General features: G+C 35.7%; 6 protein-coding genes and 1 pseudogene across 8 annotated transcripts; 5 read left to right on the top strand and 2 right to left on the bottom strand.

Moving 5' to 3' along the window:
• Nucleotides 1-4,012: 4,012 nt before the first annotated feature.
• On the top strand, nucleotides 4,013-4,887 carry LOC147909712 (uncharacterized; annotated as a pseudogene). Its single transcript, XR_015545199.1, has 3 exons — nucleotides 4,013-4,039; nucleotides 4,096-4,154; nucleotides 4,235-4,887. The product of XR_015545199.1 is annotated as an uncharacterized LOC147909712 (transcript).
• A 37,864-nt stretch (nucleotides 4,888-42,751) lies between these two features.
• Nucleotides 42,752-43,225, top strand: LOC147909711 (uncharacterized). The gene has a single exon (XM_087406156.1). It carries the CDS (start codon nucleotides 42,752-42,754, stop codon nucleotides 43,223-43,225), a length of 474 nt encoding a protein of 157 aa, XP_087262282.1.
• A 3,659-nt stretch (nucleotides 43,226-46,884) lies between these two features.
• Alas (5-aminolevulinate synthase) lies at nucleotides 46,885-56,240 on the top strand. The gene is made up of 6 exons (XM_087406293.1): nucleotides 46,885-47,225; nucleotides 49,211-50,505; nucleotides 50,594-53,863; nucleotides 54,056-54,199; nucleotides 54,339-54,451; nucleotides 54,817-56,240. Exons 2-3 carry the CDS (start codon nucleotides 49,225-49,227, stop codon nucleotides 50,843-50,845), a joined length of 1,533 nt encoding a protein of 510 aa, XP_087262419.1. The 5' UTR covers nucleotides 46,885-47,225; nucleotides 49,211-49,224; the 3' UTR covers nucleotides 50,846-53,863; nucleotides 54,056-54,199; nucleotides 54,339-54,451; nucleotides 54,817-56,240.
• A 153-nt stretch (nucleotides 56,241-56,393) lies between these two features.
• LOC105147678 (beta1,4-N-acetylgalactosaminyltransferase B) lies at nucleotides 56,394-62,938 on the top strand. Its single transcript, XM_011058852.2, has 2 exons — nucleotides 56,394-57,585; nucleotides 57,662-62,938. Exons 1-2 carry the CDS (start codon nucleotides 56,797-56,799, stop codon nucleotides 57,854-57,856), a joined length of 984 nt encoding a protein of 327 aa, XP_011057154.1. The 5' UTR covers nucleotides 56,394-56,796; the 3' UTR covers nucleotides 57,857-62,938.
• A 1,207-nt stretch (nucleotides 62,939-64,145) lies between these two features.
• LOC105147677 (RNA-binding protein 5) lies at nucleotides 64,146-73,613 on the bottom strand. The gene is made up of 8 exons (XM_011058851.2): nucleotides 73,326-73,613; nucleotides 70,534-71,127; nucleotides 70,366-70,435; nucleotides 68,432-68,505; nucleotides 67,499-67,612; nucleotides 66,668-67,418; nucleotides 66,413-66,576; nucleotides 64,146-66,319 (listed from the first exon to the last, which is right to left on the bottom strand). The coding sequence occupies exons 2-8, from the start codon at nucleotides 71,101-71,103 to the stop codon at nucleotides 65,327-65,329; spliced, it is 2,736 nt and encodes a 911-aa protein (XP_011057153.2). The 5' UTR covers nucleotides 71,104-71,127; nucleotides 73,326-73,613; the 3' UTR covers nucleotides 64,146-65,326.
• A 3,266-nt stretch (nucleotides 73,614-76,879) lies between these two features.
• Nucleotides 76,880-98,473, top strand: LOC105147675 (KICSTOR complex protein SZT2). Of its 2 annotated transcripts, none has more exons than XM_011058849.2 (25): nucleotides 76,880-77,155; nucleotides 79,624-79,941; nucleotides 80,030-80,107; nucleotides 80,192-80,585; nucleotides 80,709-80,926; nucleotides 81,014-81,398; nucleotides 81,488-81,737; nucleotides 81,860-82,603; nucleotides 82,689-82,888; nucleotides 82,981-83,144; nucleotides 87,984-88,293; nucleotides 88,366-88,554; nucleotides 88,808-89,392; nucleotides 89,561-89,937; nucleotides 90,032-90,128; nucleotides 91,498-92,334; nucleotides 92,542-92,815; nucleotides 92,920-94,895; nucleotides 94,966-95,060; nucleotides 95,138-95,576; nucleotides 95,648-96,020; nucleotides 96,098-96,260; nucleotides 96,343-96,559; nucleotides 96,646-97,862; nucleotides 97,947-98,473. In XM_011058849.2, exons 1-25 carry the CDS (start codon nucleotides 77,135-77,137, stop codon nucleotides 98,076-98,078), a joined length of 10,053 nt encoding a protein of 3,350 aa, XP_011057151.2. In that variant the 5' UTR covers nucleotides 76,880-77,134; the 3' UTR covers nucleotides 98,079-98,473. The 2 variants fall into 2 exon arrangements, with proteins under 2 accessions (XP_011057151.2, XP_087262861.1); XM_087406735.1 differs by having other exon boundaries at nucleotides 82,689-82,900.
• An 845-nt stretch (nucleotides 98,474-99,318) lies between these two features.
• Nucleotides 99,319-124,754, bottom strand: HUWE1 (HECT, UBA and WWE domain containing E3 ubiquitin protein ligase 1). The gene is made up of 44 exons (XM_087406734.1): nucleotides 123,323-124,754; nucleotides 119,795-119,874; nucleotides 119,267-119,485; nucleotides 118,897-119,136; nucleotides 118,766-118,828; nucleotides 118,434-118,658; nucleotides 117,677-117,948; nucleotides 117,318-117,594; nucleotides 116,523-117,167; nucleotides 116,148-116,417; nucleotides 115,534-116,043; nucleotides 112,797-115,444; nucleotides 111,491-111,731; nucleotides 111,264-111,417; nucleotides 109,665-110,898; nucleotides 108,956-109,097; nucleotides 108,765-108,870; nucleotides 108,398-108,685; nucleotides 107,786-107,930; nucleotides 107,414-107,555; nucleotides 107,209-107,335; nucleotides 106,986-107,135; nucleotides 106,330-106,473; nucleotides 106,049-106,240; nucleotides 105,581-105,836; nucleotides 105,304-105,519; nucleotides 104,999-105,227; nucleotides 104,733-104,913; nucleotides 104,163-104,535; nucleotides 103,917-104,093; nucleotides 103,162-103,783; nucleotides 102,858-103,030; nucleotides 102,571-102,752; nucleotides 102,224-102,283; nucleotides 102,043-102,135; nucleotides 101,708-101,835; nucleotides 101,349-101,592; nucleotides 100,995-101,270; nucleotides 100,719-100,907; nucleotides 100,444-100,631; nucleotides 100,239-100,372; nucleotides 99,987-100,152; nucleotides 99,709-99,899; nucleotides 99,319-99,600 (listed from the first exon to the last, which is right to left on the bottom strand). The coding sequence occupies exons 2-44, from the start codon at nucleotides 119,837-119,839 to the stop codon at nucleotides 99,498-99,500; spliced, it is 12,660 nt and encodes a 4,219-aa protein (XP_087262860.1). The 5' UTR covers nucleotides 119,840-119,874; nucleotides 123,323-124,754; the 3' UTR covers nucleotides 99,319-99,497.
• Between the last annotated feature and the right edge of the window lie 19,425 nt (nucleotides 124,755-144,179).

Below are 144,179 nucleotides of genomic sequence, written 5' to 3'. Positions count from 1 at the left end.
CGCGCTATAGTTTCTCTGAGCGAAGATAAATTTTTTAGAGAAGAAGGTTAGGGGCTTCCAGATCCCTTGAAGCCCCTATTGAAAAATCTGAAGCGTCTGAGACTAAATGAGTTTCTGCGAAAGCGGATGGATGAATGAATAACGCTGCGTTAGCTAGATTTGACTTAGCTGCTATAAACGCGATTTCCGCTTCTGGAGACCATTTGATCTTACGATTACCGTTCTTACGTGAGTCCTTAAGATATTCATGGAGAGGGGCTAACGTTCGAGCCGCGTGAGGCAGGCTGCGTCTGTAAAAATTTAAAGCTCCTAGAAACCTTCGGAGTTCGATGATTGTGCGGGGTTTAGGGAAGTTTTGAATCGCTGTGACTTTTTTAGACGTGGGTTTGATGCCTTCGTTGTTTACTCTATGCCCCAGGAAAATTATTTTCTTGACTCTAAGAACGCATTTGGAAGCGTTCAGAAACAGTTTGAATTCTTTAAGTCTCTGGAAGATTATATCGGAGGTGCTTCTTAAGCTTCTCGATAAATGAAGAGGCTATCAGGATATCGTCTATATAAATGAAGCCGAAGTCAAGATCTCTGAGAGCTCGATGAATGTACCGCTAAAAAGTTTGAGCGGCGTTGCGAAGGCCGAAAGTTATTGAAAGGAACCTGAACAATCCGAAAGGAGTAATAACTGCCGTTTTGGAAATGTCCAATTCGGCTATCGAAATTTGATCTAAATTTGAATAAGCTTTGCGAAGATCGAGGGAAGAGAAAATATTTTTGCCGAGGAGGTTAGCTGAAAAATCGTGCAAATGAGGCATCGGATCTTTGTCGGGAGTAGTGACCACGTTCAAACGGCGATAATCGGCGATACTCTCCATTCGTTTCCTTTTTTGTAGACAAGATGTATTGGGCTAGCCCAAAGGCTATTGGATGATCTATAGATACCTCTGCGAGAATAATCTAAATTCGGCTTTGGCTGCCTCTAGTTTATCCGGTGGTAAACGGTGGGCGCTCTGTGATAGAAGGACCGGAAATTATTATATAATGCTCGATCTCTTGAATCCTGAAAGAAATTTGTTGACTCACGCTTGTTGATTCTGGAAATTCAGCGAGAATGTCCGAAAATTTGCAGTCACGTTTCACTGTTGAGATTTTATTTTCTGGAACGGCACGAACTTTTCCCGAAACATGAAGATTAGTTATACCATCCACAAGTCGACAGTTATGTAAGTCTACTATCAATTTATAGGATTTCAAGAGGTCCACCCATTATTGCCATTGGAATGGCGGCTATCCGGAAGTTCTAAGAAATGAGTCAACGAAATCTTAAATTTAAAGTAATATGACTTTTATCAAACGTGTCGATAGTGGTATTATTCGCCGCGAATAATTTAAACGCGATCAGGCACATTTCGCTTGTCGTAAAAAGAGCTGGGAGAAAAGAAATCTCCGCGCCAGTATCGACAAGAAAACGTTGACCGGAAGTCCGGTCAAACACGTGGAGACGGCTATGTAGTGGCCTTTTTGTTTCGTCTCTGCCGTCTCTGTGCGGCCGTCTCTGTGCGGGAAGAGGGAATTAGTTTTCCGAATCACTGTCGAACTTCCGAACACGATTTGCGACAGAAATTAGCTTATGCCCCATACTTACGGTGAATGAAACAGAGTCCGGATTGTTTTTCGTGGTTTTTCACGCTAGGAGATGAATTGCGGGATCGACCGCGTGACGAGAAATGACGATGACGGATCTAGCTACCTCACTACTCAAAGATGCTAATTGATCGGTTAATTTAGATAGTTTCTCATCAATGCTCAGCGAACCCACAGCGACTTGGTGTTTACTTTTATCTAGCGGATGTTTACTTTTATCTATGACGGAACTTAAAGTGGTGCCATGACTATTAATGTCTCAGTTTATTTCTATTATTTCGGCTAATTTAGACAAATCTGACTCGTTTGACGCGACCAGGATAACTTTATGTGCATCTGAAAGGTGCTCTAAGAAAAATGATTTTAGCACCGAGTCGCTGCGTTGTCCGTTGCTTAAGTTTTTCAAGTGATTTAACAAATGTGATAGTTTTTGATCACCTAGCTTGACCTTTTAACAATTGACGCAAACAGACTTCAGGTGAGATCACATACACGAGACAGAATACATTCCTTAATTCGTCGGTACAGGTCGTCGTGAGAAGAATCCATAATAACTAAATCCGTTATGTGTGTAATTACTTCATGATCAACGCCAAAAAGTAATCGACTTTAGTGCGTTCTACGCTAATGTTCGCGACGCGGAACAAAGCTTCGATTTGAATAAACAAAGCCTCTGGGGCATTACACCAGAAGGGTGGAATTTTAAACACCCGGTAAGATTCTACGCGTAGACTGTCTTCGGTCATGATTACAGTTGACGCGAGACAGGTGCTTGAGGCGGTAATTATTTCACGGATGCGTCAGGAGTGGCTAAAAACGGACGGTGAGGAAATGCAACGATAGCCACACGATGAATAAAAGCTTACTTACGCGGCTGAGATGTAAATTTTGATCAAGACATTGCTCTTTTCTCGGAATGGTATCATGTTCCAACGAACATTTTTACTATAAAATCTCGCACAGCCCCCACGCTGTCAGTCAGATAGCTATCAGTGAATCTTACAATAATGGAATGTGTTAGTGATTTGTTAGATGTGTGTGCAAGATACAAATACATTTTTCGCTATTGCCTGATAGATCTGACAAAATAACAGATAATGTAAACATACATAAAATAATATTGTAACAAACGTTGTTTATCATATGCCAAAATCTTTTTCCATCCTTTTTAACATTGTAGACGAGCATCAACTGATGGGAAAATTGTAAGTATATTTATATATGAGTAAGTTGATATATATTAATGTGGAGCATTATGTGATAGCGTAAACTGCGATTCGGCAGAAGAAGTATAGCTATCATCTAATACGAAGTCTCGATGTAGGATAGAGCGGGGCTAATGTTGTGATACTTTTTCATTAAATTAATATAAATCTTCACAATTATGGATGAACTAATGGTAAATGCTTTAAATTGTTGCATGTTCATTTGGCTTAATAATTGAGTACTTATAAATCCTTGATATATCTCGTAAACAAGAAAAAGATTATATTAACTATACGGATGCAAGTAGACATGTGCATTTTCGAAGGATAAGTTGAATCATGCAGATAATTGTTTAATGAGATTACATATTATTAAAAACATGAAAGATCATGTGTATAATCAAATTTTTATTACTTTCATCTTAAATACAATATAATTTATAATATTCTTTTTAAATGCTTTAATTAACAAAATCTAAAAAACTAAAATTTTAGCTTTTTATATAATTAAACGTAAAATATGTATAATCGTTATACATAAGACACACAGAATAAAAACATTGATAAAACAGATTTCATTTAAGCAGTTGAGTTTATACGGTTACTTATGAGATGCTGGCCCAACAAGTCCCACATCGGTGTTGGCTGAAATATAAAATCTTGAATTACATTAATAATCATTCTTGAAAAAAATCTTAAATTACGCTAACAAGCAGCTGTATATTAACAGATATTGTACTATCTGGCAACATTGTATCTCAATTATATCACATTATATGTATTATTATTATTTGACAATGTCGCATTTGTATCATATTACATTAATCATTGTCATTGCGAAACATGTTAAATGTCCTTGAAATAAATTTTTAATTTTACGCTAACAAAAAGTCGCATTGGAACTTGCAGATTTGCTGACACTGCAGTGTTAGATTACATTAATGTCACCACTGGATGTATCTAAAAATCTTTTGTTATAAAATCTAATGTTTGCATTTTTGATGTCATTAATCGGAAATGGTCATATAAATATCCGCGAGGATTTTTGCGAAAAGTCAGTCTGTGTAAAATGGCTGACCGTAATCGCTCCCGCATTTAATTAGCAATCGGGAACTCGGTTCCCGCAATTGCTACTTGACACTAATACTTCTTGGCCGATGCTGTGTGTGATGGCCATAAAGGTTATATTGAGAAAGGTACTCGTAGCGATTGTATCAGAGATTTTTACGAGTCAATATTGTCAGTCGTTCAGATTCGTTTTACAGTGATCTCCAGCGCTGTGGATTCATACGTTCAACATGAGTCAAGCAAGTAAGTATTTTAATTATATTTGTTTGTGAAGATTTTTTTTCTCTATATATTGCTTATTCTTTTGTTCTTCTCCATTACAGCGTATCTTCTCATACCATTTTGACAAGACTAGCGGTGACACCGACGGTTTACAAATTTTTGAAGATTGGGATCGTCATGGGGCCCTCATATAAAAATTGCGATTGGTGATACCCGATGCAATCGCATCATCCATGTTATGTGGACGTTATTTATCGAAAAATGGGTAGATATCCAGCGATTGGTGCAGTCATCTACGCCATCGAAAGTAATGATATTGGACCTTGTCATTGAACTTGTTAGAATATGTGATATTGACAATGTGAAATTATCTTTAAGTGAAAAGTGTTTGTATATAAAACCGTCGACTATACTTTTTATGCTCGAACAATGTGTAGAACACATATATTGTGAACTATGCCAATACGTGAACGGTGTGAATGAAAAATTTAAATGTTTTGTAACTCATTTACGTCAAAACTGTATAAATAACAATAGCGATGCTATAAATATTTTACGTAGGATTTACGATAAAAATTCATATATTGAATGTGAATTGATAGTATATGCTGTGAATAATATTATATATAATGCATTACATGAAAAATAAATGTCTAAAAAAAATATCTTTGTGTTAGCAATTAATCGTTCCTTCTTCATCATCACGTGATCATCACGCGCGATACCATCGCGTGTGATTGTATCATCGCGCTCTCTAAAATACAATAATAATATAATTCGAATAAAAAATTTCTGCATGAATAATCGCAATAATAAACGCAGTAATAAACGCTGAAGGAAAGATTATGTAATTTCCCGCTACGTAATTTCCGGCTACTGTAATTTTCCACCCGGGATCCTTCGTCCCCCCGCACCGCCATTCCCGCGATGTCATCTACTGTAACATCATTTTCCTTCTCCTTCTCTCCAGTGACGTCACCCCCCTCGCCTAGTGACATCACTTCCTTCGATGTCATCCTCTTCCCTTTATGATATCATTCCCCTCGCCTAGTGACATCACCCCCTCTCCTCTCCTTCCGTGCCGCAGATATTTCCCTACTCCACATCCACCTCCGGAGCTCCTGAATTAGAACCGGCCTTGTTTACCTACTTTTATATATAATTATAAGGGAATGGAAAATAACTCATTACTTATAATGAAGTTACAGTTAAGCCGGTTCTACATTAGTTACAAGCCGATCGCATGTTTGTTGCGACAGCTAATATAAAACTTGCATTTTGAAATGAACGCTTCATATTGGCTGTCGCAACAAATTTGCGATCAGCTTGCAACTAATGTAGAATCGGCTTTACAAGTTATTTTTTTGATAATTTTACTGGTAACTGTATTACTTTTCTTCTTTGGTAACTGTTACGGTAACGAAATTACATTTTTTGATAATGGTAACAAATTTTACAGTTATTTTTATTGTTACTTTGAGTAGGTATACTAGGCGGATTCTAACTCAGGTCCTCTGAGTTAGAAGAGAGCGCGGGACGCGGGGGATACTTGACTAGACGCGGGGAAGGAGGAAAGGCGCGGGAAAGGTCCCGGCACTATCAATGTTTACGTAAATATAGGACCCCGATCAAGTGATTACGTAAACATGACATTCCGCTATGCGTTCCTTATTTTTTTCGTCACCCGCCGCCGCGGACCGCCACCGTCAACCATCGCTACCGTCGCCGTCGTCGTCCTATCATCCTCCTCAAAAATATGTAGATAACAGGAGCTCACATACACTTATCATCTCTGTATACTTACCATCTCTCTTCTCCTTATGTGTTGACATCTTTCCCGCCGCGTTATCACTCTTGTTGTATCTTCTTGCACGCAAAAATATTTTATCATACGTTTTTATTTAATGATTTAAAAAGAGAACGCTTAATACGGTCGTGACAGTACCGTCGAGTGCGAAAATGCTGTCGATGCGCGTAATTTAGTAGAATGGAAATAAAAAGGAAAGAAGGAAACGAATAGATGCGAAATCCAAGTAATATAATTACATATTTTTTTTCACACCACATAAGAAATTTTATTATAATAAAAAATTTTAAAAAATTTTATGAAAAAGAAATAAAAGAATGAAAATAAAAAATAAAAAAAATTTTAATTAAAAAAATAAAAATAAAGATTAAAAATTTTAAAAATATATGATTGAGACGCCATCATTTCTAAAAATTTGTAAAACAAAAAACATTACATTAGCATGCAACATATATAAGAAGAGAAATTTACATATAAATTTATGATACTTACAATTCCAATCTTCCGGTTCGGGCTCGTACGGTCGGAGGCCAAATAGATCTGTTAGGAAGAAGTCATCATCCTTCCATATGTCCACTCGTTCCTTCCGGTCCCGCTCTCAGCTCGTACCATCTGCCAATTGATGATATTTATAAACCATCTCATTTTGATATAATAACGAGGTACACCCTGAAAAATACATTACAAAATGAATTTAAAAGAAGTATTATAAAAAGTGAATTAGAAAATAAATTTATTTATTATAATATATCTTGAAAACTAACGTGGTTCTAATATTAAAACATATAAAAAATAAGAGCATAAAAAACCACAGCACAAGTTTATAGTTTGTGATATTTAATTATTATTACATTAATTAAAACATTAAACGTTTCGGCCACAATCTGGCCATCTTCAATAATATTCTTAAAACGCAGAGTTACATCTAGTTGACATTAAATTCAACAATCGAGAGTTATAATTAAATAAAACATGTTCTTTTATATGTGAAGATGCTTCATACAGTAATGTTACAACGCCAGTTGTCATATCAAGAAAAGTGTAGAACAAGAATTTCCAGATACTAATTTAAATAAAATTGTATATATTATAATAAAATCTTCTAGTCGGAATATAAAGAAATAGAATCATTACCTGTTTTACAACAAAAAAACCAAACGATGAATCTCAAATATTTCTTTTACACAATTAGAATTTTGTCGTGACATTATTGTCGTGTTGTTATTTGTCCTATCATGTATTTTACCACTATTTATATATCTGAGTCAACAATTTAGAAACTTCTAGAATTATTTATTAAAGGAAAGAGATCCTTCTTTAGAAGAGAAAAATAAACCTCAAGCAAACCTTCCGTGTCACTTTGCTTATTGATACCACTTGTTTGTCTTTTTATATGTATCATTTCCGAAATTCTTCTTTTCACTAAAGATTGTTCTATATCTAAAATTCTTATATTATCCCAATCTAATTCATGCATCTCATTCATACGGTGACGTGAAACAACAGAAATTTCGGAAGAAGGTTTTTTTATGTCGGCCTTATGTTCTTTAATCCGAGTTTTTAATTTCCTCTTAGTTTGGCCAACATAAGACGCGATTATTATTGGGCAATTTGCTAGAATTCTATTCTTATCCCATCCTAAATTTCATGAAAAAAACATCTCTGAATTAATTCATACGTTTCTAAGTAATGGTTATTCTTTAAAGTTTATTTTTCAACAATAAATAATAGAATTAAAACTATGGAAAACAGAACTAATTTAGATCAAAATCTTAAAGAAATTAATAATGAATGTGACTCTAATGTTACTTCAAAAAAATTTTTCACGATACCATATTTGGGCAAAGTTTCTGAAAAATTTAAAAAACTTTCACATGTGTACGGTTTTAATATAGCTTATAAATCTATGAATAAATTGAATACATTTATTAAGACCGGAAAGGATTCTTTGCCTAAGGATGACCATTGCGGAGTAGTTTATAAAATTAATTGCTTAAACTGTGAATCGTCTTATGTTGGCTAAACTAAGAGGAAATTAAAAACTCGGATTAAAGAACATAAGGCCGACATAAAAAAACCTTCTTCCGAAATTTCTGTTGTTTCACGTCACCGTATGAATGAGATGCATGAATTAGATTGGGATAATATAAGAATTTTAGATATAGAACAATCTTTAGTGAAAAGAAGAATTTCGGAAATGATACATATAAAAAGACAAACAAGTGGTATCAATAAGCAAAGTGACATGGAAGGTTTGCCTGAGGTTTATTTTCCTCTTCTAAAGAAGGATGTCTCTTTCCTTTAATAAATAATTCTAGAAGTTTCTAAATTGTTGACTCAGTTATATAAATAATGGTAAAATACATGATAGGACAAATAACAACACGACAATAATGTCACGACAAAATTCTAATTGTGTAAAAGAAATACTTGAGATTCATCGTTTGGTTTTTTTGCTGTAAAACAGGTAATGATTCTATTTCTTTATATTCCGACTAGAAGATTTTATTATAATATATACAATTTTATTTAAATTAGAATCTGGAAATTCTTATTCTACACTTTTCTTGATATGACAACTGGCGTTGTAACATTACTGTATGAAGCATCTTCACATATAAAAGAACATGTTTTATTTAATTACAACTCTCGACTGTTGAATTTAATGTCAACTAGATGTAACTCTGCGTTTTAAGAATATTATTGAAGATGGCCAGATTGTGATCGAAACGTTTAATGTTTTAATTAATGTAATAATAATTAAATATCACAAACTATAACTTGTGCTGTGGTTTTTTATGCTCTTATTTTTTATATGCTTTAATATTAGAACCACGTTAGTTTTCAAGATATATTTTAATTACAGGAGCATTAACATGTGTAAATTAACGCAATTTTTTGACTTCATCAAATTTAATTTTGGATTACATTCATGTTTGCTTCTGAAGAAATGTGTAAGAACTTATAGAACGAATATTTATACAAGAACACAAATACAATTCTTAAAAATATGTATAAAGGAACGTCTAATTCCTATTCATATGTATAGATTCACATGAAAGGATAGTAATAAGCTGTTCCATTCTTCGAAAGAAAGAATTGACAAACTCAAATATAATTTTATTTTTAAATACTTACGTGTAGAATTACAAGACGCCTATAAACATCTTGGGCAAACAAAATCTGAATTATTTAGCATTTGTAGAAAAATTGAAAAAAATTCTACCTAATAATATAGCGTATTCTTTCTTTTGAAGACAGGAATTTAACTTTGACATTATGTGGCAAAAGAAACAAGATAGAATCGGCAAAAAAAATCTCTAATCTGCGGGCCAAACATATTCACCAAGAAATTTTGAATATAAATTGTATTAACTATAATATTACGAAATTTGTGAACTCTGAGATGAATTGTGATACTTCCTGTGCACCTTTAAAATTGAATACAGTTTCAAGTAAAATCACGAATCCTAACACAATTCATTCATCATACAATATCAATATTACTCCTGAAAGATTTAATGGCAATTTTGATATACGTAACATAATGAACAATGGCTGATAAATCTGAGCAATGCTAAAGTTTCAGATAAAGTCTTAGTCTTATTACAATTAGGTCAACAATTTAATTTACCTAACAACGTGGTTAGTAAGGACGGTATTACACGTAAGTTCATCAAACACATGGAATATAATCTTTTTAGGGCGGATAATGAAATACTTAAAAACGTTAGGAATGAAACTGTCCAAATTCTTAAAGTGATTAAGAATTGTAATAGTAAATCTTCTGAAAATACAATTTTATATGAAGGTGTAAAAGAGGTTAAGCGATTCATCTCAGAGAATCCGGATATTTTAATTACTAGAGCGGATAAAGGCAATACCACCGTAATTATGAGTCGAGATAGCTAAAGAAAAAATGTATGAGATTCTTAATGATCATACTACATACGATTCAATCAAAAAAGATCCTACTAAGAAAATAACTGTTGAAATTGGTAATTTATTAAAAAATTGGAAAAATAAGGGGTACATTGATTCAAATTTATATAAAAAATTGTACGTTTCGGATGGCGAACTTCCGAGATTCTTACGGATTGCCAAAAATTCACAAAGAAGGTCACTCTCTAAGATTAATTGTCAGTTGTATTAATAGTGCTTTTTATCCACTGACGATTAAAAGAAATCTTAAAAGAAATCATTGACAATAATAATATAAAAAATTTCAGTTTTGTTAAAAACAGCTTTGATTTAGTAAATAAACTCAATGGTAAAGCAATTGATAAAAATTTTAGTATTATATCATTTGACGTGGCCTCCATGTACACGAATATTCCGACCGAATTAGTATCAAAAAGCATTGAACGTAGGTGGAATTTTATGGAGAATAAGACTTCGATTCCTTTACATGAGTTTATCAAAGCAATTATGATTATAATTAATTCTACATTTTTTTAGTTTTGATAATAAAATATTTAAACAGATTTTTGGCATGCCAATGGGTTCTCCTTTGTCCCCCATACTGGCGAACATTGTTTTACAAGATTTTGAACAAGAAATTATTACCAAGAATAATATTAATTCATCTTTTTATTTTCGTTATGTGGACGATATTGTATTAGCTATACATAAAGAAAAGATTGAAGGAGTTCTAGAATTGTTTAACTCATATCATGAAAGGCTTAAATTTACTGTGGACTTTGGCGATGATAACGGCATACATTTCCTAGATGTTAAATTAATGAGACAGGAAGGAAATATCATCTTCGATATTTATAAAAAACCTACCAATTCTGGGAGATATCTAAATTATTTTTCGAATTATCCGTTAGAACACAAAAGGGGAGTTATTATTGGGCAATTTGATAGAATTCTATTCTTATCCCATCCTAAATTTCATGAAAAAAACATCTCTGAATTAATTCACACGTTTCTAAGTAATGGTTATCCTTTAAAGTTTATATTTTCAACAATAAATAATAGAATTAAATTAAAAGTAATATAAAAGGCTCTGTAGTAATAAGCAAAAGGTAGTATAAAAGAAGGGCAAAGAGCCAATGACGTATATAAAAAATTATAATTCAGATAAAAAACTTAATATAAAAACAATTAAAATACAATAAAATAAAACAAACGTTTCAACTCCAATTGAGTCATTTTCAATGCCATCATACGATAAAATAAATGTCGTTCTAAATTAAAAATTAATACATAATCTTACAATATTCTTAAAATTAACAAAAAATTCTTTCCTCTTTCTGTGAGACATTTTTATCAAGAATTAACAAAGACATAAGAAAGTTCTGGAAAAGTAACCATAAACAAAAAGAATTAATATTAATCATATAAAAATTAAAAATATGATGATATACCTTAGTGAATCTGTTAAAAGTCCCATAATACACAATGAGAAAAAAATGTAAAATATGGTCCATTTTGTGGTACAGTAAAAAAGTCTTTTTAATTTAATAGGTTATTAAAGCAAATTCGCAAAAGTAACGAACATCTGACTTAAACGATGTCACACAACGAAATGTCAAACAGAAAAACATTATCGATAAACGGAAAAAGGAAAAATAGGAGGAAAAGGACAGAAGATGTTAGAAAGGAGAAAGAGAATGTATAATGTCAGAATACAAATCCGGCAAAGACTCCGTGTCATTTTGTCTATTAATCCCATGCTTCTGTTTTTTAATATGAACCATTTCTGATATCAACCTTTTGTTGTATGAAGGCTCTATATTTCTACTTTATCCCATTTAAAGTTATGATTCTCCACCATACGATGGTTGGAAATCACTGATGGAGATTTTGAACTTATATTGATATCAGAAACATGTTCATGCAATCTGGTCTTTAATTGTCTTTTAGTTTGGCCAACATAACTGGCATCACAATCCTCACAGAATATTCTATAAACCACATTTTGAATCTGAACGTGTTCCAAATCATCCTTTCCTCTCCTTATAAAACTTCTCAATGTGTTAGGAATAGTAAAAGCCAATTTAGAATTAAGCATATTAACAATAGGTACAAATCTTTCGGATATCGTATTAACATATGAAATCGTAAAGAACCTTCTCCCAGTGTCATCCTTATTCTTATTTAAATTATTAAACTTATTAATGTGATATTTTATTCTATTATGAATGGTCGAAAAAATAAAACTTAACGGATATCTATTTTGTAAAAAAATCTTAATAGCGTCAATCAAATTATTTTGTTGGAATTTCGGATGACACAAACAAAATATCTTATCCACGACTCCATAAATCACACCTCTTTTATGACAGAGTGGGTGGTGTGAATGGAAATTAAGAAATCTGCCAGAAAAGGCTGCTTTGCGGTAAACATCAAAAATGAGATTCCGTTCATCGATAATTACCATCGTATCTAAATAACTTATTCTTCCATCACCTATCTCCATGGTGAACTGTAATCTAGTATGTAATGAATTGAAAACATCCAAAATATCATAAATACTTTCAGAAGGAGCGGCTAAGATAATATCATCGACGTATCGATAGTAAAACAACAGACGAAAAGGCAGCATTCCAATAGCCATCTTCTCGAAATCCTGCATAACAATACTTGCAACAACCGGTGACAAAGGTGAACCCATGGGGGTCCCAAAAATCTGTTTATATATTTTTTTATTAAAAATGAAAAATGTCGAATTCAGAACCATACGAAAGGCTATCAGAAAATCGTCCAAAGGAATCTTAGTTTTCTTAGATATAGCATCCCACCTCACAACCACACTATCAGATGCCAAATCTATAGGTATGTTAGTGAAAAGGGATACTACATCCAAGGAAACCAAAACGGAATCTGATTCCAGTTTTACATTTTTAAGTTTCTTGATCAAATCATAGCTGTTTTTTATGTAACTGGGCGTCTCCGGTATAGAATCTGCAATAATGCCATGCAAAAATAATGCCAAATTATATAACGGGCTGTTTACCGATGAGACAATAATTCTCAATGGATAGTTTTTTTTGTATATCTTAGTCACACCATAAGCCCTAGGAATGATCCTATCAGTCGTCCGCAACCTCCGATACGTCATCTATTACTCCCTTTCCTTTCCACCTACCAAGCAAGTTACGTAACTCACCCGTAAGTTTTTTAGTAGGATCTTTCGTTATTAATTTATAAGTATTCTTATCCGAAAGCATCAATTCCATCTTGGATATGTACTCTAATTTATTCTGAGCAACGGTGACATTCCCCTTATCAGCTTTGGAAATTAAAATTTCAGGATGATCCTTTACAAATAGTTTAGTTGTCCTTATCCAATCGCACAACAACTTGTCATTCGAGTCGTTCTTAGGAAAATCATTCCGAAATTTATCAATAATTAAAACACTATTATTTCGAACAAAGTTAATTAAATTCTTCCGACGGCCAATAATATTATTCTCGATATTTTTAATAAATTCTATCAATGTTCTATCTAAATTGTGTTTGTTAATAGGAAGACCAAAGCCTTCCCCCAACTGAAGTAAACATTGGACCTCTAAAGGAATGTCAACATTGCTCAAATTCAGAAACCATTTATCATTTAAAACATCAAGAGGAGCCGCATCTCCGAACAATTCTGCCGAAATGTGAATCTTTTCTACATTTTGTACATCAGTGCAATTATTAATCTTGTTAGGTGTAATTTTATTAAGCAATTCATTATTCGAAGTACAACAGTAAGATATCGGCTTAATATTTGCTTTTCTATCTTTTAAATCTTTTCCTTTCAACCATAAAATCTTCTTGTCAATTTTTCTTGTATGTTGTAATAGAATTAAAACTTTGGAAAACAGAACTAATTTAGATCAAAATCGTAAAGAAATTAATAATGAATGTGACTCTAATGTTACTTCAAAAAAATTTTTCACGATACCATATTTGGGCAAAGTTTCTGAAAAATTTAAAAAACTTTCACATGTGTACGGTTTTAATATAGCTTATAAACCTATGAATAAATTGAATACATTTATTAAGACAGGAAAGGATTCTTTGCCTAAGGATGACCATTGCGGAGTAATTTATAAAATTAATTGCTTAAACTGTGAATCGTCTTATGTTGGCCAAACTAAGAGGAAATTAAAAACTCGGATTAAAGAACATAAGGCCGACATAAAAAAACCTTCTTCCGAAATTTCTGTTGTTTCACGTCACCGTATGAATGAGATGCATGAATTAGATTGGGATAATATAAGAATTTTAGATATAGAACAATCTTTAGTGAAAAGAAGAATTTCGGAAATGACATATAAAAAGACAAACAAGTGATATCAATAAGCAAAGTGACATGGAAAGTTTGCCTGAGGTTTATTTTCCTCTTCTAAAGAAGGATGTCTCTTTCTTTTAATAAATAATTCTAGATTTTCTAAATTGTTGACTCAGATATATAAATAGTGGTAAAATACGTGATAGGACAAATAACAACACATAATGTCATGATAAAATTCTAATTGTGTAAAAGAAATATTTGAGATTCATCGTTTGGTTTTTTGCTGTAAAACAGGTAATGATTCTATTTCTTTATATTCCGACTAGAAGATTTTAATATATACAATTTTATTTAAATTAGAATCTGGAAATTCTTGTTCTACACTTTTCTTGATATGACAACTGGTGTTGTAACATTACTGTATGAAGCATCTTCACATATAAAAGAACATGTTTTATTTAATTACAACTCTCGACTGTTGAATTTAATGTCAACTAGATGTAACTCTGCGTTTTAAGAATATTATTGAATTACTGAAGATGGCCAGATTGTGGCCGAAACGTTTAATGTTTTAATTAATGTAATAATAATTAAATATCACAAACTATAACTTGTGCTGTGGTTTTTTATGCTCTTATTTTTTATATGTTTTTATTTATTATATGTACTTACCGAAGGGATGATTTGTACGCCCACTTCATTCTGCAACTGAAACCTGATCTACGGTCAGGTTATCAACCATAATGATACTGAAAAAAAGAAAGATAAGAAGACGTTAGAAGCACAAATTCACTAAAATATTTGATACAAATAAAAAGAAAAAACTACTTATTACCTCAACGGGATACTCAACGAATCTCAATTAAATCCCGTAAGTTACTTGCCGTCGTTGTTGTTGTTATAAAAAATTCCTGGAGAAAAGTCAACGAAATTTTTTCTAAAAAATCAATATTATCACTTTCACGATCACCCAATTACTTAATAAATGTGCGAAAGTATTCTACCATTTAGCGTTAATGGTAAAATATTTTTGCACATTAGGGAAAAAATCACTCACGTTCCAATATATTAAGCTCTTCATACAGCTCTTCGTGTTATGCTCGCGCGCGGACAAGATTCAGCAAAGATTGGCGCTGAGGAGCATCCTTTGCCATAGCGAGGCTATCTAGGATACATTTGCGCTGCATATGAAACACTTAAGATCATAAATGTTTGCAGACTGTAGAACTATAGAACTCTAGATGTCACAAAAAAAATGTGTAGGTAACAAAAACTCGCATGTTAGAGAAAGATAGAGCGTGTGACGATGTCGGAGCGCGTAACGTGCTATGAGTAAAAAAATAATTGAAGAAATGAATCAATAGAATACAAGTCTCCTTTTTTTTATGACACAGTTTTTTTCAATGCAGTTGTACTAGCGCATCGAGACAAAGAATGGGGAGTAAATGAAAATGCATATGTAATAATGTGAACGAAATTTTTTTTTTATTCACATTTTATTACACTGGTTCTCGTACGTATTAAAAACTAAAGCTAATAGTTCGCAATCGACGAGCTGATGTCCATTGAAGATGTTACTATCACGTATAGCGTTCTCAGACGGGATGTTGGAGAATCGCGTATATTTGACATCAACCGTATCGACGAGTCGAGCTAATCATTCAAACGTTACATCGATACACCCGTCAAAGTCAAACATATGATGTAGCGTTGTTTTAGTCATCGTAATGCGTACGGATGAAGAATCGAGAGCGTACGAGCGTAGCATCGTTCAGCATGCAAACGCTGACGGTCCAACGCTTATAAAATTATCCTTGTATTCGTTTCGAAGCATCTTATAAATATTCCATGGCTGTTCATAGAGACTCTTCCACGTTTCGAGAGACAGCGACAGTTCGTATCCGCGATCTCCACGTAACTCGGTGGATTAACGTTGATTCCAATTTCCAAAAATTTGTAGCCCGTATTCATCAGATCGTAACGTCTACTCAGTGCACGATGCTCCGTACTGTGAACATACACAATGTTAAAAAAACATTTCTTTTGTGTATAGAATATTGAAACTTATATGTTATAATCCTTCTTCACATCGTACGATGCACTGCTCTTTTTAGTGAAGTACATTTTTTCAACCGTTCATACAAGCGGGTATCGCAAGACAGATTGTATCCGCGTAAATTGTGACGTATATGGTAATACTTCTGGAATCGAAGAGGGGAGGAAGGTCCTTTCCATCTTTCCAAGAATTTCGAATGTGTCACGACACGTTTTCTACGTATTTTCTTTGTCTCGAGTTTATATGTACATACGCTTATACGTACTTTCAAACATATGTTTATACGTACGTTTGTATGTATTAGGTGTACAACTTTGCTTCCGCCGTTTTCCTATAGATGGCTTTAGCGGTAAGTGATGGTCAAAATAAATAAATCATAGACGTCATACAATAAACTTGGGTATCTGTCAACATAACTCCATAGAAACATTAGTCGATTTGAAACATTAGTCTGCATCATAAAGTTATTCTCGATTGAAAATGTCAGTTTACGAGCCAAATTTACTCGTCATTTGCGAGAGGTTTTAATTTTCTGCTTCAATATGAAGAAATCTGCGACTGAGGCTCATCGAATGCTCTCAAATACTTATGGTGAGGTCGCTATTAGTGAAAGAACATATCGTGAGTGGTTTCAACGCTTCAAAAACGGTGATTTTGACGTCGAAGACCAGCATAGCAGTGGAAGAGAAGGTTTTCGAAGATGCAGAATTGAAGGCATTACTTGATCAAGACTCGTGTCAAAATCAAGAAGAATTGGCACGATCATTGGGAGTGACTCAACAAGCCATGTCAAAACGCCTCAAAGTCATGGGAATAATTCAGAAGCAAGGAAATTGGGTGCCGTATGAGTTGAAGCCGAGAGATGTTGAACAGCGTTTGTTTGCTTGTGAACAGCTGCTTGAAAGGCAAAGACGGAAGGGATTTCTGCATCGCATTGTGACTGGGGACGAAAAATGGGTTCATTTACGATAACCCCAAGCGCAGAAAATCATGGGGAGTTCCCGGCCATGCTTCCACGTCGACGGCCAAACCGAATATTCACGGCTCTAAGGTCATGCTCTGTATTTGGTGGGACCAGCTCGGCGTAGTGATTGAGCTGTTAAAACCGACTGAAACAATCACAGGCGATCAGTATCGAATTGATGCGTTTGAGCCGAACATTGAAAGACAAACAGCCGCAATACAACGAGAAACACGATAAAGTGATTTTGCAGCATGACAATGCTCGACCCCATGTTGCGAAAGTGGTCAAGACATACTTGGAAACATTGAAATGGGAAGTCCTATTCGCCGTTGCTCTCTCTGATTATCACTTGTTTCGATCAATGGCACACGGTCTGGCTGACTAGCACTTCCGGTCTTATGAAGAAGTAAAAAATTGGATCGATTCGTGAGTCACCTCAAAAGATGACCAGTTTTTTTGACGCGGGATTCGTACGCTGCCCGAAAGATGGGAGAAAGTAGTGGCCAGCGATGGACAATACTTTGAATTATAAATGTATAACCAGTTTTTTAGAATAAAGCCTCGAATTTCGGAAAAAAAATGGCGGAAGCAAAGTTATACACCTAATATAACTGATGCGATTGTGATGCCTGGGTGATTTCAATATCAACATACTTGGTCAAATTGACTATAACGCCAAACTGTTACTCGATATCGCGTCGCTGTTCTCTCTTAGGCAATTAATTGATGCTCCAACTCGCTTAATATGTAACTTGGCAACCACCTTGGATCTTATTTTCGTCTCGTCGAGCATTAATATGGTTGAGTGCGGAGTCAGCGATGCGATCAGTGTGAGTGATCATCTTATCATCCATGCGAAGCTGGCTATTCCGCGACCACATCGCCCTGGTCGTGTATCTGTCTGACATAACATTCATGCAATCAGGCCTGAGGACATCGAGTATGAGCTGGGGCTAGACTCCCCTTTATATGCGGCGTCGCATGGATCTGTTGATGAGATGGTCTCTTACTTTATGGCCTCTCTTACTGCAATTTTTGATTGACTCGCCTCGATTACTTGTAGGCGTGTTTCTCATCCCCCTGTGCCGTGGCTGAATGGTGCAATCCGACGACTCATTCAGCTGAAGAGACGTGCCCTTTTTAGATTCAAGCGATCTCAATCTCCTGCGAATTGGCGATGCTAAGGATTTGCGGAACGACGTGAATATTGCTGTTCGTCGTGAGAAAAAGTCTTTCCTCTCTACCTCCCTTACAATTCCTCGCTCCAATTCTGGAAAAATCTTCGTGTCCTTGGTGATGCACAATCCTCTTCTGCTTCTATATCTCTGCACTTCAGAAACCCTTCCCTTCTGAATAATCATTTACTCTACTTTCTTTGTCTTAGTCCTCTAACTCTTTTACTGATCTTCTTTTTTCTTCTCCTCATGTTTCTTTGACCTTCAATTTTGTTCTAATCACTCCCAATGATTTCTATAGTATTTTTAAGCGCATTCGCCTAACTTCCGCTGGACCTCTTGATCTCTCCGGTCGTATGCTCCTACTGTGCCTTCCTCAATGTCTTAATCCCCTTCTCTATATGTTAAATTTCTCCCTCTCTCACAGTACTTTTCCCTCCTCCTGGAAACACTCAATTGTTCTTCCTATTCTTAAAACTAATAACCCTTCTTCTCCTTCTTCTTTTCGCCCTATCTCGCTCCTTCCTTTTCTCTCGAAGCTGCTTGAGCTATATCTGCTTCTCACAGCTTAATGTCTTTATCTCCAATTTTAATATCCTTCCCTTCTGTCAGTCTAGTTTTCATCGATCTCACAGCACGACGACGGAATTACTTCACATCTCTGATGTCGTGCTTCGTAATTTCGACAATTGTCGCCTTACTTCCATCGTTGCGCTTGACTTCATAAAGGCTTTACCGTCAATCATGATCTATTTTTTGGCTAAATTGAAGTTATGCGGTCTTTCCCACCCTGCTCTCTCGCTAATCTGCTCGTTCCTTACAAACCGCACGCAACAAGTCCTCCTATATAATCCTTTTTCTCTTTTTACTACTCGTGCCGTTCTCTCTATTTTTGTATTTCCCACGGTTCCATTCTCGGACTTCTATTCTTCAATATCTTTGTCTTTGATTTGTCTAATGTTTTCTCTGTCCTCCGAGCTCTACATGTATGCAGATAACATAATTCTTCTTAAATCCTTTCACCCATTTGATGTTTTAGCAATCTGTTCTGCTTTGAATACAGACTTAAAATCTGTCGCCGAATGGTCCACTAATAATGTCCAGCATCTAAATCCTTTTAAATCATCCTTGCTAATTGTCGGTTCCTCATTATTGTTATCCCGTATTCAATCCTTCGACATTTCTCTATTCCAATTCCTCGCTTCTCCTGTATTAAGATTCTTGTCCATGTTGATTCTTCATGATCGAGTCACACGTGGTCTTCAAGTGTCGGGTTGCTTATGCTCGTTTACGTCTTCTTTATCCCCTTTGCCACATCCTTTCCTGCTCTCAAAAACTCTTCACTTCTCAATTACTTGTTATTTCTCTATTTGATTACGCTGATGTCATCTACATTCCTGCTCTTAATCAACATCTGCTAATCTGCTAATCGTGTACAGCCAAAATTCTTCTCCTATTGTGTTCATAAATACGACTACAATCTCCGTATTATCAGAGATCTGACTGGCTTAAAATTTGGCAACGTTTTATTCTCCACCTGTGCTGTTTTATATTTTCCCTTCTTCGCTTTAATTCTCCTCTATATCTACGACGTCTCCTTCAGTTGAACTCTGAGCATCATTCCTCTTTTAACTCTCTTGTCCAGATACCAAGATTATTTATCTTTTCCCATTCGGTCCACTAAGTTCTGCTTTCTCCTATACCTCTGTCAAACGTTTTAATTCCTTTCCTGATTCAATAAAAACCTCTCTCTCTCTCTCTCTCTCTCTTTCTCTCTCTCTCCCCCCCCCCCTTTCATTCCGCTGTCTCGCATTTCATTGCGTCATTCACAATACTCAAACGAGACTGATGTAAGTAGTGTGTTTGCGTGTGTATGTGAGTGAGTGTATATGTGTGTGTATGATGTATATATTTTCAGCTATTAGTTTATCTCTTATTGTTGTCTTATTCTGGTTTTCTCTGATAGGCTTTGTAACAGTAATTTTGCTGATGCCTAACTATTTGCAAGCTACTATTGTCTATTGTATTTATGTTTATGTTAACTATAGTCTGATACTCTGTATCATACTTTATGTCTATTACTCTGTTAACATATAGTTTTTTTTATATAGCTTTGCAATAAATAAATTAAATTAAATTAAATTAAGTCATTATCCATATTTATATCTATAATATATATCCATATCTATAATATATCTAAACCTTTCTGCTTTAATTTTGCTTATCCTTGACGCAGTGTTAAGCCAGGATTCCGCGAAAACAGATTCACTATTTTTTTATCATCTTTTTTGCACTTTCGAGCCACGTTCCAATAAATCATCGACATTTTTTGCCACATTATATAGCTGCACCCACTTCTGTACGAATGATTTCGACTTTTTCATATATTTAGCAGCCGCTAATTGTGACATTTTTGGGTGAGTGCAGAGGAACATAGCTTCATAGCGTGATGCGTATTTGGTACTCATGGCGCTTAATGTGATTCTCTTAAGAAAATTCAATGACAACTGAATCTTTCTTGATAGTGCATCAAGGACAAAGTTGCCTTCTATAGATTCATGATAGATTTAGGGCGATATCTTTTATTAGCTTTGAGTAAGGCCGACCACGATTTTATTTGACTTACTATAAATTACCAATAAATATATTAAACATATACAGAATAAAATAGACATGTTAGTTAGAATATGTCAGGCACATAACTCACGAGCATTTAAAAATCTGAATAAACTGAGTAGATCATCAAAGTACAAAAAGATATTCTTCCAAGATATGTAAAGAAAAATGCAGTTTACAAGATTAAGTACAATGATTATGATGCGACATATGTGGGTCAAATTGGAAGGAAATTGAAGATAAATAAAGAAAATAAATGTACACAGGAGTTATATTAGATGGAACACTAGTAATCAGTCGATTGCAGAATACAGAATTAATTTTGATCACAATTTTGATTGGAAGGATACCGAAATTCTGGATATAGAACATTTAAACAAAAGGTTAATCTCGGAATTCCTTCATATTCATATGCAAAAGACTAATTTAAATCTGCGATCCGACACAAACGGCTTTATATATATTACATTTATTTACCGATATTAAACGATGTATAATAAACTTCGAGTTCTGTATGTAATGTTATCATTGGTTGTTGACGATTATCTTTCCGGTACGTGTATAATGACCGACAAGATACATTTAAAAACAAAGTTCGTCAGTTATGTGTCTGACATATTCTAACTAACATGTCTATTTTATTCTGTATGTTTAATATATTTTGTATAATATATTTTGTTTAATATATTTTATTCTGTATGTTTAATTTATTTGCAAAATTGTATATAATTAACGTATTTACGATGTGATTTAATTGACTATGTAATTGATCTAAAGTTTCAAGACGAATGCTTTGTGCGTTGAGGTGAGTCGTAAGAATTTTTCTTAGCATTTTACATTGATTATTCATTTAGTAGTTTTTTTAACAGATTTTGCCATCAAATCTGTCAATTTGCTGTCGATTCATCTCTTACACATAAAGGAGAGACGTACAATTACTGAAGAGGACTCCGAAGTGAGTCGAAACATACAATTTGATGAAATAAAAGATTTAAAATAAAAAAATGTTTGTTTTACCGGTATCCATGCTATTGCTCTCATTTGTCCGGCTTACTCGTCATTATTTTAATTTGGAGTCCGTACTTTTGTACTTTTTATGGTTTGATCAGAATAAAATTTTACTTCTGATATGTGATGATGTAACCCTATGGAATTGAGGTGATAGATGAGATGACGTAACCCTATGGAACTATTATCGTTAACTATAACGATAATGAAGTTACATTTTTTTGGTAACGGTAATAAATTTTACAGTTACTTTTATCGTTACTTTGCACAAGATTGGACACGGTATAATTGAACACAAGCCACTCATATCGCTTGAGACTAAAAACTCCCTCTGCTGTGATTGGTCATCGATCTTAAAAAAGTAACGAAAAATTATTCTCTCAAGCACAGGTCATTTGTCCATAAATTCTTATGACCCAACTACAAATTATCACGCATGTTGCACTTTGTCGTGACAGTTCGAAGCTTGACTGACACAGAGCTTCGCGACACCACGGACAGAAACCGCGAGTTTAAAGCCATAATTCAAATTATATAGCATTAACATAATATCAATGAAACAATTGTTATATAATATGCAACGAATGTCATTATATTGCTATTCGTTTATGTTTGAGATGCATCCCAAAAACAGTTTTCGCAGATTCGGTGTACGTGCGTTATGTGGGTTGAAAATTTCTAGAACAATTTCAAACGTTTCTAGAAGTTTCTAAAAAACAAACTTGACATTCACCTCTAGTTGATAAAGTCAAAAAATATAATCAAAGCCGCATGTCGTACGTACACAAAAAACCAACTGCTAAAACGGCAATCAAATCATTCGATCATAGCGCACGCGCGCTCGCGTAACATACTGACATCCCAATCAGAATTCCTAATTTGGCGGGCGCGCATGGCAATAGCATACCGCTTGGCCTCGCAATCGAGAATTGCCAATCGCTGCCCGAATCATGGAGTCATCTCAACTTTTATAATTTTTCGAGAATCTCATAGGCGATTGAAAAAAGAAGCCTATTTACAAAATAGATAAAAGGCCGAATCGAGCAGTGATCCTTCTTTTCTTCGCTTATTCGGTTAAAGTTAACGCTTCGCAATACAGTGCAATCGCCCGTTGAGACGCTCCGCCGCAAGAAAACTATCGCGTTCGATTTGTGATCGATTACTAAGATTCGAATCGAACTTTAACTCAAAACGCCTCAAAACCTCTCGCTCAAATTCTTTCTCTATTTATTCTCGCTCTCGCTTTGTCTCGCTTTCGAACATTATTGGTCCTTCGAGCCGGATTCACCTTCGCCGATTATTGCTCGTTCGGGAATACCATTGCATTCAGTGCGCATAATACCTAAAAGAACAAAGAGAGAACACAAGTAAGTAGATCATGAGTGAGGAAATAAATACCTTACTGACCGCTTAGAGTGACATCCACAGTCACATGGCCAGAGCAGTGGCAAATTTAAAGAAGATGAGTATGGCCAACATCACTCTCCACGCCGTCGAAATCCGCTTAGCGCTAGCTTCTCAATCAACTGTGGACGAAGTTCGAAAGACAGCATGAGCTTATTCGAGCACATTATAAGGGAGTATTCGATGAAAGTGAGTACAGTACATCTCAATTCGCCGATTCCACTGAAATTACTTACAGCAGCGTAGCCTGTTGAACAATTACTTGACAAAGCTCAATGTTGAGAAATCAAATACAGCTACTCCGAATGAATCGGGAAACGATTTTTCCATCAAATCAGCGCTGCCGCGTGAAAATCCGATCATTTTCGGGCGCGTTTGAGGATTGGCTATCGATTCGAGACATATTCTTGTCCATCATCGGTAATAATCCGTCTATCTCAAACGTAGAGAAGTTCCATCACTTAAAGCATTGCCTAGAAGAGTCCGCTGAAACATTGATACGTCCATTAGCTGTAACCGGAGATAATTATTCTCGAGCATGGGCGCTATTGTGCAAGCATTACGAGAACAAAAAATAGTTGTCGCGCTCCAATTTTTACACGTTTACCGCAGTGCAGAAGAAAGGCGATACCGCTGAGGAACTTAGCCGCATTTACAATGCTGCGATCAGTGCCGTGAACGGTCAAGAAAATATAGGAAGATCAATTAATTCGCATGGCTTCGACTTCTTCAATCACTTCATCATCGAGCTCTTCGACCCGAAGAGTCGTCTCGAGTGGGAATCTCACACGAGCGATTCCACGGACTTGCCAGATCATGATGCCTTAATGAACTTTATTACCAAGCGAATTCTGACTCTCAAGGCAGCAAAACCAAAGGCCACCAAGGTCTTTGGAGATCCACCGCAAATCGCGAAATCACACGCTAAACGTGCAGCCGACGCTCCCGGCTGTGTTCTGTGCAAGGGTAAGCATAATGTAATGATGTGCGAACAATTCAAGGCGAAATCCGCATTCGAACGAAAGTCCGTCGCGGAAACATACCGGTTGTGTTATAACTGTCTCGGTTCACATTCAATCGCGAAATACTAGTCAACGAAGACGTGCTTTACATAGGACGAGACATCATACGCTCTTTCACAAAGCGTACGTCACTGCGAAGCCCGCCGACGTAAGCGCGTTGACCGCTATACGCCAAGATGACTAATACAAGGCCATTCTACTCGCTACCGCGAGAATTACTGTCGCTGATTATCACGGGGATCCCGGTTAAAATTTTAATCGATCGGAAGTATCCTTGATCTCCGAAGCGCTAGTCCAGCGCTTACGCCTGCCGCGATCCCACGCGGCAATCTCAATTTTCGGAATCGGCGATCACCCTCGGGTTCCTATCGCGGGAAAGTGTCTCTCAGTCTCACCTCCAGGATCAATGGAGGTTGAGTTACCGCTGTCACTTTCATCCTGCCACGTCTTTCGCTGTATCAAGGCGCAGCTACGACATGCAAAACTACATAGCCTCACATTGATGTGGCTGATCCGCAATTCTCGGCCGCCGATCCCATCGAGCTGTTACTCGGCGCAGAAAAAATGTGTTCTATCATATTATAAGAGGGCCTTCGAAAGGGCGATCCGCATACTCCTATCGCTCAGTGCACTCTGCTCGGATGGATTCTCTCGGTGATTCTCTCGGAAGGCTGCGGCAAGAATCTCTCAGTGATTTCACACCGCTCCTTCCAGTGCACCGCCGACTACGCTCGTGCAACGTTTTTGGGAGCAAGAAAAGGAACCTTCAACCTTAGTGTCCATCACGCCAGAAGAACAATGCGAGGAAATCTTTGCTCGAATTCACAGCTACAGGAAGATACGTCGTGCGACTGCCATTTGCCGCATCGCCAAAAGCACTCGGTGACACCCGCCAATCAGCCGAGCAACTGCTCATGAAGCGACAGTGCGAACGTGACGTCTGTACCTTTCTAAAAGAATATGAAGAATTGGATCACATGGAATTAGTTCCAAGGTCAGCGGAGTTACAAGCAAGATGCTACCTACCTTACCCACGGAGTGCTCCAAAAATCGAGTGTGTCGACCAAACTCAGGGTCGACCAAACTCAGGTTCAACGGATCTCAGAGTACAAAGTCCGGTAAGTCATTAAAGCTATTAGTCGGTGCTAACTTGTTGCCATTGCTTGCTGATGTGTTGACCCGATGGCGGTGGCACCGATACGCGATCATGACGGACATTAAAAAAATGTATCGTCAAATTCTTGTGGCGGCTGAGGATAGAGATTATCAACACATTCTCTGGCGTTACTCAGTCAGCGATTCGGTTCGCGAGTATTGGTTAAATACAATGACATACGATCTGTCGTGCGCGCCATTTCTCGCCATCCGCACACTTCGTCAACTCACCGACGACGAAAACGCAAGATTTCCGCGAGGTTCCGCCGTACTGAGACACGACTGCTACGTCGACTACGACATCGTGATTAGAGCATACACTAAAGACGAGGCAATCGCGATACAATCCGAGCTCTGTCAACTGTGCATGGCGGGCGGGTTCCCGCTGAAAAAATAGGCCAGCAATCATTTTGAAATTCTCTTCGGTATTCCTGCGGATCAGTGTCTCGCGGACTGGCGATCATGGAAATACGAAAGTCACGCAACGCTGGGCTTGCAGTGGCACCCGGTCAACAACACCTTCACATTTTCAATTCGAAGCCACACCATTGAAAAATTCACCAAGAAGAAGATTCTCTTGAAAAGCGCGTTTATTTGATCCGCTCGAATGACACCGGTAGTGATCCGTGCAAAAATCCTGCTTCAGTCAGCGTGGTTGCAAAAGCTGGACTGGGACACCTTGCTCCCTCAAGCAGACGCCTGCCATTGGAATCTTCCTAGAAGAATTCCCAAAGCTTGAACAGCTTCGAATCAACCGCTAGTTAAACACGGGTGTCGAGGGTAGAGTAAAGCTGCACAGATTTGCCGACGCATCCGAACGAGGATACGTAGCTGTAGTGTATCTTCGTGTCAGCGCTAACAGTATCAACGTTCTCTTGCTAGCGGTAAAGAGCAAGATAAGCGATAAAGATCGCTTCGATCAAGCCAGTGTCCTTGCCGCGATTGGAACTGCGCCGCCGCCTTGCTAACAAAATTAGTCACACACACACGCACTGTTCTAAGCCTATCCACAGCTCCAGTCACTCTCTGGTCCGACTCCAAGGTAACTCTATACTGAATTCAGGGTCACGCCTCATGATGGAAGATTTATGTGGCCAATCGCGTGTCCATGAAGTGCTTCCAGAAGGACAATGGCGTCATGTTCCCGGAAAGGACAACGCCGACTGTACCTCTTGGGGAATAACACCAGGCGAGCTTATTGATCATCCACTCTGATGATCAGGCCCCTCTTGGCTGCTCAAGGACAACTCCACTTGGCCTAGCGCACAATTTGAAGCTCCACTGGAGAAATTGCTCGAGCAACGTGTCCACTCTCGCACTGTCACGTCAAAGGTTGTCATGGAACCAGAACTCCTCCTTCGATTCTCCTCACTTCACCGGCTCCTGAGGGTCACAACGTGATGGTTGGCTGCGCTCAAGAGAGATGCCAACGATGGAAGGAAGTCCGGAGTCGACATTGACACCCGACGCCGCACTTGGACGATGGATCTGAGCAGTCCAGGCACTGCACTATGTACGAGCCACAAAAGATCAGCGCCTGATGCAACTCGCAGCCAGTTACGGGCCTTAAATCCATTCCTCGACGAACACAGAGTGCTGAGAGTCGAAAGTCGTCTGAAGCAGTTCTCTCTCCGGAGCGACATCCAATGATCATTCCGCCGCACTCACACCTCACACGCCTCTTAATATCGTCATGTCAACGCTGAACACTCCATTGAGTTGACTTTGGGCCTGTTGCGACTACGATATTGGATTCCTTGAGGGCGAATTATGACAAAATACTTGCATCGGTGCACTTGTACCAAATAAAGAGGAGTCACGCCACAGCTGCCAATGGATAACTTTTCTCAAGGACGCGTAACTCCTGCACGAGCATTCCTCAGAACCGGCATCGACTATGCCAGGCCGATATTCATTCGGACAAATCGAGGACGTGGGCACTGGTCTCACAAGGCCTTCATCACAATTTTTGTGTGTCTCTGCTCTAAAGTGACGCATCTTGAGGTCGTTTCTGATTACACGACGGACGCATTCCTGGTCGCACTTCGTCGGTTCACATCACGGAGAGGCCTATACTCGGATATCTACTCCGACTGTGGCACGAACTTCATTGGCGCCGACTGACAGATACGAGAGTTTCTTCATGCATCTTCCATCAACGGCAGTCGCATCGCGCATGCTGCTGTCACAGAAGGAATCCGATGGCACTTCAATCCATCTTCCGCACGCTCACCTTCGAGGAGATGAGCACTGTTTTAGCTCAGGTAAAGACCTGTCTAAATTCTCGGCCTTTGCTGGCGTTATCTGACAATCCCGCCGACCTCTCCGTGCTCACTCCAGTATCATGTGCTCACATCTGCTTATCGGAGCCTCGTTGCTAGCTATTCCAGAATCGTCGCTCACAGAGAAGGCAACGAGCTCTCTCTCTCTCTCGTTGGCAGCATCTTCAAAAAAATAGTAACAGTAACTTGTTACTTTTTCTACTCGGTAACGAATAACTGTAACTTGTTACGAATAACTGTACTTTCAAAAACTTTCCATTCTCTGAATAAATGTTATTCAAGACATGATCCTGAACAATATTCGAAAGATTCTAATCGATTGGACACGTTGAGTAATGCTAATGCCAGCGGTACTATAATTTCCAAGTATCATAATTTGAAAAGTACTTAATAAAAAATAATTTTATTATAATGTTTTGGAGAACTCTCAATACCTATTAGTGATTCATCTATTAGTGCATTCTAGGAAAAAAATGGGATGTTCTATTTAAAAAATCTATGTGACCTTGATCTGACCTTGGCAAGGCCATCCAAGATCAATAAACAGATTTATTTAAACCTTACAATTTTTGTTTGAAACATTTTTCTCAAGAATATTAAGTTTTCGAAATATTAAGGGATTTCTACACTTTTGACAGACTCTATATGCGCATACATACATATATAATTATTAATATATATATTACATGTACAACTTTGCTTCCGCCGATTTTTTTTCCGAAAGTCGAGGTTTTATTGTAAAAAACTGGTTATACATTTATGATTCAAAGTATTGTCCATCGCTGGTCATTACTTTCTCCCATTTTTCGGGCAGCGTACGAATCCCGCGTCGAAAAAACTGGTCATCTTTTGAGGCGATCCACAAATCGATGCAATTTTTTACTTCTTCATAAGACCGGAAGTGCTGGTCAGCCAGGCCGTGTGCCATTGATCGAAACAAGTGACAGTCAGAGGGAGCAACGTCTGGAGAATACGGCGGATGAGGTAGGACTTCTCGTTTCCAAGTATGTCTTGATCACTTTCGCAACATGGGATCGAGCATTGTCATGCTGCAAAATCACTTTATCATGTCTCTCGTTGTATTGCGGCCGTTTATCTTTCAATACTCGGCTCAAATGTATCAATTGCATTCGATACTGATTGTTTTAACAGCTCATAATACGCCGAGCTGGTCCTACCAAATACAGAGCATGACCTTGGAGCCGTGAATATTCGGTTTGACCGTCGACGTGGAAGCACAGCCAGGAACTCCCCATGATTTTCTGCGCTTGGAGTTATCGTAATGAACTCATTTTTCGTCCCTAGTCACAATGCGAGCAGAAATCCCTTCCGTCTTTGCCTTTCAAGCAGCTGTTCACAAGCAAACAAACGCCGTTCAACATCTCTCGGCTTCAACTTGTACGGCACCCAATTTTCTTGCTTCTGAATCATTCCCATGACTTTGAGGCGGTTTGAAATGGCTTGTTGAGTCACTCCCAATGATCGTGCCAATTCTTCTTGATTTTGACACGAGTCTTGATCAAGTAATGCCTCCAATTCTGCATCTTCGAAAACCTTCTCTCTTCTACCGCTACGCCGGTCTTCGATGTCAAAATCACCGTTCTTGAAACGTTGAAATCACTCACGATACGTTCTTTCATTAATAGCGGCCTCTCCATAAGTATTTGAGAGAATTCGATGAGCCTCAACCGCAGATGTCTTCATATTGAAGCAGAAAATTAAAACCTCCCGCAAATGACGAGAATTTGACTCGTAAACTGACATTTTCATTTGAGAATAACTTTATGATACACAAATCGACTAATGTTTCTATGGGGTTATGTTGACAGATGCCCAAGTTTATTGTATGACATCTATGATCTATTTATTTCGACTACTACTTACCGCTAGAGCCATCTATAGAAAAATGGCGGAAGCAAAGTTGTACACCTAATATATATATATATATATATATAATTTTTCATCCGTCAATGTAATATTAATAATCTTTTTCTTCTTCTTATCAACAACAATCACGATAATGGGCAGATTACATTTCTAATTCCGAAATATATTTATTAATTCCCTAGATTTCCATCCTAATTTTCGCCACCTCGGTATATGCCGGAAAAGTTCACGTGAATAATTCCACATTTTCACAGTTTGGAGCGTTACTTGGAGGCTTATTACGGTTCTTTAGACAAAGTGAAAATTACAAAAATAAACAAACTCACTAAGCGTTAATCAATAAAGTTATAAATATTTTAGTAAATTCCGTCCCTTTCGTAATTTTCATTTCATTTCAAGAATCGATAATAAGGCCAATGATCCCGCGGAATCATATAGCTGGTCACAGAAAGGTTGCAACACTTTTTCTTCGATGTATTTCGGAATGCAACTTGCTTTCCGAGTGATTGGTTCTTACTTATGGATCTATAAATAAGAACCAATCGCTCGGTGAGCAAGCTGCATTCCGAAACCCATCGAAAAAAAGTGTTGCAACCTTTCTGTGACCGCGGGGCTTATTACGCGGTTCTTCAAATGAGATGAAAATTACGAAAGTGAATCGAATTTACTAGAATATTTATAACTTCATTAGTTCACACCTAGTGAGGTTTGCTCATTTTTGTAATTTTCACTTCGTCTAAAGAACTGTAATAAGCCCTCGGTTGTACATGATCATAGAATTCACGTGAAACTTTTCACATTTTCAGACTAATAATGCCAATTATGATTATTAAACAGGCCTTTTCTGGTAAAAAACGATTCCGTCCAAAGTATACGATTTATAAATGTATCATTAGCTTCTACTTCATGTAAAAGCTATTGGCAGAATTGTACGCGCATCGCATAATCTTCGGATAATAACTTTTGTACTTTAATAAAATAATAAGGACAATTTTCTCTGTTTGCAATATTTTATGCATTGTGGTTTTAGACAAGCCCAATTGACAGCCTGCATTTCATGTGCCGATATTTGAATTTTATACCACTTGTAAGATACGCTGTTCATTACGCATATATTTCTAAAGTCTAGGTCTACCTGCATCAATACGAGAAGCAAGTATGATGTTACCAGTTACACGGGAGAACCAAAGTAATATTTTCGAATACAGCCTTAATATAACATTTAATATAATAAAAATCTTTGTATGCTTCATATGAGATCTTAATTGGCATGCAGTACGTATCAAAGTAACTATGACATTCTTTACTTATAATCTTTTAATTTTGACACCTTTGCTGTACTCCAAACCTTTGTTGTACTTTGATGGGCATCCTTAGGATATTTCTTGAACTGTGTTGTGTGATGGAAGAATTTGAATATGGTAGAATATCTTAAGATATTAATAGGATATCTTATGTTATCATACGATGTTTTATTTTGAACGATACGATATGTTCTTCGGTTATCCCAGACATCCATGGGATTGTTTTGTTTCAATATAGGACAATTTAGAATATCCTCACAGAATAAAGTGTGTTGTGTAGAAACAATGTAAGAAATGGATAATGTCACACCGCTGATGCGCCACTGCACCACTTGTGCTACTCGGCACTACTCTTAGGCCCGTATTTATAGTCGTTTCTCAAATCTCATCTCAAGAGCATATCAGACGAGATACTCAGAATGGAATCTTATATCTTGAAACACGAACGATTCAATAGTCATGTCTTGATTAGAAATTAATTGAAACTGTATTCATTTGAGACGCGGAATGATTACTCATGTGAAACTTGTCTTGAGATACAAGATATCGATTAAAGCTATATTTTTTACTTATTTGAAAGTAAATCCAAATCAAGTTACTGACACGTCAATATTGGCACATGTACATAATATAAAAATGGAACAAGCTAATATATTTATACAAAGAAAGAAGAATTTCATTTCATTTGAAAGGAAGTTTTTATTGGAATGCATATTAGAGCATAAAAATGTAATAGAAAATAAAAAAACAAACGGTACATCTGTTAAAAACAAACAAGAATCGTGGAAGAAAATCGCGATTTCTTTTAATGCTAGCTTATTAATGAAAAATTATATTAGTAAAAATTTACGTTAAAATTATTTATGTATTTATAGCTTATTATTTGGTTATTATTATTCATTATATAATTGTATATTATTATTTGTATATATATTTTTATATAAATAATTAATTTTCTATACACGTAGACCACAGATAAACAGCTGCAACATTTATAAACAAATTTAAAGCAGCGACAAAGAAGCGAATTAGTAAAAGAACATCAACATAGCAACGGATGGAGAAGAAGCAATAGCAGATGTTCAAATAGATCCTTTAATTGAAAATATAAACCCTCATCTCATATATGAAATTCCATCTGTAAATGATTCCGATGATACTGATAAACGTAAGAATATGTGTACAGAAAATTAATTAATTAATAGTATAAATATATAATTACATAATAAATAAATAAATAAATAATAAACGTTTATTTATATAAATAAATAAACGAATAAATGAATAAATAAATAAATAATATAAATAAATAAATAATATTTAACTAATACTTAATAACATTTACTATTTAATAATATATAATTATAATATTTAACTATTATTCTAATTATTATTAAATAAATAATTTTTAACTATTACATTTTAATTATTGAAAATTTTCTATTGTTATATTACAGCTAACGCTATGATATTGGAAATAAAAGATGTAGATTCAGAAGAAATTCAAGAAGTACATGTGAGAAGAAATATACGAGGAAGAAACATGATTACAAATACGGGCCTTAAACTCGTTGCCATCTCGATACTCCTTAACAACAGCTGTTTATAAAAGACAAACGCGCTGTTGACTTTTGTTCCGATCATAGAAATGATAAGATTATTATATTACTTTATCCATATTCTTTATTGAATTAAACCAGATTTATCCAAAAACCTTTGTTCATTTAATTATAAATAATTAGGAGAAAGCTAATTGTTGTCCTCCAAAAGAAGTCCTTCTGAAAACGCTCGCAAATCAAAGGATTTTTCAGTATATTTCGAATAAATAGTTATTTATAATAACAATGATACTTAATTTTTTAAGCACATAGATATCTATTCTTTTATTTTATGTGAACATTAACTACTTATCTGAGATATATATTGTTTATTATGATGATGCAAATTGATTTCAGTCCGAAGAACTGCAACCATATAAGTAACATTTACTGAAACAAAACACTGAAAAATTAAATTATTTTTTTACGTATAATAATTATTTATTCACTATATGTATACATATAATTCTAAATAATTACCATATTTTAATTTATTTATTACTTTTATTTAATTATATTTTAATACAATACTATACATATTTTACATTTATTGTACATTTTGATATATGGTTATGCGATATTTATTATTTATAATTATTTATATACACACGCGCGCATGTGTCAAAAAGACGGTTACAAATTAATGGACTTACTACTTGAACAGTGTTACTAACCCACTGAAATTATAATTATGTCATTTAGGTACCAACATTCTTCCCTCTTTTTTTCGGGAAATTGTCGTTTAATCCATGCACAGCCGGACATTCACGGGGATGCTCGTGCTCAATTTCAGCATTTTGCCGATGCCTAATTTAAAGAATAATAAAATATTAATAAAATCTTATTTTTAAAAAAGAAAGCACATATATAAGTAGGATAGCTATAGGGATTCTAACTATGTGTTAGTGCGTATACGTATACGATGCGTGCGTGCGTGCGTGCGTGCGTGCGTGCGTGCGTGCGTGCGTGCGTGCGTGCGTGCGTGCGTGCGTGCGTGCGTGCGTGCGTGCGTGCGTGCGTGCGTGCGTGCGTGCGTGCGTGCGTGCGTGCGTGCGTGCGTGCGTGCGTGCGTGCGTGCGTGCGTGCGTGCGTGCGTGCGTGCGTGCGTGCGTGCGTGCGTGCGTGCGTGCGTGCGTGCGAGGGAGTCAGGGAGGGGGAAATGTATCACAGATGCTAGGTCTGAGAGAGGGGGAAAGCGCGTCAATGAAGTCAGTGAAACTTCTTTTATCTAAAGGATTAGCGCTTACAACAGCAATAAAGTCTGTTTGTTCCCGTTATCTTTTTCAAAAAAATGAGTTTTTCAGACAGTGTATCCAATCTAGAATTTTATTTATTCTTTACAAACATGCGGGCTAGTATTTTTTTGTTTAATGTAACAGCCACCATATCTAAGTGAAACAATGCAATAACACATATACTAAGAATGCACTCTGACCATATCGAACCTTTCTTCTTTTAAGGGATCGGCGCTAATAACAATAATGTATGTTTGTCCCTATGTTTCTTTTTTAAATGTTTTGGCTTATGGTTGTAAAGACAACCACGATAAAATCACCCTTCAAAAACATGTTAGAACTTGCAGCGTACCAAATAAGGCAAACTCCCATATTATATAAGACGAAAAGGATACATTGACTCAATAGTCGAGTTTAAAGTTTCTTTGGGAGTACTGTAGAGTTCTTAATTTCAGTTTCGTTCGTCAATGATGTTGAATTCAAATTAAAAGATTTGAAAGTCTCAACAACATCTCCATCAATGTTTACATCATCGAGAAGCAAAAAGAAATTCTTCCATTACATTTACACCGACCGAAAGAGGCACAAACATGTCAATCTCTTGTACGTGCTGGATCCATGCAATGATAATACAGGGCATTTTGCATGGATCAAAGCTTTATCTCGCCTTATGAGGTCGGAAATTACAGCAAAAAATAGAATATATTTCTGTGATAGATTCATATACATTTAAAAAAGAAAAAAATTATAAATATTTTCAGCAACATTATTTTTCGCAATAAGTTTATTACAGTTTTTTTAAGATTAATTTGGGAAATTTGGGGGGATTATTAATATTTCAAATTGATTGCGTTGAAAGTCTGACAACCATATCGGCATGCAATAATCATTTCTGAAATTAATTCATTGATATGAATATATATAATAGTTCAACATCTTAACATTCAGACCGTAGTAGCGCTTCCTATTTAAAGTAATATATTAAAGTATATTACTTTAAATAAAGTATTGTTAAGTAAACTTTCCAATCTTATTGATTATTTTTTAAATAATAATAAAAATTTGTGTTATTTTCCAGATGCCTGCATATTTTCATACAAGCACGAAATTGGAGATCTATGCAATACACTGTGAAAATTTAACAACTGCGCGATCCGGCTGCCCAATGAGAACAAGTGGTTGAGCTTCACTACAGGAAGGAACGCGTCCCATTCATAGTCTACGCCGATCTAGAATGCGCCCTAGAGAAGATGAAGATGGATATGAAAATATCCAGCTATATGTATCAGCAATATCGGATATTTAGCTTAGCATACTATGTCCATTGCTCATATGACAACTTGTTATATATGTATCGGTTGCGTCGCATGGTTCGCCGAGGAACTTAAAAATTTAGCGCATAGTGTAGAGTCTATACTTTCAGCCAATGTACTTATGCCAGATTTTATGCGAGATGATTGACAAAAATTTAGCACCATGCACTGCCATGTGTGCGAAAAACCGTTCGCGCCGGATGACACGCGGATACGCGATCATTGCCACTTGACCGGGCAATACAGAAGTCTCGCGCATTTAAATTGTAACTTGAATTACAAAAATTCATATTGCATTAGTTTTTCATTATTTATTGGGATACGATGCACATTTTATTATTAAGGATATAGCTACTGCGTACAAAACTACTTCCCATAACTAAAGAAAAATACATTTCATTTACAAAATATGTCGATAGCACTAAAAGTGACCAAAAAAAAATTTGTGTAAAAATACGTTTTTTATAGATTCATTAAAATTTCTCAGTACCAGTTTAGAAAAATTAATGTCGTATCTCGATAAAGATAAATTGAAAATTACACGGTCAGAATTTTTTAATCTCAGCGCGGAAGATTTCGATCTTCTCACACATAAAGGTATATTTCCGTACAAGTATGCAGACTGCATCGAAAAATTGAAGGAAACCATCACGTGAATTATTGTATAACTCGCTGATAAGTGATACCATATCCAAGAGCGATTACGCGCATGCCGTGAATGTATGGCAGCGGTTTTCCATCCAAACACTCAGTGAATACAGTGATCTATATTTAAAAACAGATGTATTGTTGTTGGCCGATATATTGAGAATTTTCGGGATAGTTGCATCACCAGTTATGGACTCGATCCCGCGTATTATTGTACACTACCGGGTTTTACGTGGGATGCGATGTCGAAACATACGCGTTAATTTCGAACTTCTTACCGACGTTAATATGATTCTATTCATCGAACGTGATATACATGGCGGTCTGAATCAATGTTCAAACAGGTCGTGCAGATCAACAACAAGTACATGCAGTCATACGATTCATCGAAACCGTCAACGTACTTGATGTACTTTGACGTTAACAACCTGTACGGTTGGGCAATGTGTCAACTATTGCTATACGCTGATTTTTGCTGAATCGACGTAGACATTTTGACATTACGACCATCGCAATAGATTCACCGACGGTTACGTTCTTGAGATGGACTTGGTGTATCCGCAACAAACATCTCCATGTGATGCACACTCCGATCTACCATTTTGTCCAACGCGCGAGAAACTACTCGGCAAGCGAGAGGAGAAGCTTCTCACGATATTGTATGATAAAAAACGTTACGTCATACATTATCGCAATCTGCAGCAATCGTCAAACTCGTCACGGTTTCCGCATTAAATTACCCATTGTACTGCAATTCGCGCAATCTCTATGGCTTCGCAAGTACATTCAACTTAATACAAATTTTAGAACTTTAGCAAAGAATGAGTTCGAGAAAAACTTATTCAAATTAATGAACAACGCGGTTTTCGGCAAGATTGGAGAATGTGCGTAACCATGTTAATGTGCGACTCATAACGCGTTGGGATGGGAGATACGATGTAGAGGCAATGATCGCGAAACCAAACTTTCACAGTAGAAGCATTTTTTCCGAGAACCTGATCGCAATAGAAATGCGGAAACTCGAGGTGAAGTTCGACAAACCGATATATACGTGAATATGTGCATCTTCGATATATCTAAAACATGTTTGTATGAATTTCACCATGAGTACATATTACCGCTCTTTCATAAAAATTGTAAAGTTATGTACACTAACACGGATACTCTAATTTATCACATCAGGTGCGACAATGTCTACGCTGTTATGAAGCACGATATCAATCGATTCGACACTAGCGATTACGCAGTCGACAATACGTATGAGATTTCACTCGTAAAGAAAAAAGTTCCCGGTTTAATGAAAGATAAAAACAACGGAACGATCATGACTGAATTCGTCGGGCTTAGAAAATGTACGTCTTGCATCGATGGCAAAAAACGATACTAAGAAACCAAAGAGCGTCAAGAGCAATGTTGAAGTGAGATCCATAACGTTCAATGATTATATGCGGTATTTGAATGACGCAATTGAAATGACGCGCAGGCAGTCGTGCAAGATCGAAATTGCACGAAGTATACACCATATCCGAAACGAAAATCACTGTGAGTCCATACGACGATAAGCGGTACATTGTTCCTGATTCTACCAACACGCTGCCATGGGGACATTATAAAAAATTCATTTCTTTTTTTCGTATTTATATATTTTTTTTATTAATAAAAAATGTATATGATATATAATATATTATTATATATATTATGTATAGTACGTACATGGTATGTACATATGTATGTATTGTGACGTGACGTTTTCCGTCCGTCACAAGGGCCGCATGGCTTGACCGAACAGTGCAGTATAGCGTTCTGGGTCCTCTCACATTTTGGGGGCGGACGCACCTGCGTTTTTCCCGCGACGTCGTTTGCGTACCTTACGCATTCCGCGCTGTCATTTCGTTTTCCCGTTTCGGTGTATTCCCGTACCGAAGGTTACAAAGGCCGGCGACTCCCGCGACCTTGGCAGAGTGACGCCACCTCACCGGAGAGAAGAGGAGGAAGAACGACCAGGATTGGGAGTCGGGAGACGACCGCTGATGACAGACCTGCCGGGGGCGCACGACACCTGACCCCGGGTCGCACGCAGGTGATATCCTTTCTGCATTGTTACGCCCTTTTGATTATCGCAAAGCATTTTTTTTATCGCACCCTTTTCCAGGCGCAAAGCGGACTGAGAGTCGGTACGGCATGACGGGGAAGGCCACTCTACGCCCCAAGGACGGCGAGAGCCCCGGCGCCTCGAGACCACGAGGCGGCCTGAAAAAGACTCCCGCGATCTCTCGAATTTCGCGCGCCAGAACATGCGACGGGCATAACGCGATTTCCGGGATTAGCAGAGCCGCGGGACTGCGCGCCAATCAGACGCGATAAGGCCCCTCACGGGGATAACGAGCCCTACATGCGCCCGAGAGGATTAGCGCCCGGCACTTGAGCTGTGGCCCGCTTGGAGAAAGCACGCGAGAGAATACGGGACGACAGCGGATTAAGAGCCTTCCAAGGTCAATTAGGACGAGCACCTGCGAGGGAGTCACGGTAAGACAAGCGTCACCCCTGTAAAGTCGCCGGTTTCCGCGTCCGGGAGGCGTAACTTATCGGATTTCCATCGGGCGTGTAATAGTGAGTGCACATGGCATTACCGTGCACCAAGTTTCGCGGGATTCGAGTATGCGTGTCGCCTCCCGGAACGGCCCTTGTCGTCGGGATAATAACTCTAAGGCGTCCGCCAAGGCCACAGCCTCGTCATTCGTTATCGGTTTCTTTTTATCGCGGATCATATGTTTCGTCGAAGTTCCGTGCCATAGTATTGTCGCGTATCGTATCATCTCGAGCGTCTGTAACATAAGATTTGCATTTATTCGGTCCTCTGTGTCATAGCCAGTAAAGTCAATTTATAATAATAATTGATAAGAGTGTGTATTCTGTCGTACCGAGACTGTGTAGTGTTGAGTTTGCACGCATTCGAGCCTTCTCTGCATCTCAGCTGAGCGGCGCGAGGTTCCACGAGCGCGCACGAAGTCACGCCGTGTCCACGCTACAAGCTGCCGAATTCCTTAGCATTTGCGAGGAAGTATGGTTCGTATAATTCGCGAGAGTATTCCCGTGTGGCGTGAGCTCGTGTCGCGAGAATTTCACGAAGTTGATACGCCTAGCGTAAAACCGCGGGGACTATGTAAATCAGTTATTGCGCTCAAGTAGAGTTTATCGTCTCGATTGTATCGCCAAATGTGAATGAGAGTCGAAGACTCATTTAATATATTTGTTACTTTTGTTATTGTTAATTCATGTGTACTTTATTCTCGCCCCTATTCGCTCCTCCAAACGATCTGCTATCCTCGACCGCGAACCGCCCCCTCTGCCATTTCCGAGGCTAAGCTACCGGTTGAGAGCCCGTCAACATTCGCAGCTCATTAAAGATGGCATAAAGAAAATCGCGTAATTTCTAGAAAGAGTGGCACGCTCGCTCGTGCCTGGCGCCCAATTATTGTTTTGTGCTTATGTGCCGCCCTTGAGAGCGGTTGCGGGAAGACGTATTTCGGTCACGTTTCGTTTAACGCCATCCGTCATCCAATCGCCTACGAACCTTAGCTATGAATGTGCGACGAAGTTGCGCCACGCTCGTGAGTGCGGTTGCAGTATGTATGTACATATATGTACGTATATATATATGTATATACGTGTGTACATATGCATCTATAATACGTATAATGTGTATAACATGTGTATAACATAATGCGTTTATGTTTACATAGGGAAAAAATAATTATACAATTTGTAATAAATTTTATAATACACTATCTTTGTGTATCCAAAAGTTGTGCGAATTATCAAATCCGAGCCATTTCACGTAAACCTTGTCTCCTTTTTTACATCTTTTCAATTAGATATATGTCAGGATTAACGACGCGATGAAACTCGTACTCATAGAATCCTCCAGTGACCGATTTTCCACGATAATCTTCCAGTAGATACGTCATAGGATTAGTTTTCTGTACTTTGACGTACTTTTTTGATTCTAAACATCAATTCAATTTACTGCATAAATTATTTCCACAAATCGTTTCAACGATTGAACCGTTCAACGATGCCTTCATTATGGAATATATTGAATAATGATTTATGTTGTGTTTTTTTCAGGAGTTTTTGCATGTTTGCGTTGTAAAATTCTTTTCTCATATCGATTTGCAAATTTTTCGGACATCTCCATCGTCTCGAATTATCTTTGCGATCGCTATAGTTATCTCATTTCCACTCTTGGTTTTCAGCGGTACAGCCCATGCGTGCTTACTCAACACATCAATAACAGTGAGAATGTAGTGATAATCTTTGTTGAATCGTGTGTAAGGGCATATCTCGATTACATCAACCTGTCACAGGTCATCGTGTCCATAAACTATGACACGTCTGCGTGGAAAATTTTTTCTCGCCGGAGCGTGCAGTTCTTCCACCAGTCGCCACTTTTCGAGGCTTTTCTTCTCAGACTCGTTATGTTATGAGTATTACTGTATAATGCATAAAATATCACAAAGTTCTTACGAAAACGTTGTTCATTGGCATTTCGATGTCAACTAAAATAACTGTGTATCTCGTTTCAATTTATAATAAAGCCAGCTTTACGAAGCTCCTCAATAATAGACAATATTTCATTATCATGGGCGTTGTGACCTGCCTGACGCGAGGCCTCAAGCAATCGGAAACGATCCATTAGCTCGTTAGGATCGTCCCAATGAACATAATCGATTTTATTGTTATTTAAAGTCATGGTACGTGGTCCATGTGGTACGTTACTCCTTTTCCGACTCTGTTACCTGACTTGTTGTTTAGATTCCTGGCGCGTGGCATGCCCGTTCCAATTTGTGTTTTACCTAACACCAAGCGTACTATTATATTCTTATATTTGTATCCTTTGCTGCCCACTATTGGATTATCCGCTTTATGACTATCCGCCTGTGAATATTGGTTGTATATTTTTTGTTAGTTTATCATCTTTTGTGTAAATAGTATCATTGGCAATTCTTTTGAAAATTAATTCGTACAAACGATATGTACCTTTGTACTTTACTCCATCTACGATCACAAAGTCATTCGTGTCTACATCGAAATATTTGTCGCCGAGCATCGTGTAATTCTTGCTGAGGTATACGCCATAAACGTGATCGATTTCCTTTTTTCTGTCACCATTGAGAAGCATTTACGTATTTTTGTACAAATGTCTCCAATTGATTATGCAACTCTTCATGAACTTGTCGCGTTTGCAAAGATTGTTAAACTAACGTTTCAAACGATTCATTGGGTGTTTCATAAACGTCTTCGACTGAAGGAATGTGCGAACGTTCGTACAAGAATTCGCGTGGTTAGGCGACGCATAATTGGAATTCAACGTAACAATTCTTTTGTACGTTGCTTTTTAGATGACGGTGTTAATTGAAACCATGAATTATCCATCCAGAAGTCACTTCACCATCATTACAATCTTCATCATGAACAACTTCATTATCTTCAGATTTTCCTTTCTTAATATTTTTATCCTTTACAACATTGACTTCTTTCTTAATTGATTAGGATTCATCATTAGCGGTGTTTTTGACAATCTATTTTAAAGGTTCGACGATAAGCTTAAAGTGTTTCTCCAATGCTATATCTTCATCTATTTTGCCGATTTTTAAAGCACGATACTTTTTACGAATCAAGCCACTCGTTTTCGCAATTTGGGTACTCATTAGGTAGCGTACGCGAAGTGGGAAGATCGTGCTGTTTACTTTGATAGTTTCTATCAATCTTTGTAAGTAAACACCGAAGGAATTGGCGCGATATTTGGTCGTAACGCAAATCAAGTATAATCGCACGCCTTATCAACGTTATGATCAAAGTATGGACAACTGTATCTACAGTTTTTATAAACGGTTGACGATCAATTTAAGAATTGACATTGCACTCTTTCAACTTATTATTCATTCAAACATGTCACTGACATTTACGCTCACCGGTAAAAGTAGCGTCCTCGCGGCCTGCTATTTTCTGGCCGTAGATTTGAGCGATGGCGATTACGAGTTCGGTCTGACGAACTTTGAAATCTATCATGCGATATCTAATGTAAATTCATTGAATAATAAATTTTACTTTCATGAAAATGACAAAGAAATTATCATTCCTGAAGGATCGTACGAAATACGTGACATAAACAGGTATCTAAGATGTGCAATTCTACAATTTTATCCTCATGAGAGAGAAAACGCTTCACAAAGAGGATGAACAGTATTGACTATTCCTGCCAATAACAATACAATGAAGAGATCAAATGCTTATCGAATAAATTTCCAAACCTTAATATTGGATTGCTGTTGAGATTTTCATCGAATCATGTGTTGGAACCATGACAGTGATACGAATCAGAAGTATCGATAAATATCATCAATGTAAAAATCATTCGCATTGAATGCAACGTGACTATAGGCGCATACAGCAACGATAAGTCCGTACACACGATGAATTTTCATCGAACGTATCACCAGGATATAAGATATCGAAAAACTCAACGCAGATCATTTACCTTCCGATCATCGTACGAAGCATTACGGATCTGACGATTCGCATTGTGGACGATTGCTTGATTTTCGCGAAGAAGAAATCACGTTTAATTGTATGTACGGAGGCGACAGCAATAAAGAGATACGACAACGTGAGATGCTTGATCTGAACGAGCAGGCGAAACAGACAGGGGACATAATTTTTGCCACTAGGTAGCGATCAAAAATATTCGAGCGTTCAGTAGAAAGAAACTCATTGCGTCGAACGTTAAATTTTTACAATCATTGGGTTTTGTTGTACGAAATATTTGAGATGGCTGATATCTTGAATATTGGAGGCGAACAATCTTTGACGATCATATCGTCAAGTTCGAGTTTCACACGTACGTCGACACGATGTTTGGATATAGCGACGAGATAAGGATATCCATACAACAGCAGGATTTATATACATTACTGTATGAAAGCATTCTCTACGTCGAAGGTAGATTGACTTCAAAAGAAAAAAATGTACAAAAGCAATCAAATCTTGGATATAATTGTGTGGCGTTCATGTTCGATGAAATTCGATATGAATTCAACGGTGTGGAGATTAATCGCAGCAGAAACGTTGCAATAACTAGTCTTATGAAGGGTTATGCAACATTTTTTAATAAAATCGCATATAGTTTACATAATGCTGGATTTATCGACTTTAGTGATACCGCGAAAAGCCTAATGACAGACTTTAATTTTTGTGTACCACTCATATTGTTGGGCTTTAGCGAAGATTACAAACGTATGGTAATTAACGCTCACGAATTAATTTTGATACGAGCGCGCAACGGTAACAATTACATAGTGAGATCCAGTGACACAGCCGACTCTTGAATTATTCAAAATACAGTGACGAATGCCTCACGTTGCGTTGAACGAAGTTAATAAATTATCCATGCTGCGCGCTTTAAAAAGCAGACGATATCTGAGTATGAGTTTCCGTTCGTGGCGTTTGTATAAGTACCCCCTATTGCTGAACACAACGCAAGCATTCCTAGGCCATCAAGACTGCGACTCAGCTGGAAAAACCACAGTACATTATCTTTGGTCTACAGATTGATAAAAAAAATATCATGACAGCACGTAAAACTTACTTTGACACCTGTAAATTAATCAATGTGAAACTTTATCTAAACTCTGAATTTTATCCGTACGATGATCTGAATCTAGACTTTGAGAAATGCAGAGCCGCTATTTTATATGATATATACGTTTCCGTACGTCAATCCGTTCTTACTATCAAATCCCTCGTGAAGAAATGAACTGTCATTTCAATTAAATTCCTCATTGAGAGATTTTACTCTAATCATTGACTGCTCGCGACAAAACGAGTCCGTCAAGAGTGGCACCGTGGATGTACGATTAGAATTTGAATTCAAAGAGAATGTACCCGCGAATATAACCGCCTATTGCCTTATCATACACGACCGCATGATCGAATATAGCCCAATGTCAAATGTAGTACGCAAGATTACGTAAATTATCATCACCAAAAAATACCTTCCCCCTCTTTTTAATATATGAGATAAAATCCAAGTTCCTTTATGATCAAGCACAGTTTCAAAAAATCGTTCATCATAATATACCAACGTTTGTGGATCTGCAAGGATTTATCGTTAGAAAGAAATTGTCGTGAAGGAAATGGCGGTATTGAGAAACGGAGCTATTCTCTCTCATTATATTTTTACATGTCTCATGCCATGGAACTTATTGACAAAGTCAGAAAAGTATTGCGCTTCCTGACTGAGTGCTTATCACTATGGATTGCAATGGGAAGACAGGATGATCCCGTACAGCATGATGAAACGCCTGATTACAATGGCTGTAATTGGTGTGGAAGAGAAAAACGACAAGGCTCTTGTATACTTAAAGAATGTAAAAAACGCGAGTGGCTGGCTGGTATACTTGATAGCGACCATTCAATAATTGAGATTCTGGATGCTGATTACAAGGATATAGATTCTTTACATAATCTAGATGTTACTAATACTATATGATGTGAAAAATATGTTAAGAATGCGCGTTACAGAATGTATTTAAAATATATAACTGGTGGTTGCAAAACCAGAAGAAAATATATCAAGTTTTAAAAATAAAGAATGAGATTTTTTTAAATACATTTTAATTTCTTTTCCCTATCCCTATAATTAAGAATCTATCAATAACGATAGTTGTTAGTATGTATATATAATAGTTTAATAAGTGTTCGATAGTTACTCAATAATATAGTTTTAATAATGATTCGATAATTAGGAACGCTTGGCCATTTGTATTACTAAACATATTATCAGTTGCTAAATTAAAATTATTGCTGAGTTATATTATTTAAAAAATCGTAAAAAATAAATATCTATTTAGTAAAATTGTGTGTGAAAGAAGAAAAAAAAAGAGAGCGCGACGGGAGGAAGAGAGAGCGCAAATAATAAGTATAAGACTGCAACGGGTGAAAGAGAGAAAACTGCATCTTATAATAGATAGGAGAGAGAGAACAATAGGTTAAAGAGAAAACGCAACTGGTAAGAGAGAGAAGGATCGAAATCACCTTCCCCCTCTAACACGGACCTTCGGTGATGTACTTTCCCTTCTCTCAAATCCAGCGTCTGTGAAGCATTTCCCCCTCCCTGACACACATACATATACATCGTATATGCACTAACACATAGTGAGTTAGAATCCCTAAAGTTATCCTACTTATATAAATTTCACATATTTTGATGAAATATTTTTTAATGACTTTGAAAATTATATGTGTTTGTAAGATTTATCCAATTTTGGTTTTGATTTCGGTTTCGAAACCAAAATTGAATAAAAACCGATCGAATATTCGTTTCGACCGAAGGTAAAAAACTGGTTTCAGTCTCTCTAGTCGAACTCTACCGAACACACCACGTTAAATGAGGAGGTTCCTACATAACGCATAACACGTAATGCATAAAAAATATACCAATCAATTAATCCTATGCTTTTTCCTTTCCATAAAATAAAAAATTCTAAATTCTGAAATATATAATGAACTTCCTAAAATTAAATAAGCTATTACTTAAGTTTTAAGTATTAAGTTATAAGAAATTAACCAATCACAGTCTAATGTAAGAAGAATAATCGATTATGATTGGTCAATTAATTCTTATAGCTTAAGACTTAAAGCTTAGGTAATGCTTTATTGTAGAAAGCCCGTTAAAGTTAGACAGTTTGTACAAAATTATATTTATATATATATATATATATATATATATATATATATATATATAATTACATAATAGATTGTATCTATTTATATATATATTTTTATATAATTTTATATAATTTTAAAGTTAATGTATATAAATTATGTATAAAAAACCCCTTTTTAACGGGGTTAATTCCTATAAGCGCGAAATATTTCTAGAATGTTATAAGGATATTATTAAAAAATTAAAATAAGTTATTATAATATTTTGAGAATATCATATAATAATTTTTAATATTACAAGAACATTCTATAAAGATTATATGTCTACTTACACAATATCCTTGATATTGTATCCTTAATAACCCTGACCTATTATTAAAATATTGGGTCATCTAAAAAGTATCCGCGGTTTTTTGTCACTAGATGTGTGTTGATGGTCATATATCTACTGACAAAGTACCGCGGATACTTTTTAGATGACCCAATATTTATAAATATTAATTATTTTTAATTATAGTGCAATTTGAATTCACAATCCAGGAACGAAAGTTCTTATCAATTTATACTGCATCTTGTGCTAAAAAAAAAATATTTCCACGTGATTTTAAGTATATATCTTGTGCTACAACTGTGCATCAAAATCATTTTCAGTCTTTAAACTTATACTTATTCTGAATAGATGTAGCAGTTTTACAAATTAAAGTAAATCTTTATTATAATACTTTTTAATGTTGAAACAAGTATTACAGTAATATTAAATAATGTTACTTTTAATAATAATAATAATAATAATATAACATTATCAGGAGTGAACATATAACCATTCATTAATATTTAGAAGGATATTATTCAATATTATATAATTTTAATAAAATATTCTTGAAATGTCACATTTAATATTCTAAGAATATGCTTAAAATTAATATTACTTAATATTAAATAATATTATGCGTCTATAGGGATAATACGATATCATCTGCACCAAGAAAAATTCCAAGAATATCAAATTTTCGCATTTTATATAAAGAAATTAGTCATTACGATTTAATTATTTACGCCTAGTATCGCAACACGATTCGCACCGGTTATTTATTACCTAGTTCCGAACGTAAGAATATGAACAGCGAATACGTCGTGTAATCGTAACAGGCTCAAGTGACACGTATCTAGCTTTTGCATTTCACAATTTTTTCGAATTAATTTTGCTCATTGTGAAACAAGACACGTCTCAGATGAATCGGCTGTTTCTCTCGAATCGATGTTTTCACAAATGCTAGTATAGTATTGTATACGGGCACGACCATGACGAGATCTCGTCGTCGATGATATGGGCCGCATGCGCCGAACGTGCGTCAGTAGTATAAGTGGGCACTTGAGTGACTTGAGGCGACTTGACCACTTGGGCAGTGAGTTCGCTGTGGCAGTGAGTTGTTGCGAGCTAGTGTGGTAGCAGCTGATCGGTGAAGGATTGAATTTTTCTGCGTTCTCACATAATCTAAATTTTTCTCATTTCGGGTCTCCCTGTATCTCCCTACATAAGATTTTCCTAATTCGCAGCAAGACGACTTTCGGTCTCAACTTGTGTTTTCCGCTTTCAGCTGATTTAACAATACGCCTGACGTAGTAGTACCAACACTTGTCGTATCATTAACGCCGAAAAAGGTAACGTATTCTTCACCTGCAAACACGGACAAATGCTGCGTCACCCTGTCACTTTCTCCTTTTCCTTCGGTCCATACATTCTTACATATGGCCATCGATGATTATAATTCAGTTTTTTTCCATTCTATTTTTTTGCAAGCTTCGGTTTGAAGTCTAGGATGACAGGTTATTATCTAACATTAACGTCCCCTTCTCTTTGCTCGTTTTCTTGCACGCGAATTATGCAATTCCCAGAGATTGAACAGAGATTGAACATTTGTAATTAGTGGATTGAGATAATCTTCAGATTGTACACCGTCATGCTACCGTCGGATTTTTTTTTTATTATTATTTATATTCGGTATCACCTGTAGATTTATTTAGTTTGCGTTTGTACATACATATACGCTTCAATCTCTTTCTTTTATAAATTAATGTTGAAGTATTTGCATAACGTTACATATTTGTTGATTTTCATTTAACTTAATATATTATATATGTACAGGATGATTGAGAGAAGTATAGATTTTATTCTCAATATTTACATAATTATTTTATAAGAAATTTTAAAATTTTGCTGCTACTAGTAAACGCTAATTAATAGTAACGTAGCATCAATGCTATGATTTTATACTCAACTATGTAACTGTTATGTATAACACTTGTGTACAACAATTTGTTATATTACATTGATATTATTGAGTGTGAAATTACAATATTGATGTTATGCGTTTACTGTTAATTGATTTTTACTAGAAAATAACGTTTGAGAAATGAAAATAAAATAGAAGAACATGTAAATTCATCATTTATTTACAATTCAATATTATAATAAATACATGCTTAATGTATTCCTTAAATTTAAGCATACTGCATGCATCAAGGGTAAATCGAATGATGAATCAAAATATACAGGTTGTTTCACAACTATCGCATTTCCTCTTAAGGACATATTCTACTTGAGATAATTTTGAGACGAAAATCCTAATACAAAAATATCGAGACCATAATAGTTTTTTAATTACAAACTGTCTTTAACCAATTATAATTTAAAAACTATTGTAGCCTCGACATTTTTATATTAGGATTTCCGTGTCAAAATTATCTCGTTCTTAAGAGGAAATTAGTAACGGTAGTTGTGAGGCACCCTATATGTATGGTGGTACACAATATTGTATGAATTTTATTTTAGGGATGCACTGGGTATCGAAATATTCAGTATTTAGTATTATCCGGTTGGATAGCTGGATATCATTTTTGTTTTTTAGTACCGATAATATTTTATATTAAAAGTTTGCGTCATTTGACGTTATTAATGTAAAATTTTATTCTTTTCAACTGAACTTCTTGCACAGTTCATCTTTCCTTTTTTTCTTTTCACGTTGGAAAGGTAAAGAAAATTATTATCGCTATTTTTCCCTTGCTTTCCTTTTCTTTTTGGAAGCCTTGTTCTAGATAACCGATAAGATATCCCATATCCGATATATCCGGTAATTTTACGATCCAGTGCATTCCTATTTTATTTGCTGCATCAGTATAAATTCTTTTATATTATTTTTTGTTTTAATGCTTGTCAAATATGTGATTTTATGAGTGCTTTCCAGCAAAAGACACAGATGACACAGTTAGTGAATCATTAAATCTGTGTTATTTGTCAATGTTAGATGGTACACAAACAAATTTAAGCAGTAGCCAATCCAACATGTTGATTTTCTTACTGTTTACATCTTATTGCCTTAAGTTTTTTGTGTGTCATGACCTTTAAATAAAGACGAAATGATCATTGTGTTATCCGTTATATTATGTTTCTTGATTGAAAGCATGTATATTTGATAGCAGCAAAATTTTGTTAATTCTGTAATTACTGCGAATAGAACAGGACTTGCGTTCTTCATATAGCATTCTTTATTCAAGATGATCTTTTAAATATGTCAAAATTTATTACTTGTCATCTTTCGAATTAATTATTACTTTCGAATTAATTATGCAAATCAATATACTTTTAGAGCTTCTGACAATAATGCCGTGTCCATTTTTGACCCGTTTGTCTGCAAACTACATCCGCAATTATGGATCATCGCTGATAATGAATTACCGGCAACATTGCCCAGTAATGTCAAGATTGTTCGATACAATGGCAAAATCGGAGGAATCTCAGCCGATTCCCGAGTCTATACAAAATCAATGTCCCTTTTTATCCAGAGAACGGGACGCTATTAAGAAAGCCAGTTTAGCAATGGAGGAAGATGTTATCAATCTAGGTAGCAAAAAGACAACGGAGCAAAAAGAGGAGGCGCAGTTCCCTTATGAGGAATTTTTCCATGAGCAACTTATGCGAAAGAAGAAGGATCATTCGTATCGAGTATTCAAGAAAGTCAATCGTCTGGCTGAAAACTTTCCAGTGGCTATGGAATACTCGTGGGGCGAGAAACCCATAACGGTATGGTGCTCCAACGATTACCTAGGAATGTCGCGTCATCCCGCAGTGATAAGCGCAGTTCGTGAAGCGTTGAACAAGTTCGGTGCTGGTGCCGGAGGCACGAGAAATATCTCGGGCAACTCCATGGGTCATGAACTGTTGGAGAAACGACTGGCGCTGCTGCATCAGAAGGATGCCGGTTTGCTTTTCACTTCCTGCTTCGTTGCCAACGACTCTACCTTATTCACGTTAGCGAGAATTCTACCAGATTGTCATGTTTTCTCCGATGCCGGGAATCATGCCTCTATGATACAGGGCATAAGAAACAGCGGCGTGCCGAAGCATATATTCCGGCACAATGACGTGCAACATCTGGAGGAGCTTTTATCTAAGGTGGACAAAAGCGTGCCAAAGATTGTAGCATTTGAGACGGTACATTCCATGACCGGCGATATCTGTCCGTTAGAAGAGTTATGCGACGTCGCACATAAATATGGCGCGATAACATTCATTGACGAAGTCCACGCAGTCGGCTTATATGGTTTCTCTGGTGCTGGCATTGGCGAGAGGGATTGGGTACTTCACAAAATGGACATTATATCCGGTACCTTAGGAAAGGCTTTTGGCAATGTGGGTGGCTATATTGTTGGTTCCGCGAAGCTGATAGATATGATAAGAAGTTATGCAGCGGGCTTTATTTTTACTACTTCGCTACCGCCTACTGTCCTATACGGAGCTTTGACATCCGTCGAGATTTTGGCATCGGATGAGGGCAGATCATTGAGGACGAATCATCAGAAAAATGTCGCCTACATGAAGTCTATCCTTACTGCCGCCGGTCTTCCGTTAGAAACGTCGCCTTCTCATATTATTCCGATAAAAGTAAGCTGCGACTATAATAAATAGTTTAATTAATTGATCTTCATAATTAAACAATAATTATTGCTATAAAAATGATATTCTTTTTTAGATAGGAGATCCATTGGTGTGTAGTCAAATAGCAGACTATTTATTAAGAGATAAAGGACATTATGTGCAAGCTATAAATTATCCTACAGTTCCAAAGGGCGAAGAGAAATTGAGATTAGCTCCAACACCAAAACATACTCAAGCCATGATGGATAAATTCATGCGAGACACATTAGATGTTTTTCATCAGCTGAATATATTCAAGATAGTTACCAAATCGAACGATGCACCGTGTGCTATTTTGGTTCATTGACGAATGTATATAATATATGATTATCGTACACATAATCGTACAAACAAAATCTGTCTATTATAGATATCCTATATACGTCCTATTTAATAGTGATGGGCGTTATTTCGTTATCTGTTATTGAGTAATTCAACTGTTATTGAGAAATAACTTTAATAACCGTTATCAAATTTAAAAAATAACATTATCGGACTTAAATAATTATTTTCAAATTTTAAATTTTATGATTAAATGAAAGGTAAATAGTAATGTTTAAGATCTTACTGTTTAGCTTTTTTGTCAGTGGAAGCGCTGTCGGCGCTGTTGCTGTATTAGGACAATATTACATGCATTCGTTTTTGTCGTACGACAATTTTTCCTATTGCTATAGGACAAAGAGGTTCAAGATCCTCTCTGTTTTGCAGCCAATTAACACACTTGAAAAATTTGTCATATGACAAAACGGATGCATGTAATATTGACCTTATTCAATTAAGGACAATTATCAATTTTTTTGTATAAAATTTAACATTTATACAATATTTATTTGTTTGCACAAATTAATATATATTTTAAATAATGAAATATTTCAAAATAGATTTCTTAAAAAATGACTTAAATAATAAGAAATAATCCACAAAATGTGACTATTTACTAGGATGTAGGATATTATAAAAAATAACCGTTTAGCCCATCCCTACTATTTAAGGATATATATATAGATATTCTACATAAATATTTCTACATAAATATTTATTTATCTATCCTGTTTATTCATTGTGTTCTAATGACATTTAGAATTATCAATATATAAATCTTGCTATATTATCAACGTTAATAATTAACAGAGGTTTAAATAAAATGTTGACTAATGAATTTTGTTTATCTTTACATCTTATTAATTTTTTTTTAACTATATGTATATTTACCTTATAAAAATGTTTCATGTACGAATATAAATAAATACGTATAAACATACATAACGTGTATAAATATTTATAAATATGTATAATTATATATGAAATATGTCCATACATTCTTTTTTTGTAAAATAACTGTTTAATATAATAAAAATAATAGCAGTATTGAAAAAATATCAAAAATAATTAAAAGGATAATTTTTGCATTGTTTCTTATAGAAAAAATCAAGTTTAGAGAAATGTAAAAAGAATTATATATAATTGTATATACTTTTATATATAATTATATATGAGCAATTCTCTCTCTCTTTTACATTTCTCTAAACTTGACTTTTTCTAAAACAAAATATGCAAAAATTGTCCCTTTAAATATTTTGTACGTTTTCTTTCACATTATTACTATCATTTTTAATATACTAAAAAGTAAAAAAGTATAATGTACTAAAAAAGAAAAAAGATATATGAGATATGTATAGACATATTTCATATATAATTATATATGTTATGAACATTTATACATGTCTATATATTGGGTCGGGGAAAAAGTTTCTTCGTATTTTTTAATTCAAAATTGTATATACAATATCTTCGTCAAAAATAAATGAAATTTCAATTTAAAAAGAGAGTTTTAAAGCTTGAAATCTCTACTTTCGAAAAATTACTATATTTTTTCAGTTTCTGTGAGTTTGATAATTTTTACATCAAAAAAACTGCGAGCTGAAAAAGATGAAAATTTTTCTTTTCACTTTGAAGGTCTCTCACGTATCCAAAAAAAATTTACAAAAACTTTCGACTACCTATCGTAAAAGTTCGAAGCTTTTCCTACAAAATCATTTTTTTTAAATGTTTCTATGATTTTTTGTTACTGAGTTATTCGCGAATTAAGTAAAGGAGCATTCTAACTTTGATTGCTCGTAACTCCGATAAAAATCATCTCACCGCAATTTAAAAAACAGATTCTTAAAGCTAAAACTTTACTCTAACGAATAATATAATTGTAACGAAAATTTTACAACAAATGAAAAACTTTTGCGAAAAATTTTTTTTAAATACGAAGAAACTTTTTCCCCGACCTAATATATTTATATTTATTTATATTTATATATATATATATATATATATATATATATTTGTGTATGAAAAAATTTACAGAATACAATCATATGATGAAAGTAATTGAAACGACTATATCCAAAACAAAATTATTCTAAGCTTATGTATATAACTACAACAGGTATAACTATAATAATTTTCTTATCAAGAATTACCACATTTATTCTTTATAAGAATTGCAAATTTATTTTTATAATTGAAAAAGTTTAATCGTGTTGTGTCTGACTTTTATAGAACTAACTCGCAATATAAATCCTCATTGTTGCTTAGTATCCTGCTCATTCATTTTAGATATTGAAAGAAAGACTTAAAATAAATCTTAGTTAAAGTCTAGATGTTAATTAAAAGATTTATATTATTATAAGTTACTTCTCAGCAAACGAGAATGAATTAAAATGGATTGAAATTTTTTTCTATTCGAATGCATATTTTAAATAGCGAATACTTTTTTTAGATTTAATTGGATTTAATTAGATTCAATTGGATGCAATTGGATTGAAAAACTGCATTTCCTATTCAAAATTTTGAATTGAACAGTATTCACAATGTGTGTGTTGTGCACAGAAAAAGTTAATGTTATTTTTAGATTGAAAAGCATAGAGATATGCTCCATGTAATTCCTATAAATGATTAAAATGCATTCATTTTAACATTCGTGAATCAATATTTCTGAAAATCTGAATCTATTTCAATTCATTCTCGTTTGCTAGGTCCTATTGCCAGTTCTTTGATTTATAAGGAGTCTTAGTTAGTTTGATTTGTTATATAGATTTATGCATTTGATTTCATCTACTTTTATACAATACTCCTATGGAAGGTTGGGAGAGTTGGAGGTGTCTTATATATCTATATGTTACTAGCTATTTTTTATTCCGTGTCAAAGTCAACACTTCCTACCTCTCCACCTCGTTCGGAGTTCGGATAGCTCTGTAACGTTATCACATATAGATCAAGCGCGCCGAGTGTCTTTCAGTGTTACGTGTCTCGTGTCTCGAGAAAATCTTAATAAGTAAGCAATTGAGAGTTCTTTGTGGAATCTTTTTTTATAATTTATTGTTCACGAGTGCTCTTGAGATGAGTTTATGTTTCATTACCGAATCATAAAAATGATTTGAAAGTTGGACAAATATGTTTGACTATAGGTTATGTTTTGGTTATTTCAACAATTCTTTTCTTATTGAAACATCTTACTAATTTACAGAAATGCTGTTCAAATGCTGCGTTCCGAATTGTAATGGCAATTAAACGGTCCAAAAGTCGCAACATTTTCGTTTCCAAAAAATGAAATGAAATGAAAATGGTTACATGCCATCTGCAGAACTTCCAACCGACAAACAATTCAAAAGTAATCAATTATTATAACTAATTTCTTCTTAAATTAAGTTCTAAGATTTAGTGTAAAATATATCTTTAGAATCGATATAATAACCAGGATCCATTTAAAAAAAAGTTTATTCTTTACATCTTTTCTTCTTCATCTATAGGTATATGAGCTATATTTCCGGTTGTCCGAAATTGAATAGGAAACTAATCACTACATCGAATCGAACTGGCAAACGGTTAACCGCACCATTGACACATTCATGATTGATCAAAGGTAAATGTTATGTCGTTTTACCTTGTTTTTATAATACGAGTATCAACTATTCCAAAACGGCTTCGCAATCGACATTTTTTTTGTTATACTACACTGTTGAGCCTAATTTTCAAAATGATAATTAAGATTTAAACATTTTTCTTAAATGTGTACCATAAATTTCTACTTCCTATGTTGAATCTCCTGAATGTCAAATCAATTGCCCAAATTAAAAAAAAAATTAGTTTTCTAGTACAATTCTCATACAATTTTTAATAACAGAGAATTATGAATATTGTGTGTATTAAAAACGTCAATTCAAATTCAGTATCCTTACAGCAAAGTAATAAGAGTGTCTTTTCTCAATTGCAATTATATTTGTACAGATGCTGTCCCAAGTCAGTTTCCAAATTGCCCTCGTTACATGACAACCAATGGCACACCTAAGCATCTAGCTTTCTCTAGAAACAAAGTGAATGAAATTAGAGCATGATTGAGCAAGTTATTGCTGGCAGCATCAAAATGGAGCAAGTGTTCAACGAGAAAATTGGATTTTCTGGTCTCGACGAACACTACACAAAGATAAAAAAAACGCATCGATCTGCAAAAGTGAATTGTTTCATGCAGGGACAACATTCTTTACATACTTCACATTGAAAATATTTCATACCCGAATGTGAAATGTTGTGTGCGAGTGTCAGAAGATTTCATTTTAAGATTGTTTTATGGATCGCGGGAGGTAACAAAACTAAACTTCATGACAAGAAATACAATTTTCCGTTCGTCGTGAGTTCGATCTTTGAAATCGAAGACATTCTCTATCAAGCGTTGATATCATTGATATCGGACAAAAAATAAGACTGTAAGCAATGGAGAACATTAATGCGTACATCGATATTTTTAATTCTTTGTTGGTGACATTACCACAGCGAAAGTTATCAAGTTGTTATCAAGTTTTTATTGCAGCAGATAAAAATCCTGAATACTTCGAGTAAAAGTGCCTTTCGATATTCGTAAGAAACAATCTTGTTTTGTGGATTACTGCATTCGATTTCTCCACATGCGTATAAATTTCTTAGCAATTTAAGACATTTATTGTTACCATCCTCAACGACAATAAAAAGAATGTGCAGTAACTTCTCCAGTAATCCTCAGCAAAACGAATCAATGTTTCCTCAGTATATGTTGAAACTGAATTTAAACTGCTTCGCGATGAAGATAAAACGGTAATTCTTATGATTGATGGAATTCATATAAAACTGTATATGATACGGATTATAAAGGCGGAAATATTGTTGGGAAAGCTTTTAATAGTGCAGACTGTACAACAAGTGCTCACGTTTTCATGGTAAACAGTTTATTATCAACGTACCGCAATGTTGCTCATATCTTGCCTGTAAAAATACTGTACGAGTACTGCAAAGTTTTTTTAACAGCGAATGAAACCACAACGTTTTCTAATTTAATAGACGCGAATAATCGAGGAAGATTATGTTATCTACACAAAGACGTTCTGACATGTGCAGCATACGCATTAGTTATCATTCAAAAATTACTGGAAAACGAGCGCGAAGTTGAATGAAAACTCTTCTATTTCAAAGTTCATCTTACTTGAATTTTAAACTATTTTTAGGTCACTGTTGTCCGAAACTTGCAATATGAAACGTAATAATTAAAATATCACATACACTCTCGAATACTTTTTTAAAATAATTATACCAAACTATTATACAAAACAATTTTGTGAAACAAAAATAAATGCCGAACTTTAAAAGAATAAATAAAAGAAACAAAACAAAACAAAATAAAAGATTTTTTACGAATTATAATTTTCTTTAAATTTAATCCCTTTATCACTCTTTATCATTTCTTTATTAACCTGATTAATAAAATATTTGTGCATCTTCATAAAAAACGTGAAAGAAAAACTTCACTCGAACATACAATTTGTATATTACCGCCATATAGCGCGTACGCTATTTGGCGACAGCCAAGCCAGCCAAGTCAGCCAAGCCTCGGCCTACTAGTGATGACGTCACAATTTCAGTGGAGAGGCCTTTTCTATAGGTGTTAGTCAAGTCCGAAACGAGACCGACGAGACGTCGGTCACGTCGGACGTCGGTCATATAAAGGAGCAAAAGGAGAAGAACGTCATCTGCAACTGTCAATCACCTCTGCTCCAGGTGATTCTACGAAAAAGATGTGAATTTTGCTCTTCTACAGCGTCATCGACGAGCACACACGTGAAAATGCCCGTTCGATAATCAAAGATTACAGCGCAAATATCGCAAATACGACTCGTCTGAGACTCACTTCCTTCGACTGGTATGTTTATCGGCGGTCTATCACATATATAGGTTAGAAGTATGAAGAACTTGATCAGTATTTTGAAGATACTTTTCCTGAATCACGCGCGTGGACTGTCCTGCACCGTAACGATGACACTCTTGCTGTGCTATTGTCTTCATCCGGCACGATTTGCTTCTCACTATCCTTTCATTAAGGCGGAAAATATCTATGGCGAAATGGAGAGATCATATCCACCGAGAGACAACTCCTGTGTGATTTCCATCAGCGATAAACGGTTCTCCCAGTTATTCTATCCGGAGGAGCATCCCAGGGAGGACCCAGTGGTGATGGCACGTCGCCTCGGTATTTTACCAGGCGGCCAGTGGAAGCCACTTAATTGCCATCCTCTCTTCAACGTGGCTATTATACTGCCCTATCGCAACCGACAGAGTCAGCTTGCCATTTTTATGAATTATATACATCCCTTCCTGCAGTCGCAGAATCTGGATTATCGGATATTTGTAATTGAGCAGAGTCCAATGCGCGATTTCAATCGCGCTAAGCTTTTCAATGTTGGTTACGCCGAGGCCACTAAGATCAATGATTTCCATTGTTTTATTTTCCAAGATATCGACTTAATACCACAGAATCCTGATAACATCTACGCATGCACCAAAATGCCTAGGCATATGAGCTCAAGTGTAAATACTTTTCGATACAATCTACCTTATACTGGCCTGTTTGGAGGCGCAATAGCATTGACGAGGAAGCAATTTGAAAGAGTAAATGGGTTTTCCAATGTGTTCTATGGTTGGGGTGGAGAAGATGATGATTTCTACAGCCGTTTACAATCTAGAGGTTTTCAGGTTTTGTCGATTTAAATCAGTGTCAATTCTTATTTTTTCAAGTAATTCAAGTTATATAATTGGTTTTGTTCTACAGGTCACACGGTTTGGACCTGATGTAGCACAGTATTATATGCTGACACATAAGAAAGAATCTCCCAGTACTACGAGATTCGCAAATTTGGAAAGCGGCGCTCGAAGATATGATACTGATGGACTGAGCAATCTAGAATACAGAGTATTAAATCATCAGTTGCGACCATTATATTCTTGGATTTTAGCTGATGTATAATTTACAAGTATTTTTTTATCTAATATTATCATTCATATATATATATATATATATATATATATATATATATATCTTATTTTAAAAATGAATGCTGACCATATAAGTTATTATCATAGCGCATTACGTATTTTTTAATATCGAAAAGTTTCATCTTATACAAAGTACATTAAAGCTATTCAAAATATGTATAATTGTTTTAGCATGCTGTGATAGAGCATTATGATTAAAAATTTTGCAAGAATATTTTTTTAACCATTTTTGTGTATTAAGAGTTTGAACAATTAAACTTGCAACAAATATTTTCTTGTATGTGAGATTAATTTTTTTTCGATAGTATTGGTAGCACACAATGATGACAACAGTAATAATAATTAATTAACAGATTGTACACAGATATAAAAAGAATATATAATAACATATTATATTATTGATAAGAGTTAAAGACTGTAATTATCAGATATATTTCTTATTTGGGCTCATTAAAAGCTCATAAGAAAAGGCAATACCATTTAGACACATGATATTCAAATGTATTGTCACTGCATTACATCATTTAATTTTATATTTTTGTGATATTTACCATATAAAAGAGTTGCAACTATTTAATGGTACAAATTTTCACATACATAGAAAGTACATTATTGTAATATTTGATCATGTAATATCTCATCCAAAGAAGTTCTGGTCCTTATGTTGTAATTTATAATAGAGCGTAGTATTTTTTGTACTGAGATTGTTCCTAGATACTTCTACTTTAGATATAAATTCTTTTTTATGTTATGAGATTTTATTATAAGAATCGATATTGCATATAGGTGCGTGCGTGCGTGCGTGCGTGCGGGCGTGCGGGCGTGCGTGCGAGCGTGCGTGCGTGCGTGCGTGCGTGCGTGCGTGCGTGCGTGCGTGCGTGCGTGCGTGCGTGCGTGCGTGCGTGCGTGCGTGCGTGCGTGCGTGCGTGCGTGCGTGCGTGCGTGCGTGCGTGCGTGCGTGCGTGCGTGCGTGCGTGCGTGCGTGCGTGCGTGTACAGAGTGTACAGAGTGTATCAAAAGTTTGGAAACGGTCGAATATCTCAAAAGAAAAGCATTTTTGGGAAAAATGTTTCCAACAAAAGTTGTAGAATTTAAAAAGGTTTATTCACTGATATCATCCGTTTAACCTTGAGTAGCATCGCCAAGGTCAGATCAAGGTCAAGTTGATTTTTTTTTTATGGAATGCCCTATTTTTGATGCCAGAATTTAATAACTGATGTCAAGAACTTTTTAAAACATTGTAATAAAGTTATTTTTAATTAAGTACTTTTCAAATTATAAAGTTTGGAAGTTATCGTATCGTCGACATTAGCATTACCCAACGACATTAGCATTGTCCAACCGATGGCTAAAACCTCTTGAATATTGTTCAGGGTCATGTTTTGAATAACATTTGTTCAAGGCCAAGCCCATTGAAGATTATTCCTATCATTTGCATTTTTGCACTAAAAATTCATTTTTACGTAAAAATGAAAATAAGAGGTGCAACCTCTAATGATCTTGATCTTGACAAATATTATCCAGAATAGATAGTTTGAAATCGCTGAAATAACTAAAATCTATCAAATTAATAGAGATTTTAACGATTTCAGCGATTTATTTCCATTAGGAACATCACAAAAAGGTGTATATTATTGTGTAGTTAACATCCACTTCTTCAGAAGGTGATAGTACGCAGTAGCATTTTGCGATATTATAGGTTTTTGGACCGTCATGGCCTCTCTCTCTCAGATTTCCCTCTGCAAAAATTTGCTTTCAAGACCGTTTCTAGATTTTTGATACTGTACAATATTATATATGTATGTATATAATTAATCCCTTGTGTCACGAAAGTCTTACCTTTTTCCGCTTAGTTTTTAATTATTTTTATGAATTTCTTGACTCGAATTAAGTAGATATTTTGTTTTCGTGGAATCTCTAGAACATAAATAAATGAATAATTTTAAAAAATATAACCATAAATTTTTATTTGCTTAATCATTCTAGTTAAACAAGTAATTAAAATTGATGTTATTTTATTAAAATTATTTTTTAATACATTTTTTAAAACTATTATCAATATCAAAACAACAATTTAGGTACTCAATTAAAACAAATAAAATAAGACAATAAAGTATTTTTCACAATTTTCAGATTTTTTCTGTACTTTTTTTTTTTATTATTATAAATTAGTATCTATAGTAAACCTTGAAAAATATGGAAAAAATTGATATTTTCTATTGTAAATCCAAATACAATAAATAGTTTGAATATCTCTTATAATGATATAGGGATTTTTTGATTCACTGAGGATTTCTTTCACCAACCTCGATTAAGGTAACCGACGGTTACCTTAACCGAGGTTATGTGGGACTCATTTAGGCCCATTTCCACATTTACTCTTTGTCTTTTTTTAATTCTAAAGATTGGAAAAAGACGAAAAGTTGAGAACCGAGATTAAAATTAATCTCATTGATGGAAATGGGCATTGGACCCAGTTTCACAATTCATGGTTAACTTTTAACCGAGGTTTAACTTATTTTAAGTAATAATAAGTAATAATGAGTTGTGAAACTGGGTCTAATGCCCATTTCCTAAATCAGCCCCATATAACCGTCAGTTAACTTAACCGAGATTGATGAAAGAGGCCCTCTTTCCTCCCCCCCTCCTTAATTTCACAACTCATAGTTAACTCTTAACCGAGATTCAACTTGTTTCTTATCTTTTTCCAATTCTAAAATTGGAAAAAGACAATAAATAAATTGAACCTCGGTTATGAATTAATCGTCAGTTGGGTCTGAATCTGAAATCAAGACCAGTATTCATAGTTTGTTCTTATTGACTGCGTTTAACAGAACACAACAGTTTTATGATTCTGTACTGAGATAGGACCATTCCTTTTGATCTAAAAGCATAACCCAATCAGCTCGAAGAAAACTTCCAATAGTTGCAAAATAGACGTTCTGCAGCCATTTTAAGAGACAAATCAAGATGCTAATACAGCTCTCTGATTAGTTCATGATATCTTAAGACTATACTTAAAACGGTCCTAAATATAAGATCTAACTATGAATACCGTCTTAAAGTTTCTAAATTTTAAAATAAAAAATGACGAAATCGTATGATGGACCAAAAATGAAAAAAATGATGCTGTTAATTTAAAACTTCGTTTTTAGGTATATTGATCGCTGCATCTGAGAATTTGAAGATCATTATTAAAACCTTTCCCACTAAATAACTTATTTTTATAAATAATGAAATACTAAATATATTTTATTAAAAGTTATTTAAATTATTGATTCGCCGATTGAATTGTAAAATTCTGACTTCTAATTCATAATTAATGATCCAAAAAATTTCCGGGTACAAAATTACAAAAAATTTCATACAATTTCATACAAAAATTCATGACACAAAGGCTTAAATGTGAATGAAACAGAGGGACTTTCTAACATCTCTGCTAAAAGTTCCAAGCATTCATATATGAATTTGGACATCTGGTTAAATATGGTTTCTTGTACTGAAAATTCTGTTATCCAAAATACATTTGGAGTTCCAGATAAGCTCCACGTAAACTCTTGTCTGCAAATCCCGTTCTGTCCGACACATATTTGGAATTCTAGATAATTTAAGTTGAATTTTTTGTATGAAAATTCCGTTATGTCCCAATATTTAGAGTTCCAGATATATTCCACATCAACTCTTGTCTACGAATCTTGTTCTGTCCGATGCATATTTGGAGTTTCAGATAATTCAGAATAAATCCGTTTATTATCTGTTTTCAATTGAGTACAAATCTTCATGCAATTACAGATCCATCTTTTATTGGGAAATCCATAAGAATTATGGATCATTAATTTACACACAAGAATACTTATATATAAATCAAATTATTTCCTGATAAAAAGTCCTGATAAAAAAACTAGTAAACTTTACGTCGTAAATTCCTTGCAATACTTAACGTATTTGGAATTGTAGATGTAAACAGACAACATTTTTATCTGAGAATCCAACTATGTATCATGAAATGCTTATATAACCAGATTTAATATTTACTTGGATAAATTTTATGCCAATTAAAGATTTGTCCATATCTATTCTAATGTGAGCGTATGTACTTTTTATTTGGACATAACTGGAATTTTTAACAGGGATTGCTCAGTCTCTAATGCTTGATACCAACTTACATATCTAGAAATCTAGATTCATATAAATTATGAATAAACAGAATATAAAAGTATATTTTTAATTTATATATATTTTAAGGGTTTTGTATCTTTGAATATAAAAAAATCATAATGACAGAGAGAGCAATACTAGTGATTTAAGTATACTTTAGAACTATATTTCAAAACTGAAAATTAAATCGACTCAGTTTACAAAACTGGATGTATATATTATATATTAAAAATTCACACTGAAATATTATATTAAACTATCTAATTAGTAACAAGGCTTATAAAATTTTATAAAATAAAGAAAAAAGAAGGTTACGAGCCAAAAATTATTATATAAAATAAACATAACACAGAATGTAAAAAAAAAATAAAAGAAACAGAAATGTTTTAAGTTAAAGATTTAATATACAGGGTGGGCCATCTATTGGTACGTTTTTGAATTTCGTCGTATGGCAACACCGAACGAGCTACAGACCCGAAATTTTGACAGTTTATTAGTCATACCGTCCGCGGCACGAAACAACATGTTTTCTCTTGAAGAGCGTTTTGAAATTTTAAAAACTTATTTTCAAAGTCAGTGCTGTGTCGCCGAAACTGTACGAATTTTGAAAAGAAATATGGGTCGTGATAGAGCACCCACCGAAGGAGCTATACGCAAATTGGTGAGGAAAGTTCGTGAGAAAGGGATGTTAGTGGATGACATTATATTACGACTGTTTTGAGTGAAATTGGCGCCGAGGTAGTCCAAAATGTCATTAATAATTGGGGTGACCGAATGGCATACTGTAAGGCCAGTAGAGGGAGCCACATGAACGAAATCGTTTTTCATTCTTGACGCGGATACTTTTAGCTTCACAACAAAAAAAAAATTAATAAAAAATATCAATGTATGCTCATTTGATCGCATTTTTAAAAACGTACCAATAGATGGCCCACCCTGTAGAAAGCTAGCAGACGTTTCGATCGCGATCGGATCATTTTCAATGTTAAAAACATACATAATAGTTACAATCGGAAAAGAAAACAAAAACATAATAAATTATCTATTTCACTCTAACACTGGTAACAAAAAAACGAATATCATAATATACATATTTATAATAAATATATAACGGAAAAAGAACGTACGCATAATAAAAGTTACTTGCAGTCAATCATTAAAATGCTTATAATGTCAATTTTAATAAATCGATATGATTATGTCTCAGAACACTTTTAACATTGAAAATGATCCGATCGCGATTGAAATGTCTGCTAGCTTTCTATATTAAATTCTTAACTTAAAACATTTTTGTTTCTTTTATTTTTTTTTATATTCTGTATTATCATTTATTTTATATAATAATTTTTGGCTCGTAGCCCTATTTTTTTTGTTTTATTATATTAAACATTGAGATTTAGCTCAGATCGAATAAAATATTTTCCTACTCAAAACAATATCTACGTTCATTATTATTCATTAAATATATACATGGATATATAAATAAATACATAAATAAATAAAGAGAACATAATAGCAAAGAGACAAAATGGAAAATGTTCGATCGAGAAAAATAAAATAAAATTATATATGCATATGTACACGTATTATGAATATTTAAAATAATACTTATTTAAAAAAAATATGTTTAGAAAATGTAAGACAGAATTTTTTATCTTTTACTATGTTTAAGATATGAAAGAAACAAAATTTGAAATGTTCTATTCTCCAATATTCAATTTTTATAATTTTACAGATATAATTATGGTATATGCCATAAATATATATATTTCTAATATATATTCTCATATTCAAAATTTGTAACAGTCCTAAAAAGTATCCGATAAGAATTGATATTCGATAAAAATAAAATAAAGAGCTATATATGTCACAATTACATAAACACATTTATATCATGATATATATGTACATTTATATTGGTAGTAATTATATAGATAAGTTTTTTAAAGCGTGGAATCGAGTTACTTGTTCTTATAAAATATCGTAAAGATTAAAGATTTGATAATCATGTATTATGTATTATTGCCAATATGATATTCGATACATAAATAATTTTTGGAACAAGAATAAGAATTTTAGGATGTATAGATAAATAAGACAAATAAGTTTATAAAGTTTTAATCTGTTACAAAAAAGTTCACACGTTCTCAATATCCAAATAAAATAGCGCTGCGCGTAGTTATTAATTTCCTGATTTATTTAATACATGAATATCTCGCACAATGATTTTAGAAAAATAAGAGTAAATTACAATAATGGTATTAGAAATATACACAGTGATTATAATGTATTACCTTCATAATATGACAAAAATTGTAATAAAAAAAATTAATGTATATACGTGTGTATGAGAATAAGCAAAAATCAATATCTTTATATTCAATTTTTAGATTAGAACTCGCCAGACTTCGTGTAATACAATAAATATAAAATGCGTACGTGCGTGCATGCGTGTGTGTGTGTGTGTGTGTGTGTGTGTAAGCGCGCGCGTGTGCGTATATATAAAGAAATTTAAATATCGAACGAAATTGTGTAACAATCACGTATTTTTTAAACAGAAGTATGAAATTGATCTATTATTAATGATACTTTTATAAAACAAGACGTAGTACTTTGTATATTTCTGCATAATACATAATGTAATAATGTTCGTAGTGATATTCATTTTTAATACAACTTTATGTAACTTGTTAAATCAAATTTTTCATGTTATAAATAATTTAACTTGCTAAATGCATAGAATTTAAAGAAAATTTTTAACAAGATCGTATACGTTTGCCGCGAATTTTTTTTACTACTATTCAATCACATATAATTTATTCGAGGACACAAATATTATTGCATTGCACAATGATACGATAATTATATTTATCTCGATAGAGTGATCTCGTGCAGAAAATGCATCCTTGAAAGAATCAGAAATATTTTTTCAGCAAGCAACACGGCTGTTATATAAATAAAATGTGTATGTGTATATGTATTTTAACAACATATTATATATTCGTGTACCGTATTACAGAAAAAAAAGAAATTTATTATCTATAGAGAGAAAATACTCGTCGAATCATATGAGAACGGGACTTTACATGAGGATGTATAAAATGCATATTACATGGCGCACGCAACAGTCCCAAAGAATTGGCTATCACTGTGTAGTTACAGTAAATTGCTATTACATTATTCGAATAATAACAATACGAGTGTGTAATTATGTGTCTATGGAAAATGGAGTACCAAGAACTTATATGTATATATAAAATTTATCTTAATCATATCCTACGTATTATGTGTCAGACAATTCTTGGTATCGCGCATACATCATCTTTTTCACGCAATCCTTATAGGTATCGCCTGGTAGTGCGCTATACGACGAAGTCTTTGCTCCTAAGCCGGCCGTAGGGACGCGCCTCTCTGCTTCAATAATACTTGTTCGACCTTGATTAGATTTTCCTAAACCCATTCCTTCGCTCCAGCCCATCTTTTGCAGTAATTTATTACCAACGTTATCGGACCCGATACCAGCTCGTGTAGGCTCCTCATACGATACTGACATCTCCTCTACCTTAGTTTTTAAATATTTCTCCTTCAATTTATTGGGCTGCGGTGGTTCGGGTTCACCGTATTTGGCCCTCCTTTCCTTGGCACGATCTCTATATTTATTATTTCTCTGCTGTGGATCATTGGGATCTAGACCACGTACTTGATACCAGTTTTCCAGGTTTTGTTTGTGAAGATCAGACAACTGTTGATGACGGAGCAACCCCTCCTTGCTTGGGAACTGTCTTTTACAGAGTAAACATGCCAGCTTACTCCAATCCGTATGTTGTCTCTCTTCCTGTTGCACGTCTTCTATCTCCTCCTCTGTATCGCTACCGCCTCCGTAAGCAGCTACCAATCCATTACCGCTTTGATCTTCATCCTCGTGGTAAGGATTCGCAATAGTTTTCTTTTCCAGAATGGCATATCCTGCGTCTGCCGCGCCACTTCCGACACCCTGATTGCCATCCATACCGGCGAACTCAGAATTCCAATTACTCTTGGCGTTCTCCTTTTTCTGATTTAAAGTCTTTGCCCAACGTTCCATATCTTTTGCTATCTTCTTCGCTACTTTTACTTTGTCCTGTTTGCTGTCCTTCTTTTTATTCTCATCCTCTTTTGATGCTTCCTGAGCATTACCGGCTGACAAAGCTTGATTGCCGATTGTATTCGTGGAATCTATACTACTTGCCGTTGCTGTTATCGTGCTCGTGGCTCCCTGCGTTGTACTTGCAGTAGTCTATAAACAATACGAAAATACTCGTTGTGATATTTTTAAACATTGATAAATGATATGATATGATGTTCTTTTATAAAATTCTATTTTAATTACTTTAGCTGGTTGATAAGAGAATGATTCAGCATCCCAATAAAGAAACTGTTGCGTATGACTGTTATAATAATATTGCGAGTTTGGATCATAATATAATCCCGTGCTAGGATCATAATAGTAGCCAGATGATTCATCATAATGATAAGTGCTGACGTCCGGTACAGCTATAAAAATAATAAATGCAGAACAATTAAAAAAAAAAACAATTTATCTAAAATAGATTTAAAAAGTGAAAAAAGTTCTATGGAAACTCACAGTATATTTTCCCATCGCTGGAGTGTGCAGGAATCCTTCCACTCGCTAATGCTGTACTGGAAGGTGCTGTAGGAGTTGGTCGTCCTTTCACATCATCGGTTTCACCTCCTAACTTTCTAGACGCCTGCAATTGTTGTATAGCGGATTGCGCTACCGCTGCGGCCGCGTTTACTCGATCTGTTTGATTCAGAGATGGCAATGTGATTGCTGAACCTTGCATTATTTGATTTTGATAGTACTGCGTGTAATATTGAAGGTAATGAGCCTTCTGTGCAGGCGTTTTAGCATACAAGTTGGCACTATATTCAGCCAATTGAGCGACATCGTCCAAAGTATATCTCTGTGGTTGAGTGTCGTTCGACTTCCACGCGTTGGCATTATTAATTTGATGAAGTTTACAGTACGTTATCTCCACCTTCCTGCCGTCGACCACCAGTCCTTGTTTTGTGAGTGCGGTATGCAAGTACATAGCATCTACTACATTGCCCATCTCTAAGTAGCATACTCCTCTAGACGTGTTCGTAAGAGAATCACGACCAATGCGAATACTACGTATTGGCATTGATGACAGATTCTTCATCGCTTGCAGAACCGAATCCTCAGTTGTTAATACGTCTAATCCCCGTAAAAGCACAGTGTTTGTGGGATGCGGGCTGATTTCGTCGCTACCTTCCCCACCTTCCTCGCTCTCCGCTCGTGAGGCAGAACACTTGAAGCAAGTCTCGCGTCGTTTGAAATTATGTGCTCCACACTGTATAGAATAAATATAAAGCAGTAATGAATTATTTATGAACATCACATTCTATGAAAGAGCAAACTTGTGACATGAACCTTAACGCAGTGCCAATCTTGCGTATTCTTCGCTGGCGGTTTATCCACATGGCACTCTTTCGGTATACTGTACTGCATCAGTGCGCGATATTGATCCTGCAGCATCAGCACTCCCTGAAACAGAGAATTTCAGTGTTATCCCGTCCAACGTCTTCCTAAGGCCTCTTTTCTTTCCCGTAAACTTTCTTCTTGGTTGACGAAATTACAGTTTTCTACTTCATAGCTTTCTGTCTCAAACAGCGAACAAAGCCTCATGGGCTTATTAACATGGGTCATTCCATACCGTTTGCAGATCAACTTGTTCATGCGCGACTTTATATATAAATAATCGTCATTTAAATATTCGTAAAAAAGTGCAGGCAAGTAACACGGGAATTGCTTGCGCGTAATAAATTTTCATGTTTGAATAAAAAATTCTTTCGTGCACAATTTCCATAGAAACTTTGAACATTAATTCGCAATTGCATTAAAAACTAAGCAAAACGTAAGAAGCAAAGATATAAATAATACAATAAAAAAGCGAATTACGCGAGTAGCAAAAATGGTAGTTCGAAATAACGTGCCGAGTAGAAAATACAATCTATAATCAAGACGATATATAAAAAACAACTGGAATGACCCTACTCCGGTCTTTATAGTTAGTCCGCGAATTTTAGATATGTAAAAGCGCGCGACGCGGCGGAATCACAAACGCAAACTAAATCCAATATTGCGCGAGTATTGCGAGCGAGATTAAGAAAAATCGGCAAAATATGTGGGGATTCCTAGATAAATAATTAAATACGGTAGATTGAAATAGTTTTTTATAGGTGCACAGCCGTGGTCACGGGGAGGACCAGAGGGCTGCGTTACCGTGCCTTGCCGCCACGGGGCAGTCGGTGGCACGCGTGCAACAACGCATCGGTTGGGTATCTGGACCGAACTTCTTTCTACCTGTTTCATCTCCATCCATCGTGCGGCCTCCTGAGTCGCGTTAAACTCGACGAATGCGAAACCTCGCGAAGCACCTATACAGAGCAAATACACACATATCCAGAGTTAATCCACGTTTTTGCCTGGGTTTCTCTACTCTGAGAGGGCAGGCAATCACAGCACCGACCATTGACTGAGTTTCAAACGAAGTGTCTCTTCGCTTCGTCGCTTGCTTTCCTTTTTCATTTACCTAAATTTCAATAGAACGAATTCTGTGCGAGAGACCACAGTTCACCGATAGCATATAATTTAAAGTTACGAAATTTTTTTTTCTCTCTTTTAAACGCCGAATCTTTGTCTGACCGAGACAAAAATTTCTTAGTCTTCTTTTTACCCTTCTACGCGAACAGACGAGAATGACGTAAAGACTTTTTGAGAATTAAAAAAAACGCCGACAACGACAACCGAACCCAGACGTATATTCACCGTGTACCGTTTATAATCTGTAGTTCAATTTATAGATTAATGTAAGACATCGTTTTAATAATTTACAATATCATTTTATTTTCACTTGCAATATGAAGCTTTAATAAAAGCAAGGAAAATTCAAGAGGCAGTAAGGAAAATTCAATCTTTTAAAACATTAATTGGCAAAAATTTTGTGTGCGCGCGCGCGCACGTGTATATATATATATATATACATACATACAGGATAATTTTTGACGAAGGGTTCGTATGTAGATAGGACGGATTAACTTAAATCGAAAAGTCCTCCACCATTTTGCAATTTTCACAATAGTTAACGAGACATTAATTATTAAAAATTGCCGAATTTTGGTGTTCAATAATTTTTTTCTCAAATACTATCAACTTTAACTGCGGAAAGATAAAAATTATTTATTTTCTTCTCATAAAACTCTAAGAATTTTTTCGGAATTTTTTATCAACTTTTTAGTACTACATATTTTTCTTATTTTTACCAACATGAGAAAATATTGTATTAAAAAATTCTGAAAAAATTCTGAAAAAATTTTCAGAACTTTATGACAAGAAAATAAACAATTTTTGTCTCTTGCTATTTTTCTTCTGTAAAATTGATAGTATTTAAAAAATTATTAAAGACCAAAGTTCAGCAATTTTTAGTAATTAGTACATATATCTTGTTAACTATTGCGAAAATTGCAAAATAGTAGAGAACTTTTTGACTCAGTTTAGTCCGCTCTATCTACACACGAGCGCTTTGTCAAAACTTACCAGACATTCTGTATATATAATATTGTACGTACATATATTTATATTTTTGCAATTATATTTTAAAACGACTTCTTTCAACTATCTTTGAAACTTCATGTTACAAGAGAAATAAAAAAAAGCTATATTATTATTAAAATAATGTCTTCACATATAATAAAGAGTATCCTAACTGAAGAGCTGTTATATGTTCCAGCAATTATAAATGTAAGTTATCCCTACTGAAACAGTCGCGAATCTACCATTAAAATATAAAACGTAAGATCTTTTTTTAATTTTTATAGATTACATAATTAAGCGAATGTAATAAAAAGCTTTTGAGTTGTTTCACGTGATTTTAATAAATAGCTTAATGTTCTCTTTTCAAAATTTCTCTCCTATATTTCTCTATACTTACCTCTTATAATCGATAATTAATAATCAATAGCTAAACCAATAATATTTCGAGAAATATGTACAAGTAGTATCAAGAAATATGATAATCTTAAAACTCTAAATAAGTAGCAATTTATAAGAAACTCTTGTAAATCTCAACTCTTGTGAATCTATAGAATACGATTTTTTTGTTTTTACGTAATTTGGTAAACGCTAAAGGTTGCATAAACCTAATGATACGCAATAATATCATAAATAATAATTCATTTGGGATGCATGATAATGATGTTACAAGGATGTTAAAATTTTTAATACAATGTAATAGTTACCTGTATCTTTTTTCCGTATTAGCCTGATGTCCTTAGGCATGAGACCACAGTTGAGGATATCTTGCCGCACCTGCGATACACACATCATAATAATAACAGTGGATGCAATTCTCGATAATGCTGGCTCACGAGTGGCCACTACAGCAGGCCACAAAGTTGACAACCTACGTCATTTTCAGTAATATGCTGAGCGAGTCCACGTATCATTATAGTGTTGTTGGGCGATTGCGATTTGTAGTGGATCCCTTCCATGGACGAACCATAGGCACGACCATGATCGTGTTCAAAGTCCAAACTTTCTCGGCTATGATCGTCGTCACGATCGCGATCCCGATCCTCCCGTTTCCCCCTACGGTCCCTATCTCTATCCCGATCCCTATCGCGTCTGGAACGGTCTCTATCTCTGTCTCTGTCTCTATCTCTGTCTCTTTCTACAGAGTCCCTATCTCTCTGTCTCCCGTAACGATCTTCGCGATCCCTGTAGCTGCGATCACGATCGTCTCTGCTACGGTCTCTTCTATCCCTCGAACGATCTCTTTCGCGATCTCTGTCTCTTCCACGGTGATTTCTGTAATCCGGGCTACGATGATCTCTATCACGATGATCAAGATCACGATGTTCCGAATATTCTGGTGATCTGTTGTTTCCATAATCACTACGATAGTCATAATCGGAATTGTGACTTCTTCTTTCTGGCCCATAGCCAGGTTCCCATGGGTCGATGTTATTGGTGTACATATTACTTGCACATTTATTCAATTTCTGAAAAAGAGAACAAAATAATCATTCTTCTTCACTCATTAATAATTATACAAAAATTTTGATTAATGATTTATTAAGACCATATATGTGAATACAACAAGTAAGAGTTTAATGTCTATTACGGTTGAAGCTGTTTGATTGACTTTTTAAATAATTTCTACGTGAATTATATACTAAATATGTAATTATTTGAGCTACGCATTTTTTCGCAATAAATTTATTTACAGTTTTTCAGTACATTAACATCTTTCTAATAGGACACCAGATTAAATACCAAATTATTAAATTGCTTATCAATTTAATTTGTAATATTTACTATAGTAGTTTAATTGCGTTTATAAATCCGAAAAACCACTTCGGCGTGCAGTTGACTACTATTCAAATGACTACTATTTAATATATAATTCATATAGAAAGTATTTAAAAAGCATCTAAGATCTAGCTTCGACCATAATAAGCCATTAAACTCTTACTTTTAATTTTTGCACAGAATATTTCAAACAAATTCAAAAGGTAAGGTAGGGCGATTTTTAACAAGAGACACAAATGACACAATAAATCATTACATCCTTGTTGTTCGCTAATGTTAAACAAAGATGAAGTGATCACTATATCATCTATGTCGCTTGTTGGAAAGCTTTCACAAAGCTTTCAAACATTAATTTTACTGTTTTTCTTTTTGTACATATATAAACATATATATTTCAATATACAATAGACAGAAATAAATATAAGTTATATATTTCTAGTACTTAGATATGTATTATTTAATTCCTCCGACATATCTAGGTTGTATTACTGAATAAGTATCATAATTTAGATAACACAAAAATGCACTTTAGATTTTAAAATATTTAAAAATACAAATACAGCAGTAACAAAAACAATGCAAATGTTTATTATATGATTATTTATTATATGATAGATATTATATGATATTGTTTAATATTAACAAAATTGATCTTTTTTTCGGGTATAAAAGGAGTATAAAAACATTTATTTAGAATGTTATTTTACACTTAAGCTATGTTCAAAAATACTACCCAAAAACTTTTGATTATTTTATCGTTCACTTAATGTTAAACAAGAATAAAATGATGAATTCAAATGCAATCTTATAGTTTGAAATTTTTTCGAAATTTTTAATAGCAGTTTTTTAATAGCTTTTTCATTTCAAAGAAAGGTTTGGTTGAGTACACGCATACATCTAGTTTTTTAAATAATTTCTTCATTTAAGGACTTGTGATCTTGTCATTTTCACTTAAATAATGTAATTTTTTTATTCAGACAAAACTATGAATGTATCCAAAATAAACTGGAGAAATTATTGCGAATGTACAAAACTGAATATGTACTCAATCAAAAATTTCCTTCAGGGTATAAACTTCCAAAAATTTGGGAAATATCTCTTAAACTTCCGAAGAAATATATAAAATAATAGATAATATTTCTTATAGGTACTACTTTTAAGAAAATTAATCCTACTATTTGAAGTACAAAGAATTGTGTGAAAATTCCTTCAATAGCCATATACATCATAAGTATATACATTAACAAGACACAGAATTTAAAACGTCCTTTTAAAACTTTCAAATTTAGATTTCTTTGTCACTTACGACGACTTAAATATATTAGAAAAAAAAAAGAAAAAATTATAAGTCGATACAATACAGCAACTTTATGAAACTGTGATAGCAATGGAGTTTATATTCCATCCAATGTAATAGAACTGAGAACAAGCGGCAATAGGCCTATTTGCTTTGCTTGCACTTTTTGTATACTCAGCATTTTCGCTTTCTTTCTTTCCAACGCCCAAAAAAAAAAATATATATATATATATATATATATATATATATATATATATATATATATATATATATATATACAGATTTTTTCATTTCAAGTCCAAAAATTTTGGGAGATTTCAAGCAACGCAAACAGACCTAACGACTCGGTAAAGCGCGGATTAACGAATATCCCAGCGAGGTGTTCGCCGCGTTTCGAGTAAAAATACGCAGTTTGGAGCCATGACGCGAGTATGTACCAATATGTATGTTCCGAGTTCCGAATTACGCATAAAGCGTACAAGGTATTTTATTCTTTATTTTTCGGTGAACAAGAGAAAATTACGCGGTTTGTGCGTAATTTAGAACGCACCCAATATCTCAATATATAGCGCAGTGTTGAATAAACCTTACCAGCTCCAACGGTTCCTCGTCTTGATCTGTGCGAATGATTGACCTCCGAATCGACAATGGCAAGGAACGCCGCAATGCTTAATATCTGCTGTTTCACGGTGCTTTAGCTGAATGCACCGGAATGGCGAATGGAATATATTAATTGATATTAATGTAACGCGCACACAAATGATGATATCCTCTTCCGAATACCTCTTCCGCAAAATATGGCGAACACAGAACAATGGCGAGCATAGCGTATGCGTATGGTGATTCCGAGAAGAACATGGCATGAAAGGCATAGGTCTGTTACACAATAGTAGATGGTGCGTTCTACTTGACGCTACAAACGCTTCGAAACATTTGATTGACCAATCGGAAGAAAGAATTTTATTAATTGACCAATCAAAAAATGCTTCGAAGCATTTGTAGCATCAAGACGGTAGTCCACCAGAGTCGCCGAAGATAGCCAATCAGGATACTGCTTTAGATCTACGTACTCTAAAGGAAATAGAAATAGTAAACTTCCATAAGGCGAGTTTCTACCGGTTGAATCCTTATTGCGAGGTTATGGATAAGTTAGGGGCTCCGCACAATAAAAAGAATAAGGAACAGAGAATAAGAATTTCAACCTATCAGAATTATGTATTGTAAAATACACAGTTTCTAATAGGTTGAAATTCTTATTCTCTGTTCTCTGTTCCCTCTTCCTTTTATTGTGCAGAGCCCTTTACTGTTACTTCCATTTTCGTTAGATTACATAGACTAAAGCAATGTCTTGATTGGCTTATCGGCTTAAGTTTACATCTTAGGGTGGTGCAGTCTCATGATGCGAAATTGACGCAATGCGAAATTGGGAGCGTTTGTGATTAGTCATAGCTTTATTCCGCCGATCGGTTCTGCTAAAATGTGTTTTCCTATCTGTCCCGTGGAGCGGAATTTCCGAAATGTGCAATTAGTACTGACCAATCATAAGAGCCTTCCTGTGGATCACTTTCATTAAATACATCCTAAAGGTGAAATCATACGGTCCAGAATAGGACGGAATACAGAATGCGCCATTGAAGCAACCAATCAGTGCTATTCCACACTTTTCCATCACGCAAGTTTTGTGTGCTATGTTCACATAATGCATCAAAGATGTATTCAGCGTGAATATAATTTAAAACTACTAACTTCATGTTAATAATTTGCTTATTAAAATGAAATATAATTTTCCAAATTGTAAAAACAATTATCTAGTGTAGTATTTAATGTTTTACAGTTAATATTTACAATCTCATAACAATTTTTTGAACCGTTTTAATGCATTTACTATCATTTTTCCACATCGTGTGAACATAGCATACAAAATTGATGTAATGAAAAAGTACGGAAAAGAGCACACTGAAATCGCACATTCCTTTCAATTTTATTCATGTTCGTTTAAGAACTCGATGCTCCGTTTACGTTCTCTAGACTGCCTAATCATGCTCCATTTACATTCAACAAATATTTTGTTCGTGCTTGCCAAAGAACTTATCTATATTTTTATTTATGTTTCTTTAACGTTTAGTTGATGCTTCCTTTACGTTTCATGTTCCAATTTTCGCTTCTTACGGGTTTCTTTTACGTTTCTGTTATTCCCTTCTTACACTTCCTTTACACTCCAATTAACGTTTTATTGATACTCGCTTTACGTTTTATTTTTGTCAGCGATATTCCCAATTTGCTAAATATTTCGGATTAGTAAGGAAATCGCCACAGAATGTACAAATGTTGATGAAATATTCAAATTATTGCATGAATACTCCTTGTAAATATCAGGAAAATCGCGAGCGAGCGAGCAGAATACATCTCCACATACGAGGGGATTCATATAAAACAAGTATCCTAAGGCCGGAATCAGATTATGTATTGAAGATTGAGATTAAAGATGAAAGATTAAAATTTCATCAATGAGGACAAAAAAATTTTGGCTCCTGTCCGTATAAAATAACTTTAATTCCAATTTCTAAATCATAAGTCCTAATTATAAGAGATAATCTCTATGTTAACTTACAATAGAAGTAAAGCTGTACTGTAAAATTAGTTATTAAAAGTTTAATCACTGTAAGAATCATTATTAAATATACATTTAAGCAATCTCATTAGAGCGTGTATTCCATGGACATCTCCATACTTTTAATTAATTAATTCTAACGCTAATAATAATACGACCGCTATCGAATATTAACAAAAGGTGGTAACGAAAGGATCGCGCCTTCCTTTAGTGTAACTCAAATCGGCAGCCAAATCTTTCCAAGGAGTAACAGAAGTCTAGACGCATATCTCCGCTGGCATTTGGAAACATCGTAAAGTCCATCTCAAGGTAATGAAATCTCTACACCTCGCTAATCGAAACTCGCATAAATGAACCATAGAGCATGTGTCCTATCCTCCCGCATTCGCGTACCTCTATCGATGCTCGACTTTTATCCATTGATTCGTACATCGCGTGGTACGTAGCGGCTATTATGCATCCATCTTGTTCCACTAACATAAAAAGAATGGAATAATTAAATGCATCGAATGTTACACCGCGTTATTGCCTTCCGAAAAGGAGAATTATTACTGGGTTCTGCGTTATTACATCCATTTGGGTTATCCGAAATGGCTCGAGACATGTAATCTGATATGCTCCCTGATATTAGTTACGCTTTGCGTGGTTACAACTTGCTCCAAGTACTCTATAGTATTAGAAAGATTTCTCGTATTCTTGGGAGCGATGGAAGAGCAACCGCGGAACGACTCCGAATCCACTAATTGTTATATCCAACGTTCGCATCTAGCCAATCATCAGTAGAGTGGACAACCCCGGCCGCTTTCTCCTCTAGCGCGCGAAATCGTGAGTTCCGTAACTCACTTATAGTCTCAGATTAATTCGAAACCGTGAATCGCGGCCGGACCACCTTGAGACGTGATACTCTTTTTGTTCTAATTGGTCAATCTTTAATCTTTCAATCTCATTCTTCAATGCGTAGTCTGATTCTGGCCTAAAGGAGTTTAAAATCACATTATAACCTCTTCGCGATAGACTCTAGAAACTACAGTGTTGTAGGTTAATCATAGGTGTAACATTTTAAGAATTGTACTCAGCAACATAGAAAAATGATGAAAACAATTTTTACAGAAATTCTGCTATTGGGTCATCTAAAAAGTATCCGCGGTACTTTGTCACTAGATATATGACCATCAACACACATCTAGTGACAAAAAACCGCGGATACTTTTTAGATGACCCAATAATTTTGAAGTTTAGGTTTAGATTGCCTATATTACGCCTATATTATTTAAAATTTTTTGTTTTAACATCAGATTCGAAATTAGTGACCCCAAAACTCCTAGGCACTGAGTTTCAAATCCGTCTAGACAAATCCATCAAAATTTCGTAATTATAGCCGTATTGAATAACGTAATATTGGGTCATCTAAAAAGTATCCGCGGTTTTTTGTCACTAGATATGTGTTGATGGTCATATATCTAGTGACAAAGTACCGCGGATACTTTTTAGATGACCCAATATTTGGGGATTCCATGCGCACGACAGCCTTTTATTACCCTGTGGATGTATGCATGTACATACGTACGCAACGTCGCGTTAAGCGCACAATGTGACCTTTGACCAATCGGACGCGCAGTTTATTTCCCTGATCGCATGGCATGGTGCATCCAGGTGCATCGTTTCTACCGTCCCGCGGCGATGATTTGTTTTCGAATTGAAGGTTGCTGACGACTGCCTCAGACTGCCTGCTGACGAGTTCAGTGGTTTTAGTAATGACTGAATAGAACGTGCGCGGACTAAATTCGTCATGGCAAGTACGAGGAACGAGGTAAAGCTCATCGATCGCATCCCGATAACTTTCTTCTCTGATTCTTCGGTGACGCGACAGACATAACCTTTCCCCGATCGATATCTGTCAATGCGTTGACAGAAATGTGTGACAGGAATTTTTACGAAACATCTTAAGATTAAAAAAAAATTTTTTTTAAGAGTGGAGTTTAATAATAGTCATGTATTTATAAAGTTTGAAGGTAATTGTTGAGTTTAGGGGCCCCACCTGCGATCTTGTTAAAATTAGTCTGATTCGATGCGTTTTTGCATAGTTCTCTCCAATCCCTCTCTAGAAACTTATTAAAAATGTACTCATTTGACGTGTCACTCAAAATGAAAGAATCTGAAGAAGAAGGAAAAGAAAAAAAAACACGGCGATCGGCCTCATGAATCGAGTTATTAAGCGTTTAAGTTCAAAATTTTAGATATTAAGATATCTGTCATCCTGATTTGATACAATTTTATTTGTACGTTCTGCTTTAATTATACAAATTCAGTGCTTTAAAAATATAAATTCACTGCTTTAAAAACACAAATTTACTGCTTTAAAACTTTACTGTTTTAAGCACACGAATTCTTTGCATTAGCAGTGAATTTGCGTTTTTAAAGCAATGAATTTGTATTTTAAAGCGGAGAATTTGTGTTTATAAAGCAAAAAATTTATATAACTCTATGCCTATGACATTGATGTGGCAGATTTTCTAACCTGAAAATCTGTCAACTTTAACAATTAATATCTTGGTTCGTAGGATAGAGCGACTTTTGCCAGATTCGTTCATTTCATGCAAAAACATGTCGAATAAGATTAATTTTATCAAGATCGGAGATGAGACCCCTAATTCAACAATTATCAGTTTGAATTTTATTATATTGACTCATAATAAAATGGTTTTGTTTATTATATTTGATCGTTGGACATTTATCTATTTGCATTGATAGGAATTCTTTTAACAATCATATACTTATTTGTGTGACTAATAAGAAGTGTAGCATGAAACAAAGTTATGGACAGAAGAAAGATTCTCAAGAATGTATATTATTCACTGTCATAAAATTGGTTTTTTTTATTATTAATATATCTATATTATTGTAGATATATTATGACTTACAATTATCTTGGACGCTATAACATGTGACTGTGATCTACATATTATGGCTCTTTTCAACATTATCATCTGTTTAGTTATAATTTAGATCTATTATTTGCATGCATGTGTACGTATGTGTGTATGTCTCTTGTTTTTATTGTGGATGGAATAAATTTTGACTTTACTCAGTCTTACTTAGTCTTCATCAGCTTAATCGCAGCTGATGAAAACTGTGAGTAATGTCGAAACTTATTCATCCACGATATGTAATTGTTATTATTCTTTCTTTTATTAGGTGTTGGAATTAATTCGTAGCGTTTTTAATGAAAGAATGTTATTTATTTCACATGAGCATTAAAAAATACATTAATGAAAGTACTTCCCATCTCTTGTAAAACGCTACGAATTAATTCCAACAACAACCTAATATAATATATACGTCTTATACATATTTGGTTTTCGTAGTCTATTATTAAATTGTTTTTGTTGGATTTTATAAAATGTATTTATTTCAGTATTTTAATAGGCAGATATAATATTTTTTATTATCTAAAGCGCGCGCGCGCGTGTGTGTGTGTGTGTGTGTGTGTTGCTGCACTAACTATACTTTCTTTTTTATAATATTTTATTACACCAAATATCAAACATGTACCATTTTATTTTAAATCTCCACAGTTATTTGGGTCTACATAATTATGTCCCTTTGGAGCTGATGATGGGTCTACTGGAGCTACTCATTGTCAGTTATAAGTCTCTTTGTCAAAAATTCAATTTTTTTTATGTTATATCTGCAATTTGAATTATTCTTATTAAAATATAGTTAATATTCATTTTTTATTGTTTTGATTCCTTGAATCACAAATCAATTAAAATTGCTAATAAAAATAATAGCAATTATTAATGCGAAATATTAACAAATTATTAACGAATTACATAGTGTTTTTTTTTTGCAAAGATGGATAATATAAACGTGCAGACGTTCTGACTCCTCTTTGAGTTTTTTTCAGTGCAATTAGAAATAGATAGAAGGATAGAAAAATTAACATAAATTAAATAGATATGTTACAGACTCAGCATCATTAATGTATTACAGATTTAATGTAACTGTAATAGATAATTGTATTAGGTGTAGTAAAAAGAAATCCATCATTTTTCCAATAGATAGCTTTAGTAATCTGTATCACGCATAGACGAGATACAGATTACTAAAGCCATCTATTGGAAAAATAATGGATTTCTTTTTACTACACCTAATATTACAGATTTTTGGTAACAGTTTGAGTTAAATGCAAAGAATGTTTAACTATACTAAAAACAGACCTATTACTATAGCAATTATTATAATTGTTAATATTCTTAATTCTTTTTCTTTGTATAGGATAGAACTATCTTAGAAGCAGAGACTATCTTTCTATTAATGAAGAAGGGCTTTCCCATCTCTCGCAATGTGAGAGCTCAATGGTTATTGGAGCATTTGGACTCTGTGATAAGTATACAATGCCCTAATACGAAAAGTAAGGAAGAACCAGAACTAGAAATAGTGTCTGTGCTACCAAAGGATAAACCTGTCGCATGGTCTGCAGACACCAACTATCAATTTCTTTATAAAATTGTTTCAACGACATCAATTGTATTTTTGGCACACAAGTATAGGATGGTTTTTAGCTTAGATTTAAGTCCGTCGCTTGCCACTGTTGTAAGTATTACAAAATTATAATTTTGTTATGAAATATTAATTTTCGTAGCAGCACATGTCAGCTGAAATAAAATTAACGTCTTTTTAGGATGTACAAAGCGGAGAGATTGTTATTGACGAGGTATGTCTGACGACGAAACGATGTTTAGAAGGTATAACTAGACCTGTGAGTATCTTTTCCTTTACGTTATAAATTCATTAAAAAAAAAGAGGAAGTTTCTTTATTTACTATATATCTATATATATGTAGTTTACTATACCAGGCAGCAGGCGCGTGATGCAGCCTGAAATTTATGTGACTGTGATAGCTCATACGCCGTTCTTTACAAGCCCAGCGCAACAAGTACTAGTGCAAGGATGGCTAATCACTTCGGATAACGTAAATTCTCTCACACAATATGTAGAAAAACAATTGTACCTGTTAGAGGAAAGAGTGGCGACCGTCACAGCCATAGCTAATCAGCAATTAGAAAATTTAAGGGCAGAGAGTGAGCGTTTGGTAGGGAGGCTTTTTGAGGAAAGTAGCACCTGCTTGAACAAAAATAATTGTAATATCTCCATAGTTTCACCGGAAGCCAGTTTTGTAAATATGTTGAGATATGGGATGTTGGCTCTGACACTTTTACCTGAGCACAGCTGTGCACGTGAGTTTGTAATTTATGATCGTATTTAGCGGGTTACCTAATGTTACCTAATGTATACGCTATGCAAGGTAATGGAAAAAATGTTGTGGAGAACAGAGAGTGTAGCGAAAGAAACATTTTCAGATATGGTAATAGTCACGGATGGTATCATCGGAATTAAAAATGCTCACACGCTAGACTCCATTATACAGCAGCTACGCGCAACGACGGTTGCATGTAGCTTTTTGCGCGTAGGCAGCGCGTATAATCCACATTGCGCAGACGGTTTAGTGCCATATCAAGATCTATTGTATTTTATCGCTGCAGCTACGCTTGGTAGTTACATGTCCTTCAATTCATATGTATGTACATAGACTTTTAATCTATATCTAGTAGGCTGTGCCTACTTAGTAGCAACATTAATTACAATATAACTGTTTTATCTATAGATGCCTGTACATGGGACAAATATGAATCTTTATCATAAACATTTTTTATGCTGGCAATTGTATCGGAATATATTGGACGGTAATATATCGGATCGTCACTGTTGGCGAACTGAAAATAATTGTTTCCATGGACATAGAAGCGGTCAACTATTGAAGAAAAAACAGATTGACGACAAAGTTACTTGTACTTTAAGCAGTCTGCTATGTTGTCGTCTAAGAGAAGGATACTTAATAAAAAGAGCCAGCGTACGTGACGACATTCTTGAAATAAATTTCGTATTATTATGGAAAACCAATGTTTTCCTGGAATATCTAGTAACATGTCCGTGGTCTTCAAAATCATTATCTCTATCCAGCGTGATACAATATACCATTACTGTAGAAGGTAGATTGAAGATAATAAATAATTTAAGATGTTGAATAACATAATGCACGTTTATCCGTAGCCTGAACTAAAATTAGCTTTTATTACAGCTCCATACGAATTTTTACATGACATTACATGCCTATCGAAAAAACCATTGAACTCGCATTATCGCCAAGGTGTCATCTCTCGCTTTTGGACGGCATTGACATCATTAACCGAAAGTGACAATATGTTAGCGCACTTCAGTTGGTTTCCAGGATCTGGATGGACTTGGTATAGTGTACCAGATACTATCAGAAGCGGAATGCCTGTGTTTTACTTATCATCTTATCCATCACCAAGTACAGTACAACTTAGGTATATTTATTTGTTTTATAAACAAAATAATTACTAAGATATGATTGCGACAAATAAGTATAGTTTTCCAAAATAAAGAAAAATCGTAATTCATTTATATATTATATATTATCACTTTATAGTGATGCCGCCTGCCCACAGTTTGGACAGATATGGCAACCGGTTGTCTCTTTAGATCCACTTCAGTGGGCACGTTGGATGCACACTCAGAGAATTACGTTAATCCTAGCTTATGATAGACCGTTGCCAAGACATCTTCATCAAGCAAATCAGAGCGGTCGTTTTCAATGCGTTCAGAGTCGGCAAGCGGCGGCCGTACTATACGCTATGTTGAAAAATTGGGCGACTTTTGTACTAGTTGAGAATCACACGTATGTTCAGTTCATATATAGAGAGGCGGAAAAGCCGCCGGTGTCATTTTCATTGATTCGTATTAATTGCAAAGCGCTCTGCGTTGTACTCAATATAGCATTTGCCGGTGGCACTGAAGGTATCGTTCGTCACAACGTAGTTGTAGATCTTGTGGACAGATTATCCAAGCTCACGTTGCCAAATAGGCCGACGGAGCAACGTGAGATTCCATGTTGCACAATAATACATAAATCACTCGAGCGAATTCTCGTAAGGTATGAGCGTATACCAAACAATCTGAGTATGGTGGTGTTTCCTGACGGAACTCAGCCAACTTGCACCAGAGCTGCACTGGGGCTATTGGGAGGTAGCTTAACAACTACCCTATCTAGATATTTATATCACAATCGTTGGCTGTGGCATGTAAAGCGACCGTTCGTTCAGACTATCCCGGGAATTACCTTGTCTAGGCTAAACATTACTGCAATCGCGAGAATACTCTCTACAATTACAAAGTAAATACATTCGAATTGATATTTTACGAGATAATTACAAAAATGATGATTAAGTAAGATATCTATTTCATTGTACGTCTTCCAGAATACGTCTAGGAGAAGGTTTTAATTTCGCGTATTCAGCAGCTGGCATCACAAACATGGTGTTAGAAGTGCAAATGCAGGGTTTCGGGAACGATGAGAATTCTTATCCGTGTATTATTCAGTACGTTTTGTTCCCACCACATGTTGTACCGAATGCGGCATTAGAGCGCGATAGCGGTACCGAAGATGATACGGAAGAAGGTATATACAGGGGTATTTATCTCTCGATAAAATAAAAGGATTATTTGATGACATAATAAATGAATAATTTTTTATGAGGTATTACTTATCAGGTATTGCCGAGGCAGAAGTATGGACTGAAGATTTGGAAGGATATAGTGATTTTCAAATCGTTACAGAGGTTTGGGTTGAACCACAATGCGGTTATGTACAAATGCCTACACAGTCAATTGCTATGTATATGTATCCTCTGCAGTATCATCAATTACCAGATGCAGTAAGTACGATGTTGATATAAATTTTAGTTTTGCATGGGTTTTTTTTTCTTTTTAGTGTATTTGTTTGGGCGTGTTTGTCATTAATGAATAATAATTATTCAATTAATATACTCGTCAACGTCTTTTCATATAAATATAAAGACAGCCTAATAATTCGTTTGATACAGATTAATCAGTCATCAAAAAGCGTCTCTATATATATATTATATATATATATATATTTCTACATATGTTTCTAGTCTATCTATTATATAATATTTCAATAAAATTTAATTCACCGTAAAACATCTATGAGCTTACTTAAATTGATAAGACGTGATTAAAATTCCTTGAACGTCTTGAGAGTGATAAGATATCTTCAGTCGATACCTCATTCTGCGATACACTTGCAACATATATATCTACGTAATTTATAAAACAGTGGAAATATTAAAAATTGCAATATGAATCGTTGATATTTATGTGTTATATATCACGTAATCTCTGACGATATCCGCAATCGTAAATATTCCAAGAAATGTTCCGTGCCTGATATCTTATTTTTATATCTTATTTGTTTTATTTGTTGCAATGTACAAATAGCTATTTAATAATCTTCAAATCCAGTTATTCAAATTCATATCAAAATATTACGTATATCAGAAACTGATCAATACATGTATAATCCCGGTAAGTCTATCTTGAGTTCACACGTTTCTATACAACGGTATTAGCTCCTTATCTTGAGCTAATCTAATAATGCGTGTGATAACACAAAAATTATTCTAGTATACATATAGTCGTTTAAAATGTTTTATTTTGCTAAATACTGAATCTATCTAATAGTAAATATCTCTCAGCGATTATTTAATTTACTCTATAGTCTACTTTTATATATATAGGGTGTCTCCAGACATCACGTGAATCATTTTGAAATGAAAATTTTAATATCATAATGTCGAAGTTATAATAGATTTTTAATTATTAGGTGTTGGAATTAATTCGTAGCGTTTTTTAATGAAAGAATGTTATTTATTTCACATGAGCATTAAAAAATACATTAATGAAAGTACTTCCCATCACTTGTAAAACGCTACGAATTAATTCCAACACCTAATATAAGCACTTAAAATTAGCAAATCGTATCACCTAAAGTTAAGTTTGCGCGCAGTTGTTTAGGTGTAGTTGGCATTTTGTTCCACAAATCCATAGTACATACAACGCAAAATGTCAATTACTCTCTAAACGCGAATTTTAGGCGGTATGATTCGCTAACTTTAAATATATATTTATGATTCAAAACTACTATTGCCATTTTGGTTTTATTTAATTAGAATTTTTATTTCAAAATGACTTGAAGAATTTGCCATTGATGACGCTGTAAGTCTGAGACACCCTGTACAATTTGAATTGTCATATAATTATAACGTGTATTTGATCACATAAGTATATGTGTGCACGCCCATCCGCAATCTCAAAGTTTCGATGAAAGTTTCCATGTTTTTGCCTAGTTCCTACCTTCTAGATAATTCCTACCTTATAAAATATTAGAAGCATTTAGAGGGAATTTTATTTGCTTAGCGATTGCTTAGTTTACCTTGATTTTATAATGCACGTCTATACGAATAAAAGTTTATATAATAATTAATAGTGTTTTCTCATAGAATATTGCGTAATTTTTGTGGTATTGAAAAGGAAAAAGATAATGCATCTCTCGTCATTGAAAAAGTACTCCGATAAAAGGGATAATATTAAACTAGTAATTTACAGAAAGCAATGTAATAATAGAACGCGACTCGCGTAAATATCTTAACTTCATGGCGTAGCATGTAATATAGCTTTATCTCCAATCTTATCTTTCTTCCAATTCTGATAGAGATGCTTATAAAATCCGTGTATGCACTGTCATTTGACGATGAAGGACGATAAGGAAAAAGATACTTACGCTTTCTATCGTCGCAGTACGATTTTATTGCAAGTTTTTTCCATATATGAATTCTAAAGAGAGAAAAAGGAAGATTAAATATTTTAGTTATATTTCGTAAAATATTTTTAAATACTGGTTTTCTCAATTCGTTTGCTATTAACATTCAAGTTTATTGATTAAATAATGTGTGTTGGTGTGTTTAACAAAAATAATACTATAGACACACACACACACACACACACACACACACACACACACACACACACACACACACACACACACACACACAGATAAATAATAAAAATGGGCGCATTTAAGCCAGACAAAGCGACTAGCTTGTTCACCGAGCGATTGAATGTAATTGATTGGATCTATATTGGTAACAATCAATCATGTTTATTTGCTTAATAATGTTACAGCTATTTAATATAAAATAGGGTTTTTATTTAACTATATTACATTATTTAAATCTTAAAATTTGGAAAATTAACACAAATTATTATTATTCTTATAAATCTCAGATAAATAGGAAATTATTATTCTATAGATATACTTGATAATTAAAATTTGTATCATATTTTCGTAATACAAATATAATACTAACATAAATTCACATTAACTAGATAACTGTTATCTGATTTACTCATTACTTGTAGCACATTGTGCTAATCAAAAGATCAAATTTCATAATACGCCAGCTGTGTACGATATGTATTTTATACAATTATATTTTATTCTACAATGAGAAATAATTTAGTCGATTGATAACTTTATTCTCTTGGAAATAGAAAAAAAGTGTAATCTTTATACTTCTCAATCTTGATTTGATAATGCGTAAATACATGTTCTCGGCATTCATTGATTTTGCAAATTATGTGCGTATCTAACGTTTTTTTTTTAATTATAATTAATCAGATCGAATTGAAATGAAAATGAATGCATAAATTACATTATCACTCATCTCATGAATTGTATTTACGCGCGCGTTTCATTCGTCTCGGAATTTCAAAGTTCCCTTGGTGAGTCCGATGGATTCAAGGATGTCCGATAATTGGCAAAGAACCTCGCGCAAGGAACGTAGGCTTTCTCTGATTATCTTTTTTTTTTTCATTGGAATTACGATTTGGAAGTCCGAAGTTAACGAAGATAAAGCTGTGTCAGTCATCAAAAAACGTTATCGTCACATCACGAATAATAACGCAACATTTATCTACACGCGTACAAGGACGCATCCCGTTAGCAAATGTATTTTTCCTAATTTCTTTTTCTACCTCCAATTTTTATATCGTCCTTCCCATTGAAAGGAGAATGAAACTTGAGTACAACAACCCTGTTATTACGCGCGCGCATCCTGGTTTTTTACACATCTTTCTTAAGAAGGTATAAGACGAGGAGGAGCGCTTACTTTTGAAAAACGCGAGATCTCTCATTTTCAGTTGGCGTTTCCGGCGTTTCTATCGTGTGAAGCGGAGAATGGCTTCACAGCGGTGAAATAAAGAAGGAGGAATGTAAAAGTATATATCACTACATGTCGTTATCGTTATCGGGGTGTGGCTTCGATATCGATGAGGGTCCTCGGAATGAGGTTTCCCTATCAGTTGCCTATCAGGTATATATAGGGCCCGATACGCACCCTGCGCTCACCAGTGATCGGATTATCTTTTTCGCTTTCGCGTAATTTTACAACACACACCAAGTCGCAGCAAGTCCGGTTACCTCTGCACCTCTCTACGTGCTCCCAAGTCTCTTATCATCGAATCCCTGTGACGACTCTTTATCACGTTTCACACTGGAAATGATCATAGTTTCCGTCGCACGATCAAGTCGTAGCATGGCCTTCGCGCGACGTCGTCCTTGAGTCGCGAAGTCAATTACTCGGGTTTTGCGGTGATGAATTTCATTCGTAGTCCTCTTCTAAGAAGATGAGCCAACTGGATTTCCATTTGCCTCCGCTGCGTCCGCGGAGAGCCTCGGCGGGATAAAGTCTCGTTATTATCAGACGACTTGACGCAAGGCTTGATTAAGGCAGGCAGAATCAACCGCCTCTGGGACAGGCACGTGAATCGCATTCTTTATCCGTCGTTCGCTCTCTCCGTATTCTCTTCGGAATCCTTATATCCGCGTGATTTTCAGTTGGAAGTGAGGATCTAGGCAGTGAGCGACCAGTAGGTCTTGATAACTTGTCAGATCTAACTCTTCCAGCTCAGGGTTGCGCGGCTTCACGTCGTAAGCCATCAATGTTGTGTTCCTCCCTCGGTGAATCTTTTACGTGAATCTCGAAATCGGTCGTCCCCGAGATGCGCTGGCGGGTGTCATGGTTCAAGTGGAGAAGTGGTCTCTGCGCTTTGCATGAAAGTGAGATTCAACTCCTCCAACTTATTCCTGATCCCCCGTGATCGTCGGAATCGACAACATTCGATTCTGTGCAACTTGATTACCTTGCTCGAGGATATTTGTCTCTACATGTCAACTTTAATGTAATATTATCTGTTAAATCTGTTAAATCTGTTAAATCTGGCAAATAGATTATAATTTGAAAATTTTGTATGTTCATACTTAAATATGTGCTATATAAATTTAGAATCAAAGCACAATGATGATTTCTACACCTATAATTTGCGCTACCTTTTAAGTCGTCGATAAACCTTACGCATGATTATAATTCCTTTATAAGTATAATATACCTGGATATATTTTACGTTGTGACAGAGAGAGAGAGAGAGAGAGAGAGAGAGAGAGAGAGAGAGAGAGAGAGAGAGAGAGAGAGAAAGAACACTTATTATAAAGCGAATATGTAATAACTATTATAAATCTGATACAAAAATGTTTTCATAATATTTACTCATACATACAAGTTTATTTGTATTTATATTGCATGTAATATTAAAATTGTTTTTGTAAATCCTATCTACTATCACTTTTGTCTTGTTAGATTGCCCGAATAGACGAGGAATGTATTAACGCTCTATTGACCTTAGAATACTTGAGCCTCTTGTGCCAAGTAACACCGGTGGAAAAAGACACCGAGATTGTATTCGGACAAGCGCACCAAGGAGTTAAGTATCATGGTACTGTGGGTGCGTCTACAGACCGTATCTCAGAATGTCCAAATCCAATCGAACCTTTCGAGGCGACACCAATCATCGACGAGAGAATACATTCCATGTACTTCTCCTTCGATACTCTGAGTATTTTATCAAAGTGTCAGCAAGCGGAACTTTTGTTCTCAATGTTTGTTGATGGTTAGGAAACTTATTTTTTTAAAACAATGAATAAAAAAGAAAAATAAAATAAATAACATCTTATTTTACTAGATTCTGTCCATATCGATGAGGATAGAGATAGTGCAAACAGAATTCTTATGGGAAACTTCTTGGAACATATGAAACAATTGCATAATAAAGAATTATTACTTACGTCAGCGGAGTCGCAAATGTTCACTAAAATGCTTCTTAATAGGCCACGTGAGAATATTCCACCGTTACCTTTCTTTATGCAAAGAGGTACAATAATACTCTTTCAGTTTTTATTCTCTTGTCGTTAAGTATCACACATTATAAAGTTAATAGATATTTTACATTATTATAAATCTGGACACGGAGGAAACCTATAACGAAACGCATAATCTTTATATAAGAAAGCACCCGTGGAAGCCTCAAGAATATTTTATATTATTATATTTATTTGTATTTTTTATGAAAATATAATATTCAACAGCTTTTTACATTATTTTTTATTGTATAACGTCTTTTTTAGAAAAAAATTGTAGAGATAACGTGTCAGATATTTATCCGAGGTGGAAATGTTTCGTTAAAGGAATTAGCACGACACATGTCATTATCACAATATTACCAGCCACTGAAAAAGATGTCCGTCTGATAATGTACACAGGCGATAATTGTACAAGTAACAATTCTGAGAAGAATTGCGATTCTGATATTTTCGACCTTGATATGAACGAAAAAGTACCGTCTCCAACATTGTGCGCAGAGAATTTATCTGAATTTGTGACATTGGAACGCAGAGAGTCCAAAATTTCTAGTCACTCTACTACTGCAAATAGCACGTCGAAAGCTAATATTATAGACCATAATTATGATAACATCGACAATGAGGGGAGCCTTATTATACCTGTATATGTGTATGATTGTTCGTTAGCATTATTAATTGATGCACTGGTCGGCCAGTTGCAAATACCCCAGAATAAAGATATCTATCAAGATCACACCTTTAAAATCGGAGAGCAAATTTCCGAAGATTTCATCAGTCTGAAATCGGAAAGTAACACTAAGCCTTCATCTCCGGAACCAAAGAGCGAAGATTCTGACAATATTTCTAGCGGTAGGTAAATATTTTTGACATATGATCTTTTACATATAATAATGTAAAAGAAAGATGCGGATCTTTTAAAGAATATTTATTGACATTACCTTATCTCATTGATGTTAAAATATGTTTAATTATCAATTAAACACATTTTACAATAAAATTGATTTTTTTTTGTGATAGATCAACGAAGTTTGATGGAGCATTGCAAATTGTTGAGTTTAGCACATTGTCATTGCTATGTGGTTGCGGTTTATAAGTCACTTGCACTGCAGCAATCACTAAGCTATGAGAATATGGAGGCTGCGGTGGCACAATGCGAAGAAAATCTGATCGAAATTAATATTACAAATTATTTACGATTAGTGTGCAGACATTTGAGCATGTTGCCAGAAGGTGATCTGCTGAATCAATTAAAAATCTCCGCATGCAACGATGTTAAACCATTACATAGTTTGATAAAAAATAAATTCAAAAGGATAATGGCACTTGCATTTAGGCCCGTACCTGCCCATCCAGAATTTTATTACTGTTTACCATCATGGATGTCAGAGAAAATGGTTCGTTTCTTTGAATATTTTACATTATTATTATAATTCAAAATGAAAATATGTGCAAACTTTCGTTATTTTACAAAAATTGTATTGTTTCCAGGAAGATGTATCACAAAGAACAGATAGTGATGACGATTTAGATGAATTCACATGTCACTCTGAAATGTCAGCTTCAAAAACAGATTCTTCTAATCAAGGTAGAATAATCTACACACACGCACATATACACAATGTCCCATTTCAAATAATGCGTTAAGATTTCTCGAAAAACCTGTAGTAGATATGGAAAAATGTTTCAAACAAAAATTGTATGGTTCGGAGGGGCACATAAAAAGGTACCATTAATTTGACCTTGGGCGTCGCCAAGATCAGGTCAAGGTCACTTCGATTTTTTTTTTATTAATGGAACACCCAATTTTAATAGCAGAATCTAATAGCTGGTATCAACAGTTTTTCAAAACACTATAATAAAGTTATTTTTTCATTATGTACTTTTCGAGTTACGAGGCTTGAAAGTTACAGTACCGCCGGCATTAACATTACGCAAGGCTAAAACCTCTTGAATATTATTCAGGATCTTGTGCTGGATAATATAATATTTGTCAAGATCAAAGTCATTAGAAATTGTACTTCTTATTTTCATTTTTACGTGAAAATGAATTCTTAGTACGTATGAATTCTTAGTTACGTGTAAATGTTTTCTCCAGGAGAAAGGAAGAGAAAGAAAGATAAACTGCAAAAGTTCAGCTAAAAAGAACAGACCTAATTTCCTCTGAAAACTTTGAGTGTGTTCCGATATTCACTGCCAGTGCTGAAAATTTATAGCGCGTAACGTACAATTTCAGCACTGGCTATGTAAATATCGGAAAGCATTTTTTATTTTCATGAAGTTTACAGGAATATTGATAGCTATCAGCTATCAAAAGATTATTAAAAAAAAATTTCCATTTAAAAGCAATATTTTTTAAGGTCCCGCATAGTAGACGAAAAAATTCGGCTGACACGGTGTGACGCTTTAATTCTTAATCAATTTTAAAGTTTTTTTTTTAATTTGCTTGAAATTAAATGCCGATTCAATATTCGTTATTATATAATTTTGATTTTTTCTGCTCACTTCATTGGATCGACAATTTTTACTTTGGACCATAATCAAAATTTATGCAAAATGAGCTTTTAACTTATTCAATTTCGAGCTAATTAAAAAAAAACTTTAAAATTGATTAAGAATTAGAGTGTCGATCGAATTTTATTCACAAAGGTGTTTTTCCGGCTACCAGTGCCTCGGTAGCTAAAATTGTTTAAAGAATCTGAAAAAAATCTGGTGTTATTTTTTTGAGATATTGAACCATTAGGGGGTGTCCCGATTAAATTTCCAAAATAATGTTAAAATAATCACCTTAAAAAATATATATATGTATATATATATATATTTTTTTTTTTAAGGTGGTAAAAAAATATGCGCGCGCGTGTGTGTGTGTATGTGTATTCCATTATAAAGATAGAACTTTTGTGTACAACACATATATTATGTAAATAATATATTATATTATATTATTACTTTTCCAGTAAGTCAAACTGTCAATATTACATGGCCGGTTACAAATCTTCATAACAACGAGAAGCTGTCTCATCATTCTAACTCCAAGGACTCGCTTATCAGTGATTTTGATGAGGAAAACACGTGGAACATGAAAAATCAGCCGCTCTTCTTACACTTGAGTTGCTCGATTCGTTTCCGCTCCGAACTTTCCAGTATACCTGTTAAATTGATGCCTACTTGCTTTACCGAAATCGTTCAAAGGATTAATGACGATAAAGAAAGAAATCTAGCTGAATTAAATGTAGATGACCTAAAGATTACTTTAGATATCATTTGCTTAAGTCTTCCAAAAGAAGTGTTGGAAGTGTCATTAGAACGTTGCCCTGCATTAAGAACCACATCTTATTGCAGCGCTTCGACATTTGGTAGCATGCCGAGCGGTAGCAGTCCGGGTACAAATGCGAAAACTGAATCGATACAGGAAAGAATGCCGCAGCTATCTCAGCATCACGCAGTAACCAACTTGAAAGATGAGATCGAGTGGTTGTTGCGAGACGAGACTGCGACCGCACTTTTAGATCATTCTTCGCCGAATGCAGACACATTGAAGTTTATAGCACAGCACGTGTCGGAATCTACTGGAAGATTCAGTTGCTCAATGGATAAAGTACCTTTGCATTTTGTTTTCCCTTCAGAGAGCAGCATACCTAAATTTTTGAAGGAATTGAAAAATCTTGAGATTGACAAGTACTGTATCTGTCAAGAGGCCGACTTATTTTACTTCGTTAAGAAACCAGAAACAGTACCTGATATAGAAGCCGACATATTACATGTAGATGTAGAAGAACAGCCATTAAAAGATGGTAAATAATCTTGTAACTAGTAATTTGTAACTAGATATAACTTATTGAACAACTATGATACAAAATATTTACATCTCTTTTAAGAAGATATGTTAACAATATACCTCTTACCTTTTTAATAATTATATTAAATGTTTTGAAAAATTTTTTTTAATAATTTACATTTATCTATTATTATAGATTTTTATTTATTAAATTTATTTACAGACGAAAGTATTGAAAATGCGGAGAAAGAAGAAATATCTACGTCAATTCAAATAAACGGACAAGACTCTGGAGATGTGCCAGGTTATTATTCTGAAATATCAAGCATAGCCGAAGAGAAACATGGGACGGATGATGGATATGAAGGTGACAGCAGTAATTCTGAGGATGATTATCAGTGGTTGATACAACTTGACAAATGTAGAGAGTGTTTACCCAATTTCTGGCTAATTATGAGTGTCGAAAGCAGTCATGTTAATGTTTATTTTCACTGCAGGTTGGTAAATCAAAATAAAAAATTTGTTGTTTACAGCAAGAATTATATATTATATATAATATAAGCAAGGACGACATTTGTATCATTACGATTTTATTATACAGATTTTTGGAACTTTCTTCACCAGAAGTGGATTGTTATTCGCAAATACAGAAAACGCTACTCGCTCAAATCAAAGCCATATGCCGGCGAGTAAATCAATATTTACTTTTACAAAATCTTCACGATACTCGCATATGCGATCTACTGTTGGAACCCGAATCCACTGAAGATCATAATGCGTGGAAAGAAACCGGCGGTGAGTCTGGAAATCTTTTGCAAAATCACAGTTCTTCAACTTTAAATGTTACGCCAGGCATGTTTAGATGCCCTGTCATTTGGGAAGAACCCTTCAATCTTCATCCTCGCTTAAAGACCGGACCTGGAAGATCCGGATTATCGAGAGGGATCAAAGCGTTGCATGGCGTGCTTAACAGGCTCTCCGTTAACAATCGAAATAATATGTTCGTATACCAGGAAAATAACGAGAATGTATTTTATCTGCGACTTCACGAGCAGATGAATGATGTTAAACCTTTACAGAATAAATTGTCGGAAAGCGATGAGAAATTAGTTGTCTCGCGTAGCAACAGTGTCGCATCCTTATCGCAAGCTAAAGGCATCGGCCTGGTGAACGATCATATCGTAGCGAACGACACGAGGCCTAGAGTTCGTTCATTTGGCGAAAAAGAGTCCGATATCTTGAACAAAACTGGTGATTCAATTATTCTGATGGTACACGGGATATCAGAAGCCGGTCCGGAAGTCAAACGGGATTTAGTGCAAGTATTACAAAATCGTCTTGATGATGCAGTACTAGAAGTGCTGTCCGTGATGTTGGCACGTAACCCAATGTGTAAGCTGACACCGGCAGACGTGCATTTCATACAAAAACCATACAAGTCTCCCGAATGTATAGTACAATTGTCGGTACAGCCACATTGCTTACGATATATGGATGCTTTGGGATATTATTTGAGGCAGAATATATTGCAATTCTTGTATACGCCAAAATATACGGATCTTGGTGCGCATTATCATTTTCAGGATTACACCCCATTAGACGGTACCAGAAAGAAAGTATCCGAATCCGATATCTTCTTATACAATCAAAGCCATTCAAGTGGTAGTAAAGGTATAGCTTGTATCGCGTTAGCCATTATCGACGGAAAAGGAGAATCCGCAACGTACTCAAATGATTTAAATGACGAATCGAGCTTTCCTAAGTTGTTGAGAGTTGAGAATTTCGAGAGTATCGTATCGACGAACATTTACGATTATAAAAATGATTCTAAACCGAATGCACAAATATTAATCGAATTTCGAATCTGGAAGCAAGGCAGAGTCAACCTGGAATCATTAATTCTAAAATTATCGTCCGCTGTGAAACATGGTATTTGGGATTTAGTCACAGAGTATAATCTTCTAGCGACTCCGTTGACGGAACCGATTATTGATTCTTCAGCAACGGTCGGTGAAGTGGAAAATAAAGAAATTCAGACACTCATAAAAACACCACAGTCAACACAAAAAGTTTCCGAGGATTTAACGATCAATCAGTATGAGCTCGGCGAAAAAGGAAAATTGGATAGAACTTATCACACTACGCTAGCACGCTGGTTTCAATTTGCATTAGAAATGGGAGTTCCTGCCGTCAAGAAACATGAGGTGATCATTCACCACAGGCATGCGATTCCCGCGATCGTGAGAGAGCTGCAGAATCTCATACGTAGTCAGGATCCAGACACGTCTAGCAAAGTTTTTATTTTGCAAGATCGACAACCATTCCTAAATCAATTTATCGTTTCGCATAAAACTGGATCTGCACCCAAATGGTCTGATAGCATTCGGAACAGTTCCGATCAGTCGTTAGCGGAAAATACGGATCAAGAAAGCGCAAATTCACCCGTGTACGTGCCGCATGAATTTAACAAAGAAGAACAAACTACTTATATCAAATGTATTTTAGTCGCGAGGAATTTTCATCAGTGGAAGGCATCTTTGGGTAAAGAAATAGATCTGGAACTGCTTGCTCCTAAAGGTCGGTTAATTTAACTTCCACTCAAGTCTTATACATCTTATTATTCATTCTTTCACATTTTATGTTACAGATCAAAAACAATTGCAAAAATTTAATCCTCTTATATCGGAATCAAATTTTGTGCCTAGGCAAAGGATATTGTTAGCTGAAATATTAAGTGACAATGTTAGTGTTTATTATGTAACACAACTATAAAATATTTGTAAGTAAGATTGAATGCTCACTTTATATTATATTTTCAGATAATTCTTTATATGTATAATTGGTCCAAGGAAAAATCAGAAAAATTGATTAAACAAACGACAAGTTTAGGAACATGGCTCTCTTCTAGATCGAGTCTATTTACCAGCATAATCATGCAAAAATTGGGTATATTTCATCACAAGTTCACCCGAGAATCTCAGCAGAGAGTCGAGCACAGTTCTCAATATTATCAAATCAACGATATGGAAAGTTTAGCAAAATTTCCAAGTCAATCAAATATTGATGGTAAAGACTGGGCGCGATCAAGTAATCGAGCGCAGTCGATGAAGAATAACGCGTTTTCGTGGGTTCAAGTGGTCGGGCAGGCGATGCGCGACGCAAAACCAAGCGCTCCACATCCTCACAACATGACTGATATGATTGTAAAGGCTGCTTACGACTTACAGGATCTTCGACATCGAGAAAAGAGAATCAAAGGTAATCAATCATTAAATTTGCGTGTATCCAAATGATTACGGTAACATATAATCTGATATGTATATTTCTAGAGGATTTGGAGAAACTATATGCAATGTGGCAGAGCCGTACGTCTAATATACCGATATCACTGAACGCTTTGAATACGTTCAAGCAATACTCTCGTTTAATACATTTTTGCCATACGCCGCTTCTCTTTTTGCCTGCCTGGCGTTTGCAATCCGCTGCTACAAGAGATCATTCATTGACGCCGCCGCAGTCATCTCATTTTGGCTTGAACGGTATTGAACAATCGTCGCAAGCGACGCAGTCGAAACAGGAAGCAACAAACGCAATTATGATAAAGTGGCATCAAGAGCTCTGCAAATCAATGCTATCCGAATATAGACAATATCTGCAGATTCTGGGCTTTAATCCAATCCAAGTGGAATCACCGCATAAAACGTTTGTTCGAATTCGATTATTCGATTTTGATTTAACGATCACGCGCGTATTTTTCCACAAGTGCGTTTCTTTTACAGAAACGAGGAGTACGCTCAGCAGTCTTATTATCTCAAGAAATCAATGCTAGGCGGCATTTTGCTGTTTGAAGTTCACTTGTCACAGCCATTTTTCATCGTGAAGTTGCGTATCATTGAGTGCAATCGCTTACAGACGAAGACGAGTAGCGGTATGATGAATCAAGTAAGATAAATTTGAATTGTTTCCCATGAATATGATAATAGGATAATTAATTTACAAATGTTATTTAATTACTTTATTACAGTTTGTACTAAGTTTTGTGGATGTTTGCGACAAGATTCAAATCAACATGCATTTGCATTCATTTACATATGATTTTCATTTACGTTGTATTCACTCCTACATCGCTGGAACTGGATTGTGGTCCTTGCAGCAAGGTTACCACCTCACTCATTTTATGGATGACTTTATTAAATATTACAGCAAAGCACCAAATTACGCCAGAAATCTGATATACAGCGGTAAACTTTGAAAACGTATATTAGTGGTTCAAGTCAAGTGGTTTCGTTTATTTCGTAACACTGTACATTTAACATTGTTATTTCAGACGTGATAACAATACACGATATAGCGATACCTGCACGTACGTTATACTCTTATTTGCTCTCACATGAAAAGATATACGGTATGCGTGTGTTCGTGATGTCCGGCGAACTCCAGGAATCTCATGACAACGAATATGTCCTAATTAAATTGCAAAGTACTCCCTCGGTTAGTTATTGCGACGCCCACGATATAAAGTGTACAGACGACTTCGACGTAGCACTGATCGTGTCGCGCATGGAACAGTCACCGCAAATCGAGAAGACTGAGATTACTTTGAAATATTATCTGATGTTGACAAGTAAGAGGGAATTATATCCAAAAAGAGAAGTGGAGAATAATAAACTGGGCAAATTTAGAACCGTGTACAGCGTTGGGAAGCCTGCGACTAGCTCATATATGGAGAACCCGATAGAATCTAATTCCGCTTCGCGTATGTCGCCGTTTACAAGATACAATACTAAGACAGAGATGTCGAATCAGCAGGAGAGGAGTTCCTCGAGCGATATGACTACTAAAGATATTGATATCAAAACGTCGAACTATAATGTTCACAACAATTCGGCGCCAACGCCTCCACCGGTCCCAAATTCTCCCCTAGCGCAAAACTCCAACATTCTGAGTGCAATCTCGGACACACCGCCGCCACCGTCGTCATCTTCCTCGTCATCATCATCCTCCTCCTCCTCTTCCTCTTCCTCCTCATTATCATCATCCTCCTCATCGTCATCGTCGTCATCGTCGTTGTCGTCGTCATCACCATCACCGCACTTGATGCAGATTCGTCAGGAATCAGTAAATTACTTAGGATACTATTCGTCGCACGAACAGCTCATGCAACAGATGATCATGGCTCAAGCGAAGGCTGCCCGTCAGCACATAACGAACATGGTAGAGCGCGGTGCGTTGCAGTGCCGAACACACTTACTTTGGGATAAACTATTAGAAAACAAGACATCGATGACATATACAGAATTCAAGGAGCTCTGTTCGTTAGCTCACATCGAGCCCCTTTCGAATCTGGATCCTAGACTCGGTCTGCTCGTTAATCAACCAGTATCATGGTATCAGGCGTTGTCCAAAGTGTTACAGAATAAATATCAAGAGCATCATAAGCAATTTATTACTTCTGATGGAAATATCACCCATCATCTCATACTGCATCCGACTCTCGTTCAAGCGTTCATGATGCTGACCATCGATATGCACACATCGAGAGGGGTATGTAATAGTATTGCAAATGCGAGATTTGAAATATAAAACAAAAAATAATCACACGAAATTAAACATTAACATTCGTTTTAGGACTTATGCGCAGTTTATCGAAAATCCACAGAGATTAACATGCCAATAAACATGGAAGACGTCTACGCCTTGATCGAAGGTTTCGTCAACGCTTGTTGCTTCCACTTATGGATGGGCCTTTGCAGCCAGTGATAACATTCCGAACGTATAATATAATAGCATATTACTTGTAAAAATGATATACTTACAAAAAATTGTTATATGCAGTGTTATGTAGCAAAATATCTTTCTGAATGCATAGATCAGTACTCTAATTGCTAATATGGATTATTATTACACTTATACAATTTTGTAAATATGAAATATATATTTTCATGTTACATACATTAATTCTGTAATTAATCGAATAATAATTTATTTGATAATACATAAAGTTTAAGCTAGCTTTAAAGGGAGACTAAAAAGTGTAATATTACGCAGCATTATCGATATTTGTCTACTCAGGAAACTCGGAGTTAGTAATTAAGGACTCTGTGCATAAATAATAAAAGAATGCAATTGCTTTGTTTTTTTTATAAGAAATACAACATTCACTTTATTCTGCGATTTCTAATCAATAATTCCCTAACAATTTCGTAAGGAGTTCCGTAACTAACTATAACGGTGCCTGTGTGCGGTGTGTTTCGCTAATATTATTCTGTTCGATGTGTGTTATGAAGTAACGTCTGTTCAACTGTAAATTTTATTTCGTTAGATCTCAAGAAAAAGAAATTACACTTGTTTAACATCACATTTCGAGAATGATTAATATTAAAACAATATTTAATGATTACTATAATTAAGAATTAGTTACAATTATTAATACTAATAGTGCGTACAACCATACAGTTTTTAGGGAAGGACAGCATTCATATTGAAATCTTTTAATTAGGCTCAGTATCTCTCGATTAAATTCTCTCTCTCTCTCTCTCTCTCTCTCTCTCTCTCTCTCACACACATATTTCTCTTTCATTCTCACAAGCATTCATCGACTTATACTTTTGCTGCTTTTTTTCTGGTAAAGAACCAGGCTACCGTTACCATCGCTGTATCTCTATTCAATCTATCGAACCGGTTAAAACATCGCTGACTTCAAAGTGCAGTATATTACATTTTTTCATCCTATATTATTTCTTATGACAAACTAATGTATCTAACTATTACAATTATGTGTGAATCTTATCTTTAGCTTATCCTTATCGCGTAAAACTGAACTAATCTCTCCTTATCTTTCCTTGTTGGGAATTATCGTTAAGCTCAGCATCTTCTTCCAAGATCCTCTTCAACAAAATAAACCCTAGCTTCGGGTATCATTGACAGTTATTCTCACGTAATTACATCAGAATTAGTTATACGTATATACATATTCGTACGTCTATATGTATATATCGAATTTTCCATTAGATCTTGAATGAAGACCAAGCGTGTCACCAGAACGTCACCGACTGGACGCGTGAACGCATAAACGCATGATTATGTAAGGAGCGAGTTCTCGTAATGTACTTGACTCTGAACAGGCAGAATAACACATGATAAACTGCTACAATATACGACAACAGCGTTTCAGTAAGCTTATGCAAATCCAAATCCTTCGCTGCATTCGTGAATTGCCTTGAGTAGATTTGTACGTAATTTATCATATGTCTCGTACACTGGTAGATCCAATTGATTGAAACTACAATTAGGGAATACAGTTTTAGCCTCGTAAATTCGTGATCGATTTAATTTTAGCTTGTATGTTCGAGGAAATGTAAACAAAAAGATTTTCTTTTCGTATAATTACCAAGTATGGGCAGATGGAAGCCTGTCTGTTGATCTATCTTCTCTATGAATTTGGAACTTTTGTACACCGTTCATGCCTTCTAACGCGGCGAAACCTTGTAGCGGCACTTTGGACGTACCAGTAACGAATTGTAAGAACTTGGCACGATCTGCCTGATCAAAACCTCGTAATGCACGCCAGAACCATTGAATCTGTGTTTTGGAAAAAATACACACATGGTATAAAATACACACATAGTATAAAATATAATCCTTTCAAATATGATATACAAAATATACCTGTAAAGACGTAGCAGTATATTTATGATACTCGGTATTTGCTTTAAGATCTTCAATATCTACATTAGGCAAGCCACTGATCAATAATTCAAGTTCTTGTTCATTAAATATAGAGATCAGTCGTTTGGGTATAATATCATAAAAGCCTTCCAAGAACGCATTTAATCTATGGAGAAAGATTTAAGATGTAGGATAAAGTAATTAAACAATAATACTCTTTTTACTCGATTTCAAAACTTTAAATCCACTTACTGTTTACGAATTGCTCCAGTCATCTTCATTTGACATACGAGCCTAATATATTCCAGTTTAGTCTCTTCTGTAACAATTATATTACGTCCATTTGGTATTAAATCTCGCACGTCATTGACACCAAATTCGTTTACCTAGAAGCAACACATATATTTAATAATTGAAATATAAAGTCAAAAATTATGTTGAAATAATTATTCTTTACCTCCGTGGAGAACGTTAACTCGTATCCCAAGTCGGAAATATTATGTTCCGTAAGATAAACGAGTCCTTTATAAAAACTATAATCTTCACTTTCCATATCCGTATGTTTCACGAGTATGCCAAGTATATGTTTATAGAAACTACGCGTGAAATAGCATTCTAATAATTTGTTGTCATAAATAGCCTTAGCTACAAAAATAACATGAGAATTACATAATTTTAGAATTATTTCTTGTATCTGATCAATCTCCGTTGAAAATTAAATCGAATACTTACCAATTACTCGACCGACAAATTTATAATAACACAAATGATTGGGATTACAGTGTGAAGATGAATTTATCATGTATGTCACTCGATCACCAGGGCTAACGGTGAACAGAGCGTACATTGGATTGAAGATTTCCCTCGAAATGATGACATACCATTCCCGCAACAATCCTCCCGCATCTTGCCCTTCCTCACCTTTTAATTTGAAAAGTAAAATATTACTTTTGTTAGTGCCGACATTTGTGAAGTTTGTACAAGCTTATCAGTATAAATGTTAGGAACCTTCGAAGACGATATAAAAGCGATTTTTCCATTCATCAGCATTTCTTCGGTGAAGCTCCCTAAATGAATCTTCGAAAACGTGACTCCTACGAACATGAACTGCCAGTTCTTCCCTACGTATACCCTCGTCCATCCGTTCTAATTCTGTTCTGAAGTAACGTCTCTTCACGTCGAAGTCTAACACTCTTGTGTGATCCACCAATACAGAAAATGGTCCATCTGCTAAGTGTGTAGTCGTTTGTCGTAGAATTTGATTGAGCACGGTTCTGTGTGTTTCTGTACGAATAAGATACATAAATAAACATTACATTAAATAAAATTATATCTATGACTTCGTCATTAGTTAATACGTACCGGCAAATTTGAGGAACTTTAGTTGATCCGGTGGTAATGTTTTCTGCGGGGCTGGTGTGATATCCCAAGAAGCATTAGTGGGAGCTTCCGACTGAGAAGTACCTTCATTGTCTGAATATATTGGAGAAACTGGTGCTAAGTCTGGTACTACTTCTCGATTTTCACTAGTTGTGTTAAGACGACTGTCACGATCTCGAGACGTACTTGAAGATGAATGCACCAAGAAGAATGCTTCTACTGCAGGCTACAACGTTAAATATATATATAATCTTTGTTTATAATATAATGATCAGTACAATGACAGTACAATAATTCGATGATAGTAAGCTCCTAAAATGTGATAAATTTAAACTTTTTACCTGTAAAACAAGGACGGCATGGTGATCAGGAGTGTATTCTAATTCAAGTAAGCAAGCGCTAAGAGTTTCCCATAAGTTATCTAATACTAAACTCTCACTCAGCAATGGAAGTGCAGTTTTCTCTTCATCTAAAAAAATAACAATAATAATAATAAAACAGACATAAGTTTAGGCGTTTTTTAATTTATCGATTAATCAATCATATATTATAGACAGCAAATGCAGTTTTTATTGAGCAAAATTGAATTTTTTTTCGCATATAATAAGATATTGATCAATCTATAAATTAAAATACTGGTCTTATTATAGCAAAAATAAATATCTGCTCGACTTACCATTACGAGAAGAGGATGTCTTTGAATTCTCAAGACTTAAAGTATTTGTTTGTGTTGTATCCATAGGAACATCGATGTCTGCATTGTCCGCGGCTGTAACAAAATATATTAATTTTTAGTATAAATATCGATTTAGGAAAAATTATAGAAATAAAAAAGATAGAAAAAGATATAAAAATACCTGTCTCTGATGCATTGCTTGTTGTGCCTGTATCCATCACTGTCACTGTTGTTTGATTAGCTTGAAATAGAAGTTTTAATTTGTAAATATTGTAAATTTAACATAAGTAATAAAATATAAAAAATGTTTCGCAAGATAAAATTATAATGATGATGTATATATACACGCACGCACGCACGCACGCACGCACGCATGCACACACACACACACACACACACACACACACACACACACACACACACACACACACACACACACACACGCACGCACACACGCACACACACACACACACACACGCACGCACGCACACGCACACGCACATATATATATATATATATATCTCATACTTGTTTTCTTGGTGTTTGCTAAGCGCACAGCTTCCCTTATTTGCACAATAACTTTAAGTATTCTCAAAAAAAATGCCTGACTAGAGGTTTTACTGACGAGAGCAGCCATGGATGGTAATTGAAGGTCACTTCCGGCTTTAACTTTACTCGGTGCTGTGACGACTACATTTTCATTAGTAAATCTGAAAAGATCATTTTTTATACACTATTATCTAGATTCTTCTTGAGAATGCAAAGCATATAAAATTGACACGCTTTAATATTTAATTGCTACAAGAATATTTTACCTATCTAATAAAATTCCTCGTCCATTCCCGCTACTAGTCGATGGTTGATCTTCCAAAGAATTTCTTCGATTTAATTCATGATTTAGAATTTTTAATTCAATCATCAAATCGTTGATATGTTCACACACCATATTTGCCAATTCCATCGCACCTTCCAAAAGTAATTTTAATATCTAGGAAAAAATATAAATAGAAGAAAAGATGTTAACATCGTATTATTATATTAATGTTGTAATATCAACATTAATGTTAATATTAATATTAACATCATTTGTATTAATCTATATAAGAATACAATACATACTAATTGTCTAGTAGGATCAGGACAATGAGATAGGTTAAGTAATAGTGCAGTTGCATCTTCAAGTCCATCCTCGGAACAACTTTTACTAGTCAAAACCTGTACGGCCAGCTTGAGGTGTCCTTCTGGCGCGGCGACGCTCTGATCCTTATTAACTTCAGTTTTCTTGTTCTTTGCACCGCCTTCCTGTCGTCGATAGGGATTTACTTCCGTCAAGCCGATAGAGATCAAGGACAGAAGTCGCAACAACTTATCTGTCAATTGACTGCTTCGCTTAATCACAGACCAATTAAGCATCGAGATAAGCTGGCCGAATGCGGAAGCTTCAAATGAAGTTGTGCCATGTTCTGGCTCACTCCCCAAATTCGTATTTGAATGAGTTCTCGCAACTGATTTTCCTTTTTTGGATGCACACGAATCCAATTTCAGAAGCAAATCCCAGAAATCTGGAAGATCGCTTCTTCCTATTTTAGATGCCGACTTGTTTTTCGCTCCGCCTTCCTCTTTACTGCCACTCACGTCCTTCTCCTTACCACTATCTTTATCGTCTAAATCCTTAGATTTTATTGGCACAAAATATCCAGGGAAACTCTTAGCGAGTGAAATCAACAGTTCTAAAGTATGCCTGTATTTCAACATGAAACAGAAAGACATTTTTATCATTATATAGAAATAATAAAAGAAGAATAATAAGAGAAAATTATTTTTAATAAATTGTTTTTATTTCAATCTAAATATTTTTAAGATGGTACACTGACCTGCATACAGTAGGTGCAGCTTGCGGATGAATTGCAATAATATTACCTTGCCTTTCAGATTTCTTACCAGCATGACGTACTATATGAAATACATTTGCTCTACAACCGAGTGCAGCGTCGATACTGATATTTAGCCACGATTGTGTGTTATTTCTTTGGTCAAAAATCTTTGGAGAACTGAAATAAATGATAAAAGATTACGATAAACATGTTTAGAATCAATTTCTAAGAGGAGAAAAGTTTTACCATAAATCCATGGGAGCATTTAATAATCCTTTCCTCTTAAATTTTCCACTGAAATCTGCCATTATATCTTTATTCTCATCATTACTTCTTTCCATAATGCTTAGTAATGCTTTCACTATCCACTCCCTTGTGCTACCGTGATAACAAAGATTTCTGATCACTCTATGAAGCCTAAGCGTATTAATTTTTGGCTCATCAACAAATAATAACACAAGCAGGCAAGCCATCGATTCATGATCGAGTAATTGTCGACCTCTTAATCGTAAGCCAGCGCCTTGGTGAGCCATATTTGTATCGCCGCGAGCGTTCCAGGTATTCCATTGAGATCGTTGTGGAACGGCGTGAATCGCATATCGAGTACCACCTCCACGAGCTACGAATATATTTGTGATTTTTGTATAAAAACAAAATTACAATTCAATTATAAAAATTATATGTTTTTATACATTATGAATAATTATGAAAATTATGCGTACACATTTTATATATAAAACTTTTTATCCACGTTAATGTTTATCCACACTAAACTTTATGCATAATCTATAATAATTGATTAAAACCGAAATTTACCTCTACCAGAATTTCTTAATATGCTCGAGAGAGCAGTATTGCTTTGACTAACATGGTTGAGGAATCTTTCTTGCATCATGTGTCGATTACGAGCTTCCCATTCTCTCCTTAAATTTTGAGCTTCTTGAGCTAAATCTGGTGGAAGGACGGATATTTGAGACTCTTCCATATCAGTTAGGATCTACAGACAAATTTCAACTTCAGAAGTAGAAATGAAACATCACTATCGAGGTAAATAATAAATTAGTCCGAGAATATATACTAACAGCCTGCCGAAGAGATGGTTGCAGATTTTGGAAGAAAGCGGCAGCATCCACGGGATCCTCCGGATTCGCCGATGCGGCCGCATGTCGTTGCTGTTCCATGCGTTGTTGTGCCAAGACCTCCTCTTGTATCGCCGGTGGTAAAGCAGCTAAGAATTCAGGATTTACTTCAACCGGTCCACTAAGCTCCTCAACTACAGAAGCCTGCGCGCGTTGCCTCATACGTTGCAGCCTGTCGACATATATTTTATTAGTATTTACATATTATTATCTCTATATATAACATACGAGTAAGATCATTAACTGACCTAAGTTGCTCGGCAATGACTTCGTCGCGCATATCTTCAGGCAGAGCAGCCAAGAACGACGGATCCACACCGTCTGGTAGTTGTTGCTCCTGATTACTGGATTGTTGTTGTGGTTGCTGTTGCGATGGTTGCTGTGACGACTGTTCCGAGGTCCCTGCCGCAGTAGTAGTCTCGGTCGTAATTGACGACGTCGGATCTTGATTGACAACGTTGGCGCTACAATGATATTTTATGTTAAAACTGCTGTAATTTGTATTCACATGTGCATAATGCTTACTTTCGTTCACGCCGTAAATCAATGTCGCTCGTTCGACACTGACTGTCGTCCGTCAAGAGTCTGCGAATCCAATCGGCCGAATCACTACTCTCCCTCGACAGATCCTCGCTAGTTTCTTGACCAAAATCTACTACTAATGGTGCAGCCGCAGTGCGATTAGACGATGATTCAGAAACATTCGCTGCTTCCATGTTACTTCGCCCAGGCTGTCCTGTTGAAACAAGATGCGTAGGCGCGTCATTAGACACATGTAGGTCTAATGACAGAAGAATATTAGTATACAGAGTCTTAACGATAACTTAGCAATAAGGATAGTTAATCAGTCTGAGTGCAAAAGATCCCAATTTCTAAAATAGTCACTTGCATTCGATCCACGATATAAATAACTCAAAAATAAGATATATGTATAATAGCGTTTTAAACGGACGATTTTAATTGCTTTTAATAAAATAGTAATAGGCATATTACTTAATCTAATGGTCGCTTCAGATGTGCACGGTCCAAGCACAGAATCGACGATACTTTCAGCCAACTCTAACGTGGGATTTCGATTTGCCGTGCGAGGATCACGACTATCGGAGACCGATTGTTCTTCTGGCGGTGGTGGAGGTGGTCGTTCCTCGTCCTCTTGAACCGTTACTTCCATTTCACCTGTTACATCTAGTATGTAAAAAATACATAGAAACACGCATCTAAAAACATTCATTAAAAATAAATAAAAAAATATTGTCTTGCGTATATAGCTATACCGATTATGTCCTCTTCCGGAGTGCGCTCCTGTCTTGTTGTTTCTATCGCAGTTCCTTCTCCAGCAACAAGCGGAGTGACGTCGGTTCGTAGTGAGGTTGATGCTGATGGTCGCTGTTCATCCAATGTCAAATTGGGCAATGTGACTAAAATATCAGATGCAGTTTAAGGGATTGTATTATCATATTTTTGAATTGTTTTCATAATTATGTATATACGCGAGGATAGTTCGAAAAGTTATCGGCCTGACACAGAAAATGACGTCACAAGTATCAAACTGCTATAATTTTAGACAAGTTTGATCCTGCACAGGAATACTATTAAAATTTCAGACAGATGCGTCATTAATTTCTTTGTCTCGATCGTGTAAAGCAACCAATTTTCCATTCCATCATGATAATGCACATTTTTTAATTTTTTTTAGTCGCAAAATTCCATGAATAGGTTTAGCAAGTTAGCTGTGTTTCATCAGAACCGAAACAAGAACTAATGAACGCATCTATCTGAAATTTTAATAGTAGCTCTGTGCAAATTTGTCTAAAATTATAGCAGTTTCATACTTGTGGCATTTTCTGTGTCACGCCAAGAACTATCGTCGTATACGTACATGTATATATAAGAAGTATTTGTGTAGAAAAATATAAGGGAGCATATTTACCATCGGCAGTATTTGAACGTTCTTTTTCTTCTTTATCATCCTTTTCGTTCTCTTTTTCTGATCCATGTTGTTTCTTACGTTTTTCTTTGCGTTCGGCAAGCTCGGCATTCCTGTATTTTTCTAGTCCAGGTATCAGTTTATGAACAACACCTATCCGACATAAAAAATTAATAAAACTATTATATACCTAAAAATTAACAATAACAAATGCTTTTGTTCTCACCAACGCAACAATCCGGTTGAGAATCTCCGTCTAATTGTTTGCTCTCTTCGATCCACCAATGTAACGCGGTTGGTATATTATTCAAAGTTGCTGCAAGGCTTGGACCAAAAAGATATCCAGATTGATCCTAACGATAAAATTGAGAGTTCAACTTATATTTTTTAATATTTGTTTATATTTTCGTATTGCACAATTATGTACGTACAACATAATCGATTTGCTCTTCCTCTTGATTAGTAAATATTCCCAATCCATTATCCATTACGACAACACGTGTATCTCTAAAGCTTGACGCTAAAACTTGACTGGCGGATAAAGGAAGAGTCTGTGCAGCCGGACCTAAGAGTCTATCATGTACACATTAGAGAAGACTGTTATAATTAACATTTGTCTTTTTAAATAAACTTTTGTAATCTTTTAAGATTAAGTAACTTCTTTTAAATATCAGTATATTTTGATTTTCAACACCCATTCCCTTGTTGCTCTGATTTTTATTGTTTTCAAGTATATCAAATAATTAGACTAGTATTTACTTTATTCACAAAACACAATGTTTTATCAATATATAAATACATACCTTTGTAATATTACAGGTGGGTTTGAACTACGTGGATTAGATAACTGAAGGTACTGATACTGTCTAGCACGTCGTAAAACACGCGTTCTAGTACTTGCAGTATCCAAACTTCCTTGCGATATCAATAATGGATGAGTACTGATACCTGCATCAAAATGATTGGAATTATACATCTTAGAATCATGCAGGAAATTAAATAAAAGATAAAAGAAAAAAAAGGAGAGAAAAAACACAGTCGATCATTCATATCGAAACCCTCTATTCTCAATCAACTAAACCTTTGTAAATCGAGATTATGGATACTTTCATTCTATGTGCATATGAAAACCTATTTTAGCAATATATTGTATTACATGAAAATTGAAGAAACTGAAGGCCTATTCTTTTTTCGATGAATTCTGAACTATTATAGCTCTGAACTAGTGCAACAAGTTAGAGTGAAACAAACTAAACCTCTGTCTCATTTTAATTTATTGCACCAGTATACATCAGTTCAGAACTTGGGATAGAAAAAAAAACAGACCTTGAAGTCAAGAATAGAGAGGTTCAGTTCCGATTAATCAAGAACAAAGGAATTTCCGACTGTAATTATCTATTTTCGCTCCTATTTACCATTGTTCTCAGAACCTGCAGGCGGCTCTTCAAACAGACCTAATGGTAACGGGAATGTGGTATTCCATGGAAGACTAGGTCGCGTATTAACTGGCGTCGACGTATTCGCAATGTCCTGATTTTCAATGTTGTGTTGTATCATTACGACATTACCACCATCGCGCTCAGAAGAGGGAAACATACGAAAAACACCGCCCTCTCCAACGTCCTCGTAAAATTCTATTCCATCTTCTTCATAATTGGACGATCCTTCCTCCTCCTCTTCCTCTTCTTCTTCATTTTCTTCACCTATAACATAAATAAAGATAAGAAAATATATGATCTCTTTCTATCCCGGCTGTGTTTATTATGTATCAAAAATATCTACCATCATCTTCCTCTTCCTCCTCTTCGTCCTCATCGTCCTGCACTTCGTCCTCATTATCATCAGACGGATTGCTATCGGAATCAGAGTCCGAGCTCATTAAGTCCTCCTATAATGAATAAAATTTATTGTAAATTCAGAAAATAAAACGGAAAGTATCAATTACATGAGAAAAATGAAAAAAGTGACGTTACTCTTACTGTAGTATCTCGAGTTGGATCGAAATCGCCCTCTGCGTCACGCATTGCGAGACTTTCATCATCGATGTCCATTGGCCTGTGTGGGCGAGAAGATGGTTCTTCCGCCACGGCCGAGCCGTCCCTGGAAAACAGTACACTACTTGATTATAAGTACTGTAGCTTTCATAAACTTGAAGGGCTATGAAAACAAATAAAAAAAAGATTCGCGAACGTGTGCAATACATAAACAAAAAACAAAAAACATAAATAACCAAAAAAATACATATATTTAAATTTAAAAAAAAAATATATATATATATATGTTTAAATGTTTAAATTTAAAAAATATATGTGTGTGTGTGTGTGTGTGTGTGTATACACACGTGCTTGAGTTTGATATAAATTGTATAATTGAATTTTACAGGTGTATATTACAAAATAAAATCGCATAAAAATACAATCCGTGCAAGGAGAGTACTTCACTAACATCTCTTAAAATGAGAGACATTATCACTATGCAATATCTGTACCATATATATATGAGCATATCATTTTAATTTCATTCATCATGGTTATATTGAATATTTTTTTATCTGCCATATTGATGTCATTATACTGCATAAATACATCTTAATTAAACACAAATTAAATTTATTTATACACTTTATTTGAATTGCATGACGTTCATCGAAATTTGATTATTTGTTAATTTGCATCTCGTTACCTTTCGAGAAGCTGATCCATGATATCCTCCAGTGCAGCCTCATCTCCTTCCTCATGTACCTGACTCTCCGACGTCGGTTCCAAGCTTTCAGCTGTTACAGAGATATCGTGCTCAGTGTTCTCTGCGTCCTCATTTGCTTCCTCTCCCACGGCATGCGTAGCTTCGGAGGTCGTAGTGCCTGTCTGTTCTCCAATCGGTTCTTCCTGGACTGTCCTATTTTTTGGCTTCGTAAATTTGTTATTGACCGCACCTGGTATTGGTTGATTGATAATGCGCGATAAGGTCTCTAACGGTTTCAACGCGGCGTTAATCGTGCCGGCCATATTCGGACTTGACAAGTCGAGACTGTGCGGTATTTTGGCCAAGTCGGTAATTATACCCTTTCTCAGCATTATTCTGACGATATAATTAACGTTATTGTATTGATGGGCTCTCAAAGAAGCTCTCAGCTGAGTATGTGACATATTTGGCGGACAACTATCAATCATGGTAGAGATCAGTCCGATTAGTAATTGAAGCTGCGCGTGCTTCTCAGAACTCTCCGGAAGCGCGAGCGTTCTCGTCAAAGCTGCCTTTACTTCCGTCACCAAGGTCGTCTGTACATCCGGCGAATGATTGCACGAAGCTATCGCAGCAATCAACATTCTCGCCATGCTGCTGCACGTTCGATCGCCCGAATTTTCCGGTGACATCGGCAAAAGTTTATCTAGCAAGAACGCTAAAGCCGTCGTATCTTCAGATACCATCTCGCTTTGTCCAGCTCTGTACGTATGTTCGGTGATAAGACTAGCTACAGCGCCGTAAGATCTCACAGCTTCTGCCAATATCTTTAATATCGCAGATTTCGTTAAAATAGGCTTTTTTGCCTCCTCCGGTTCTACTTTGCTGTTGTTACCGAGATCAGTGTAGATCTTTAAAGGAATAATTTGCGACACTTGATCGTCGTCGTCTAAGGGATCGTTAGTGGTTGTTGCATTATTTCTCAGTACATCTCGCCGTGATGATGATGTCGACGATGATGTGTTACCCATCGATGGGGTTGTCGTATGTGATGTCTTCTTTTCGGGACTTGTTGGGGTTGCTGATCCATCATCCGATAACACTGGCATTGGCTTAATCAACGCGTTCAACATATCACGAATAACACCTACAGATACCTCTTCTACCATCGGTAATGCTGGAGAGTGACTAGGAGGTAAGGCTTTCACGACTAGCCTATTGTCAACATCATCTTCTGTAAAATAAAAGATATAATTTTAAAACAAAATAAGAAGTTAATACAAGCTAATAGTTAAATTATTATTTCATATTACTTAACCCCTTTAGATCTGATTTTATTCAACTATGTTAAAAAAATTCTTTTGATTCAGTTCATGTGTACTTAAATAAACAATTCATACTAAATAATTAATTTTTTTTTCAAAATTTTGATTTCTATTTTTTCAACATACACATTATTACGTACATCAGATAGATCTTAGATAATGTCAACAAAATTAAATAATTTCAACGGATAATATCTTCAAATTTGATGCACATTACAATGTGTGCTGAGTCTGAAGGTGTTAAATGCTAACTGAAGCATTAACTGAAACTCACTTTTTAAGCAACTTATGTCAACTCTAAGGATATTTTCACACACTTCTTTGTATACTTCTGGATTACGGCAAACAGCGCTACTGATCTGCCGCGTCATAAAAAGTATCTCTTTATATGCAGGAGGTATGTTGCTCTGCGTGCGCGCACGAATGACCTAAAACAAAATTGAACGAATTGTTACATAAATCGATTACACGAAATTGTATTGAAAATATAAACACAAGTACCTTCTCCATCGCAAGGCGAAGCGTGCGTGGCTCTTCAAGAGTATGTCGTATCAGTAATGTACATAAATTGATGCAGCCGGTAAAACTGCACATCTGTGTCATTTCGAGGAGTAACTTAACACCACCTTCCCGCGCGAACACCTCCGCATTTCGATAATCCCTCGTCAGCCGTAGACATACTTTCAATACAGCGTGTAATGCGTCCCGATCGACTGGGATTGCCAAAAATTTTACACACGCGCTGCAATATAAATAATATTTATGAGATGTTTATTACTCTTTAATTCAATTTTATACGTAAAATGTATTTCGTATAATACACAGAACTACGAACAAATTTTTTGAAAAACAAATCAGAATAAGTGTTTCTTATAGATTTTGGATCGTTTAATCCGAATTCGTAAGCCGTTTTGCTCCATCATGTCCAGTTTTTTAGATAATCGAGAAAAATGATGGAAAATCTGTAAAAATTGAAACGTTTGAAGAAAGAGCAAAGTAAATATGACATTAAAATGCGATTGCAGAATTAATTTAAATATATTTTGATTATACAAAGTGTAAGAAACAAAAAAATATTGCTAATGTTAAATGCTATGTAGTTTAACAAATCGTAAAACAAATCGATGGCTGCCATTGTGCAATGATCTGCGTGAGTCGTAGAAAGTTTTTTTTAGCTTTAAAAACAAATATTTTAATTGTTATTTTTGGAAGATAAGATAACGATTAAAATATCCATTTTTAGAGCTGTCAAAATTTTTCATGACTTATACAGATCATTGTTTGTTGGTTTAATGATACTTCAATCAACTTATTTATGCCGTGTCGCCTCAAACATTAGTAAAGCAAATTTTTTTTTGTTTTGTATATCTTGTTCAACTTATCAAGGTACATTCAAATTAATTCTGCGATTTTAATGTCATATTTACTTTTGCTCTTTTCTCAACCGTTTCAATTTTCACAGATTTTCTATCATTTTTCTCAATTATCTAAAAAACTAGAAATGATGGAATAAAATGGCTTACGAATTCGGCTTCAGCGATCCAAAATTTATAAGAAACAGCTATTCTGATGTGTTTTACTTCAAAATTTTTTTATGATCCTGTGTAATGCGTGATCACACAAAACATTATTTACGAAAAATGAAACATTATTTATGAAAATATACTAAAACATAGAAAATATACAAAAGCATTAATATTAATTAATTATACAGCATCATAATATATCGTGTAATAAAATTATCTTCTTTTTTTTCAATGTCTAATTTATTACATTATATATTTGTACCCATTAATGTATTTCTCACCGTACAATACTCGGTGCTATACTAGGATCCAATCCTTGGACCACTGTATTTCGTCTCTCCTCTCCTACCGGACTCTCGTCGGTATCCATATTTGAATCGGAACCCGAACCACCATCCTCCTTATCCGTACTGAGCTTGAAGCCCATCGTGATGGGCCGCCTGTTATCACTATCTTCGTTCACTTGTGTCATGCAGGAAAAGGTGATGAGATATCGGCGTCGACTGCATGATATTCGCACACTGGACTCGCCTGCCCAATATGCGTCATTGATGATTCGATTATTCATAGGCGAATAGGGGGTCCATTTGCCAGTACTTAAGTCAAACCACTTCCATGATTTGGTCGTGATCTTATGCATCATCTGCTTTCGTTGCGTAAGAGTGGCCACCTTTTCCAGCCGGTCGATGAGCAGTAACAAAGGCGCTAACCACTTTGGTGTCTTCATGCTCAACACAGCGCTGGTATCCTTGCAGTCTTTAGCGATTCTATTCTTGTTCGCGGTGAGCGGAGCCTCGCTCACCACTAACAATCGTACAAGTTTGTCAAGTATCGCGCATTCTTCCACTATAAGAGCACATGGCACTCGCATCTCCTGAAACGAACCTTCAAAGAATAGAGTATAGAGGTAAAGGCGGCCAGAAAGTTTATTCGCCTCCTCGCACTCCACCAATCGGGCTCCGGCATTTTCATCCTGGCTCTCGGCGATATCAATCAGATAATCCACTAGACGTCCGACCTCGCGTATCAATTGCCGCAACGTATCATCCCGCCACTCGTCGCCGTTTCTCTTGGTGATGGTCACTAACAGATCACAAATTCTATACACCGTATCTGGCATGAGGTCTAATAGATTAAGACATTGCCCAAGTGCACTACGCGTAAATTCGTCTATACTTTCGGTGATGGTCGTTTCGCGAGAAGGAATTTCTTCAATACCCGAAATCTTACGCGTATCTGTATCGCCGAGCGACATTGCGATAGCATGCATTATCTGATCGTCGTCCGCCAATTCCAAATCCATGATCAAACCTTGACCACTGGCGTCGCTTACTGGAGCATCGGGTCTACGTAGAGTCGCAGGATTTGTTAGGAGGTAATCGGTTGCCTGTTCTACCGTCATCGTATGCAATAACGCTTCTATACAATGTGCTCGACTGAAACCCATATCCATCAGTTGTCTCAAATATTCCGGATTGACGTCTGCCTCTGGTTCGTCACGACGATCAGATCCACTACTTCTGCCAACACCGCTCGCACCACTACCACTAGCTATCGCATTGTCTCCGCTTTCTTCCTTTTCCGTGCGTTCCTTGATGATTTTCTCGCCACGTAGAATATGTCGTAAAATCGATAAAATAGACTCTGTCATGCGAGCTCCGTAGTTTTTGAGTGGTTTTTTACCCCACATCAGCATCACCGCCTCGAAAGCTTTTTTATGAATATCGATGAGGTATCTTATTGGATCGAACGTCTCGCAAACTTTATATATTCCCGTACACTTTGACGAGACCACGTGGGGTGAGTCTAAGATAGCCTTAGGATTAACCATTTTCTCCAACAGCATCAGCCAGGCATCCAAGAACTCACCAGTTCCATCGGGTAGATTCGGATGTTCCAATCCTTCAGATAACGCAAAATGGCCTCCACCTGATAAAGCCCAATGAAAGGTAGAGAAAAATGCATTTTGACCGTTCAATTTGACAAATTTCTGAAGCATCAGGTGATAAGGATGTCTCTTCTCATCAAAAAGCATCGGTGATGTAAATCCCACTGAACATATGAGAAAAGTGAGTTTAAATTTGGGAATCGGTGATGGGGGTAATTTATCCCACGATAATCCGCGTGTCAACAAGCAGTTCAATGCAGTGGCAACACTTCGCGCTGCCTGAGAAGGTAACGTGGGCGTTAGAGGCATTTGCTGTCCTCTACGTTGTCTTACGGGAGAACCCATGCAAAGTTTGACAAGTAGACCAAATAGTTCTGAAAGCGCTCTGCCGAGTCTTGAAGAAGCGCCAAGTAAAGGTTTGATATATTTTAACTGATAGTTGTTGGGCCTGTCGGTGTTTACATTTGGTTTGTCGTCTACCTCCATCGGCACCGGCGGTGGATCTGTGCTAAGAGCTTCCATGGCCGTAGTCATCCCATTACTTCCCATATCCGAGGATACACTAGCGGACCAAGAGGCCGAAGGTTCGCCCTCGGTTTTTAACTCGGGTGGCATCAATTTATCCATGTCTTCTTTGCCAAATTCGCATCCGGCCGGAATAATATCCTCGCTACATAACGCGAGGAGTAATGTACTCTCCCAAACGAGAGACATATAAAGCTCCGACAAACCTTTAAGGACGGTTAAGCCCAATTCGGAACCCCAGTGATTCATAGAAAGATTTCGGATATCACTTTGGCTGGTACGGCAAACATGAACAAACATCACTACGTATCCATGGGCTGCATTCATAGCGTGTAACAAAGGCGTAGCAGTATCGCTTGTAAATGCGGTTTCCAGATTTGGAGCTGACGCAAGTTCGTGTAACAAAACAGAGGCGCCAGGGGATTCTAAATTATTGTGAAGTGGTTTCAATAAATTTAGCACTTCATTTAATTGTGACAAACCTGTTTTTAGTACCAATGGTTCATGTGCGAGATTCTGTAAATATCAAACTACATTTGTAATATAGTTACATTTTAAAAAACATACATGAAAAAAGAATTATATGGAAAGATCAAAATACGTACCAAGATACTTTTGCATACAGAGGCTACAGATTGGGCTGCTTGTGCAACAGGATAATCAACAGGTAAATTAGGTAGACCCAAAATCGATAATAATGGAACGAGTCCCTTTTGAGCAACAAATTCTCTGCAGTGATCATCGGTTGAATTGTTGCTGAGTATAGCATCCACAAATTTCATAACATTGTGAATATATTCCACTAAAGCAATGGGAGTTTTCTCTCTTGGTTGAGGTGGCGGTCCAGGCTGTTGAGGTGACATGCTAGGTTGCTCTTCTCGTTGAGGATGCGAACTTGTACTAGCTTCCTCCTCGTCTTCTTCTTCTTCGTCACTACTGCTGCCGCCGCCTCCTCCACCACCGCCACCAGAGTCTCCTACTCCAACGCCGACTGATTGACCAGATGTTTGACGATTTCCAGAAGCCGTGTTTGATGGTGAATTTTCAGATTTACTAGCGGCACGCCAGCATATATACCGTGGATCACAGCCCAATACACATAATTCTTCGAGTAACTAATAAGTAAAAAAAAAAAAAAAGACAAATAAAAACAATTTGAGAAATGCAATGTACAACCAAAATTAATTATTAGAAAACGCAGTTCATTTTTAATTAATACCTTAATGATTGCCCCAATAGCATCAACTTTTAAACTTGGTTGGTGCCTCATCAGCTCATCCATGGCATTGCCTAAATTTGAAGCTGTATCACCTAATGGATCGGCGCTTCGTCGCCGTCGCATTGCCGAAAGATAAACAGGCGAGAGAAGTACTTTAAATAAGCGTTCAAATGGTCGCCGTTTCACAAAGGATTCAAGACCGCGTTGATTTAAACACAGAGCACTGAACACATTAGGTAAAGAACCCAATACTTCTCTAGTGGCAGGAACCTGTTACATGACATAGCAATTATTAAAAATGCTTTTGGTATCATATCATGGAAAATACTCTACTATTGTGAAAAACAATATTAAACATAAATTATTTACACTCACTTCTTTTATGAGTAAAGCATGAAGTACAACATCAGTCAAGCCATTGTCTTGTAGAGACGATAATAATGACGGTTCTTGGAAAACATACACAGTCACGACGTCAGTAGCAAGTAAGAATAACGAAGGACCGTAATATTCTGAATTACTTATAATATGCTTCAGAGACGATGGTAATGTACCCTCCATAACATGTCGTATACTGTCAGAAAATGCCGGATCCTGAATTGCTTTCTTGAGAAAATTCAACATTGATTTCAGAAGTGCTGCTCGTTGTGGTAAACACGTTTTGCCGGTCTTGGCAGCAGAATAGTCTGGCTGCTGCTCGTTCTTCTCATCTGCTTTAGCAACTGTATTTTCATCTTCTGATATTTCCATAGGATTAGACGATTCTTCTCGTTCATCGAAAGTCTCGTGTTCTCGACGTGATGTAGAAGAGCCTTCTTCCCTTTCTATCGATCTTTCACGTGAGATTTGTGGTGCATCCTGATAGAGCAGTGGCTCTATTTCAAACGGCTGTTCTTTCCGACACACATTAACTTCCATGTCTAAACGGTTGATGAAGCTAGCTAAACCACTATGAGTTTGAAAACCTTGCATATCTATGTTTGTTATTAAATCTATGACACGCACTGCTCTCGTTACAAACTGCAAAAAAAAAGAAATGAATAAGTAAGATTGAATATATTTTATAAATAGAATGTAAAAATTACAAATTTAATAAATCGTAATTTCTGTTATTATTAATATCAAATTTTATTAATAAGAAAATGTATTACATATTCTGTTAAACAGTACCGTTATATGCTCCAGTTCACTTCCTGGCCAATTGATGACTTTCAAAAGACTCTCCATCATGCCACAACTTACAAGAGCCTCTCCACCCGCCTCGTAACTTGCAAGATGATACAAAAAACTAAACAAGGCTGTCGCAAGCGGGAGAGGAAATGGTTGACCATCTGGTTGTGGTGAGGTTAACGTTGTTATACAAGTACGAACCAAAACAGGTAGAAAGCCGTGATACGAGCTAGCTCCAGTGACGTCAATAATCATGTTCAATCGTGAACCTGGTTTTCTAGAATCACATAAAAATAAAGATTAAAGTACCATATCAGATATCAAATTCTTATGAAATAGAAAAATATATGTATACTTACTTGGGGAAGTGTGGATTCCGATCTAAATGTATGATGCTCGTAAGAGTACGCAACGCTGCCGCGCGTATCTCAACAAGGTGAGTATGTGGTAATTCCAACAGTTCCACAAGTTCTTCAAGAAGTCCAGCGTGAAGAAGACTGTGCGCATTTTCCTGCAACGCGTTGCTGTACACAAGTACAGATAAAGCTTGAAGCCGAGCTTGCACGCACTGCAATCGTCTTCGATAATCCGAAAAACTATGCGCTAGTCTTATATGTGTCAATAGAGCCATCTAAGAATAACATTTTAAGTACGTTAAAAAATATCCCTCTCTAGCTGCAATCTCCGGGAGTACGCTTTCAGCATTATCAGCACATTCTATCCTTGTTTTTTTTTTCGTATATAATTTTTATGTATATAAAGTTTTACGTACACTGCAGTGCATTAATTCGCTAGGTCATAGTAGTGACCCGACTTATCGACGTTTATTTTTTATTCAAATACTATCAACTTTACAGAAAAACTGCAAGAGACAAAAATCATTTATTTTCTTCTCATAGAACTCTAAGAATTTTTTCAGAATTTTTTATGAACTTTTTAGTACTGTATTTTCTTATTTTCAATAAGTCGGGCCGCTACTATAACCCAGCGAATTAATGCACTGCATTGTACATCTAATAAAGATTGAATGACACACTAGCGCTGAAAATTCATTTCCGGAATGCAACCTACAAATCATATCATTTATATGGAAAAAAAAAAGATTCTAAACTTTACCTGTCGTTCCTGAGGTACATTATAAACTTTTAACAGATCATTCATAATCTGTGCTGGGGTTTTTCCGAGTTTATCAACATTTTCTATATGTATATATGTTACAAGATTCATTTGACCAACTTTCTTTGTACTAGAGAGTGATGTACCAGTTGCCGATGGTTCCGTTACAATCGGATTTTCCGCATAAAATTCAAAATGTAACGTTGTAGCACTTGTTGGAAATGGCTTAAAAAAAATAAAAAATATATACAACACATACTATACATATATTATTAATAAAATTGTCATATTATGCATTATTACACATAATAATTAAATGTGCACATGCTTACTTTTTCTGGAAATTCCTTGCAGCAGTCTGCTAAACCAAAACCATTTTCCTTTCCTCCCCAACTCTGTAATAAGTTATTATTTAATAAATAGAGTTAAATTATATTGTTAAATATAAATTAAGATTACTGACCTCAGCTAGATGTATAAGCCTGCTGAGCAAAGCTTGCCGTTTGTCACTATTTAGACGTGTAATAAAATTACTGCGTTTACTAAACATGTACAGAAGATTTAATACACCAAGGACTACATTCATGTTACAACTTGATAGTAAAGTAACCAAGTGCTCCATGCTGTTGTACAAATGCCGTGAAAATGAATGCTCAATTAATAATGTGGTGAAGTGAAGAACCCAAAGAAGCAGCTCTTTTGCCTATGTATCAAGTTAATAATCATATATAAATTATTTTATTAATTAGACTTTTAATGTAAAACTATACATTCAGAGTAATACATATTTTAATCAGTTAATACTAATAATAGAGATAAATTATTAAATAAACCTCTCGATTCTGAGGAAGATCACATGCTAATTCCCATGGATTATCTGGACTTCTTGCTGCAGCTTCTTCTAAAATACTGTCACTGAGATCTAAGACATCAATCCAATGGAATAATTCACATTTTCCGAATGTCCACGCATCTATCTGCTTTAGTTCTTCTAGCAGCTCTGCATGCGAGCAAGAGCGTAGTTTGCTTATGAGTGCCTGACATTCTGCTGGCTAAATGTTACGCATAATTATAATTTGAACAAATTAAATATAAATAAAGTATGCGTGAGTACTAGAAACTTTTATTCCAAGAAATCATTTAATCGAAATTAGTTTATAAATTAAAATCATATCAAAATTTCTCTTACATTGCATATGATTGAAATAATTATACACACGCGCGCGCGCACACGCACTTGTGTGTGTGTGTAATTATATATCATATACATATATACATATACATACACAAAAGAAATTATGCAATCTTTCCTTAAATTTCATTTAATGTATATTTTAATAAAAATTGTACAAAATACTTACCACTTCGGAAGTGCATTTTTTCAATCTACTGCGATCGATTTTCATTTTGATGTATTAATGAGTCCTTGTAAATTTAATATCTAAAATAAAAAATATTACGTAAACTTTATAGTGACATTTACTCTATAAAAATTAGTAATTTAGTAATAAATATATAATTATAAAATATATCGAGTTCTTGATGTAATAAAATGTAACACTATATCTATCATTAATATGATTAATAATGTAGAATGAATGTTATAAAACTTAATTAATTTGTCTATTTATTAAAAAAATACAATGAAAGTCATACTATCATAATAAGATTGCTACATTCCACAGATATCATATCACAATGGCTTAATATTATAAGATATAAAAGTTCTAAGTTATGAGTTACTTCAAGTAACGATTGATTCATTCAAAATAAATACAAAATGTTTCTATTGCATCCTATTGCCCTATTACATATCCAAATGCATATAATTGCCAACTATACTGAATATCAACATTAAACATTCAATAATATTCGACAAATTTTTAGAAAACAAGTTTCCCCTTCCGTGTGTGAAAGAATTATTAAAATCACTTAATCAGATACAAATTTCTAAGAAAAAGGGTACATTTCATTCACAATTTATTGAGGGTGCACGGATCTTGAGAACTGACGGTAGTATGATTGATTTCTACAACTCATGCATAGATTAAACTGTAAATAAAGAAATTACAAAATATTAAAAAAATGTACAAAAGGTTTATTGTTTATCGCAGCACTAGAATTGCACTAGACTAAACAAGGATAGTGCAGATATAGATAATAAAAAATGTTATAGTGCAGACATGGCGAATCACACACATATTATTAGAATTATTAGATTCATCAGATGAAGAAGATGTAATTACAATTCCACCATTAGAAAGAGTCTTAATCGAAGATAATGATGGTAAAAAATACATAAAGATAACATATATTACATTTAGACATAATGTTATTAACATTGTATATATGCAAAAGTTGTGTGTTTTGTTGAACGCAATCATTTCCGCGTACCCTGCACTGCTGCACTAACTCTAGTCCTATCCCTAGTGTAGCCAGTTCAGTGAACTTTTTACCGAATTTCGTTACTGCAAGAAAGAGTGTGCTGATGTCGTTGACATCAGCTCTGTAATAAAGAATGCTTCAGTATACGCTTCTTACACTAGTTCAGAAAGTTTAGCATTAAGAAACAAAATTAAAAGATTGATACATATATAGAGGAATCCTAATCCCAATCTTATGACATGTTTTTTATAATCATTCGGAAAAGTTTGAGCAAGAGAAATAGAATTTATTTATTTCTAATTATTGTATAATGATGTGTATGTAGTTGCGAAACTATATATACTCTTAGTCAAAAGTACCACGCATCTTATTAATCATTATTTAAAGTTTTAATTTAAAAATTAATTTAATTTCTTTAACGGTATTTGCTATATAAATTGTCCTTTGTTTCAAGAACTCTTAAAACTTATGTAGAATATCGATAATCAATAAGTAAAAGAATTGGATAAATGAAAAAAACATAGGTGCCTAATATTTTTTATTAAAGCTTGGAGGCTTCCAATGATTTATTACTAATGGCAAAAATCCATTAGTAATAAATTAAAAGTGAGAAGTTAAAGCTTGACCAATTATAATCGATTATTCTTTTCACAGTCGATTGCGAGTGATCAATTTCTAGCTTCTTACTCTTTTTATTGTTATTGTAGAAGAAAAACTTTATAGAAAATTTTGTTTAATTACAAAAATAGACAAAGCGTAGTCTTGAGAGATGATTGCAGACTTTTCCTCTTCCGAGGAAAGATCACGCATTGTCTACTTTTGTAATCTAAACTTCTATGTGACTTTGCAATGATGTTGCACATTATACAATGCAATAGTAGTTTGGAAAAAAAACACATTATACCATCTTTTTTCAAAGAAAGTTCTGAATTGGTATACATCAATTGAAGTGAGACAAACAAAAAAAAACAAAGTTTACCATATAGTTTGTTTTACTCCAATTTATTGCATCAGTGTATACCAATTCAGAATTTTTCTCGAAAAAGGACAAGCATATATACTTATTTGTTTTTTACTGCTACACTGAATTGCACATAAACTTTCTTGTTTGTCGCCAAATATCAAACATGTACCTATTTCACTTTAAATACAAAAAAATGTACACTAATTTAGTTATAAAAACAGACCTAACGAGTGTATGTACCTGCGTATGCCCGATCTGATAATAAATCAGAGATTAGAGAAAGAGGACAAATTGAACTATCATCGCAATTAGGCCTTGCGTACCTTGCAATTTCTAAGAATCGACTTACGATCGCACAACAATGACCCAACGTTATGAAACGTATCGCAACTCTTTTTCTTCCCTTTATTTCCTTCGACGCTCGATCCTCTGTAGGTCGTCCTTACCCTTTGTACCACGCGTCGATCATTCCTCAATGCCTCGATGTCACAGGCTCGCTCGCCTCCTTGCCTTCTTTCCGCCGTCCGCGATCGGGTCGGGTCGAGTCGGGTCGGTCGTGACGCGAGAAAGCGTATCGCGGATATCACGTGGGGTCAGTTGTTTCGGCGAGGATCACGCTTTAATCTGCATAGTCATCGGTGACACGGGAGAATATACGTATAACCTATCGCGTGCGCGGCGCAGAGGACAATCACAATGGTGTAAATTGACAACACAGATCGAGTAGATCGAGTGTCGAGTGACAACACCCTGGCGGCGATCGGTTACACTGCCAGCGTTACTGTTCAGCGCAGACCTCTGCGCCCTCGTAAATAAATCTTTCAAGGTGAAAAGAGGCGTGATGCCATGGTTTTCGAATGCGCCGCGACGATTAGACGACGGTTAGACGACGCTGACGCGGGAAAAAGTTTTTCCCCTCTTTCCACTTTTCGAGAGAAAGAGAGAGAGAGACACGCTCGCGGACGAAGAATGTACAATTGAAAAAATGCAGACAATGGGAGAAATAACATAAATTTCAATTTATCAGAAACCATGTATAGCGGAATACAAGATTTCTAATAGATTGAAATCTGTTCCTATTGCCCTGTGCTTTTCAATTGTGCATTAGGAATTAAAGAGGAAAGTGGCCTCTATTTTCTATCGAAGAATCCTCTCAACAGGTGCAATAAGTATTATAAAAATGAAACAACTATAGGTGCTTTCCAATGAGAGATACAAGGCCTCTATCCACATTGCTTGAAATCCCCCAAAATTTTCGTATTTCAAAGATGTTGAATTCAAAAAGTGCAAGCAACGCAGACAGATCCCTAGATGGCACAGTGTAACCTAGTGAATCATTACATTCTTGTTATTTGCCAATGTTAAACAAAAATGAAATGATAACTGTGTTAAGCTAACGCAATGAAAAGTGCAATCAATAACAGAATAGTTAATAACAAAAATGTACAAGGATATGCATCAGTTCAAAGAGTTGATCAATAAAAATAGACAAGAAAAATTTAGGAGAGAATATCTCTGTCTCACTCACTCATTCACTCACCTGGCGACGAGCCGTCGTACTTCTGTGCCTCCAACTCTCCGTGATAATGTAGCCTCTTCCGTCGATGTGCCCGAGTACTGTCCAAAGTGTTTCTTCACGTCAGGAGCGTGGCGATGCGGCACGGGCATCGCGGTCGCGTCGAACCAGCAAACCCCCCTCTTTTTTTCCGAGATCACTGCCGCTGTATACGTTTACGTCGCACGCCAATGCTGTCACGATTCTCGCCAGCTTCTTTCTCCTTCGCGTCAAGCAATGCACCGCAGCAGGCTTCTCTCGTCGGTATACGTTGATCGTTGATCGTTGATCGTTGATGGTCGGCCGCAACTACGCTTCGCAACAAAGACGGCGAGAATGCAAGCGAAACGTGATGGATAAAGAAACGATGAGAAAACGGATGATAAAGAGGGCAACAGAAAAACTGAGAGAGAGAGAGAGAGAGAGGAGGGAGAGGGGAGGCCGGCGATCCGGGGGTGCACAGAATGAAGGACCGATAATACAATAATTCTCCGTGCGCTCTCGACGATGTCAAAATAAAACAGTGATCGTTTCCCCCTTCTTTTTTACTCTACCTCTTTTCTTCCTCAACCTGCTGCTCTTTTTTCTTTTTCTCTCTTCCTATCGGCCGACGACGGTGCCGATCAGCGCCATTTTAGCGAGGCACCCACGATATCGTCTCGTTTTCTTTAACCTTGGCAAACAGAACAGAACGGGGTTCGTGCACGCCGCACTAAAGCCCTGAGCGCTCTCGATGTTTCTCGATATGTTTCTTTCTCTCTTTCTCTTACATTTGTGTCTTCACTCACTCACTCGCTCACGATCTCCTCGTCGCGCGGCACGGTCACTCCGTTTCGTCCCGATATCGTCGTCGTACGTGCAATTAGTAAATATTCGCACTCTCGTCTTTCACCGATATACGTACGTATTACTGCGCACCGAGAGAGAGAGAGAGAGAGAGAGAGAGAGAGAGAGAGAGAGAGAGAGAGAAAGAGAGAGGGAAAGAGAGAGAGCTAGTTTGGCTGTACCGCGTATATACGCGACAGACGGCACTTTCGCTCGCGCCGTCCAACACAACCTCCTTTTACGAGATGTTTTCACTTCATTCGTTCCCTTCGGTCCAAGGAGTCGTTCGTAGAACGCGATATCATCGAAATGCGCAATTGCATGCACGCCGCGTGTCCCAATTCACCTCACAATCCTCATACATACAAACACACACATACGCGCGAGCGCGCTCCTCTTTTCTTCCGCTTTTTTTCTCTTCTTTTCATACACGACAGGCCGATCCTCACATTGCGCGTCAGCCAGTCACTTCACTCGCCGTTGTCAATCGCCTCGCTTCACTTGCTGGACACGCGACTGTCGCGACTACGACGATTGACGACGATACACGAAGCGGCGCTTCCGTATCAATTATTGGCCGCAGCACACTCTTGCATAACGCATTATATATAGTGCATAAGAGAATCAACCAATCAGAATTCTCTTTTTCTTCGAAACGAGAGGAGAGGAAGAATTCTGATTGGTTGATTTGCTTACGACTAAGTATTATGCGTTACCTCAAGTCTACAATAAATTTTTAAGTCTTAAGCCATAAGGAATGGACGAATAAATTATTTTCTTCGTATTCGACTGTAGTTCGTCAATTTCTTACGGCTTAAGGCTTAAAACACCCTATTGTAGATCCGGGATAACGGAAAGGCTGAGTTTTCACTCGACTCTACGATGCTCATTTCAGCGTCAAAACAGATCACGTGATCAAAATTGCCGCTTGATATTCGTTTTGATGCTGAAAATGAACGTCATAGTGCCAAGTGAAAACCCAGCCAAATAGAAATAGCAGTAAACTTATCCATAAAGATGCATTTTCATGAGCTGCTCAAGCTAGAGAGCCTCACAGGGAGAGAGTGGGAAATTGCATCACGTGACCTGGTCTCCTCTGATTGGACCTGATAATCGAGCTCTGTAGAGCCATGGTGGGGATATGCCGTTTAGGTTTAGGTTAGATGATTGCAAAAGCAGTATGCTATTGTCGCATTGTACTGCAATTTCCTTCTCGATTGGTAAAGCCGGAATCAAACTATGCATTGAGATTAAAGATTAAAGAAATTTCACTAATGAGGACAAAAAATTTTGGCTCCTTTTGTTCTGATTGATCAAACTTCAATCTCATTCTTCAATGCGTAATCTGATTCCGGCCTAAGGTCTTTGTAAATAATATTATACATATTATATCTTGGAAGTATGTTTTCTCTGTATAAACTCAACCATGATTCCAATAAAAATACTTACGTCTTACTATAATAATGGTACACGTTTTAACAAGAATTATTATAAATATTATGTTCTTTATAAAACTACGAATTTTTACATTTCGAGATTTGTAAGAGTTCAACAACAACAGATACAATTTTATTAGCTGATTCCTTTAACATTTTTATGTCCACAGGAAGTAGTTTCTTTACGCAACAACTATTATGAATAACATGTTTCAATTTTTTTCTTCTTTCTAATTTTACAGGTTCATATTTGCAAAACAAAATTGGTATGACATCTTTTCTTACAAGTTTTTTGCTATCAACGCGGTATAATTCTGATGAATAAAATGAACCTAAAAAATAAAAGGTACACGTTAAAAAAAAATATTTGTCCCACCAACTATCATTAACGTAACATCAATATGTTAGAATTTTTCACGCAACTACGTAATCGTTACATACGCTCGCATTATATTGAATATATTGATTTAATATATTGATATTGAGAAATTATAACATTGATGTGTTGATTTTTGTTGATGTTTACGAGAGTTACATTATAAAACATTTGTATGCATGCTTCGGTACCAATCTCATACAGTAAAGCTGATTTTGAAGATTTCCAATAAAGAATTTCGGCAGCATCAATTCATTTTTGTCTCGAATTTGGATCTTGAGCAAATGTTGTGCAGTAATATTTCTTCTTTATTAGAGTTTGCATCTTGGAGCACTACACCTGGCAAGCATTTTATAATATGCACAAATCCTGTTCAGATATCTGGAATGTAAAAATTCGTAGTTTTATTTCATATATATATATATATGTACAGGAATAAAGGAAGGTACATATTTCCAGAATTAATAATATGTATCACTTACAAAGACTTTACCAATTGAGAAGAAAATTGCAACAAGATGATAATAGCGTACTGCTTTTGCAGTCATCTAACCTAAACGGTATATCCCCACCATGACTCTACGGAGTTCGATTACCAGGTCCAATCAGAGGAAATTTGGTCACGTGTTGCAGTTTGCCACTTCTCCCTGTGGAGCTCTTTAGCTCAAATTGGCCGTTTCAGCAGAAAAGATCACATGACGACTTTTATCGCAAAATTATTAGAGCGACAATTTTATACATGAAAAAAAGGGCAAGAAGCGTTAAATTTGACATTTGAACGACAGATTCGATACGTTGTTTGTATAATATTTTTTATGTATCATTTGCAATATTAATACGTTGAATTAAATATTATAGTTATTAGATTATTCTGATTACGTCAAATCCTCTATCTGGATCTGCAATAAAAAAAAAGAATAAATTAAGTTACAATATATTGCAGACAACAGTGGTCAATACAATCGATACGATATGTCAGCACTGTCAATAGCATTTGAGCGTTTGACACATGTAGTTGAAACTGTTCAAACTATAAAATTTCAGCTGTTGGATAATGAACGATAAACCTGTCGCTCTAATTGCTTATTTTAGCAGCACGTGAAAATGTAGGCGAATTATCAATCGATTGAAATTCACCTAATTGCGAGATTATGGATAAGTTTATTGTTATTTCCATTTCTGTTAGATTACGTAGACCTAAAGCAATATCCTGGTTGGCTCATTGGCTTAAGTTTATGTCTTAGGCTGCTTTCACATGCATTTCATTCATGCCATTACATGAAGTGCAGAAATGCGGAAACGCGGAAGACAAAATTAACTAAACTTTATTAAATTTGCCGCCTTTTCGCGTGTTTTATTCCACCTGTTTTAATCTCCTAATATTACATGCAGTACAATTTTAGCGGAAAAACGGAACGGGGAATTAGAAATTATTAATTTTTAACGGTATTTATTGATTAAAATGCTTGTAATCAATACATCTGAAAAGATAAGCATATTGATAAAAATTGCAATGAATTATGTGAATTTGAACAATTTTTTAAAATAAATACAAAAGTGTATTTGTTACTATATCGTTCCACTTGCGTCAACCAATCAAATCATGTCAAATTGTATCAGTTATCATATTATAAATATATATATATGTATTTTTAAACTTTTCTAATGTATAATATAATCTCAAAACTTATTTTTAAAAGAATGTTAAACATACTAGAAACCATAAACTATATATGTTATCATAACATAACTTTACTAACAATAAGTAACATATAATTGATTAAATCATAGAATTAGTATTTTAATAAAAATAAAAAAATGTTCTCTATATATCACAACAGGTCATATATGTTGTTTAAGTTTCAGAATCATCTATCTCAATGTAAAGAAAAAATATATTGTACGATGAAAATATAAGCGTAACATTGGTTACGTCCAGTAGGAATAGCTACTTTATTAAATATAATTAAAATTATGAATCACTGGTGGTCATCATTGGTGCATGCTCGTAGGTCCGTATTCACAGTCTTATTCTTATGTATAGTCAGGCATTATATATAAGGTTGTCTTAAGTTTATCTTCAGATTCTGTAATGTGCAGCCAGTAAAATGATCCGTAGAGCATCTGAAAATGAATTTAAGATGAGTTTAAATATAAGATCTGATTATGAATATGGGCCTTACATTTAAATTAAAAACATATGCCATGCACATCCACGCAAGGTAGCGTATTGTTTCTGAACGTAGCCATTAGTTTAAAAAATAAAGAAATATATTGTTTTAGTCTTTAAATTTTTCAATTAACTGCAACACAGCTATCAGGCAAGATAATTAATTTTCTTTTATTACAGATTTTAAAGCTTGTGATATCATAACTGCATTTAAATCCAACAATTCTTCTTTTTTTTCTTCAGTTGCTTTATTTTTGTATATTATTGCCACATCACTAAGTGTTAGTGATGATTTACAAAGCAATTCTTCCAGGCGTTCATTGCTGACTTTCTTCTTTTTCGCGAAATTGTCAAGAAGAGGTACCAATATTTTGTTCGCGTGTTTTTTTCAAGTTTGTTGAGTAGATCCACAATTTTCTTCCTCTTTAGTGAGATTTTCAGTTGATTCAGACTGCATTGTGTCTTCAGTTGAAGTATTCAAGTTCTCTGAAATTAGAAAATAATGTACATATTAAAAAAAAGTTTAAGACAAACATTTTAAATTTTATATTAAAGATTATAAAAAAGAGAAGATAATACTATACCAATGATGCATCATCGTATCAATCAGAAAGTCTAAAAAACTGAAATCGAACATGATGGAGTTGCAATGACAAAAATAGGTGATTGACGAATAGAAGTAGATGATTGACCAACAGAAGTAGGTGACTGATAAACAAATGAATTAATTGAGCAATTGTTAGAGATTTCATTCTACATAGGATGTAGTAATGTCGAGCCTCTTATTCTACATATGTACAAAATAAAATTATTATAAATGTATTATTATGTATTATTTTTTTATTATAAACAACATGCAAATGAAACAATAAAATTGTGAGAATATCCTCATAATTGTACTCTTTAAATTATAATTATAAATATTTCTGATTGTATTTATCTAACTTTATGAAGAAATAATAGTGTGTAATTGACTAATTATCTAATAGTAATTTTGTATATATATTGGGAGTACAAATTAGTTCGGTTCGTTTTTTTGTTCAAAAATGCATTTATTTCAAAACAAAATGAATGAACAGATTAATTAAAGTATTGTTCATCGCTGGCTACTACTTTTTCCCATCTCTCAGTTTTCGAATTCCACCTCAAAAAAATAACTTGTCTTTGGAGGCGATCCAATTTTGGAGCCAATTTTCGATTTCTGCGAAAGAAGTGAATCGGTGACTTGCCAAATCGTGTTGCATCTTTCGGAACAACCAGTAATCAGAAGGAACAATCCCGGAGAATACGGCGGGTGCGATAAAACATCCCATTTGAGCGTTTCCAAATATTTTTTTACGACTTTTGCGACATGAGGCCGAGCGTTGTCATGAAGAAAAATAACTTTATCATGTCTATATTCGTATTCCGGTTGTTTTTCTCGCAATGCACGGCTTAAACGAATCAATTGTAGCCGATACCGATCGCCCGTGGAATCGCCAGGTTTCAGCAGCTCATAGTAAATAACACCCTTTTAGTCCCACCAGATACAAAGCATGATCTTCGAACCATGAATGTTCGGCTTTGGTGTTGATGTTGAGGTCGATGATGAATCGATGGCAACGATTGACCGGGCTTAGCGTAGTATTTTTTCTTCTTGGATTCTCGTAGAATATTCACTTCTCATCTCCAGTCACAATCCGATGCAAAAAACCTTTTCTTTGTTGTCTTTGAATCAGCTGTTCGCAAGTGAAAAATCGCCTTTCAACATCTCTCGGTTTCAGTTCATAAGGCACCCAATTTCCTTGTTTTTGAATTATTCCCATGGCTCTCAATCGTGCAGAAACGGCTTATTGAGTTACTCTCAATAATTCTGCAAACTCCTCTTGCGTTTGACTCTGATCTTCTTCGAGTAATGCCTCTAATTCTTTGTCTTCGAATTTTTTTGGCTGTCCAGAGCGAGGCTTGTCTTCAACGCTGAAATCTCCAAATGTCGAAACCATTCCCTACATAATTTATCAGTTGGAGCAGTGCACCATAAACTTCGACAAGCATTCGATGGGCTTCAGCTGCACTTTTCTTCCAATTAAAGCAGAAAATTAGAACCTTCCGCAAATGTTGCTTGGTTAACACAAAATTCGACATTTCAAACACAGTAAAAATCAAGGTTTTTGTATGAAACTCAAAGCGATATAAACTGAATATTATTAGCAGATGTCTAACCTCTCTGAAAACGCCAAAATGCTGTCATTATGAACCATTCACAACAGCCATCTTTTAGAAAACGAACTGAACTAATTTGTACTCCCAATATATATATTGGGTCATCTAAAAAGTATCCGCGGTTTTTTGTCACTAGATGGGTTGACCATCAACACCATCTAGTGACAAAAAACCGCGGATACTTTTTAGATGACCCAATATATAATATGTATATATATATATATACTAGATGGGGTGAAAAGTAACCTCCTTGACCGCCAGAATGCGCCACTATTGCAAAAAAGTTTATGGTGCCTTGTAGTCCGTTCATATTTAGGCAGACATGCCAAGTGGCAGTGCGATACTGCCCTTAGTTTTGTTTTGAGAGCTGATTGTTGTTGACGTGTTTGCGAAAACGATTTTCGTTCTCTCATAAAACATTATTTTTTGAGAGGCAAAACGGCGAAGGAAACAAAAGAAAAGTTGGATAAATATTATGTGGCTAATACTCCGTCAGATTACACCGTCAAATATTGGTTTCGAGAGTTTCGTGGTGGCCGCAACTCCACTACCGATGAAGTCCGCAGCGGCAGGCCCTCCGATGCGGTTACCGAGGAAAATGTCAAAAAAATACATGAAATGGTGTTGGCTGACCGGAAAGTGAAGGTGCGCGAGCTAGCAGATGCTACAAAGATTAGTACTGAGCGAACACGCCATATTTTGGGCGAGATTCTGCATAAGAAAAAAATTTTTTTCATTCCCAAGGAGGTTACTTTTCACCCCACCTAGTATATATATTAGGAAAACAATTACCTAAATATATACGTACTTTCTGTTTTAAAAATGACATGCATGAAATAAGAAGCCATTACACCAGAACCTGATGGTTGCATTTTCTGTTGTCGCAATTTTCTGCTAAATTAATTCCTGTGCAATTCAGAGATAGCAATCGTATCCCACTTCATTTCTTTCACTTTGTGATCTTTATAATTTGCGTCACTTTTTGCATACAAACAAGGATTTTGTTGCACAATTGCAATTAAAACCTCATCATCAATATCAATATTATTATTTTCGTCAATATCCAACATTATAACAAAGTATAAAAAAGTATACTTGATTTTCGGCTACACTTTTCTCTCATTGACTGAAAAAAAAAGGTTATATTGGTTGAAAGTTTCAAATATTAAGTTTTAAGAGCTGGGATCCAGTTCGCTTAGAGATTACAGCTTAGATCAGTGCGAGAAACGTTTCAGACCGGAAACTATGTCACATTTAGGGCTTAGAGCAGAAGACTAAAGGCTTAAAACATGTATTGTAGATCTAAGGTTAAGGCTTCTGAGTAATGGCGACGGCCATGTTGGAATCGTGACGTCAGAAACGAGGAATAACACGTAAATTTATGCTGCAAGCCATTTGTAAATAAAGACAATTTGGATAAATCTAAATGACGAGATTGCTTTAAAATACTTGTAAAAATGGGCAGAAACTGTCCTTTTCTTCCTTAGTAGTTAATAAATGGTCGTAAAGGCAGGTAAAGCGAGCCTAATTTCGGGCAGAAACACACGGTTTAAACAGCTGTTGAAATGAATGAAATATACACTTTTACGTATAAAATTCCAGGATAACTATAGATTTTGTCCATTTTTAGGACTTTCAAAAGTACGAGACATGTCACATTTTACCAATTAAGTAAATAATAACGAAATGATTTACAGCATAAATTTCGTCATCAAAATGTCACTTTTCTACGCTTATAAGTTCAATCATTTATCGTGGCGAGGCGCTATAACACACACATACAAGTACGAACTCATGTACATGTGCTCGCTTTCGGCGCGTCGAGACCACATAGGCTTGTGTGTGGTTACTGATTTTGTCACATTTCGTTAGGCCGCCGACTTTTGAATTGCATGCTGACTACTTAGGAGCCATGTAAAAATCGACTATGAATATTAATCTGTTTCGCGTCATGAAGTTGGTACTAAATCTTTTCTTGCACGAGGAAAGATTCAGTACCAACTTCATGACGCAAAACAGATCTGTATTCATAGTCGATTCTTACATTCAAGACTGTCTTAAGTCAATCTTAAGATGTCGTAAATCAATCCGAGGACTATATTACATCTTAAGACATTATATTTAAGATGGTTTTAAAATAAAAATGGACTATGAATACTGCCCCATGTTTTACATTTCACAGTTGGTAGACTGCGCATTGAGAGACAATGCGGAGTAAAAGTAGGCGTGATTTAGCCAAACTGAGCACACCATATAATCCTTCCACCATGGTTGATGCTCACACTACTCGAGGTTCCGGTTCGATAAATTTGATGACTTCGGAAATGACAGACGTTCCTACTTCGCTTTCTGAGCTTGGAGCTGCGCTTGTCTCTCTCTCAGCAACTTTGTCATAGACAGTTGTATTGCTCGGCTTGAGTCTGGGTTTGGTGCTAGCGATCGTATAGAATATAGGTTGGAGATTTTGAGCGCTGATTTGGCCGCCCTTGATTTATCCGTTCAGCAGCTTGCCTGTGCGGAATTGAAAAGAACTGAATGTCTGTCGTCGACCTTTGAGGTGTATTCAGGAATTACGCCTAAATAACTCTGGAGTGTTCTAGTGTATGCCTTAGGCGTTCAGAAACTTCAGATATAATTTATACCAAAGCGTTCAGAAACGTTTTGGATGATTCCGAGATCACGTGTGTGAAGTTGGCACCTCATCTTTTGGCACCGCAAGTTTTAATAAGAGTTCCATTGGCACCCGCAATAGTTCTATAATTCCTGATAGGTTTTATAAATAGTTTCGTTGATTTAGCTAAAAAAAATAACACTTGAAAATTTGCGGTGCTAACTTCCCGTGGCACCGCAAGATTCAAAAAAATCAATTGAAAACTATGAAATTTTATAGTTCTCGAAGAGTTCTACAGTTCCTGATAGGTTTTAACAAAGTAGTCTTTAATAAAGTATAGTAGTCATTTTTAGTACTTCAAATATGTATATAAAAAAATTTAGATTTTTATTTTCAAAATTTCTGTTCATAACAATAAAACTAATAACAAATAATGTAAATAATATATAAAAATGTGTTGCTCAATAAAGACAATGTTATCAACATAACTCACATATGTAATTTGTTTAAAGCGTAAATATTAATATATGTGTTTTATGCCCTTACAACCTTCTTAAGAGATACTTTACTCTTATGCGGTGCCAGTCCATAAATTTAATTATTATTAAAAAATACTTAAAGACAAGAACTCCGATCGAAATCTATAAAAATGGTCGGAACTATTGTAGAACTATAGGAAAAACTATAGGAAATGAAACAAGTCTGCTGGAACTGTTAAAGAGTACTCTTGTGGTGCGGTGCCAGCGCGCGTGTTTAATTATTATTTAAAATAACTTAGAGAACTATTGTTAAAACCTATCAGGAACTATAGAATTCTTCGAGAACTATAAAATTTCATAGTTTTCAATTGATTTTTTCGAATCTTGCGGTGCCACGGGAAGTTAGCACCGCAAATTTTCAAGTGTTTTTTTTTAGCTAAATCAACGGAACTATTTATAAAACCTATCAGGAACTATAGAACTATTGCGGGTGCCAATGGAACTCTATCAAAACTTGCGGTGCCAAAAGAGGAAGTGCCAACTTCACACACGTTCCGAGATTACTCTATCGTCAATCTATTTTTGAGTTGGGTAAGAATCGCCCCATGCATTGAAAAATCACGTGCCTAATAGGACAAAGATTAAGTTCCACAATTATTAAAAGGTCTACTTCTTTTTGAAGAAGAAAATGGAAAATTTAATAATTAATAAAACTGATTTTGAAGTGACTGAAAAATTTTTATTGTAATTAATAATTTTAATAGCAATTAATCTTTTATAACTTTTTCATTTTTAACAGGGACACCTCAATCGCATCATCCAAGGCGTTCAAAAACTCCTTCATCTAGATCACTGTGCACCTACAGTTTACATCACTCTACCAATACCCTGATTTCTTGAACGTATCTTTGATGTGCTATTTTCTGATGTGAGTGCGCTAAGGGCTGCTCAGCTCTCCCTTGAGGGAGAGATCCGTCTATCTCGTCTATCTCGTTTCAAGAATGGTGTCTGCCGCCGGACTGTGACTTCTGCGCTCGGCTTTGCCGGTTGACTTTGCTACTCGCCTCGAGAGAATGGAGAGTGGGCACAGAGACCACGAGGTCATCATATTTGGGCTGCCTGTTGTGGAATCCGAGGACATGTTTGCCGTGATCATTCGTGTGATTGCTTCCTCGGGCGTGACGCTTGCGCCTAGTGAGATCATCGCCTCGTTTCGGATCTCAGCAAGAGGTGCCTTCCGTAACAAGCCGCTCATTGCAAAACTTACTACCATTGCGAGAAAGAACGAGCTTCTGGCTCGTCGACGGCGGACCAATTTCGTCGATTCTCTAATTCACCCATCTTGGTCTACTATTATTTCTTCAAGAACGAACTACGGTAACTGAGAGGCGCACTTTTCGTGAGGCGAAATAGTTAGCGCTAGTCCATGGTGTTCGTTACGTGTGAATGCGTCGCGACGTAACTTATTTTCGCCTATCTGACGGTTCTCGATCCATCCGATATTCGTTCTGATATACTATTGCGTGAAGTGGGCGTCGCTGTTGATTTTTTTGGGTGCCTCGGACTCTCTTTATCGACTCTCTCGGATGATCACTCCGATTGACTGACTTCGCATGTGTATGATTTTCGATCTCAGTCTGCTTTGCGCTCTCGAGATGGGGAATGCTGTCTCCGGTGGCGGCTCTTTACTTATGGCACACGTTAACGCTAGATCGATCATCCCGCATCTTGCGCAAATTCGAGATTTCGTGGCGTACCGGCGACCTAATGTACTTACCGTTAGCGAAATTTGGCTGCTTAATGTCGATGACTCGTCATGTGTCTCTATTCTAGGATACTCTCTTACTTACTCTGATCGGCTTACAGCGTATTGGGGAGAGAGAGGAAGGCGGGGATCGCACTTTTCTTTAGAGACTCTCTCTCTCTCTCTCTCTCTCTCTCTCTCTCTCTTTCCACAAATTGACCTTTGTTGTTCTTCCGGCTGGCTCTCTTGAAGCTGGTGGGCGTCATCATACTTAATAATCAGAAGAATAGCTGTAGTATGCATTTATCGCTCTCACCGCTCGCCGCTTATGGGCCTTAGTCACATCGAATCTTGCTTGTCTGATATTGCGTGTCGTGCTGATTTCATCGATTGCGTGAGCGACTTTAATATTAATATGCTTTCGCAAATTGATAGCGGTCGAATGCAATTATCATTGATGTCGCTTCTCTCGCTCAGATAGGTTGTCGACTCGCCGACTCGCATAACATCTGCCTCTGAGTCGCTTCTCGTCTCATCCAGTATTGACATCACTGAGTCCCATATCTTCGACATCAGCGATCACTGTGTCGTTTATGCAGCCTTGTGCCTGAGGAGACCATCGCGTCGGTCACGGATGTTCTTACATCGTACCATTAGATCGATTTCGTCTGATAGAGGCTGAACTATCTAAAAATCAATTGGATGTTTCTTTTCGATTTTACCTGCTATGGTATCGATGCTATGGTCTCTTATTTTGAATCCTCGATGCTTTCTGTGTTCGATCGCCTTGCCTCACTTTTCTCTCGAGCTCTGTTCAGCCTTCTGCCCCGTAAATTAACGTCGCGGTGAAAAAATTAATTGCTTTGAAATCTCGAGCTTTAAATAAATTTAGGCGGACTCGCTCCAGTACTGACTAGATTACTTCACGTAAATACCCTATTACGTTCGTGACACGTTTTCTTACAGCGCATTCATTGGCTGCGTTCAGCGGACTCAGCAGTTGAGTAGCGCTCGTTGTTATTGCTATATTCGGTAATTATACATATTAACGGACATCGCGCCAATGACCTTGATCTTGGCATATATTGTCAAGGTCATGATTCTGAGTAACTTTGCCTTAGCAATTAGGTGGCGGTCTCTTAGTTTCTGAGATATTTAAATTAGACTCAAAGTCTAATTTATGAGGTATATCTTTCCGTTAGAGAATAAATTCCAACACTAGAAGAATAAATATGTATCATACTTCATATAGCTACTATTTTGCTTCAGTAACTCTACTTTCGACTTTCCACGCGAAGCGACTCTCATCTCCCCTCCCTCCCTGCAAAGGGGCGTCGGACTTCCATAATTGTACTGTTTGACAACATATGTCAAAGTCACGGTCGACGTCCCCTACAGTGTACGACTATCAAACATATTTAAAAATAGAAAATTCTCGTGTTATATAGTTTAACTTTTTTTATTAATAACTTTTTAACGAAGGATGACCGCCATTTAAAACCTTTCGGAGGTCACTCAGAGCCACGACCTTGACAACATATGTCAAGGTCAAAAGGTCATCGGCGCGGTGTCATATATAATTACCCTATTCTTTTAGATCCAATGAGCATTTTAGATCTGAAAGAATATACTAATAGCAAAGAGAGCCCTCACTCAACTGTTGAGTTAGCTGAACGCAGCCATTGGTCGCGTTCAACAGATTCAACTACTGCGGAGCCATAAGTGCTCGCTGTTATTGGATGATCTAAAAGAATATATCAATAACAGCAAGCGCTTATGAATTCACTCCACACAGTTGAGTCTGATGAACGCGAGGACACATTATACGAGGACTACAAAGTTCACAAGAGTCGCGAGTACCGAGAATCGAAACTTAACTCGAATCGCAAAATCGATTCTCCTTCAATTTGCCAATTTTCTTGTTGCCAGACATATTGTTGAAAAATTGGATTAATCCAACTTTTAGCGACATCGCTCTACAATAAAAAAAGTGTCTTAAGCCATACGAGATTAATCAATTACAGTCGAATGCGAGAAGAATAATTGACTCGTTCATTTCTTATGGCTTAAGCTTTAAAAATCTATACGCAAAGATTTTTAACATAGAACAGCAGGATATAAGTATAATAAAGGTATTTACTTAAGGGATAATACCCATGTAAAATTTTCAAAAAATCGATTATTTTTTTCTTTTAAAATACATTTTAGAGTCTCAAAAATAAAGTGCAAGTTTTAATGCGATACATAATTTTTTTTGAAAGTCTATCATAGGCTCTCGCATCAAGCGCTTCACAGTGCTGCTGATCGCCCGCTCAGTATGCCAAAACGTTCAAGGCTCGTAGGCCAACTATTTAACATCCAAATATTTTTACTTGCGTTTTTGTCTGACAATTCTGAGCTTTCCTATTAGAACATAGATGGCGAGATACTCTACTACACATTCAAATATATTAGTATAATCGTCAGTACAGTTGTTGAGACGACGCCGGTCGCACTTTAAACGCGTTTTTCTCAAAACAGCATTTTTTAAGTTGGCTGGCAGCAGAACTCAAACAATTTTTAATCAATTTGCTTCAAATTTTAACAGTATTTAAAAATTCACATTTTCTAAAGAAATACGAAGGATTTTTTCATAAATTATAAATTTTTTTAGTTGATTTTTTCTGACAAAAATGGAACTTTTTGTTTGTACTTCCATTTTGTCAAAAATCAATATTTTCAAAAACGGCAACGTATTTCTATAGATATTTGAATAAAGAAAATAAAAAAATTTATTTTTTTTGTTATAAACCAAATCTGTAACCGCAAAAAACTGCCGCGCACTACTGACCTCTGACAAAGTGGATGTAAATTATAACGTCCACTTTTCTTAGGGTACATCGTGTACTTTTTAAGGCTAAAGATGATAAATAGATATTTGGTTCATATAATCGTGCTACATATAATATAATTGCAAAAATCGCAGCGAAGAGATTGGAATAATCACGCCATCAGATTTTGGGTCATTATATTCTTTCTCAGGTTTCTCTCTGGGTGCACCCATAGTTTACTTCATTCTACCAATACCCTGATTTCCTAAACGCATCCTTGAAATAAAGCGAAACTACGGCAAAATAGACTAATAGCATCTGTATGTATTAATGAATGTACAAATTTAAAAAGAAAATATAAAAAAAAGAGATTTTGGATTGATCTTTTATTTGAAAAAAGATGTGAACATGGATTTAAAAAAATTATTATTAAAAAATTATCAATGAATAACCAGTTATATGCTTGATCTACATGATCGAAATGCTCTTTTTGTCTATGGTCATTTCATTTATGCCACAAATATATGTACAACAGCCATGGAGTCAAAATGGTGACAGTTCGCGATACTTTGTTAATCTAATGACTTTATTCAGATCGCAGCACTCGCTGATCATGTATATCACTAGCGCTCCTTGCGTAAAGAATGTCAGAAGGATACAAAAGGAATGTATGAAATGCGATCGACGATAATGACGACCTATTTTAATCTGAAAAGTGACAGTTCGGAATTTTGATCCTTTCAGATTTACGTGCGATACTTACAGAAAGTTTAACTCGTACGGTCCCCATGGGCCTAGGATTGGAATACGTCCAATCGCATCACGGTTATGCCGAGAATCAAAACAATGCGCTTGTGGGATGTAAGTCCCGACAAGCAACTCACTAGTCGAAGCGAGCAACTATCCATGCTCTACCAGCTATGCAGGCTGGTTCCCGAGCTTGTAAGTTTACTCGTCGGGGCCAAGGCCCCTAGCCAGCATATAGATATTAACCATCGACCTCCGCGATGGTCCTATCCACTGGGCATGGACTGCCCGCGGTATCAATTTCGATCGGTCGGATCTTCGTAGCCTATGCTATTCCCAGTTTGCGCCGCCTACACGCGCGACACTGGTCGCCCGGCGCTTTAGAAGCCGCCGGGACGCTACTCCCCGGGAAAGCTTCACAGGAATCGCTCAGCAACCTGACCGAGCCTAGTCCCGAGGCAGGGCGCCAAGCTTTCAACCTGTGTGGCGTTGCGAGCGTTAGTCGCGGCGCTGCGAGCGTTGGTCATGGCGCTGCGAACGTTATCTGCGGCGCTGCGAGCGCCAGTGGCGGCGCTGCATGCGTCCGTCGCGGCGCTGATGTAATCGTTCTTTCCATTTCTTCTTCCATTCGGTCTCTCTGGTGTCATGGCGTGCCGCGTGCGGACCTCGTGTAAGTCTCTGCGATAGTCAGTAAGTTAGAACTCAGAAGTTGAGGTTCCGAATTACTTTGTGTATTCCGCGATACCGATCACTGTTCATGTCTGTGATATTAGCGTCGTCAGATAATTACTTAGAGTGTGTTTTCATAATTCTTGTATTGTAACTCCGCGACACAATGCCGGTATCCGAGCCGTCTTACACACGCAATCACGTCTCTATTTTCTAATCTATATTTGTATTTAGTATTTAGTTAGTTTAATATTAAGTTTGTATTAAATCGCCTTATGGCATAAAAATCAGAAGCAGTAAGTAGCACTCATTCTCAACCTAACGATTTCCCGCCAATTGTCCTTCGCCTTTGGTTGGTAACCATCGGCGCTATATTGCACAGCAGTCGCTCTAATAGCCACAGAGTATTCATTCCCCTTTTATAGTCGAACGACAAGGGAATACTCGACTATAGTTGGTTGGTTCTTATATTCTGATCCGATTTAAACCCTCAGTGGAAACTAGGCCAGTATCTTCAGATTAATACATGTACATTTATATATTAGTTCGTTGTTTTAATATATCATCTAAAAAGTATCCGCGGTTTTTTGTCACTAGATGTGTGTTGATGGTCATATATCTAATGACAAAGTACCGCGGATATTTTTTAGATGACCCAATATTTTAGTATATATTTTCAAATACATTTTATTGCGTTTTTTGCAATAATAGCTTTCCTAAGTTAAAAACACAACAATAAGTTATAAGCAAGAAACATACTAGGTGGGGTGAAAAGTAACCTCCTTGGGAATGAAAAAAATTTTTTTCTTATGCAGAATCTCGCCCAAAATATGGCGTGTTCGCTCAGTACTAATCTTTGTAGCATCTGCTAGCTCGCGCACCTTCACTTTCCGGTCAGCCAATACCATTTCATGTATTTTTTTGACATTTTCCTCGGTAACCGCATCGGAGGGCCTGCCGCTGCGGACTTCATCGGTAGTGGAGTTGCGGCCACCACGAAACTCTCGAAACCAATATTTGACGGTGTAATCTGACGGAGTATTAGCCACATAATATTTATCCAACTTTTCTTTTGTTTCCTTCGCCGTTTCCTTTGCCTCTCAAAAAATAATGTTTTATGAGAGAACGAAAATCGTTTTCGCAAACACGTCAACAACAATCAGCTCTCAAAACAAAACTAAGGGCAGTATCGCACTGCCACTTGGCATGTCTGCCTAAATATGAACGGACTACAAGGCACCATAAACTTTTTTGCAGTAGTGGCGCATTCTGGCGGTCAAGGAGGTTACTTTTCACCCCATCTAGTATATTCAATCACATGTATCATAAGATGAAACTAACCACAATCTAACCTAACGTCGGAAGTTAACAGCGTTGCCAAGTTTTCCGCGTGTATTTCTTTAGATGCTCAAATAGGCATGCCTTCATCAACTTTTTGCTTGTATACAAATAAATTACACGGTGAATAGAGTTAAAATTCCTACAAGAATGTAAAAAAAGGTTTGTTCTAACTGTTTAAATGTTTTTTATGTAGATCGAAGATTTTAAAAGTAAATAATTATGTAATATATCAGTCATCCAATGCATTTGCCATAAGACAGCATGCATAAAACTCTAACTTTAGCTCTTTCTTTCTTAAAAATTGCGCGGTCAATCGATTTGAAATTTTAATATAGTATTAGTTTCGTTTCAAATAATATTCTGTGTAATTTTTAGATAGATCAAAGCATTTTGATTTTTTGATCGAATCTCCTTAAATGGAATGCAGCTTTTGTCAGAGACTGCGTTCTGTTTCACGCATGCATGATGCATCATTTATTGTTTAATATTCGGTGAATAAGTGGACAAGAATAAATGGTAATATGCGTGAAATGGAACGCATCCATAGTATGATATTTCCTAGCCTGAATAGTCGTTAACTTTAATGCCTAAAGATGTAAAAGCTAAGCTGAGAAAAAATGTCAGACGCTTCACCGGTGCCGGAACTTGATCCGAGGCTTCAAAGTCGTCTATATTCCTAAGCAATCGTCTCGCCGCGAAGCCACATAACCCGACAGGAGGAACTGTCTTCTGACTTCCTTGTATTAGGTGTTGGAATTAATTCGTAGCGTTTTACAAGAGATGGCACAAGCAGTACACTATTTCGTTGTTACCTATAGTTCTGTATACATTGTAAACATCTATCATAGGACGTCATTTGCCGTACATAACCTTTCTTGAAATCATAAATAACAATACTGTATAATTCATTGAATATGTCAAAATTTGTGCCAGATAAAGTGTTTTTGCGGGGAGTTTTGCTTCATTACTTTAATATGAACAAAAGTGCAGCTGAAGCTCATCGTATTTTAGTGGATGTGTATAGTGAACATGCTCTGGCTGAGCAAACGTGTAGGAAGTGGTTTGCACGTTTTAAAGCTGGTGATTTCGACTTGGATGACAAGGAGCGACCTGGTCAGCCGAAAAAATTTGAAGATAACGATTTGCAGGCACTGCTCAATGAAAACTCATGTCAAACACTTAAAGAATTATCTACGTCATTGGAAGTTGACTTCTCAACAATAGGAAAACGTCTTAAAAGTTTGGGCATGATCCAGAAGGAAGGACATTGGGTCCCATATGAATTGAAACCAAGGGATATTGAGAGACGTTTTCTCACGTGCGAACTGCTGCTTCAACGGCAGAAAAGAAAAGGTTTTTTGCATCGGATTGTTACCGGTGACGAAAAGTGGATCCATTATGACAATCCAAAGCGCAGAAAGTCATGGGTTAAGCCCGGCGAACCATCAACATCAGTGGCAAAGCCCAATATCCATGGCTCAAAGCTCCTGCTCTGTATTTGGTGGGATCAGAAGGGTGTCATATACTACGAACTGCTAAAACCGCATGAAACCGTTACTGGAGATCTCTACCGACGGCAACTGATGCGCTTGAGCCGTGCATTGAAGCAAAAACGGTCGGAATACTTCGAAAGACACGATAAAGTCATCTTGCTGCACGACAATGCTCGCCCACACGTTGCAAAACCGGTAAAAACATACCTGGAAACACTTAAATGGGAAGTGCTACCGCACCCGCCGTATTCTCCTGATATTGCACCTAGCGACTACCACTTGTTTCGATCATTAGCTCATAGCTTGTGCGAGCAGAAGTTCACATCTTACGAAGATTGTACAAAATGGTTCGATTCCTGGATTTCATCTAAAGATGAACAGTTTTTCCGACGCGGTATTCATTCACTGCCCGAAAGATGGTCAAAAGTAGTAGAAAGTGATGGGAAGTACTTTCATTAATGTATTTTTTAATGCTCATGTGAAATAAATAACATTCTTTCATTAAAAAACGCTACGAATTAATTCCAACACCTAATATAATATCTTATAAAATATCTTTCGTGCTGACGCTCGACGCTTATGTTTAACGTCAAAATAGGTCACGTAAATAAAATTTTGACGCTGAAAATGAGTGTCGAACGTCAGCATGAAAAGGCACTTTAAGGGGATCCTAAAGCAAAGCTCGAGCTCCGACGAAATCACCAGAAGTCGCGCCATGCGCTGCATATCGATATGTTTTTTTATATCACAGCAATATCTCACGCAACCTATGATACGCAATTATACATGTCAATTTTCGTATAACAAATTTGTTTCGATAAAGGATCTAATTCTAATTCTAAGAACTCGTTGTTTGTTCGTGTAAATTATGTATCTGAGAACCATTATTTCGTGCGTACAAGCAAAGCTTTCGTATCAAGTAAACGTTACGACAGTTGAGACGTCATGTTTACACTAAGAAATGGTAAAAAATATAATTTTGAAATTTTCGATCGATCTCGGCATAGACTTCACTTTCCAGACACATATTAATGCGTATATTTTAATTCTCGAAAAGGATTTTCGAATCGGTGAAAGAAAAAAAAGTTTAAAAGTAAAAAAATATTTCTTATACGAAAATTATATGTGCTTACATAGTAAAACAGGAGACTTAAGGTCATTTTCACAAGTTGTTCAAACTGACTATTTCAGCAACAAAAAGATCAGGTGACAACTTTTGTCAGAAAACAAATTTTATACATGAAAAAGGCCAGTGTTAAATTTGACATTCGAGCGACAAATTCGATATGTTGTTTGTATTTTTCATGTATTATTTGCAATATTAATACGCTGAATTAAACAGTTATTAGATTATTCTTATTGCATCGAATCTTCTATCTGGATTAACAATAAAAAGAAAGAAATTCTACATAGCGATGTACAACATACGCATAATAAGACGCGAGGAACATTTAATAAGCCTTGAAAGAGAGTTAGTAAATATCAAATGGGACATCTTGGTAGTCAGAGACAAAACTAGTGGGCGAGGAAACCATGTCGCTAAGGTCTGAGCACTCGTTATTCCAGAAAAACTCAAATGAGTCGCACTTGGGCGGAGTGGCACTCTTGATCCACAAAGAAATAAAATTTAGTCATCAAAGTGAGGGCAGTCTGTGATCGGTCTGATCGCGACGTCTATGTGTTGCTGAGACTGAACCAAAGATATAGCTTGCAAGTCATCCAAGCATATGCTCCCACGAGCACTTCCCAAAATGAGGACATAAAGTGGTTTTATGAAAACCTCATAGAGACGAGATTATTATCTGAGAAGGCACACGATAATGATGGGCGATTTTAATACTAAGATCGGAAGACAAACAATGGTCGGCACAAACATCACAGAGTGTTCGGCTTGGGCATAAGGAACAACAAAGGCCAAACGTTGATGGAATTTCTCTGT

This window comes from Acromyrmex echinatior, chromosome 5, assembly GCF_024713525.1.
Source record: "Acromyrmex echinatior isolate Ae372 chromosome 5, ASM2471352v2, whole genome shotgun sequence".
Classification (NCBI taxonomy): Eukaryota; Metazoa; Arthropoda; class Insecta; order Hymenoptera; family Formicidae; genus Acromyrmex; species Acromyrmex echinatior.
This window is presented reverse-complemented; position numbering and strand designations above follow the sequence as displayed.

Bases quoted from the DNA above. Each gene is read 5' to 3' on its own strand.
- LOC105147678 (XM_011058852.2), top strand. From the start codon at position 56,797: ATGAAGAACTTGATCAGTATTTTGAAGATACTTTTCCTGAATCACGCG. The intron at 57,586-57,661 runs GTTTTGTCGATT...TTTGTTCTACAG, and splicing joins TACAATCTAGAGGTTTTCAG to GTCACACGGTTTGGACCTGA.
- LOC105147675 (XM_087406735.1), top strand. From the start codon at position 77,135: ATGGCAAGTACGAGGAACGAG. The intron at 88,555-88,807 runs GTACAATAATAC...CGTCTTTTTTAG, and splicing joins ACCTTTCTTTATGCAAAGAG to AAAAAAATTGTAGAGATAAC. The intron at 94,896-94,965 runs GTCGGTTAATTT...TTTATGTTACAG, and splicing joins GGAACTGCTTGCTCCTAAAG to ATCAAAAACAATTGCAAAAA.
- LOC105147677 (XM_011058851.2), bottom strand. From the start codon at position 71,103: ATGTACACCAATAACATCGACCCATGGGAACCTGGCTATGGGCCAGAA. The intron at 70,436-70,533 runs GTAGGTTGTCAA...TGTGTATCGCAG, and splicing joins AGCATATTACTGAAAATGAC to GTGCGGCAAGATATCCTCAA. The intron at 66,577-66,667 runs GTGAGTTTCCAT...TTATTTTTATAG, and splicing joins CAGCGATGGGAAAATATACT to CTGTACCGGACGTCAGCACT.
- LOC147909711 (XM_087406156.1), top strand. From the start codon at position 42,752: ATGTTTGGATATAGCGACGAGATAAGGATATCCATACAACAGCAGGAT.
- HUWE1 (XM_087406734.1), bottom strand. From the start codon at position 119,839: ATGAAAATCGATCGCAGTAGATTGAAAAAATGCACTTCCGAAGTG. The intron at 101,271-101,348 runs GTACGTATTAAC...TTATTCGTACAG, and splicing joins AAAGTTCCTCAAATTTGCCG to AAACACACAGAACCGTGCTC. The intron at 100,373-100,443 runs GTAAAGAATAAT...TGTTGCTTCTAG, and splicing joins AGTTAACGTTCTCCACGGAG to GTAAACGAATTTGGTGTCAA.
- Alas (XM_087406293.1), top strand. From the start codon at position 49,225: ATGCCGTGTCCATTTTTGACCCGTTTGTCTGCAAACTACATCCGCAAT. The intron at 50,506-50,593 runs GTAAGCTGCGAC...ATTCTTTTTTAG, and splicing joins CTCATATTATTCCGATAAAA to ATAGGAGATCCATTGGTGTG.